The 104,314-nt window shown below is 37.1% G+C and overlaps 4 protein-coding genes and 1 non-coding gene across 8 annotated transcripts in view; 4 read left to right on the forward strand and 1 right to left on the reverse strand.

The window, feature by feature from the left end:
• LOC145769053 (uncharacterized) overlaps positions 1-8,203 on the forward strand; it is an 11,041-nt gene extending 2,838 nt beyond the window's left edge. The window contains exons 3-8 of the mRNA XM_082580650.1: positions 1,541-2,101; positions 3,261-3,435; positions 4,266-4,403; positions 4,752-4,893; positions 6,452-6,597; positions 7,399-8,203. Of these exons, the coding sequence (XP_082436776.1) occupies positions 1,541-2,101; positions 3,261-3,435; positions 4,266-4,403; positions 4,752-4,893; positions 6,452-6,597; positions 7,399-7,588 (1,352 nt within the window). The 3' untranslated portion in view covers positions 7,589-8,203. The remainder of the gene's footprint in view (positions 1-1,540; positions 2,102-3,260; positions 3,436-4,265; positions 4,404-4,751; positions 4,894-6,451; positions 6,598-7,398) is intronic.
• Positions 8,204-13,021: 4,818 nt separating this feature from the next.
• On the reverse strand, positions 13,022-25,836 carry LOC145769580 (CD209 antigen-like protein C). 4 transcript variants are annotated; one of them, XM_082581235.1, is made up of 5 exons: positions 25,598-25,836; positions 21,671-21,712; positions 15,415-15,459; positions 14,366-14,534; positions 13,022-13,663 (listed from the first exon to the last, which is right to left on the reverse strand). In XM_082581235.1, exons 1-5 carry the CDS (start codon positions 25,830-25,832, stop codon positions 13,417-13,419), a joined length of 738 nt encoding a protein of 245 aa, XP_082437361.1. In that variant the 5' UTR covers positions 25,833-25,836; the 3' UTR covers positions 13,022-13,416. The 4 variants fall into 4 exon arrangements, with proteins under 4 accessions (XP_082437361.1, XP_082437360.1, XP_082437363.1 ...); XM_082581234.1 differs by having other exon boundaries at positions 15,415-15,471; XM_082581237.1 differs by lacking the exon at positions 15,415-15,459.
• Positions 25,837-43,574: 17,738 nt separating this feature from the next.
• LOC145769054 (uncharacterized) lies at positions 43,575-63,116 on the forward strand. Its single transcript, XM_082580651.1, has 21 exons — positions 43,575-43,732; positions 45,884-45,990; positions 46,984-47,044; positions 47,424-47,641; positions 47,763-47,870; positions 48,310-50,005; positions 50,484-50,630; positions 52,213-52,432; positions 52,660-52,885; positions 53,737-53,911; positions 55,252-55,454; positions 56,035-56,499; positions 56,914-57,007; positions 57,343-57,495; positions 57,752-57,928; positions 58,270-58,405; positions 58,533-58,687; positions 59,507-59,604; positions 59,960-60,067; positions 60,326-60,608; positions 62,937-63,116. Exons 1-21 carry the CDS (start codon positions 43,575-43,577, stop codon positions 63,046-63,048), a joined length of 5,100 nt encoding a protein of 1,699 aa, XP_082436777.1. The 3' UTR covers positions 63,049-63,116.
• LOC145769764 (U6 spliceosomal RNA) lies at positions 44,532-44,634 on the forward strand. The gene has a single exon (XR_014289080.1). It is a non-coding gene; the product is annotated as a U6 spliceosomal RNA (small nuclear RNA).
• Positions 63,117-68,129: 5,013 nt separating the features above from the next.
• Positions 68,130-101,515, forward strand: LOC145769055 (somatostatin receptor type 2-like). The gene is made up of 10 exons (XM_082580652.1): positions 68,130-68,181; positions 68,303-68,382; positions 72,921-73,008; positions 81,368-81,512; positions 82,510-82,621; positions 84,915-85,039; positions 86,861-87,002; positions 95,363-95,471; positions 96,896-97,016; positions 101,410-101,515. The coding sequence occupies exons 1-10, from the start codon at positions 68,130-68,132 to the stop codon at positions 101,513-101,515; spliced, it is 1,080 nt and encodes a 359-aa protein (XP_082436778.1).
• Positions 101,516-104,314: the final 2,799 nt, after the last annotated feature.

Consider the following 104,314-nt stretch of genomic DNA (forward strand, 5'->3'; position numbering starts at 1 on the left):
TCAATTTTGTTCACTTGTCATTTGATTAACTGCTTAGTCTGACATATTTAAATGGCTTAACTGTTGCTTTTATTCTCCAAGTATTTCAACAAGATCCTAGTTTATATGTTTTATCCACACTTGAAAACTGATTTAAATCTGATTTGCAGCTATTACTAGACCTAGAAAGCTTAGTCGTGCTTCGTAGGCTAGTGAATCTTTAGACAGTTTTCTGCTTGTTTTTATAAATATAGAAGACAGAATTAAAAGTTTTCAAAACTTAACAAAATCGAAACAAAAACAATTGTCAACCCTTGCGAATACAGTGATATATCCCTCCGAAGCATATTCCCAATGGTAAATATCCTCTTGAAAAAAATCTTTTTCTAGCAAATTTACCCAGATAAATATATCTATTTCCCGGTAAAAATTCTTTTATTTAAAAAAAAAAAGAGCGATTACTTTAAACCCGTATCAACGTAAAGTCAATCGGGGATCCGCGTAAAGCAGATACAAAAGCATCAAAACTTTAAGAAAAATGTGAACACTATAATATAAACGACGACCTTTTAGAGTAGGCTACATGTTAATTGTATGAGTAGCCTACATGCATAAAAGTCGTCGTTTATATTATAGTGTTCAAATTTTTCTAAAATATTCTTTTAATGGACATTTGGGTTTTAAATTTGTTTTTTAATTTTGTTGGTATTAAGTGTTTAAAGTGCCTCATTTTTGAAAAAAAATATCACATGCAAAGTACATTCATGTTTAGGGATAGCTCAAGCTCTCTTATTTATCTACAGAAGCCCAAATTACGATAATGTCCATATTTCATGAACCACGAATGCTACAAGCCTCACTTAGTATCAAAAGAAGCAAAGTGTATGGTTTCCTATCCAACTTTTAATGCATTATATGGCTTTAGCTGAAATTCGAGTTGTAAAGAATTACAACTGAAAACTATTTTTTATAGCTTAAATTTCTAAACTAGAAATTGTAGGGTGCTCACTGCTCAATTCAAATAAACGCTTCAACAAAAACGTTGTTGCTGAAAATTCAATACTACTGGTAGCCTACTGCATTTTGGTTTCTTGTTAGTAGCCTGGTTTCAGTCAGTGAATTGAACCTGTTTGACACTGTCTCGTGTTGGGTTGCAGTGAAATTTCTTAGTTTTTGTAGGCCTAATGCACCGATTTAAAAAAATGTTAGGCTTATACAACAGGTAAAATAGCTTCACAAGCAAACGCATATTTATTTATTTGTATTTGCATAAGACTCAAGATGGTTTATATTACAATCACATATAAAAAGTAAAAATAAAACAAACACTCAACTTTATTTTAATTATGTTATATTTTTTGTATGTAAAAAAAGTATGCTAAACCCGCCAAGGTTACTCTGTTTTATTTCTCTATAGTTCAACAAAGCAAACTTTCTACCAAAGCTGTGTCTAAATAGATACAATATAATAGAAACAACTTTGGCGTCTCTAAAAATTGACATATTTTATTAATATGCTTGTTTGTGGTTGATCAGATATTTATAGCAGTTTATTTTCCAGATGTGGAAATGAATCCGTACTGTGTTTGTCAGAATAGTTCACACAAAATAAGGAGCAGCCTTGCTTGGATGTTTACCGTCGTAGCCGCTTTTTTATGTATCATTTGTCCGCTTTTATCCTTTTCCGCCGACGTGACATTTTTCATCATCTGCAGTGACCACTATGCTGAAACCAAAGAACTTTTACACTACGTTCAACGCGGAGGTGCACAGACAGCAATTGCTACATTTGCTGTTCCTAAAGAACAATTTATAGCTAAAAAGCACTTAGTCGGAGAACAGCAACATCCTGCGCCGTATCGCTCTGCTCGAGAGGCGTCTAAGCTTTCAGATCAGCAGAGTTCTTTTAACTTTCAACCCGTTTTGAAAAAACAGCTTGTAAAGCGTAATATTCGTCATGAAGAAGTAAAAGCTGTGACATCACCAGTAATAATCAATGTAACAGCCATTAATTCAGAGCAATATACGGTTTCATCAAACTTTTCTCTCAAAACCGCAACATCACAACCTGCGCCCAACGCATTCAATCCTTTATTGTATTCTGATCTAACCGATTGTAAAAGTAAGTATAGCTTACATAAATTAAGTAGGCTAATATTTCATTTCATATTTGTCTTGATTTAAGTAGACAGTAGCTGTTAATCACATGTAACCAAAGTATATGCTAGTGTCTCCTACAATTTTTTTACGGAGAACAATTATGACGTGTAGCCAGTTAAAGGTATTTACAATCAAAATGAATAAACTGAGCAAGTAATAAAAGTAGCTATCAATTCTGCTGTTCAAGAAAAAAGAAAAGATGTATTTTTCTCTTGTGATTGATTAGTTTCAGACTTCTAAACACTAAACAGCGGAGAAAACAAGTGAACAAAATGCAGAACGTTCGATATAATTTAGCATGATTATGACCGAGTGGTAACATTGTCTGACATGGGCTATTAGGCTCGAAAGAGGATCAGTTTGATGCTCACAAAGAAACGTAGCTTTGTCTTGGCAAGCACTTTGTGGCTTGCTTTAAAGCGAGCATGATTGAAGAGTAGTTTCGTTTCTTTCCTGTTTATTTATGTACTTTCATCTGCAATTGCCATCCTACATTCAAATAGATATACCAAAAAGTCATGATAATCTTAAGTAAAACGTATGTAATAATTTTCTTCAAAAACGAGTTTACCACTTTTCTGAAACATCAGGGTTGTTATTAAAGTCTATTTGAGCTTTTCTTGGTACTAGCTCGTCATATGAAACACATACTGCTTATCCCAGGATGGTGACACTGATGTGGCTGCACCCTCCAGCTTTTTGCGCTTAGTTAAATTATAATTTTATTTTGTTTATGTTTTCTTTTTTTGCGCTTCTCAACTGTTAATAAAAGTAGATATGATAGCTGTGTAAAAATTAAAAATACTGATTTTAAAGACTACTTTAGCAATGCGTGTTTTAAACTTTTTAGGCTTGCATTCTGACAATTAAGTCTGACCCAAACAATATAACCAATAATTATTTACTATAAATAATATAAATAAATATATAAATAATTATTATTATTATAATTTACTACTTTTTGTGTTTGATTTAACGGTGCTATGCAGCTTTGCGGTAAAAAAGAGTTTTGAATATGAAATTTGAGGCTTGGTGGCTGGTGTGAAGTGTATTAATCCAGTTACTAGTTTTAAATCAGGTTAGAACTAATACTCTTTTAAGAAATATTTTTTGTACTATAGTTCCAGTGTACAAAAGAAAACCAGTATGCAATAATGCTTCTGTGATATTGGAATACATGTCGACCACGGAGGCTTCTCTTCAATTGGAGGCCCACAGACACGTAACTTCAGATGTGTTTGAGCCTGTGTTTATCATCGGATCTTTTCCTTCTTTAGTGTTGTGTATATTTACAAGGTATATGGTTACAGTTTCTAAGAATCAATTGTCTAACAGGACGCAGTAGTATTTTTTTAAAATAATTGTTTATTGATCATTTACTTCACATAGTTTCAATGAAATAGAGAAATGCTTCATTTTGTTGTTGAAAAACAAGTAAGCTACAATCAGAACAGCGTGTGTCAATCTGGTTTACTAAAGCATTGTCATTAAACCCACTAATATTTTACTGTCGATCATCTGTTTTTGGTAAAAAGCCTATTTATTATGAAAAGGATCGAACCATGGCGACCTTAACCTGTGCGTATGACAACAATTCTAGTCCGAGACAGTCGCTCTTGCTTTGCGTAAGAGAACTATTGTCGTTTTCGTAATCGCAGCTATTCTTGGCACTTTTAATTGCGTTTTCTTCTTTTCGCTGTGTATGAACGGCGCTGTAAAGAAACTGAAGATCATTGTTTTCAATGACAATTGCAGTCTGACAGAAATAATAAAGTGATAACGCGAAAATATCAAAAAACAATAGTCCAATATTGACTTCTCCGAATGGTCCAACCGACAAAATGAAGCAAAACGTACAAAAGAAAATTAAAACAAAACCTTGTTGCGCCGTGGGCTGGGGACTCTCCAATACTCTACAAAGTATTAAAGCGATGAAAAATGCTATGAGTTGCTAAATTAAATGCGCACAGTAACTCGAGTTGCAAAAATTTATAACGCACTTAATGGATTAATGCATAGGTCGTTATAGATGAAACTCAGGCCCGAGCGGAGAGTTTCTTATCAACAACTTAACTTAGTTTTTATATAGGCTGCATCAACTAACCAAACAAGAGCCTTTTTTGCAGGTTAGTGGTAATGATTTCGAAACATGATCATTTTCTTTCGGCTTATGTAATCAATATGGCTTCCATGCCACTGCAATTGGTAACTGGAGCTTTAGCAGTCCATTCTGCATCATACCACGTTGGACAGAATGGATTCGAGTAAGTTTTTTTGTCGTAGGCTAATTATCGCATAAAGTGTTTTATCAGTTGATAACTATCTTACACATTTTGATGGGTTATGTCTTTTTCCTTACGGTACTTTTTTGCTGTTTATCTGGCTACCGTAATCAGCTGAATATATAAGTGTTCTGGCAAAGCACATTAATAATGAAACAAATGTGTTTTTAAAACCAATTGGAGTTTTGCAGTTATACAAACTTGATATTATAAAGCGTCTTTAAAAAAGTTATAGTCTTGTGTAATTGATTTATTTCAGTTTAAAAATTCAATATAGGCCTACACTCAAGTACAGTAGGCTAAACATGTTCTGTCGGTTTATGTTTGCAGATGTTGGAAATGTGCATTGATTGGAAACTGTTCATCTATTGGACCTCTTGAGTGGTTGGAAGATGGAGTCAGTGTTAGTCTCATTGTTGCAACTGTCGCCAAGCTCATAGATGGGGCAGCTGGAGGCTGTGTTCTATTTGTGGTAAATCAATGCAAAGTAATATCAAATGGAACGTTTTGAAAACTGTTTGCAATGGCATGTGGTGTACGGTACTGTAAATTTAAAAATTAAAAGAATTTATTTTGCTATTAAAATGAAATGAGATTTTATGATATAAAATTGGAAAGGTAATTCGAAACAAAACCATGTTTTTTCCTGATTTACCGAAATAAAACAAACTATTTCAATTTATTAAGATTTTGTGATTTGTTCTTCAATTTATTGTAATGCTTTTATCAACTTTCCTTTAAAGAGGATTTTTCTGGGAAATTAGATTAAACTTAACCTTTAAATATTTTGCTCTATCAAAAAATGACAAAAACCTACTCAGACAACCAGTTTATCTGATGATCCACAGGAGATTAGTTGGCAATGCCATTTATGTGATGCGTCACTTTGAAACGAATTTGAAACTTCATTTTTAATCTGATACTAAAAATCCGTGCTAAGAAGCCCACAAAGCAGTCAACATTTAATAAACTATTGCAACGAAACGAAATAGAGATTACGTTTAATATGCTTCAGTCATATGATCGGTTGTTGTAAAACATAAAAAAACTTTTTAAAATTACATATCTTTGCCACAAAAGACTTACAGGGTTATGGCTAGGCTGCAGAGTAGGGTGGCTCATTTTTGAACTTTTTTTTTAATTCTCTCGGGGTAGTGGGGAAATGGTGCCAATGAGTGAGAAAAAACTCATGACAAAATTTAAGATTCGCAACACATTGTCTTCAGCCTCCTCATGGGGATCAAAAATCGAAAAATGGGGTCAAAAACGCAATTTTTCCAAAAATATTTTAGTATTTTAGTTTGGGTAGATACAATGTTGTTTAGATATATCTAATTAACCTAAGAAAAAAAAATTTGAAGTCATTTGAATTATTGCTTCAGCTTCCTCACAGCTTCTGAAAATTTCCATTATGCTGAAAATTTCGCATTTTTGTGGGTGGTTACATAATATATAATTACGTTAGACATTTTGCCAACTATAAAACGTCATTGCATTTCTCTTTGTAGACCTGCCCTGAGCTGTTGCGTCACTTTTTAATGAAATTGCGTTAATTTGGTAGGAAAAAGTGATCTGTTTTATTTGAATTTACGTCACTGGCGAAGTTTTTGGTTATGTAACCACAAACAAAAATGCAAAATTTTCAGCAAAATGGAAATTTTCAGAAGCTGTGAGGAAGCTGAAGGAATAATTCAAATGACTCCAAATTTTTTTCTTCGGTTAATCAGATATATCTAAACATATTGTATCTACCCAAACTAAAAATATTTTTGGAAAAATTACGTCTTTGATCCCATTTTTCGATTTTTGAGCCCCATCATTAGGCTGAAGACAATTTGTTACGAATCTCAAATTTTGTCATGAGTTTTTTCTCACTTATTGGCACCATTTCCCCATTACCCCGAGAGAATTAAAAAAAAGTTCAAAAACGAGCCACCCTACTGCAGAGTTGGTTCAGTTTAGAACTTTAGATGAAAACACATATTTTAACTTCTGCATGCAACAGCTAAAATATTTTAAATGTAATTTAGGTTTTGTTTCGAACGATATGGACAAGGAAAGGTCACGTGTCTTGTTGGTGGTACGTCAGTCGGGCGATAATATCGTCGTTGTCGTTCATATTTTGCATTACTGTTTCAAGTACAATGGTTTTAACACCGAGTGTTGGAGTTTTCAGGTAATAAACATTTGTAGTTTAAATTGTTTAGACAATTTCAAAAAGTTAGTTTAATCGTCGAGTTTTTGTTGCTCAATGCTATCAATGAACAAGTGGTGAAGGCGCCTCCGCAAACCTAAAAAAGACGTCGACCCTGCGCTGAATAAAAGTCAGTGACTGTTTCTTGGCAAAACACAAAACATTCAATGATATGCTAGAAGGCAGACACAAGAGCGAGCGTCCTTGATTTAAAATTCACACCATATGAAATCTTTATAAAACAGCAAAAACGTGGTGGGGATGCAATATTGGACAATGTGTCCGTATAGGCCCAGGTAGACGACTGCTAAAGGATTATAACAATTCTTAGTTGCACTAAGCCTAGTAAAAGTTTTTAATTTTTGACTTGCCTACATAGATAAGCCTAGTTTTGGCCTACAAGATACAATGAAAACATAAGAAAACATTTTAAACACTGCAAAACCTCTAATGTAAAAGAATCAAAATGCTGTTAAAGTTGATTAATTAATTATTTGACTTGAAATAATACTCAAAATGCTTTTTTTTAATAAAAACAATTGTAGGGGACTTCAGCCTCTGCAGTTCTTATATGAACAAGCCGCTACTTAACAGAAAATGAATAAAAAAGATAGTTAACTTATGTCTCAGTGTTTACACGAAAGATAATATCAACAATTTATTTGATATATAAATATTTTAACTAGCCTACTTTTTTAGTCGTTATGATCAATTTAGCGGTTGGAATTAAAGATAAAAAAAGCAAAGAACAATTAAAACACAACTTTTGCGTTTTTATTGTAGGTTGGAGATGATGAACAAAACTGCATACTTTTATGGGAAAGAAACTGTTTGCTATATATCCATGGCATTGCTAGGCATGGGCCTAACAGCATGGGGTGTATCATTTTTAAGCCTATTTATTTACTTTATGTACAGAACTTACGTCTATTGTAGAATTAAAGAGCACCTTTCTGATGCTGTATCAATATAGTTAAAAGCCGCTTTATGGTGTAATAGGAGTTCTATTAAAGAGCAATTGTACATTGCTTTATAATATTGAGTTGTTGTAAAATATAAATGATAAAAACAAAATAATTGGGTAACTATGATAATGCTTTGTTGAACAAATGGAACTATGGTAAAGTTTCAATTTCAATTTAAAATGGTAAAAGTTTCAATTTAGCCGACAATGTTATGAGCAAAAGGGGTAATAAGCATAAAAAGCTTTCTATACTTTTTGGAGAATGACAAATTATTGATAAATTTATTACTGCAAAACGTCACTGAACAGTTGAATCTTAAAATATTTTGCTTGCAATAATGCGATTATCTACAATTCTAGAGTAATACTAAATTAAACGTAAATACCCCATTCTTGATGCATTGTTGATTGAGATGAAAAATGACATTTGCATAGGTTTTGATGAAAAGCTGTTTTCTAAAACCAAAATACGTCGTTCTGAATATTGCATATTACTGTATTGCTAAAAGAAAATTTAAATAAAGATATCAAAACTACAATCATATTATGGTAATATCCATGTGTTAAATGTATTCTTAAATTTGTGATGTTATGTATTTCATGAAACGAAGTATCCCGCTGTTCCTTTCCGTGTAATAAATTCAATCCATTTAGTTGCATTGTCCGTTTCCGAAACGTAGAAGCTTACTTTCACAGGTTTGGTTAAGAACATGATCACTTTAGTCAAAAAATGTTTTCCTTCTACCAGTGGTTCCCAACCGGGGATGAATTTCATGGTTTCAAGAGAAGAGTTTTAACTGTTAAGTCATTGAACTTTGACACGACTGTTTAAATTATTTCCACAACTTGATATCGTTTCAACGTCTGCAGACGTTGAATCAATGTAAAAACGACGGATTTTGCTGTCTGGAAAATCTTTGTAGGCTATTAAGCTTTACGCTCTTGGGACATCCATGTTCTACGTGATGCAAAGTTTGACTAGAACAATTAATGACGATAAGGTAGGCCTAGCAATATAATACTTTGCAGAAGTAGGCTACTTATACAGCTATGTATTTCTCGAAACTGATTGATATCAGGCTTGATACTAGCCATGAACAACTTTACTGCCTCGACAAAAGAGGTGAAGCAAATTCTGATCAGTTCCCAGCCAAACAAACTAGTCATTTTATTACATCAAATTAAGGTCTTTGGAAATTGAATCAACGTAAAAGACGACTGATATGGTGACTGGTTGGTGACAGATTGTAGGAAGATGAAATCAAACCTAGGTAGTGTGTTGCAACCGTACTGACCGTGCGCGGTGAGTTAGATCAGTGATTCTTGAACAGATTCTTGATCAACTGGAGAAAAGTTGTATTCAGATAGCTGATCTCTTTTGGAGACCTGTAAACAGCAAAGATCCATTGGTTAGTTTTATTGTATTCGCGTAAAAATACTGCACAAGCTCCCTTGCCGGCGAAAGCTTTTATAATAAATTTACTGGTTATCAAACTTGACTGCTTTATTTATAAATCTTCATTCTAACAAGTTCTCAAAAATCGCTTGATCTTACAACTAATTAACAATATGAACTGCGAGGCAATGCGGTTGTAGCCTACTACTAGCCTATGTCCGTTTCGCCTCACGGTCGAGGCAAAACAGACACTTAAAATATAATAGGATACTTTTTGTAAATAAAAAACAAAAAAAGTAAAACACATTAGGTTTTATATTCTGGGTAGGTTTTGTTACGTGACATATCAACTCAAAAAACGAAACAGGTTTATGATATCTGATTTGCTTGCTCAAATAGACTTTTAAAACTTTTAAAATTTCAAATAACTATAAAAATTTTAAGTTAGCATGTTCGTTTTGCCTCCCGGTGAATGACAAGAGTATAGGCCCTGAGTAACTGGGCTACGACAAAAACCTCAACGAAAATCCTGCTTACAAGATTACAGGCTACGTGGAAATTTATAAAAAAAAAATAACAAGTTTACTTTACTTTTGAACTTAAATATTTTACAATATAATGTCGGCTGAACCGGTGGTAGTTACGGCAGTGCAAATGGGTATCTTGATTTCCATCGACAGGTGCTTCGCTTGCGGAGCAGAAATGTTGAAATGAAGAAGATGGTTGGACTCCAATGCCCGTTGACAAAGAAACATAGATAATTTCTTTGAAAAAAACAACAAACAAACAGATTATTTTCTGTTTAATATTGCTGCTGTAGTTCTTTATATCTAACGGTTCAGTTATGATGGCTCATGCAGGGTGTTTGTATCATTTTATTGGCAATAGATTGAAGAAGTAGACCTGTTCGAAAAACAGAGTAGGCTATACAGAACAAAATGAAAAAAGAAGACATGTAATGTGCTTAGTCCATTTTATGGCACTTGAAAAATTTCTGATTTGAAGTAGTCATGGCATTTATTTGACATGAAAGTTGTGACATTGTATTCTGGACACGCAAGTTTACAACATCTGGAACAAAACTTTGCAGTTTTCTTGTTCTTTTTGGGTGGGTGTAAGTAGCATCGTTTCCTTTTTTGCAACGTGTTTGCTGTTTGCTTGAGTGAACTTCGAAAACATATGCAACGTCTCATCATGGCCTAGTTTCTTTCGTGACCATGGAGTTGCGAAATTTTCTGTCTTGTCGTCATGTGGGGCAAGATTAGGCTATTAGAAAAATCCATTGTTAGGTAAGTTCGTCTTGTTGAACATTGGCTACTCTGATTGCTAGGATACATTTGCTTGCAATATCCATCAAGTTGAAAAATAATATTGAGCGACCATCGACGGATTTGTTTTGTATAAGTGTAGGTATGTTTAAACCATTTGATCAACTAGGACAATGGTTTTTAACCTTTCAAAACTGCGGACCGGTAAAAATATAAAAATCTTTTTGCAAATCGGTAACCAGAGTATTGAAAGCACAATCATTTTTGGAAAGGTGCGATAGGAAAGTATAAAAAAAAAAACTTGCGCGAAACTATGCTCAAATATTCAGTGAAGCCTTGGCAAATATTTTAGTGTGCGCTGGGACCAAACTTAGACTATTTTAAAGTTGCTTGTATAAAATACTTTTGAGATTGAAGCTGAAGAAAATGCTGGTTTGTACGCAATGGCGGATCCAGAAAAAAATTGGAGAGAGCACAGAATTTAAATAATTCTTACCAAAATAAACAATGCAAATTTCGAGATCCAAAAGAAGATATAAAATTTTAGCTTATTTTGGTCTATTTTTCTGTAGGCTGATTTGTGTTTCAATAGGCTATTCTATCTTTTCACCTAAGACTCACAGTTTGTATTAAACTTAATTGATCCAATTAAATCTTAGATTTCTGTAAAAACTAGAGCCAAAATCTTTAGTTTAAAATTGAAATTAAGTTTTAAATCAACGTTTTTCACGACCACATGATTTTAATAGCGCATGACAAGGTTTGCCTATAGTCTTAAATGATCTTTCAAAGAAGTTCTGAATATTTGTCCCCGATGTTCCCACGTTACCACATAGTAAGTAGATATAGTTTATTTCACACTTCTATAAACACTAGAGTAGGTTAATTAAATTGTTGATCACTTGTTTATGCAATATGTTTTCTTTGGGAATTTTGTATTATTTTTTCAGTTTTTGAGAGGCACAAAGGTGCGTACTTTTATCTAGGCTGCTATTGAAAACACGAAATTTCTATGCCGCTAGTCAAGGTCAATAAAATGCGATTGGGTGAGTAAAGTGTGCGAAAATATTTTGTAAAAACGGAGAAAAATGCCATGTTTTTCCCCAATTTTGCATGGAACACATGAGCATTGAGCAAGTGCCCCCTTGGGATCCGTTACTGTTTGTACGATGAGTTTAAACAACACCTCTGCTAGATATAACATTGAAATAAGCCTAACCTCACAGAAGAACATTACAAGTGGAAGAATATTATGCCTACACAAGGAAAATGCCGAAAAATCGAAACAAAAGTGATTCATTGAGCAAACTGAACAAACGAAGACAACTTTTTTGCGGACCGACACAAAAGTTGCCTCAGACCGGCAGTTAAGAACCATTTCCAAACCACGTTATTTAGTTCATAGATTGAAGTATGAGAAGTCGATATGCCGAACAGAAACCCCGAGCTCTGCAGTGGATCAAACTCACAAGACACGAGGCACAACGTCGCTTAGTTCAGTTCAGTTCAATTGTTTTTATTTCTGACCATCAAAGCAAGAACAATACACGTCTACATAGCAAAGGTCGAGAAAAAGGTAGAAGCGACAAAACGCGAACGTTAAAACGTGTTTGTGACCAAAGTAAGTTATTAAGTTGAAAAAAAATTGTCACCGTCGCAACACCTTCAGAAAAAATTTAGGACAAAAAAGAAATTAAAGAAAAAAATGATACAAACAAAAACTTTAAAAACAGGAAATACTGTATTTCAATTCAATCTGCTGTTTTTTTTTTGGAAAGATTAATTCCATGTTTTGAAGTTAGATTACAATCCTGGACAATTATATTAGCCTTATTTGAAAAAGCGCATTTTTTATTTATTCTTTTAACAAAGTTTTCACCAACTTGTACAAATATTATTTAATAAAGTTTTTTTACAAATAAAGTTTACACCAACTTATAGTTGTTAAATGCTCATGTAATGATAAAACAAAGTGTTTTAATATGTTGTTAGAGCACCTCTAGTCAGTTTTAGAGCAGCAACTTTTTTTGGCATAATTTTTATCAATGTTCCACATAAATCCTTAATTTTTTTTTCAGAATGAACCCAGACATGTATCAAACGTTTTATGAGCTGGATTTAGTTGCTTTTAGAAACATTATAAATTGCATTCTTCAAAGTATTGCGCGTGACTTCTTGAACAAAGAAGCTTCAATATCAAGCGGCACTGGTTCGACTCTGAGGGTGTGCGCATGAACAAAGCATTATAAGGACTGCTCTCCATTCAGCAGCACCTAATGGATGGAATAATTCCCCGGCAAAAACACTTCAACACGAAAACTTTCACTTTGCCAATCTCGGTGACCGCGTCTGCGTCAGTGGTTCAAAGCCTCTACAAGTATGCAAAACTGCCAGGATCAAGCTCTCAAAGAAGCTTTCCCAGTCCGAGGATAAAGATTTAATCAGCCAATTACAGTATCCCGTAAAATTTCATTAGACACGTATCCTGTGAATTACCAAGCCTAGGAAGGAACTCTATATGGTTTCCTCACCCAGTAAATCTGTTTTGCAGTGTGGCATTGAGTTAAATCTTGCTGAAATATGCATGGCTTAAATTTGTACCACTCTCTGATTTGTACTTTCAATATTTCTGTGTACTTTACTAGTTTTCTTCTATAGATAATAAACAATCTGCTAGGACCATGTATGAAAATAGTACCAATCACCAAACGTAAATCACATAACCTACAATCTTTCTTCAACATACAATTTTATTCAAAAGTTGTAACGTAGGCTTATTGTTCTGTCAGTGTCAAAAATATTTTCGCAACAAATGAAATTTTTTTTGTTTTGATCAAATAAATTTATTTCAAACACATTACGAAAAGATTGAGTTTGATGCATAATAGCAATAATTGCGAATCAAATTATTGTTTATTTACGTTAAATGGTTTTCAAAGATATTGCTATGTAAGTTCACAATTACTAAAAGCGTTACTTATAATAAGCTATAATGTATCATTCTTACAATTCAATAATTAGTTTTAAAATATGCAAGAGCAACATTCAACGTTGTTACTTCTTATGACATTTGATTACAATTATTTCATAAACATTGATTATCATATTTCACGTAACAATCGGTAACGTGTTCTATTTTTTTTTTAAATTAAGATGAGCAGTAGCCTAATTGTTTAATTCCATTGTTTTTCACACAGGGGTTGGCGGCCAAATGAGCATGGAAAATCGTAGCTGAGCAGGTTTTCATAAGCCATGTACGCGCAATCCTGCCCATTTCTACCATTTGGTTGTCCTCTTGACCACAAAGCCTCCGCATCAGTTGCAGAATCACCATTAATCCATCTCCAAGTTCCCTCTTCGTCGATATCATTCAATCCAATCCACATGCTGATGGAAGGGTTCAAAGCGTTCCTGATCATCCTGAGAACATGCAGTGAACAAAGTATGAAAGCGGTGAGGCAGTACAAAAATAAAACAATAAGCCACTGGTTTCAGGGCTGTTTTAATTAAACCACTGCTTTCATGGCTGTTTCAATCAAACCACTCCTTTCAGGGAACAATCAACCACTGCTTTTTCCTGTTTAATGATTTAGTAAACCATTGTATTTTATTCAGATGTAGTTAAATTGTATGTATGTTATTCCTGAAGAGGACATCTTGTGATGTCGAAAACTTTCGATATTTAATTTGTTGCGTAGTTTTGTGTTTCTGCAAATATAATAAACTTGAATATGTTAAATTTGATCACGTTGCTCGGCTTCGTATGCTTATGGTTCAATAAAACAGTTTCTTTGGTTAATTTAGTTACGAAAACCCTTTGGTATTATAAATGGGTAAAATGATTTGGTAGCAGTGCACCAGCTCAGTGACTGAGCGGTTTCGCCTTTGGCTCTTTTGCTGGTAGATGTTAGATCGATTCCCAGTTGGGTCAAACTAAAGACTTTAAAAATGTGTTATTTCTTCCATAACGCAGTAGTTTATATAGACTTTACCATAGTTGTTATAGAGCAAAACAAAACCATAACATGATTATTGGTAATAAATAACTTTTTGGTAATGTTGGTAATTATTGATAATAAATAATAATGCTATAAATCTTGCTAACACTGCCTGAAGCCTCACCTTCTATTGTTCATGGTTCGAATTCCATAAACTGCTAAATCAGCTCCAATTCCTTTGCAAAAGCTTCTGCTTTCGTCATACGTTTGACGTGAACCTTGTAATTTGTATTGATATCCATTTGACAATCCAACCCATCCGTCATCTAATCTTGAAATTCCGTTTTGCTGTGCTAAGATAAGAGTCCTATTGAATTTGTTGGTATGACTTGCCGGCAAAGTACACTCAAAATGTTCTTCCCTATGTTGCGCAGTGTCCCAAACTGTTGTTCGTTTGCAAAGTGTTTATTTACTTGAAAATGAAGAAAATGTTAACTGTTATTATCTACCACGGGCACGCCTATACCGAGACAATTAGTGGCAGACAGTTTAGTAACAATAAGCCACTGTTAATGTGATTTTTCCTCCGGGTAATTATGAGCCATTAAAAATGGGCGATGCCTTAACCATCGAAAAACTGGCATTGGTAGATGTAAGACGTTGATGCAACACTGGGAGTATTCCTTAGAAAACACAAGTTGCAAATGTGGACAGGAGCATACGATGCAACTTCCACTCGAATTCTCGGTTCTAAAAGCAAAATGCTCTGCACAAGATGTGGCCGAGTTCAAGGATAGAGCAAAAGCAGGTGTAATGCTCTGGGCTACGGCCGTGTGTCACCCAAAAAAGAAGTATATAATACTTGTCTAAAAAAAGTTGATTTAAAGTCTCGTTTATTTTATTTATGTGACCATTTTAAAGTTGAAAAAGCCTTCTGTGTTAGTTAAAAAGTAGTATACACACGTACATACTTTATGTAGACCTATGATACAAAATTACTCAAGTTTTAAAGAAGTGTTTTCTTATTTGATCCAATATTAGATGTTTCAAGAGTTGGTATAGAGTGGGTGATGGTGAAAAAAACTGGACTTTAGTCATGTAAAATAATTTGTTCCATAAATCAACCAGACCAACTATTGTTTAGGGTCTGAGTATAAATACATACTTTAAAATATAATAAATATAATGTCCAGTAGTGGCTAATAAGGTACACTATAGTTTATTTGAACTTACTTGTAAATTTGGACTCTAGTCTTCTTTCTAGGGCCAATATCTTATCTGAAATATAGCCTATGTAAATTCAATTTTTGAAAGACATTTTGACAATAAAATATGGAAAAGTGTTATCCAATGTCTGCACAAGCTGCAAAAGTGAGAGAAAAAACATTATAAAATAAAAATAAAATATGTAATATACATACTGCAAAGTGACAGTTGTCATGCCCAAACTCTGTAACGCTGTCAATCATCGCACTCATCGCACAAACAAAATAAACGCGTATACATAAGCACGCGCATAGAAATACACGTTAATTTACATTACACTACTAAGCTGATGATGATTTTATAACAGTTCGTGTAAAGGGCAAGTTACAAGTATGCAGCATGTCATGCACATCCCTGCTGAACTAACTACAAATATACTTTCCACTGAAGTAGAGCCACTACTGGAAATTATATTTTTTACTAAAAGTTGTTACTTAAAAAGCCAAGCAGACTTCCTTGTAATCAACTCTGGTATTTAACAAATAGCATTTCAGCATTTTATTTGTTTATGATTGTGCTTCACTGCGCTTTAAACGTATTTATATTGAACAGTTAATTCAAAAAGGTAAAAGAAACAATTTGTGAGTAGAAGGTTGCACATAGCTTGAAGCTGCAGGTTTTAACATCGTCAGATGTTAAAAAACAAAGAAAATTCGATTTCGAAGATTTTAGTCAGACTGTTAATTTTTCAATAACAGTCTGATTCAGCGTTTTTCAACTTACTTTTTCTCATTTGCTACTGCTTCCCCAAGGCAACAAAAAGCTTTTATATCATTAAGAGACAGCAAAAAGTAAAAAAATCTCAAAAAATGTCAGTCAAACACTAGCAGTAGCTGCAATCAAAATCTGTAAAATGTAACAAATCAGGCCGCATCTCCAGGTGGCCATGGTAGAAGAAACACGAGATCTAAATTTGGCTCATCAGAAGAATTTAAATTAACGAAGGATCTTTAAGGCATAAACGTATTCCTTTTGGCGGCATAAGACTGGACCGAGAGTTTGTATAAAGATTGCTTTCAGTGCTACAAGGTAGAACGAAGACCTTTTGCATGAATTGAAAACCTTTCGAATTTAAAGTTCAAAGCACGTTTTTAGTTATCCAGCAGGTGTTGTCCCATTGCATAGTTACTAAATATGTTTTTGTCATTTACAGTTTTGCATGCGCCATTTGGTTGGGTTCTGGTTGTATTGTTTCCTTCTCTATTTTCGGGTTGTGTTGCTTGATTCGTTCCTCCAGGCGTTGGGTCGTGCATGTGGCCTACGCACCAACTCTCGCAGTGGCACTTGGATTGGCAATTTACCTTATTAAATTTTATGGAAGGCAAACAGTCTTTGTTGCAGGAACGGAAAAGTCCTTTGATGGTGAAGAATATACGTGGTTTAACGGCAAAGAAACATTGGTGAATTAAAACATTAAAACCAAAAAAATTTTGATTCGAAATGTTCTTTGAACTTTAGACTCGACATGTTTTCGGTTCTTGCTAAAGGCCGTTCTTCGATCCATCTTGCTGCACTGGAAGCAATCTTTATAAAAACTCTCGATCTTGTCTTATGCCTTCAAAAGGACTTCGCTTATACCTTTAAGCTCCTTCGTTGATTTGAATTTTTCTAATAGCCAAATTTACTTTTCGTTTTTCTTCTACTATATAGTAAATACTTCATCACATTACCAGGTCAGTGGCCAAATGATTATCGCCTTCGGCTCTGGTGCTGGTGAATCTGAGTTCGATTCCCGGTCGCTTCATACGGAAGATTTAAAAAACAGTACCGATTGTGCTCTTTTTTGCATAACGCAGTAATAGTCAGGTTCACTATGTCAAAAAAAAGAGTTTCGTTTAAATTTTTTGGAGATTAGCAAACCTATACATTTTCGGAAAGCTTAGATCATGAGGAATCCGAAAAACGTTGATTACATTTGCAGAGATGTCTGCTTGGCCGCCATTTTGAACTTTCAAAATGGCCGCCGCAAAATATATATTTTGATATATCTCGGCTCCTAATAAACTTAGAAACTTTATCAAACATGCTAATTCTATGTTTTAAGGGTCAAGAAATCCATTAGAAGCATACCTAGATACCAAGCGTTAACCACTTTGCCATTATCCGCCATATTGGTTTTCAAAATGGCCGCAGAAATTATATTTCGTTACATTACTAATTACTAGTTGAGATATAAACTACATTCAACAATAACATGCTAGTACTAAGTTATGTTGACTAAGAAAATCATTAGAAGCAAGCCTGCACGCCACTGTCATATTTTGGACAAACATTTTCCAACAGCTGCTGTCCTGAGTCTTATTTCCAGCATTACAGTCAACGTCATTTTCGCAGTCTATCCCGCACAGGCACAAGTCGGTGGAGGTCAAGTTGTTCCTTCGACACGAACATCTCTGGGTTGAGCAGTTGGTTTTGCATTGGCATCGGTCTAGCTGAATAATGGCTTGTGGTGCAGGTAGAATCTTTGTGGTGATAGGTGAAATCCCACTTCCATGCTGATGGTAGCCATGCCGAAGTGGATGAAGGAGCTGTTGCCACATGACAGTTAGTGTGGCACCAGACACGACTCTGAACTCGCACGCGTTCAATGTGCTCCTCTAATGCACCAATTGTTGGAGGAAAGTTTTGATTTGCCTCCAAGTTCTTGCAAAACAGGTGCCACCTCAGTTATGGATTGTTGTTTATGTGGACACCCTTCAGGCAGCATATCGTGCAGACAAAGCTGCCAGCATTTCTTTAACATTCGGAGATAGTGTGCTGTCCTCAGGTAAGTGTATTAGTGCACTGATTGTTTCCATTCCTGCCTTCAAGTAGCCTACTGTTGGAACCACTTGGTTTTATCCAATCCTGAGAATCTGCCAACATTATCAGCTCCACTGAAAGTATGGAATACGGGTAATGCTTTTGCCTTCTCTTGTCCTACAGCTCTCCATATTGGTGCGATCACCAGTGTACCTGATAGCATGGAAATGGACGAGTGTTTGCAGAGTTGGTCGTAGTTTGCAACAGCAAGGACAAGAACGTCTGTGTCCAGACTGAAGAAGATTAACTGCGCACCAAGACTCCGCTGTGATGCTGGGGGGCAGATCATCAAGGTGTCAGCTTCGTGATTGTTCACTTCAAACGTGATGTTTGAAGATTGCTTCTGGTGTGGCCTGACGCTGAAGTATCACCAGCTTTGGAGAATGCTTGTTGTATCCGATTACTTCTTCAGCAAGATACTATGTCAAATCTGCTTTCGTTTGGTCATGGGACAGGAACCTACTCAGTGGTATATGTGCTTGGTTCTGGTGTCATCCATGATTTGGTATTAGACGGGATCTTTGTCTTTTCGTCGTCTTGCTCTAGTTATCTTCTGGACGACCACCATGCTATTGACAATGGCAATTTTTTGACTCATGTGCGATGCCGATGGTAACAGTTCTGCATTAGCAGTGTGAACTCTCTGTCCACCCGATGCTGGTTCATGCGCATCATGCTCTGTTCCATCAGTTTCAACCAGATGCTGCAGGCAATGGATGAGCTTTGATTTATCAGTGCATGGTAGAACTGATCCATCTGGAGCGAATAGTGCTCTCGGTGTGAGGGTGAACTCATAGTTACTGATAGCATTCTTCTGGTCAATGTCCCGGCTTGATCTGGATAGGACCATGAAGCGCCCGTAGGGATCTTTTGTTTCTTTCAGATCGACCGACTGGTCACGAACCTTGACTGTTTCCTACTTGTTTTTTGACATGTACATGGGGTTGTTCTGCTTCTTAACTGGTGCCCATAAGCTGACATCGCCATTAATGCGTTCTGCAGCATACTCTTTGTAGAGCTGTTGTCCCTGCTCATCGACGGTCAGGATCTGTTTGACATTTTCTTGTGGAACACATGCGTGTGTGATGAAGTTATACAACTCATCACCTTCAACTGCGAATGGATTTCCGTGACTCAGTATGGTAGCTTTTATCTTGTCAACAGCTTCATGCTCCTTCCTGACAATGGCTGGTTGTACTTCAGGGTGACTTTTTTTTGGAAGAAGTGTCTCCAAACTGCTCTTTGAACTTTTCTCAGAGGCGCGACATCTTTGGTGCAGCCAGGAAAACGTTGCCGGGCATTCGTGTTTAGGGACGGTAGATTACGGGACGCGCAACTCCGTTGTTCCGCCAACATTAGAAGGGTCAATTGCCAATTTGACATTTTTTTCACGCTTTGTTGCTCGCTTGTTTTTAACTAAAAACCTTAAATTACTTTAAAACCAACTTCATTTTTCTTATATAACCTATAAAATGTACATTATTTTGTAAATCAGAAAAAATCGTAACCCTTCTAGTGTTGCGGATAAGCCAAAAGCGGATGTAGTTGCGCTTTCCGATATTCTACTGTCCCTAATTCGTGTTGTTAGAATGCCAATTAGTCCAGAGCGGACTTTCATCATCTTGTTGAACTTCTCTCATGCACGATCTGCACCAATGGACACAAATGGAATCTCACCCTTGGTAACAGACACATTGCCTTCTTGAAGTTCACACCAAGTCTCTGGGTGGTTGATTTTCAGGTCATGCATATCTGCAATATACCGTGGCCAAAGGCGCTTGTACTTTATCCGATCTAGGGCTTATTCAGTTCTTCACCAACTTGCAAATGGAGATTGAGATCTGCATTCCGGGACGCCTCGACAAATAATAAGATTGTTTCCTCACAGTGAACATAGTTCATCATTGACTTGAACATCGCATTAGAGGACTTTTCTGTTTTCCATGCTTTCGATTGCTGCATCACATCTTCATCTATGAGGATTCGTTCCAGATGGTCATGAGCAGTCGAGATGGATTCAAGAGTAATGTTTCTGTTATCAGATAACGATGTACATGCCTTCTGGACGTTATCTGCTGATTTTGAGCAGATAATCTTCAGATGTGGCTTCTCTGTGAAAAACTGATTCAAGGCCAGTTTTACAAAGCTATTTAAGTGTGGATGTGTGCACGAAGAGTTCTCTTGTAGTGCGCACACTTGAGAATTTGTCTTGTGATCGCAGATCTATACACATCGGCTTCGATCCAGGCATCATCAACCCCAGAGTTCTCTATGGAAGTTCCGAGAGCTCTTAGTGCAGCCATCACAGCATGCAGCTCACCCAATCTGGAAACAATTTCTCTTTTCAGGTCGACCCTTGCGTCTAGCAACTATACTGCCTTTTCGTAGAGGGCCATGTCGAAGGTTATCACAGTTGAGTACCCCTGACCAACGACTAACGTCTTCTGCTGGGATAGTCTACTTGTAGAATCACAGTCAGCATAGTAGGCCACTCGTGGCAACTTCAGGTAGCAGGGGCAGTGCACCAACGTGAGTGAGTGGTTGGCAAGATGAGATGAGTGACTTGTATTCTGGCCATCCGGGAATCTTGCTCTGTTTATCATTTTCTCTTGCTCTGGACAAAGTACATGCTGTGACCCACCCTAACTGGGTCAGTTCATTTGACTGAGCAACGCCTGTTGTGTTGGCCTCAAACCTCCGTGCTCTGTTGTCAAGTTCTGGTTTTGGCTTGGCACATGGCTTAATGTGCACATGATATGGAAGGATTGATAAGTTCTTACCTGCAGTAAGTTCGAGCTTTGGTGCGACTAGTTATCCTGGAACATTTGCTTTCTGATACACTACAGTGATTGTTCCATTGTGTGGTGCCTTTCCAGTACGCGGACAACAAATACGAATAAATACTTTTTCATTTCATTATTTTCATTTTTTATACTTAATTACGGACAGACACGACGTAACACTGTATATAAGTAGTAATGTAACGAAATATAATTTCTGCGGCCATTTTGAAAACCAATATGGCGGATAATTGCAAAGCACTTAAAGCTTGGTATCTAGGTATGCTTCTAATGGATTTCTTGACCCTTAAAATATAGAATTAGCATGTTTGATAAAGTTTCTAAGTTTATTAGGAGCCGAGATATATCAAAATATATATTCTGCGGCGGCCATTTTGAAAATTCAAAATGGCGGCCATGGGGACATTTCTGCAAATGTAATCAACGTTTTTCGGATTCCTCATGGTCTAAGCTTTCCGAAAATGTATAGGTTTGCTAATCTCCAAAAAATTTGAACGAAATTACATAACGAACCTGACTATAAGGATAAATCGGGTAATAATGTGATGACATAGTAAATCTATCGCAATTTTCAAGTTTTGTACCACCAGTCAAATCTTCAAGAAACAATTTGTATTTACCTGATTGATTTGTCAGTTGTTCACGAAGAGACGACATTTCGTCTAAAACAATAATAACACAAAATTGATAAACATCTGTGTAAAACAGTCTTAATGTAAAACAAGACTTCCGAAGCTATATTGACCTGCAAACCACAAGCCTGCCTTTTATATGTTGCAAGTACATCACAAACATTAGAAAATTAGAATAAATAATAGGGTGGTCCTTGTTTTTCAATTTTGGAAAATTCAATGTCTGACCCTGCTAAAATGTGCTACCAGGCACAAAAACACTGTGTGTGAAATCTTTTTAAAAAATATTGATGTTTAGAGGTTGCCCAAGAGCAATGAAAAATCACCATACACCACCCCCATAGAAGGAATGTTGTTCGGTTAATCATATTTAATTTACACCATTATTTTTCATAAATGAATTTCTAACAATGCTTTCTTATTTTCTAAACAGATTGGTAAGTTAAGTAGAAAATAATGGCAAGTGTGTCTAAAAGTCGAAAAAAGGTGTACCTTCTAGATCAGTGGTTCTCAACCGGGGGTCCGTGAAGCAATTTGTTTTGTTTGTTTTATTATCTTTATCCTGCATTGCGGGAAAGCGGACTTGAGCGCTATGCATCGGTGTACGCCTTCCGACGTACAACTGACCCACGCTGCAGCCGACTGCAAGGTCTGTTTCCGGTTGTCTACTCTACTTATGACTTAAATTTGGTACTACCCATTACTCGAAATCGATCACTGGGTAGGGGCAATTATCGTAAAGTTTCTTGCCCAGAGAAACAACAGCAAGTGCAGGTGGCTGGAGTCGAACATGCAGGCTCTCGACTGCGAGCCCAACGCGAGCCCAACGTGAAAGTTTCCGAGTTTTCAGCATGATTGATAAATTGTGAAATTTAAAAAATTTTTGTGCTTTGTTTCTGTATTAGCCTACAGTGATTCTCCAACTGTAAGTTGCAACGCACTGGTGCGTCGTTTGAAATTGCAAAGGACATTGCACAAAGGTTTGGTTTCTTAACTAAAATATATCATTTCAATGACTTAAACCTTTTAATAAGGCTATGTTGGCTATCTGCAACTTAATTCTTTTGAAACAGCGGATTGTTGTTCAATATTTAACTTAACATAAAACTGATAACATATTATAGTGCCAACATATAGCTCATAATTCATAACATAGTTTCGTCAATCTCATCAATTGTCAAGTGTGTTGCGCCATCTCGTATGGGTGAACTTATTGAAGCCGCTGAGCGAGATGCAGGTTTACAAAAAGTCAAAAACTATTGTAAGAATGGATGAACTACTGTAAGAATGAAGAATCTACGTAAAAGCCTGGATTCTTGCTCCACTTGCGGTTAAAGCTCCCAACAGTGACCTGTGTGTTTTGAAGAGCTTGGTTGATCATAAGTGCATTAATAAAGGCATTTCAATGGTGACGGCTAAGAAGATGGCTGCCCATTTACGGTATTTATCGAAAGAGTTAGTGGGTCTTTCCCTGTTTGATGATGACATTACAACAGATGTGAAAGATGAGATGGTGCAAGCAATGTCCAGCCATGAAGGAGAAAGCCTGGTAAAACGGGTTACATTAGTATTGAGTAACCTTGAAGGAAAAATGTTATCACCACACATAGTCACTCTTCAAGAAACTGAACATTCCAGACTCTTACCTTCAACATCCAGCAACAGAGTGGGACAAAGATCTTAATTTTCAAACCGCTCAAGCAACTGTAAAGTCTCTGGCTGTTACAAACGAGCATGCTGAAAGAGGAGTTGCTCTTCTGCAAGATTTCTCTGGACGTTTGACAAAAGATGAAGAACAATTACAATTCCTCCTGCAAGTCGTTTCTGATCAGCGCAAGAAATATCCACAAGCCCTCAAAAAGACCTCAATGCAACAATGATTGGTTGGTCACCATGACACTCTTGGTTGGAGTATCGAATATACTGTCTAACTAAGGACATGGACATTGCATAGTATAATATCCTAAATTAAAGGTATTAGAAATATAGAATATCGGTATATAACTATATATATTATTTGCTGTGTTATCAGTATGATTTCTAGACTGAACAAAAACCTGTTGAACACTATAGTCAATCAATAAGTATTTTGTGTTACTCTGTGATGGTTGATGTTCTTTTGATGAAAATCTATGACGCTAGGACTTTAAAGCATCAATTTATTAATAGTCTTTCGCCAAGCAGTTAGCTAGGTCCCCTCACAGTAAATAAAGAGATGCTAAAGTTCAAAATGTTGAATCAGAACAGGTCATGTGACTAGCCAGGCATACTCAATTCCCAGAATTTGCTACTTGCCTTTCATCGTTAGCACAGATAGCATGGACTGATGACTGCTATACAATCATGGAATGATGTAAAAGCACTTGTGCTCTATTTCTTTGACATCTAGCATATGCACATTTTTCGCTATAAATTCCAAATTTCAACGGCTCTGGGCTACCTTTAAATATATGTATATTTTTTTCATATTTTACACAGAGTGTTTTTAAGCCGATGAGAACATTTTGGCATGGTCAGACCTGAAACTTTCACAAAAAAAAAATTACCCTCAAATAAGGACCACCCTAATAAATAATTATAATTTTATGTTTACTTGATTAACTTGTCAGTTGCTCACGCAGAGAAGATAATTCATTTAAAAAAGAATAACACAAAACTTATGAAAAACAACATCATATTACGATATATTTACTAATTTTACATAACTATCACGCTCAAGCAACGGTAGTTAAGGTTAGAGGTAGTGCGCTTGAGCAACGGCTTCACCAACCGGCTGCGTATTGTAATCGGCAGGTCGCTGCAGCAGGCTACACGTAGCCCTATGCGAAACTACTAAGTTATGATTAATCTTTCAAAAATGCTTTCTCTGTCTAAAAATGCTCAAAATGAATGGGCTCTATCCAAGGGGGCTGAGGGGGTGATCAACACTCCACTCATTGGAGTCAAGTTGAAATGACTATGACAACTTTAGCCTACTGTCCAAAAATCACCCCCCCCCCCCCGAATTCTGAAAGTGGATAGAGCCCCTGTCGAAATGTCTACAGCTTTAAGATTTTAATCATTGCACTGTTGGTTATCAAGCTTTGGTGTTTGGAGAAACTGACAAAACAATTATCCGACAATATTCGAACTGTGTCAGTTAGTTTAAAACTCCTGCAAATCAACAAGGTTGCAAGTGGTGGCAACATTCTTGCTGGATTATAAACGGCTTAAGGTTAATTTGATGTGTAGCCTGCAATTAGACGTTTGCTAAATTGAAAGTAAAAATCACAACCCAATCTTAACATTAATTTTACATAATGTTTTATTATGTTTAAATATTATACTTCATTTTTCAATATTGAAATAATTTATCAAAGTTAGTGTTTTTAAAAAAAAGTTGTCTTTTGAATTTGATTGCTTTAGTTTTTCATTTTTCGAATTGATTTGGCTTGAAAGAATAATTAAAGCTAAGTCAGTCGGTTAGATAAAAAACTAAAGCAATCGAAATCAAAAACTGACTTTCTTTCACTGCACTGAAGAGATCCCTAAGATCGAAAGAGTTGGCCTCTGTCTGCAGTTAGTACTTAGTACTGCCTATTGGGCATTTTCTTTTAAATCATAAAAAAGAGTATCAAAGTCATGTAATTTTTAAATTGTGTGGAGCTACATGTTCTCAAGAGGTTGCTGATCTATTTGTTTTCACGTATTGAACCTATATAATCATTTTGTATCTTTTGCGGATACTTCTTTTGTTTCATGGTCAATCTGCCAGATGTTTGTATGTGAAAGCCTCTTTTTCTTAATGCTTTTGCTTGGGATTTGATTTGGTAATTATTTTTTCCTATTGATTCTTCCACCAAAGTCATTTACGTCACATTGGTCATCACATACAATCAGCGTATAGAGTTAGTTTTGTTTCAAAAAATAACGTACCTCGGAGCTGATTGACAACTGAGTTATCTGTGATGCCAGGATCTCCTTTTTGTCCTTTTCTTCCTCTTGCTCCAGTCGGACACTTTTTCCTAGGAGGACCTTGCTCTCTATTGGCTTCATTGTTTATGATGGATGACCCAGTAGGTAAAGCAGATGATTGCGTGCACGTCAATTGCAACTGAGCGCAGCAAGACAGCACACAGACCGCTAACAAAACTAGAGGTTTCAATAACATCTTTGTCTGCATATAACACTCCTAAACTAAATCAGTGTAAAGTTGAAATAATTGTATTTGATAGGTGCATCTTATCAAACATATTATATTACTTTATATATTGATCCAAAGTTCAAATATAGTTATTACTATCTGAATCCTTAACAGCCTGTTTCACCTTTAACGGATCATCAGAAGGGTCTCATTCAATAGAATCTATATATTCAAATAGAGTCTATTTGAATAAGACCCTTCTGATGATCCGTTAAAGGTGAAACAGGCTGTTAAGGATTCAGATAGTAATAACTATATTTGATTTAATTCGCTTTGCTGTGCTTTTTGGGTTGGCATTGAGCACTTTTTGTAGTATTAATAGTTTTTATTGTTTTTGATCCAAAGTTCAATATATTACACAACAAACTCTCCAGAATTGAATTGAGGTCACACGATGCTCACCCCAGTAACAAAACTGCTCTTTATAATGTCTCCTTTGGAAAAACCGAAGAGCTGCCTCCTTTCGAAAAACAAAAACAAACTATTTAACCGACCACAAAATGATTTAGTATTCTGTTCTACAAAATTGCATTGAAGATGGTAAATCCTTATGATGTAATTGCTGACCACTTTTATTCTGGCAGCAAAGAATTGAGTTTATGAACAATAAACAAATGAAGTGTTTAGGTTTCTGTGCACTCCGTACATGAAATTAGTCATTGAGCACGGTTTAAAACAGGGGTTCCCAACCTGGGGGCCATGCCACCCTAGTGGGCCATGAGCCTTTTTCAAGGGGGCTATGGGAAAACTTAAAAATAATAATTTTTTAATTTATCATCTCTAAGTCCACTTCAACACTATAAAACAAAAGAAATAAATTAAAATTTAATAAAATTTCTAGTGCATTTTGCCCAAATCTTTATGAAATGGTCTTTAATTCCCGGTTGTTTCAAAAATAATGATATAAGATTTCAATTTAAAATGACGTTTCTTAGTTTTTTTCAAAAGGTTAAAAAATAGGGGGCCATTGATTTATCAAAATTTTCAAAGGGGGCCACGGTGTAGAAAAGGTTGGGAACCTCTAGTTTAAAACAATCCGGTCAAGAACTGGCCTATCATGTAATCTATTTCAAAACAGTTGAATCAGGCAGTGGCGTAGCCAGAAAAAAAAATCGGGGGAGGAGGCAAATATTTGATGAGTTCAAGGAATTAACAGAGTGTTTGTTTTAAGACGCCGCCACCTTATGCAGAAGCCTATAGACACAAAAACTTATAAGGGTTGATTAGTAGGAAAAGTAAGCTGCAAGCTTTTGCAAATTAATTGGTTGTTCAATTCAGACGCACAGTCCATATAAAAAGAATTATGGAAAAACATGCAAACTAAATTAGGTACTGCTACCACATTTCAGAACGCCTTTTTGCGACCTGTGACGATTTTGCCAAATAGTATCAAGAAGTGGCACATTTCTCTAAGTCGGACCATCCGAAGTTAGAAGTTTATATCTCTCAGCATCGTCAAGCTGCGAATGGTGGTCAAGAATAAATCCAAGATTGTTTGTTTTTCCCACTTCATATATTTGTTTGGGCTTTGGAATAGCAGCACCATGGCCACCTGGAGATGCGGCCTGATTTGTCACATTTTGCAGATTTTGATTGCAGCTACTGCTAGTGCTTGACTGACATTTTTTGAGATGTTTTTACTTTTTGCGGTTTCCTAATGACATAAAACTTTTTTTGTTGCCTTGGGGAAGCAGTAGCAAATGAGAAAAAGGAAGTTGAAAAACGCTAAATCAGACTGTTATTGAAAAATTAACAGTCTGACTAAAATCTTCGAAATCAAATTTTTATTGTTTTTCAAAATGTGAGAATGTTAAAACCTATTGTGTCATTTGGGGAAAAGAGAAAAGAAAGCGTAAAAATATAATTTTTAGGAAAATTTATTTAAACGTTCGCCCAAAGTTAGAAAAACCTGGAAATTTCTGCAAAATGTGACAAATCAGGCCGTATCTTTAGGTGGCCATGGCAGCACTAACAGTAGTTGCAACTGACGCTTCTACAAAAGAAGGAATACGACTAACTGGTGCTTCTGTGGGCTGCGCAGTGCGCATCTCGACTCCTTGCAGGGAAACAGCTATCCAGTCTTGGTTGGTTAGACTTTGACATTAAAACGGACTGCGGAATCCAAATCAAGTATAATTAAAATCTCGTTATTGTAAAAGGAAGGTTCTTATAACTTCTTGACCTCCAGCTGTCGGCTGCATAGCCGAGTGGTGAGAGCCCTGGAAGGGCAATCGAAAGGGCGCCGGTTCGACACCGCTCAAGAGCATGCGGCTGTGTCTTTGGTAAGACACTTAAAGGCATGCCTGAAGGTGGACATGAAGATTGGCTTCCTTGCCTTCCCGTCCACTTAATCTAAATCTTCAACCACCAGGTGTAAGCCTGGATACGATAAACAAAAAACCTCCCGCTCTTGAATGTTACGACTTGTTATCAGCAAAAGAATGTATATTATTATACAAAATTTCAATTTCACTCACGTTTACTGCAAATCCAAACCACTGAATAACTTGAAACTGAACTGAACTTTTCGCACAACTGAATCAATAACAGAAACAAAAAAATAACTGTATCAACTGAATTGAATATTTAAGCCGATTAAACTGAATTGAAAATGAATCCTTAAAATCACCTTGCAATCGCTTATATAGGAATTATACCGTTCGAGCAAATTCTCAGAGCGTCTCGCATGTACGTCATAAAAGAGAATGTCAGTGAAGTCACACAGCATCAATATGATGTCACAATAAAAAAGTTTCTTCCAGGTCATACGCAGACAAAACAAGTTTTAAGCGGCAAATATTGACTCTGGAACATGGAACACATGACTCTGGGAAAGCGTAAAAACTCGTCAAAACGCAGGTTCCAAGAGTTAGGACCAGTAATGAAATGACACAATCGGTAAAAAGCCGAAATGTGACTTAAAAATACTTCGTTTTTGTTTCTACAAAAGTTATTGGTGTCTTTCTGTGTGTCTAAAACAAATTTTTGGAGGTGTTAATAGCCATATGTGTTGAAAATTTTTTTTAGTTTATTTCAAATAAAGCTAATTGCTGCTGCTTGTAGTTCAACAAAACAAACGACGCTGTTAATGACGTATAATCTTTGAAATTTTGACAACAATGGAAACCGCCACTTTGTTGCTCGAATAGGCACAGTTGTATTATTGATTCCAAGTAATTAGCAAAAGTTGCTTCCGTTTTTGCGTTTGATCAACACAAACAGATGTCTTTGAACTTTTGAGAAAATCTGGTACAATCATAAGTTTAAGAAACATGAATCATTGCATTTACTTTCTCATTAACTCCTACGAGAATGGAATTGACTTTTCTGTAGAAATCCCAACAACAACTTTTTACGCAATCAAAATCAAGATTAATTCACAGAACAACACATTGTTATGAACAATGGTGTCAACTACCAAAAAATACGAACTTATGTGGCAAACATGCTTGCAATGGATACAACTGGCTCTCAAGTAAACCATATCGCCAGCATAGACAGGAATAGGCATGGGGCAGGGTTGTCAGACAGCTTTTGAGAAAAAGAGCCAAACAATGTCGAAAAAAGGGCCAAACTGGGTAAAAAAGAGCCAAATTGTTCAATAATATTAATAACGTTGCTAATAAAACATAATAACGTTAACAACGTCAATAACGTTACAACATTGCAACAACACATTCTACATCAGTGATACCCAAACTGTGTGTCACGACACACTAGTGTGCCGCCACAGATTCTCGAGTGTGCCGCGAATCTTTTTGGAATTTTGGAAAAGAACTGTAGGCCTATAAATATTTAAAATAAGGCATGCAGACATGCATATGCGACTTAACCCTATCTTAGTAGGCTACGATCGAGCTGTTTTCGTACGCGGAAAGTACGTCAAGGACTATCTTAGCCCCGTGCTAATTAATCGCTAATAACGGGAGCTATGAAAATCACAGAGCCAAAATATTTTACAAGATAATAGCCATGTGTATTGTGCGCATAGAAATTAAATTTTTCTAACAATTTTATTGAAATAAAGCGTTTGAGATGAAAAAACGTCAGGAAGTCGGTTTTCATTCTAATTTCCAGAAAATAGCTTAAACATTTACGTAAGTGTGCCGCGAGCATTTTATAATTATTTTAGTGTGCCACAAGCTGAAAAAGTTTGGGAACCACTGGTCTACATTCTACAAGAACAATTCTAAATCTTCATCTTTTACAGTGTTTCCACTCGAATCTTTGGCATTGGCATAAACATTGTCAGCTAAACACTGTCTAAAAAATCGTAATAACACTTTTCAGTCTCAATTTCCGAAAGACATTTATTTAAATAGCTAGTTTGATAGTATGTGCCAACTGCTTCCAAAAAGAGCCAAATATTGAAAACAAAGGGCCAAGGGGCCAAACAATTTTTTTTGGGGCCAACTACCTTTAAAAAGGGCCAAATTTCACAAATTTGGCCCCAAAAGGGCCAATCTGGCAAGCCTGGCATGGGGTTGAGCACTTGAGCAGGCACAAAATTGAATTACAAATGTGGTTTATATAAGTGCTAACATTCACGCGTCACCACTCATTCTTTTAGCAGAAATTTTTCGGACGCATGTTGCCAACTTCAACATTGTTAGTCTTGACCCCTGATAAACAAGCATCCGAATGACAGGTGGTACAACAACACAGCACAGCAACAAATATTTTTTGAGATGAAGCAACAACAAAGTTTTAGGCCTACAAACATTTAAAACAACATTTTAATTTGTTATTTTTCTTAGACATGCTCATGCAAAGTGACATAAAAATAAACAAACTTCCTCTGGTTATATTGGCAGAGCGGAACGGGAAGTATAAGAAATGCTTTTCATTCACGCAATCTTGTCCGGTCAAGTAACGTCGTTGCAACAAAATGCTTTATTGGTAAGTTGAATCAAACATAATTGAATTACCGGTACGAAATTTTTCTTGAGTAGGCTATCAGGCCATTACTATTTAAACTTACGGCCTATATGCCTTGCCGCCAATTTAAATTACTACATTTTCACTCTGATTTTTACCCTCAATTCTGTTCAGCAGGCCATAGCCCAAAGAAGGGCCGTAGGCACTTTTCTCTAAAGCAGCGTAGGCTACTGCTCATAATCATAAGAGAAATCAAGGGCTATAGTAAAAGGAGTGCCACTCCGCAGTCGAGGCCATTCCTTAGTTAGACATTCCTACGTTTTACCACAGTCACAGCCACATGCTTTTGAGCGGTGTCGAACTCGAACAAGCGGTATTTCGAATGTCGAACTATGGCTCTTATCACTCAGCTATGCAGCTGATAGCTTTTCCTTGGCCCACTGTTACAAAGCAAAACAATTTTCTACAAAAGCAATTGATCACAAAACGTAGACAAGTAGCCTAGGGCCCTAGGCTGATTTACAAACATACTTTTTATAACGCCACGATTTTGACATCATAAATGCGCTGTTCTATCCGTCATTAGGCAAAGATGTTTTAGTTTAGGCCTATATAAGCTGAGTTGAAGTCATTTCATGTTTTGTTCATGTTTATGATGAACTTGGTTACGTATAATCTGCAAAAAAAAATAAAAACAACTGCAAGCCTTCCTGTTTTTTACAAAAACTTGTGGCCATCTTTATGGCTCAATCTCGTTCCACAAACCTGATGGGCGGCTGGTCCACGAAACTTTTTCGATTAACTTGGTATTATACCGGTAGCATATACTGTAATCTAGTTGTGAAACACCTAGATTAAAGCAGACTGTTTGTTTGTAGTATCCAGGTGTACACCTGGAGGTTGAAGATTTAGATTAAGTGGACGGGAAGGCAAAGCAGCCAATCTTCGTGTCCACCTTCAGGCATGCCTTTGTGTCCTGCCAAAGACACAGCTGCATGCTCTTGAGCGGCGTCAAGCGGTGTGAATAGCAGACTGTCTAGCGGTTACGCATTGGGTTTCTGCGACAAGCTGCTCAACCTGTAGCCGAGTGGAAGTTTTCATCACATGACACGATGACGGTATTTTACACAATCTAGACTTAACGCCTTTAAAAGGATTTGTGCATATTTTCAATCTTTACGGCCGTAGCTTGTTAGTTTATTGAGAATATACAACGTATATATTTATGAACTTATGGTTTCTGATGATGGCGTATGAGCGATCTTTCCAGGCTAGATTGGAGGGCAGGAAATCTTCAGCCACTCAGCAGTCTCGTCGTCCAGGACCCTCAGACCATGCGCACCGTGTGGAGGCCGGTGGATTAGGCAGTGATGGATGACATGGTCTGCAGTCTGTTCAGTGGCACCACACTCGCATTCTGATGAAGGAGCCAGGCCCCACTTGTGCATTTCCGAACGAAAGCGGCCAACGCCAGTTCGCAGGCGGTTAAGCCTGACCCACGCAAGCCTTGCGAGGGACATCCCTGGTGGACGGGGATCGGCGTCGGGTATGAAGTCACGGAGCGTGGAGGTGTGATTTTGCCACTCCGTGTTCCACATATGGTTCGTCCAGTGTGCCGCACTTAAACCAAGTTCTTCTGCGTTCTTAAGTAGTTGTTGTGCGGCAGGCACAAAGGGGCGTCTTGATTTCAGCCGCTGCTTTATAGGTGGTGGTCTCTTGAGTGCTGCATGGAGGAGATGGTCGGGGTCCAAAGCGCGGCGGGCGAGAGAAATCGTGGCTCCTTTACGGCGTAGCTCAGCGGGTTGGATGCCTGCTAGGATGGGTAGGCAGTCCGTTGGAGTGGGACGCAGGCATCCAGTCACAGTACGCAGTGCGTCGTTGATGGCTTTATCAATCTGGTGGGTGTGAGAACTACGACACCAGACCGGCGCGCAGTACTCAGCGGTGGAATGAACAAGGGCTAGGGTAGCTGTACGAAGAGTTTTAGCACCAGCTCCCCAGCCGGAACCCGCCAATCGCCTCAAAAGTGCGACGCGTGTAGATAGTTTTTTGCGCAGTGACTTCAAGTGCCGGCGGTACGTGAGTGACCTGTCCAGGGTTATGCCGAGGTATGTAGGTTCGGCACAGTAGGGCAGGCGTTCCCCATCAATGTTGATGTTTATCTCACGCTGTGCCTCCCGATTGTTAAGGTGGAAGGCCGCCGACACTGTCTTTGACTTGCTGAGCTGTAGCTTCCATTTCTGGAGGTATGCTGATAGTGTTTGCATGTCTTGGCTGAGGTTCCTCTCCACTGACTGCCAGTTTCCTGCTGAGTGCAGGAGTGCCAGGTCGTCTGCGTAAGCATACTTCCTGGAGATGGTGGGGGGCAAGTCGTAGGTGTATATGTTGAACAGGAGAGGAGCCAAGACTGAGCCCTGTGGGACGCCGTTTTTAAGTCGACGTAGTCTGCTTTGACGACCGCTACCGGTTGTGAGGGTAAAACTGCGGTTTTGCACAAGTTCCATCATCATATGGACCATGTGTCTGTCAGGGAGCAGACGGAGTAACTTGCAGGTAAGGCCGCTATGCCATACGGTATCATAGGCAGCCGTGAGATCAACAAACACGGCGCCAGCCTTCTTCTTAGCCGAGAAGCTGTCCTCAATGTCTTGGGTCATAAGTGTGACCTGATCTACGGTTGATCGTCCGTGTCGGAAACCAGCTTGTTCACGGGGGAGCTGCGGATCTATTATTGGTTCGACACGGGCGTAGATGAGTCTCTCGAGGATCTTGAAGGGGATGCAGAGCAGTGAGATTGGACGGTAGCTCTTCGGGTCCCCTGGGGGCTTCTTCGGCTTAGGAACTGCAACCACAAGGGCTCTTCTCCAGATTCTGGGAATTCTCAGGTGGCGCAAACAGCAGGAAAGGAAGTCTTTTAACCAGGACTTTAAGGAGGCAGCAGCATGGAGTATCAGCTCCGGGCAAAGGTGGTCAGGGCCCGGGGCTTTACCTGGCTTTATGTGCTGGAGGGCGGCGGAAAATTCTTCCGGGGTGAACTCACCCGAGATGTTGTCCCCGTCTGGGGTTGTTACCCTCCAGAGGTCCGTCATTTCTTGCAACACGGATCTATCTGATTCACGGTCTCTCGATTTGTATTTCCCGTTCTCCACAAGTTGTGAGGCGATGGAATTTGCTGAAACGGGACATTGTTGACGAGAGGCACGTGATCTGCCAGTTAGGTTGTTCAGTGTACTCCATGCTATGCGGCTGGAGTGCGTGAAGTCGATTGATTCAATGGCTTCTGTCCAGCGCTCCTTCCTCTTTGAGTCCAGCCTTGCCAGCAGAGCTGTGGCTGAGCTGTTGGTGTCATTGCCCTGAGGGGCGTGGAGGAAGTCGGAGTAAAGGCTTTCACACTCCTTATCCCAGCACGGTATGTAGGTCTTTCGTCGGCCGCGGGGGATGGATTGTTTTGCCGCTGATGTTATTGCATCACAAAAGTCCTGGTAGGCTTTTTCCACGTTGTTGGTTTGAGGGGATGGGAGATACTGTGTGGCTTCATTTGTGAGGATGCTATAGTACTCCCAGTTAGCCATTCTGAAGTTCCATCGCTTAACAGGCTTGCTCGGGACAGGCATTATGAGCGTTGGAGCCGTGATAATCGAGGGTCGATGTTGGGACCTGGGGAACTTCTCTAGCACACGTCTGTCCGGTTGGCAATTATCGGGGTCATCACTTGCGAAAGCCAGATCGGGGTTTGTACCAGTGTTCCAGCGTCCGGAGAAGAAGCTCGCTGCACCCTTGGGATCGTGCAGTAGGGTGAGGTTATTATTGGCTGACCATGAGGCCAGGCTTTCTCCGTCGAAGTTGGTGGTGTTGTAGCCCCAGTCAACGTGGTGGCAATTAAAATCGCCAGCATAGAGGCTGGGTTGGGGGAACACTGGGATGGCTTTTGGTGTTAAGCGTGAGGGTGGTGGCTTATAGACATGGATGATGTGATAGCCTGATATGTCTATGCATAGCCACTCTATCTCCGATTGGGCACTGGACTGATCTATTGGCGTCCAGCTCAGTTGCTCATGGACAAACGTGGCGAGGCCGTGTTTCCTGCTGATGGTTGCGCCTGCGAGTGTGAAGTTGGGTAATACCAACTTATCCACTGATGTGCAGTGGGTCTCCTGGAGGAGAATGACGAGGGCCTGATGTTTTGTGGCCAGATACTCGATGATGCTGAGCTTGCTGGCCGTAATGCCCTCGGTGTTCAGCTGCAGTACGGTGGGTCGTCGGTACTTTTCGACAGAGGAGCTGCCGCGCCCTGAGAAGGGCGTTTCCCTATCCACCCTGCGCTGAACCTGGGCCTGGTTTGCTCGAGTATGACAAGCTTCGCTTCGCATATCTTTTTTCCTTTAAGATATGGTACTGACGGGAGGGACCACGAGAAGGTGCTTGTTCTTCCCCCTTATGGTTTCTGATAGGATATGAGTACTAGTAGCCTACGTCATGTGGTTTATATTAGTTAAAAGAGGTCCGGACCTCGGAGGTCCAGAGGTCAGCTTGTTTTGTATGCCTTCGGAGGGTCGGAAATAAGAAAAGCTAAAGAAAGCATTGACAAATAACGACATCGAAACTTTGCGATACCAATATAATACGCCAAAATAACTGCATAGCCTACTCCATTAACAATTATTTTCGAGGTTTTTTTTCTTAACTTGGGATTATTGCATGTGCTTTTTTTCATCTCAAGAGTATACTCAAAGTTTTTCTGCGTATATTTTGATGAAGTTTATCTGCCAAGTTATGAAGTGGGTAATGAGTAAAAGAGGAATACCTGATGTGCTGGTGAGAGGAGTAATGTCGATGCATGAAGGTGCAAGAACAAAAATGTGACTACAATGAAATTATTCAGATTTGATTTTTGTCGCGGTATAGGAAGGACCAAATGTACTGTCATGATAGGTTGTGGCTGAAAGAGCAAGAGATGAAACACTAAGCAGCCTACGATTGTACATGCAAATGATCTTGTCCTTGGGATGGACGACAAATGGCTCCTCGTGCCCCATCCTGTGAGTAACATCTGCCTTCAACCAGATGAGAAACGAAATTTGTCAACAAAGAGCCTCCACCCGGACGGCACAGCTGCCAGGGGCAATGGACAAGTTCAGACGCCCCACCATTCTGCAGCTCAACATAGAAGGCTACACAACAAGCAAGACCAAAGTTGTGGAGCAGCTTGCCCATACCAACCGGGCACTCGTCATCCTCCTCCAGGAGACCCACTGCACTTCTGCAGATAGGCTAGCTATTCCCAACTACACGCTAGCCGGGTCTACCTTAAGCAGGAAGCACGGCATTGCCACGTTTGTGCATGAGAGCCTGAAGTGGACCTTTGTCGACCAATCTCCAACTGATGCCGAAATTGAGTGGGTGTACATATGTATTTCAAACTACAACATCGTCAACATCTACAAGCCCCCACCCTCGCGAATGTTGCCATCATCCCTTCCAACGTTCCCCTCCCCCAGTCTTTACGCTGGCGACTTCAACTGCCAGCACATCGACTGGGGCTACAACAACACAAGCAGCGACGGAGAATTGCTGGCTGACTGGGCCTCTACAAACCATCTTGCCCTCCTATTCAACCCAAAGGAACCAGCCAGTTTCCACTCCGGCCGCTGGGGAACAGGGACAAACCCTGACTTAGCCTTCGCGAGTGTCGACAGTCCTCTTCCAGACAGACGTGTGCTTGAGAAGTTCTCGCGGTCCCAACACCGGCCGTCCCTCATCATCGCCCCAAAACTTGTGGCTCCTGTCCCGAGTTTACCGGTGAAGCGATGGAACTTCAAAAAAGCCGATTGGAATCAATACAGCCTCCTGACCAATGAGTCTGCTGCAAAGTTACCATCACCTGAAACATGCAACGCAGACGAGGCATACCAGGACTTCTGCAATGCCATAATAACTGCGGCAAAGGCCACAATACCACGTGGCCATCGAACCAGCTATACACCATGCTGGGACTCTGAGTGTGAAGCTCTCTATCGCTCCTACTTAAGCGCCACAAGTGGCGCTGCTTCTAACACCGCCGCCACCAGACTACTTGAGCGGCTGGACACAAAGAAGCTTGCGCGATGGAACGAAGCTGTCCAAACCATCGACTTCTCACACTCAAGCCGCAAAGCATGGAGCATCGTCAACAACCTCACTGGGCGCTCAGCAAACTCCCCTCGTCAGTGCCCCGTTTCTGCTAATGCCATCGCTTCCCAGCTAATACAGAACTGGGTCTACAATACAAAGGACCGCAAGGCATCCCGTCTTGTTGCCAAGGCAGTATCTGCCCTTTGGCGAGTGGAAACACCACAAGAGGAAGCAATCCCTGGAGACTTCACCCCAGAGGAATTCGCCACCGCCCTCTGCCTAGTGAAACCACACAAGTCTCCAGGGCCCGATAAGATCTGCCCTGAGCTTGTGCTCCATGCTGGCCATGCCCTAAAGTCCTGGTTACGTAGATTCCTCTCTTCCTGCCTGCACCACCTCACAATCCCAAAAATCTGGAGAAGAGCTTTAGTAGTTGCGATCCCTAAGCCTCACAAGCCACCAGAGGACCCAAGGAGTTATCGTCCAATATCCCTCCTCTGTGTTCCTTTCAAGATACTCGAAAGACTGATCTACGCACGCGTCAACCCAATCATCGACAAGCTCCTTCCAAAAGAGCAAGCTGGGTTTCGGCGCGGAAAATCCACCGTAGATCAGGTCACACTCTTAACCCAAGACATCGAGGATTGCTTTGAGGCAAAAAAGAAGGCCGGCGCTGTTTTTCTAGATCTTACAGCTGCCTATGACACCGTACTTGCAAGCTGCTTCGCCTGCTTCCTGACCGACATATGGTTCATATGATTATGGAACTTGTCAGGAATCGAAGCTTTACCCTCACCACCGGTAGCTCACGGCGAAGCAGACTGAGACGCCTGAAAAACGGCGTCCCACAGGGATCGGTCCTGGCTCCACTTCTTTTCAACATCTACACCCACGACCTGCCAACTACGGTCTCCGCAAAATATGCTTATGCGGACGACCTGGCAATTCTCCACTCCGCAAAGTCGTGTGAAAATTTAGAAGACACCTTGAGCCAGGACATGAAAACTCTCTCAGCCTATCTCCAGAACTGGCGACTGAAACTAAGCGAAACCAAAACTGTGGCAGCAGCTTTCCACCTCCATAATCGGGAAACTGATCGTGAGCTACACGTCCAGAACAACGGAAAATCTTTGTCCTTCTGCCCCGAATCAAGATATCTTGGGGTGACACGGGACAGATCACTCACATACCGCCACCATTTGGTGTCACTGCGCAAAAAACTCACATTCCGCGCTGCGCTACTCAAGCGCCTGGCAGGCTCTAGCTGGGGGGCGAGGGCTGACACTTTGCGTATAGCAGCCTTAGCCCTTGTCTACTCTTCAGCAGAGTACTGTGCACCTGTCTGGTGCCGCAGTGCTCACTGCCACAACATCGACACTGTCATAAACAGCGCCCTGCGCACAGTGACCGGATGCCTGCGTCCCACACCATTGGACAATCTCCCCATTCTCGCTGGCATCCAACCCGCTGAGCTTCGTCGCGAAGAAGCCACTCTGTCCCTCGGTCGACGGGCACTGGAGCCCAACCATCTTCTCCACCACAAGATCTCTGCTCTCCCAAACGAGCACCCCCGTCGACTGAAATCAAGACACCCATTCGTGCCAGCCGCTCAACTTCTTATCAACGAAGCTGATGTAAAAGACATCTCTGCGGCTGCTTGGGCGGACCATAAATGGAGTTCTGAATGGAAGTCAACCGCCACCAGACTCTATTCGTTCATCCCCGACGCCGACACACGCCCCATCGGTCTAACACTACCAAGACAGGCATGGGTGCGCCTTAACCGTCTCCGTACGGGCGTCGGGCTTTTCCGCTCAACCATGCACCAATGGGGAATGGCCTCTTCCTCCTCCTGTGAATGTGGTGCCGAGGAACAGACCGCAGACCACATCATCAATGACTGCTCCATCTTCAAGCTACCTAACGGAGTGGAAGGTCTGCGTGTCATGGATGATAAAACCAAAGACTGGCTGCTCTCTAGTAGCCTTCCAGTGTATTCCGGGAACATCGTGAATCTGGGGTGGTAAAAGGATAGATCCTCGGCCCCAGACGCTCACACGACGACGACGACGACGATCTTGTCCTGACAAATATAAAGGAACTGAAAGAAACTTAAACATTTGAAATTAGGAATATCAAGGCAGATTTTGCAAAATTACTTAAAAGCAATAGCTTAGTATAAGGGAGCAAAATGAACTTTCAGAACAAATTTGATCCATGTGCAATATGTGATTCAATGCAAGAAGTGTAAAAAGTTTCTAGTCTATAGCATACATGCAAGAGGTGCTAATACAGCAAAAACTGCAACAAGATTAGCAAAGTGTTTCGTTTGTGGGAAATGTATTAAGCACGGAGTTTATAGGAAGGTCACGATTGGTTTCTGGGATTAAAACAGAGACAGATCTCTGTAATCTGAGTGATCAGAGAGACGAGTGGTGGATGTCAATAAGCTGTGACATGGGAAAGATTAGGTTGGACAAAGTTCAGAAAATGCTGTTAAAAATTTCCTTACTCTGTTAAGTGCTTATCACAATTCACAAATGTAGTGTTATAGCTGTAATCTTCGTCTTCTGATTGTATCAGTGAGAGATGGCAAGTCATCGTATACGTTATCGTTGGCGTAGACTGAAAAAAGTCGATTTTCTTTTTTGCTTTAACTAAGCGTTTTAGATTGAAAAATGGTAAGTAGCCTGTAGGCTTGATAACTTTTCACAATAAATCTTAAATTGAAAATATACTGTGTTTCAATAAGGAAAAAGCTTCTCAACCAAACTGCAAAAAGCCAGTTTAGATTTTTTAAATTTAATAACTTACAATCTTTTTGAAGGCCAAAAATACAACTGCACTGATACATGACAAATTTATTCGTAGGTTTTAAGTAACGAAAAACGAATAAACAATCTCGAGTTTCAAAATTGCTTAGATATTAACAGTGGGCAAACAAGCAACTCGTCAAAGTACATGGAAAAATGTGTACCATTTAACAAGTGTCCTTTCATACGTAGGTCTCAGATTTCCTTTGTGCTGTAACAAAAGATGATCGCCTTAGTTTCCTCACTGAGAACAATAGACTCACCATACATAGACTGCAAAAAAGTAGGCAGGTTAAGTACTGAAATTTAAAAAAGTTGCTTTAAATTTAAAGTAATTCTACAATTTAACCTTGTTCTAATCGTATCTTTAGTAACATTCTACGGTATAGCTCCAGGTTTTGTTTTATTGTCTTATAAACAAAGATAATAGAATATGAGAGTTAGGCTTATATACCAGCATGCTGCTGGACAATAATAAAAAAGGCCAAGTCTGGATTAATACGAATAATTCGTGGCTTAATGGTACAAAGATAATTACATGCATAAGTCAGTAATACATTCAAGCTTATTTTCTTCAGAATTAGCAGTTTAAATTAACATAAGTCTTGCAGACGTATTGAAATTAGCAGCCATCATTAAAAATTAGCTGTGACGTTGTCTTAATAGTCTAAGTGAGTTTAGTTGTAGTCTATAGTGTATTTCAGCCATCTCAAGAAACCATTTATTGATCTGTGGGTGGTATAAAGACTTGGTAACATTTGTAGGGTAAACTCACCTGACACGATACTGCCTAGATAATGATACAATGAAAATATACTTGGATGTATTACAGTGCAGGGGGCATTGGGCCATGGCCTCTAACTCCTTCAAAAAATGTTGCGAATTTTAAGCTTTGTGATTGTGTAGTGCAAAAATGTTATTGTTGAAGAGTGTTCTTAGGTAGCAGGGCTGTATTAACCGCCCTTCATATCTCCCGGAGAGAAGGGAGAGGCATGGTTGTTCAGGAGCCCACTCGTTTTAATTTGTTTAATGTTTTTTTTTTTTTTACTATTTAAATTGATAAAATATTGTAAATGTTGCTACAGAAGCTCGGTATTATAGCTTAAATTACGCAAGGCCCTATTTACCACTTCCAAAACCCCAGTTAGTGGGACCACATCTCTGTTTAGAAGCCCACCCTAGTTCATAGTTAGTTGGTGCAACGTTTTTCTGCATTTTAAAGTAAACAATGTTACTATGTACTGCTATAAAAACTCGATATTTTATAGCTTAGGCTGCGTTCATTAATATTGTATTGTTGACCATCATTTGGAATGACTATTTTAATTCAACAAAAGCAGTAAATCTATAGATGTTATTTTGTTGGAGTTACAGAAGAAATAATAGCCTACTGCGCTCTCGTTTTTTGGAAAATGTGTTTCAACGGTTGATAGCTTAAGACTTGTCCAAAATTAAATGCTCGTGAAACTACGAAGATGTTCAATGGTATCCAGAACCGTTGACTGGTATTATCCAGCGTAAAACCTAGCTAAACTTATAAAAAAGAAATTTTCATCTGACATTCATCCTGTGTATAAAACATTTAAAGTGCACCAATATTTTCAATTGAAGTCGCCTACCCCCTTTGCTCTTTCTTCAAATGTTGTGTATAAATTTAGTGGTTTGCGTGACGCAAACCAGACATACATTGGTATGTCAACCAGGCATTTGTTGACAAGGGCCGGGGAGCACTTAAACCCAAACCTAACAACTAAAAGTGCAATTAAAGAGCACATCGTCTCTTGTGAAACGTGCACTGACAATGTCTCGATCGACCAATTTAAAATCATCTCTCGACGCAGATCTGATTTTCAGACTAAGATCATGGAAGCCTTAAGAATCAAACGTAACAATCCATCTCTCAACCGGCAGTTATTCGCCTGTGGCTCATCGTTCTTTTTGTGCGTGTTCTAATTGTTTTGTCCAATGCCTGTAGTCTACACCTCACGTGATCTGTTTCCCACCGCATAATTTACTCGCAATCATTCTCGTATCATTTGTTCAATTTGTGCTTTCAGTCCAGAGTGTCGTTACAGTTACAGTGCATAGTCAAATTTATCTTACGATTTTTCATTTTATGTATTGCAGATTTAATTCCTGATGAGGACACACGTACGTGTCGAAAACGTTTGAGTTTATTTTATTTAATTATGTTATATTTTGTGTGAAATAAAGTATGCTAAACCCGCTAAAGTTACTATGTTTTATTTCTCTATGGTTTAACAAAGCAAACTCTCTACCAAAGCTTTATTGTTTAGTTATTGTATTTCAAGAGTGATACATTTAAATATTTTAGAGATGGCCTTTTTCATTGCAAAATTATCCTCTGAAAACGGCTCTGTAAATTTTTTTTAGTTATTTTAGTTAAATTCCATAGCCCTTTGCATTGTTATGTAGATATGTAGTATTATCAAAGATGGAGTCCCAACTAATTGCGGAGTCAGTCTGATGTTTTTGATTCGAATTCACAACCTATAGTTTGAAAATTTTTTTAGGCACCTTCACTAAAATGTAGAGGCCCATTAGTAAATTTAGAAAGGTGAGGGAAGGGAGCAAGATGGTGCTCACACGGCCCTGTAAGTAGGCCTTCTTTTTCGTTATGTATATTCAAAGTGCGATAATTTTAGTTTAAAGTACCGTAGTAAATTGCGTTCGATATATTTCACAGAGAGGTTCGATTTATACTTTAAAAAGACCGTGAGAGTTTATATTTCACCAACAAGTAGCCTCGGCTACCTTAAATCTTGGTCAGACTATAAAGTATAGCATTAGGCTACTCTTGATAAAAAAATGTGATATCACTTTTTTTGCTTTCAATACAAAATCTATCTAATTGAGTAAACTAGTTGCTGCAAACTAAAAAATTATTGTCAATGCAAGCTGAGCAGCCTGCAGTAGGTTTAATGTTACACAATATGACTTACTGGCTATTACTGTATTAGTAAATGGGTGTTTTTTGTTTTCAATTCGATTAAAAAAAAGTTCGGATGGCTCCCCCCTTGAAAAAATCCTGTGTACGCCATTGGATGTACAAGCCAGGGATGGTATTTGCCCGTCTTCCTTGTCAAAAAATGTCGCACTTTTGGCTAAACAGCTACAATTGTTTAGGCAAAGGTTGCTAAACAAAAAACCTCAAGATTATGTCAATAAAAAAAGAGTTGCACTAGACATCTAAGCTACTGTAGAATTTTTATTTTTATTTGACACACTTATAAGCTTATATTTTGTCTAGTAGCCTACTGTTGATGTGGACAGCTAAAGAAACTATGTTTAATTTGAACATTTTTTTTGTAAATCCACCCAAATGAAAATATTGCATTTGCCTCAAAATCAATAACATCCCTAATTTTGTTTCATTTATTCAAATGCATCATGTTGATTTAATATCATAAAATATCAAATTATGTGAATCTGGTCAATCGGCTTACGCAACTATCCAAAGACCCGTGACATGGTTGCCCATCTTATTAAACGTTGACCTTTAAGGTATACAATATCGATTTTATACTGTTTAGGCAGCAACGAAATAAATTGCTAAAACACCATACATGTTTGTTATTGTTTCTATAACTGCATTACAGGTTACTAAATTTCGCAGCCACAGATTAAGTTAATGACGAACCTTCATGCATGCAAAATGCGGCAGTAGCCTACTCAATCATTGAAGGGTTTGGTTATAAGATAAATAAAAATTTAAAATCAAACATTAAATAACTAAAAAAGCATGGTTATGATAGTTGATAGACCACTTGCTTTAACTATAAAAATTGTATGACGTAGGCATATAAAGTAGCTAGCTGCAAATGAAAACTTCACTACGTGTGAAGTAAAAGACTAGAAGACGTAAAAATTAGTTTGTAAATGAATCATGAGCAACACAAGAGAGGAGTACCTTGTCGACTGTCTGAAGAATGTCAGTTTGCAGAGACTACGAAATCTTAAAATGGACATGGACAGATTAGCTAGGGATTCACGAATTGGAAACGAAAAAGCATTTTGGTCGCTTTTGGAATTTCACAACATTAGGTAAACTGAAATTTAATTTCCGTTTTTTTTAATTTCAAAAGTCAAAACAAAGTAGCCTATTGCTTTTTAGCTCAAGCGATTTCAATCATCTAAGCCAGGGGTCACCAACCTGTTTTGCATGCGGACCACTTTGGCACTAAGGAGAGCTGTGGCGGGCCGCACTAATAAAATTTTAGGTAGGTTGACTCTTATGCTAGAAAAGAACGCATTTCGTACCCAGTAGGCTATCCAGCGTTAGCCTACATGTTGTTCATATTTATGTTAGAATACCGCAGCAACAAAATTAATCGAACAACGCTACTGCCAGGCCAAGCTCCTTTTACAACACTTTTGACTTTTTTAACAATGCCTAAGAAACGAGGCATCTTGTTTTGCGCACTTCTAGCGAGGCGAGCGGTTTCATCAGAATATTCATCGCCAAGCAAGAGTGATGTTGTCACTTCGCTTCACAAAAGATATCTTGCAATTAACAATTTCAGTAAACAAGGAAATGTTTGACACATCGCAATACAGGCAACTATAGTGACCGGCAAACAAATCGGCGAAAAATAGGATCCAATAACAAGGAGAAAGAAACCAGGCACCATGAAACAAACGCTTGTGGAAATCACCAATAATCGTAATTCTATCGTAATTCATGAGCAGTGTTCCTTCTAAAAAAGCAATAAGTTGGTTTTTCATCCTTTTTGTGAGAGTCTATAAACCCGTCTTTCTTTTATTATAGACAACTGTCACTTGCGATGCTTATCAGCGTGGCAAGAATTTGTTGATTAACAACATTTTGCAATCTTCGGCAATACATGCTTCGGCAATACAGCACTAAAATTGGAACGATACAGAGAAGATTAGCATGGTCCCTGCGCAAGGATGACACGCAAAATCGTGAAGCGTTCCATATTTCTTTAAAAAAAAAAATTTGCAGTACTAAGCTAAATATTTTCATAATACAATCAGAAAAAGTTTTTAAATTTATATATAATATTTTGCCAATTTATTATAAATTGAGTTGGCACACCGATCTATTTTGCCAACAAAAACTTGCATAAAGAGAACACTGCTCGTGAAACACAATGACGATGAAACGCACACTAGTGTTTACATGACGTTTGCAAACTTAAAAAAGCAACCCTATGCTCACAGACATTTTAATCAACCACTGGGACAGTGTGGCTGGACATCGCATTGGAATAGCTTTAAGCAACCCCCACCTAGAACTATAATCTGATTGGTCGGTCGGTGGAATCGTATGCAAAGCAAAAATATGCTTCCCGGAAAGTATTTTTTGCCTTCGTGCTCTTTAACTCCTCAAGAAAAGTATTTTTGGTTATATACTTGTACGCTGATACCTTCCGCGGGCCGCAGCGATACAGCGTGGCGGGCCGCCATTTGGTGACCCCTGATCTAAGCCGATGCTTTAAAAGGGTATATGTTTTTTTAAGGATCTTCTTTAATTAAAATTTTTCTGATCAAATTATTCAAATTTTAAAATAAAATTAACTAAATTTAGTATGGATTATTAAACACGATCTTTCATGAATGAAAGTAGGCTACCATTCAGCACAGCAAGAATATTGGTGTCAAAATTGACTTTTCTGACTCGTGTGTAGAACTTTGTTTGTAGCACAACTTGTAAGTCTCGGAGCAGAAACTTATTCCCCAATTTGACTCTAATTAGAATATATTTCCTATTTTTTTTTATCCTGTACTTTGAAGGTAAAATGAATAAGAGTTCATTTTCAAACTCACATTTGATGTCATCGATTCATTTTTTGCTTTCAAAATGTGCGATTATTAGATCACTAAATGACTAGATCTCTAAATGAAATCCCAATTTTTTAGACCGAAATAAGCTTTTTCTCTTGCCTATATGAAGTTGTCAAGCGATGCTATATTCAACAAATGCTTGTTTTATTTCAAGCAAAAGATTTAGTGTTCACCCCAAGGTCTGGCGTTTAAATTCATGGTCATAAAACGTGGCGTTAACTTTAACCTTTGAATAACAATGCTCGTTTAAACACTTCAAAAAAATTATGTTGTTAAATGTTGTCACTGACTAATAAATACTAATCGTTTTGATCTCCATACAAACTCAAGTTTTCTAAATTGCAACAAAATGGTGATTGGAAGCAAAGGTTACAAATTTTATTTCAGGTTAGACAAGCAGACAAAGCGAGTATTTTATCGCCAAGTTGCTGACAGTCGGGGGATAAACGTAACATCCGTTATCAAGAACTTGCGTCGAGCTCAAAGAAAAACTGGTAAGTTTTCTTGCAAATATGATCCCATGATCATAATATTTATAATCTAGAAAATAATTAGAAACTTACATCTTTGAAAGACTTTGCTTGGTGCTGGTTGTGATCTACATTAAATAAAATGCTGTAGTGGCATCTCTTTTTGCTCTATGAAGGCAATGCTTTCTAAACATACAGTATAGGTAGGGTACAACCGCATGTCATGTTTGACTATGTTTGACTATTGCTGTCAACCAAAATGCTTTCATAAAATACTGTAAATAAATTAGCACTAGCTAAACTTGCATATCAATACAAGAAAACATTTTTTTTTTAATGATCGTTGTTACGGACAATTTTTAACGTCACATAGAACCGTTGTTCACTGAATCTGACGTCTTACGTCATGGACTGTTGCTAGAAATAAGCAAAGATTGGATCACCTTTGTCACACCTGTGAAACATTACATAATCGTTAAATTTTGAATTACAAGATATGGTGTAAGCCAAATTCAACAGGTGTTTGAATAGCTTCATGATGCTTATCATTATTACGTCACAGAAGCTGCTTACGTGCGTTTGAAATATTGCAATGTATTCTCGTCATTTTAAAATTGTTGCTTGAAAAGTTGGTCACATATTTAACTGTTTTGCTTAGTGCTTGCCGGCTGGACGAAATTTCCATCTTTATCTCAGTCATTTGTATTGTAGTGACAAGTTTTAGTGGCGTATCGTGTTGCGTTCCAATTTCGACAGCCTTGAGGCTATTTTTACAGAAATACAATTCTTGAATAGACGTTTTCAGAAGAGTGTTTCTTTGCGTCATTGCATACAGACGAACGGATCCGGGAACATTATGTTACAATTTTCCCACGAAGAGATTATGGTTTATCGTTGGGACCAATCGTTTTATTTTTAAAACAGCACTCAATGCAATTATAACCATGCCGTAATCATCATGCAGACTTATTCGGCTAATCTGTAAATTTAACTATGATCTGTCATTAATTTTGGCAGGTAGAGATAGTGTAGAAGTGTTGCCGAAATGCGATTCTCCAGTTTTTCCACAAGAAAATGAGTAAGTAGTCTACTGGTCGTGAAAAATTTGATGCTAAACAGAAAGACTATTTATTTTTTCTAATGATACTCACTCGATGATGTGATGATGCATAAATTTCGACAATGCACAAACTGTAACATTTTAAAATTTCACTGAGGTTTCACTTATCATGACACTGAAAATGTTTAAATTAAACAATGTACAACTTATGCAATATATTTCGAAATTGTTTTTTTGCGTTTTCAGGTTTGCAATACCAATACTGTATAAATGGTTTATACAGGAGAGTAGCCTACATTTTCTATTTGTGTTGACTTGTAAACTTATAATATGCGGTTTTAGGTTTATTCAGCTTTTATTTTGTAAAAGTGATGGTGTGTAACAATTTGTGTGACAGAAAAGTTTCTGAGGCAACTCCTACAAAACTGGAAATACCAAAACTCCCATCTGGAACTAGAAACTATAAGCTGGACAAGTTTAGGGCGAAGGCTATGGGCGTAGGTAAGCTACGTGCTGCTCTGAAGAAGACTACTCCGCTTAAAGCCATGAAAAATGAAGTTAACACCGATCAACCAATAACAGAACATCCGAAAGAGACTACTGTGGCTGCAGAAGGTATTTTTTTTGCAAAGAAAAAATAACGGTTATTTTTTAGATCCAAATTAGGCGAACAAATCATCATGCTGGTTTTAAAATGAAATTTACAAAATGCATCAAATTTGCCCCATGTTTGCAGAAAGTGATAGCATGAATTCAAAACCAACAGATGCTGGAAATACATCTTCAAAACCAATTGTTTCATTTTTAAAAACCACAGACCCAACAGTGAAAGGTCAAACAAACTGTAAGTATAAACAAAATCTTTAATTTTGTATGTGACAGCTCATAAAATAAAGCTTAATAAATATTCAAAAAATAGGACTTCAAACGATTAAGCGTAGAAATTGTGTTTTCAGATGATCAAGCATTTGTGAAATTTAGTTTTACCAAAGTAGTTAAGTGATCCTACTTGTGCAAAAAATGAATTTCTATTTCAGTGAAGCATCTAAACAACTTTGATGTGAACATTTTTTCAATACCTTTATTGAAAACTTAATTACTTCTATATATTATTTTAAATGATAAAATGACTTAATTTTAAAGGTTGGGCTACCTGGTTAAAGATTTATTCAATATTTGATTTTTTAAGTTATGGTGAATTGTGGATCACATTAGATTCTCTTCATTTATCTTCATCACAGCTTATCTTTGTTATTAATTTATTCCAACAATCCCTTTTGCAGCATCATCCACACAAGGTTCGGCAACAAATGTGACAAAGTATGCTGTCAAAGAAGAAAACACTGACCAAAGTATAAAATCTTCTATAAATAACCGGAAATCAGGAAACTTCTTGGAACTTTTGCTTGAAGAACAAGAGAAAAAAGAGTCGAAAGAGAACAAGTCAGATGAGAAAACTGTAGAAAACAACGTTCAAAAATCTTCTTCACACGTAGTTGGCACTGAAACCAAAAGTGGTGGCATCGCTGTACAACCACCAACCACGGAGGTAGAATCAAGCACCAGCTCAAGCCCAGAAGAGGTTTTGACCAAAAGTGAGCCTGACCTTGTTGAAAACAAAGACACCAATGTTGTAATTGTAACAACCAAAACAAGCGAAGAAGATTCGAACAATTTTAAAGAAGTTAGTTCTCCTAAAGATTTTGAAACAGAAGTACAAAGGTCAAAAACGCCACCTAGTGATGCAACGAGCAGTGAAAAGAAAGAAACTGTATCTGTTACAGATAACTCGATTGTTGATAGAGTTTCAAACGATGATCTGAAGGAAGAACAAAATAAGGAAAGGGAAAGTGAGCAGTTTGACCAAATTTCTCTTACTTCAAAGTCAACACCAAAACACAGTAAACCTACTGATGATGAAAATATTGTTGCGAATTCTCAAAATAATAATGATAATGAAGACATTAACAATGCTGTTGGTGTAGAAACAGAAAGCAGTTCCTCTGAAAAAAACACATCAAATGATTTCGAAAAAAAAGTTAGTGTCATTCAAAAAGACTTCAATGATTTTGATTCTGTTCAGTCTCAAACAGCTGAGCAAACAGAAACTTCATCAGAAGACTGCGTTGTCGAAATAAACAAAAGTTTAAATAAAAATAATGAATCTACAAAAGATCACGAACAAACCATTCCTGATTTCTCAATAAAGGACAAAAGTCTTGAAACGAACGATGAAACTCTCAATAACCTTAATGAACCAATACACGACGACAGTATACCAGATTCAAAAAATGATGATGAAACATCACTCAACAATTGTGTATCGAATATTTCTACAGTAGAATCAAAAAATATGACGATTGATCAAACTGTCCTATCATCTAAGTCGAATGAAGCTGAAAAAAGCAAAACTGTAGATGATGACAAAACGGTTGAAAACAAAGTAGCACCGGAAGCAGTGGAAAGTCTTGGAGCGATTTTGAATGAAAAAGAAAACAACAAAAACTCAACATACGCAAAAAGCAATGCAGAAAGCAAACGCAAACGCAAGAAGAAATCAAAAGTACCATCTGACAAATCTTCTGAGCTTAAACAAAGTGATGAAACCGAAGAAAATGCTCTACAAGCAAAAGCAGTCCATGAAAATAAAAATATTTCTGATACAAAAGTGTTAAAAGATGTTCCAGAAGAAAATGCAACAACAGTTATAGATGTCAATGTGGAAGTTAAAAGAGAAGGTCAAATTTGTAAAAAATTAAACGAGGTCCATCTCGACAGGTGCTCGATATCCAGTCAGTCTTCCGAAGAAGACAACTTCTCACTCAACGATGCATTACGAAGTTTTTCCAGTGGAGCTGATGTTACAGAAAAAATTAACTTTGGAGAAGTTTCGATTGAATTGTCTGGAGCTGAAGGGCTTGATAAAAAAGGAAAACAGTTTGACACAAAAGATTTCCCTAGTCTTAACGTTGACTGGGTGTAAGTAATTATGCATCGTTTCTTTAGTTTGCAATGATGGTCTTGTACCAACTTTTTGTTTGTGCAAATGTGGAGATAACCACAACTTAATTTTTCTTAAAACAGTTTATGACATGAAATATGGGCTCTGTATCTACAATTTGGCCTCTGTATTTTTTGATTAGATTAACCAAGCGTTCCAACCATTTTGCTCCTAAGTTTATGCTATATTGTACTATTATTGAAAATTAGTAGAAAACTTCAACTAATTTTTCAGTAATTAACACATAGTCAATTAAAAATAAGAATATTAATAGATTTTACGACGACAACGCTTTTTTTTGAGAAATTGTTCTATTAATAAAAAGTCTCCAACACCGATAGGCTAAGTTCGAGTCAGTTTTATATGGTTTTGTTTACTTAAGAAATAATGGTGGATGAAAAAGCGATGTATTCTGGAGCTTCAATAAGTTTCAATAAATAAGGTCTTTTTGTATAGGTACGGATGCAATACGGTACAGTCTCAATGTATGACTACGTCTAAACATGGAGAACTTATTTATTATGTCGGTTCTATTGTGATAGCGTACAATGTTATTCGCAAGTCCCAACGCCATTACATGGAACACAGCAGTAACGTTACCAGGTAAGATAACGAGATTTTATCCAATTTCACTTTGTCTACGCATCCGAGAAGCAAAAATTGTCGGAGAAGCACAGTCAACTTTCGGCTCGGGACGGTACATGATGATGATGATTTGTGGAACAAATGCTATTGTTACGAGTTTTCTATAAGTCAGCTGTTGTGAACTGAGCACATAGCAGTTGAGTAAGTGACAACTAAGCCAGCAACATATCAGCAAGTAGCCGAAAGTTGGCAAATGATGAAACCAAGCAAGTAGCAATATTGAGCAAGCTAAAACTTGACATGTCACAAATTAGCAAATTCAATTTAGCAATTAAGCGATGACCAATCAAGTCCGATAGTGGGTGAAAATTTCAATTGCTGACTTAAGCAGTAATCGAAATTTACTTGTTGAGTTGAAGCACTCGCTGAGGTGTCGCATGTCGAGTGGTCCGACCACCATTTTTACTGTGGTTTCAATAAACAAAACTGTTTCATCATACTCAGGGCCGGATTTAGAATTTAAGTCTGGGAGACCTCCTGCAAAATGAAAAAAAAGTGTCTTAAAATAAACTAATAAAATATCAAAATTATAATGAAAGAATAAGTAGTGGTTAGTTCTATGGTAGGCTTCAGTATGTCAATAAATACCTTTCTTAAAAAATACAGCTAGTAGGATAATTATTCCATGTTCATATTAGTTCTCAGGTGAAGGCTTCTTGTTCGCTTGAGGTTGCTGTTCTGTTTATTTGCATCATTGCGAGACCTGACACTCAATCAATCAATGATTTATTTGCAAGGCTCAGAAGCCTACATGGTCGAAATATGCAAGTGGTATATACAATACAAAAGTGGCACAAGGTCCCACACTGACAGGGAGACAACGAAACGACCCTACAATCTACTAGTCAATTGCTATCCTAATTGTCCTAAGTGATAATTGTGTCATTTCAGACATACATAAAAATATAAGCTAACTGACGCTGACAGTATATCAATATATATTGACCAATTGCCTAGCTTAAAAGTCTATTAGTCTGTACATATATAAAAAATATACCTGGGAGACAATTGCCTCTGCACACAAGTGTTGAAAATAACCATTTGAAGATAACTAAACTTTGTAATTTGATTCTAAACATTTTGTGAAATATTAGGCTACGGTACTGTAAAATAAAAAATGTTATTCAAAGAAAATAATTGACTAACATCGTTTGTTAAAAGTTTGCAGATAATTTTCTCAATGACTTTCAACAGTCAAGCAGTTTTCAATGTAACAGTTAAAACGTAACCTTTAACTTGTGTCATATTTCCTTTCCAAAAAAACACACACACCAGATATTTAATTTAAATGATGACCTGTTTACGAATAGCCTACCTACTTTACTTTATTAAAACTGGTTGCGAGAAAATTTTACGTTATTTCCAGGTGAAAGTTTCTCCAAATATACTGGCCATGTTTAAACATTTTTAAATACTTGTAGTACATCTTAAATTTTGAGGCCCCTAAATCTTGAGGCCCTATGCTTCAGCCTTTGTAGTCTAATGGTAAATACGACACTGATCATACTATTTGAACTGACGTGCTGTTGTGCACTAACAGCATCACTGCTCATCCAAGCGATGTCCTTGTGGCGTCTGCTCAAGAAGAAAGTTCCAAAAAAATGAACAACAGTCTCCAATCTCAAACCGATCGCTATTCGTCATGTGATGGCAGCGCCCATATCCGGGTGTGGAACACAGTAACTATGGAAACCGTGCGAACAATTGGACTTGGGATATTACGCAGTTCTGTTTATAAGATGCAATTTCTGAATAATTCGGTAACTGATAATTTTACATCTGTATGAACTGTTTTATAAATAAATTAAGCGTTTTAAAATTTTAGCTGCTATTTATATGAACAATTGTTTTCATTAGTTGATCACGGGTAGATATTTTGAGTTTATACACATTCATATAAAAATCACTATTTTAAAGAGTAATTTAGAGAGGTTATAAATGGCTGACAGCCTACATAGATGAATATCGCTTTGTGAAATCATTGTAGACTTACTTCATAACAATTGAGCACAATGAAGAAAGCACGATGACTGTGTGGGACGGGGGATGTCGGGTCACCAGCAAATCGACTTCATTCTTTGAACCTAAAAAAAGTACAGAAACACCGCTAGTGAATAAACTGAGTACATCTAAGAAAAGATTCACACCGACTCTTCCTACATCGTACAAACGTTCCGAGAACAATAAAATGAAGACACAAAAACAGCGTGAGGGTATGTGGTTGAAGGAAGTGTTGTTTTTCGTGCTATAACTAACTTTAATCCTTAGAAGGTTGGGTTCCTCGAGTCTTGCTCAGTTTGGGGGGGGGGGGGGCTGTTGATTCTTCTTATGTTTTAGGAGTGATATCTCTGTTATTGTTTAAGGCACAGTTTCAAAATTTGGGATTCACTTTGTAAAATTATTCACGCTGAGCAATTGAGCATATCCAAAAATTAAAACTAAGTTATGTGAATTTTAGAACTGCTCATATACGTTAAAATGTTGAGGTGAATTATGACTGTAATTGTAGAGTGGGTTTACACATTACTTTTTGGTAATGAAGAACATGCATTGCAATGTTGTGAATAAATTTTTTTTACATAATTTTACATACAGCCAATTCCCTTCACGCTTTGAAACAGTTAGGCTTAACGAGACATGGACCAAATTAATTAGTTTCATCCAGCTGGTGGAAAAATTTTGAACAATAGAATATGAAATATTTCAGAGGATGTGCTGAGAAATGCCTTATATTTCTCAATTTATAACCTTTATTCGCTCAAAATTTCAGCTCAATAAAGGTGAATAAAAGTTAGGAAAAGTCAAGAAATCTCGTAGAACAGCCTCAGTTGTTTTAGAGATACAACTGTTGATACAAAAAGTTGAATTGACAGCCCCCCTCCCAACCTTCAAAGGGTTAAGCACTTTCAAGTAGAAATTGTAATATTAAAAAAGTTTTACAACTTAGAAATGCATAGCATCACAAAATATTTGTTTAGCTGTGAGTTATCTATTCAGTTCGAATACCAACAAAAATATAGTGTAACTCTTTGCTATCTCTAGCCATCATTTCAATGTTTTTCAGAAAATATGCGACTTGCGCACTCAAAAACTGTAAATGGACCGAAAGGAATTGCCGGGAGCCTGTGTGGAGAGTTAGAGTTTGTCACAGTTGGAAAACATCACTTGAGCTTTTGGAAGTTAATCGAAAGCTGTGAAGATGATGGATTAGAAGGAGTTGCAATCTCCGAACCTGATCAGTAAGTGATTTATTTGTCTTGTTACTCGCCAGCAAGCAAGTAACAATATAAGTTCAATCTGATTTATTGAAATATTTGCGGAATCAACCAGTGATAGATTTGGGTTCTAAGGGAGTGAAGGTAAAATTTCATGGAGCCCCAATTTGGCAATTGCTCATTACTTCTTTTTCTTCAGGCTTTATTTCCACTTCAAGTGAGGTAGCCAGTGCAGATTGCAGTTTTCCACATCACTCTGTCAGCAGCATTTTTCTCCTTTACTCTATTTCCATATCTTCTGTCACACAACTTCTCCATCTTCTTTTCGGACTTGCTCGCTTTTTTACCAACTTCCAATTGTCTTATTCTTCTTCCGACATAATCTTTGTCTCTCCTCACGACGTGACCCAACCATTTAAGGCGTGTCTCTCTTAGCTAATTTTTCAACTCTCTGACTTGCATTCGTTCTCTGATGATTTCATTTCTTACTCTGTCATGCTTTGTCAACCCAAAAGACCATTGTAACATTTTCATTTCTGCCACTTGCATTTTCCCTTTCTGTGTTTTCGTCAGGGCTACCCCTGCATACAATACAACATTGCTGGTCTTCCCATCGTTTTATAAACTTTCACTTACAGCTTTTCTAGCACCTTTCTGTCACACATGATTCCTTTTTATTTTCTTTCACGCTCCTTATTCTGTTTGGCATTTCTTTGTCACCTCTTTGTCGCTCGTTCCGTTCTCATGAAATGTCGAGCCAAGATATTTGAATTCTGATACTTGTTTTACCTTTTTTCCTTGCAGTTGTGTTTCTCTCTCATTATCTTTTGTTGACCTCTGGAGTTTGAAATATTTTGTCTTTTGCCTGCTCATTTTCATCACTTATTGCCGTTTAAATCGAGTGTTGCCATAAAATGAAAATTTCGTCTAGAAGAACGAGATTTCTTACTGGGTTGGTCGGTTAAGTTTGCAAATTCTCGTATGTTTTGAGAAGTTGACAAAACCTTTCTTTTTAATTTTTGGATAATTTTGTATGGGCAAGATTTGGTCTACCATCCGTGACCTACTTTACAACATATTCTATTGAAATTGATCACATAATCTCCTGAAATTTTGTACAACCTTTATAAACACTTAAATTAAACGCACTGTTTGCTATTAAATTTTTTGTTACATAAATTGAAATAATGGATGAAAATAATAATAATATGAAACGTCATCGAGCTTGTAAAACCGTTCAGATATTTAATATAAGCTAGATTGCAATCAAACTTTTCGGTATAATTATGTTTGATGGTTTGATCAGGCTAATTAAAGAGTTAGTTGACAGTTATGTGGGACTATTAAAATTTTATGTTTTCTAGTGGTGATTTTGGAAAAAATTTCTTCCGAGCTGAATATATTTCGACGTGTGTGGCAACAAGTAAACTTTTGGACTCTGGAAGCATTGTTACTGGAGATTCAAACGGAACACTTTTAATTTGGTCTGAGAAATCTCAAGCAGCAACCAAAGGATATCCTCATGCGCATGAATGCCAAATATCATCGATATGCATCAGTGAAGACGGTATGCTCGTTATGTTTTATTGAGTACATACATTTTATAATAGAGAAATATGTTTGTTTTATTTGACTTCCTAATACGAGTCGAGAAAAAGAAACACAATTACTTAAAAATGAAAATATAGCAATAGAAAGGTCTGGCAGCCCCTTCTACTAACGTTTTATAACTGGTAACCTTTGTAACACCTGTTGCAAGTAAGCTATTGTTGATTTACTTTTTTAATTTTTTTTTTGTGAGCGTTAAAAGATCAACGTTGTGTAATTTCATCGTCTCATTCTTATTGGATTGAACGCGTTGACGCTTTTGATTGTACTTGTATCATTTTTTATATTATGAACAACATCTTGGCGTTGTTTGTTATGAAATAACTCGACCGGTTGTGAGCTGGGTGGCCGCTCATAAAATCTATTTTATAACATTTAGGCTAAAACTCGTCCATGAATTATCTTAAAATTAGCCTTGGCATAAAATAAATAAAAAAGCCATTATTAGTAGATTGATTAAAATTCTACACGTCAGAGGCAAATTAAATTCACATATGCTTAAATTTTTTGATGTTAACGTTAGTTCTTACATGTTGCAGGATACATCTTTACAGCAGGAGCCAAAGATAAAGTTGTTAATGCATTCAATCTCAGGAAAAACAAAATTGATAAATGTGGCTCCATAAAAATACCGTTTGATCAAGGATCTGCAACATGTCTGGTTTGCATTGAAAAATCTCTGCTTATTGCCACCGAAAAAAATCTCATAGTGTCCGTGGAAGTTGAGACCTTTCCAACAACACAAGTGAGCTCTGTGACGTCTTCTATACCAAAGTTAACCTCCAAACTCTCCTCAAGGTCTTACTCCTTTGGCTCTGAATTTTACATAAATCCGACTCCCATCACAGCAAAGAGCTTGCATAATGAGCCAGTTACCGATCTGTCATCTGATAAAAGAGTTTTCACAAAATTTGACACGTATGAACTCGCCAGAGGTTTTAGTAAGGGGTTGAAGCACATCTGCCCTCTTGGTCCTCTCAAAGCTAAATTCAGCAACAAAACAGGTAAAAGTTTTTTTTTAAATTTAACTTCTTACTTTTCAAAACTTGCCGCTTTGTTGGTATGCTAGATGTTAGGAGGTTTTTTAAATAATGCAAACAAACAGACGTAGCCTTTACTTAAACTATTTTATGGTGGCAGACATAGAAACGTACCAAAATGCTAGGTGATGCACAGCTTTAAAGTTTTTCTCGGTTTCTATTTTATTAAATTTAAAACTTGATTGAAAATCCGTTCTTCTCTTTACTTTACTACTTCACCTCAATAAAAAGTCCTTTTGTTTACGTTCAATAACAATTTAGTAAATATAAAAATGTAATAAATAATAAGCAATAATTAAGTAATAATAATATACAAATAATAAATAATTCATCTTTTTTTTATCTGCTGTTTGTGGTTCTGCTGGGTTCATTGAATAGACGCGGCCCACAACCAAACCAGCGACCATCTAGCTGTGCCATCTGTGGAGGAAGGCATGGCGATGATCAGAAAACAAATGGCAAAAAGTGCCGGGTAAGAACTATTTTCATTTCATTAGGCAAATGTGGAAGCGAGGGTACCTTATATTTTTTGATAACAATGTTTTACAAGGCTTTTGGTGAAGTTTTGAAAGTAACTTCACCTTTCTCTGCTGCGATTATACACACTTTACATTGTTATTCTAGTGGGCTACTTATTTTGATGACGTTTATCATTCTGCACATAACACTGCAGCAGCTTACTTATAAGTAAATTTTTGTGATAATTTAAACATTTTAGGTCTAATATTGGAATTTCATCAATGAAACATAAATAATGTGTTAAATAGGCAATGACGGAGTTTACTGTAGCTTACGTCGTTTTGTCAGAGCTAGAAAATTCCAAGAAACAGCCGAACGTCCAGAAAAAGCTGTATATGCTTGGCGTAGTAATAATGTACGCTCAGAAGAATGCAGTCTTAGAAGACCGATTCTTTCTGCTTCTTCACCTCGTCTTCTCACCGAAGAAAGAGTTTTGCTAAGGTAACTGATATACTCGTTTTTTTTTTTTAAATTATTTTGGACTCAGGTTTTCAGAGAAAAATGAAATTGTTCAAATCTTGTTGTAATCTCATTTCCAAGTCAACAAATACCTAAGATAAAATATCGGCTTGCCTCCAGTGCTCTGGCCTAAATTATATTTGGTAAGGCGTAACTTTAATTTAATAACGTAATTTAATAATAATATGTCGCGTTAAGCTACTTTGAATTATGTTCAAATATTGCAATTTAATTACAGAGAGAAAGCTCGATTCGAAGATTTGCAGAAGTCATTGCCGTTGTTCGCTTTGACCAATCATGTTGCAACAAAGCAGTTGTTTTTTGAAGATGATTTAGCAAACTCTTTTGTTCACGATTGCTTTGTATCGTCATCTGCTGATGGCTGGCTGACAATATATAGCTCTCAAGAACACATGTATGAAAAATAATTTTACTTTCATTCTACGCTACTTTACTGTAGTCTAAACGAAAGCAATTAGCCTACTTAATAGCCTAACTGGTTAATCAGTTTATTCAGTATAGTTGTGAATTTTTACTTAACCTGTGATTAGCTTTGTATATTTTGTTGTTTCACATTTATTGTTTGTAGCATATATGGTCAAAGTTTGTAAAAGGTAGGCCAAGAACCCTTAACAAAGTTGGCGCGTGTTGACCGTTAATACTTCACTAACTTAACCATGTGGTTATTTTTCTTCTAGCTTTATGAAACCTCGCTCTATTTATTATTAAATCAATTGATTTTACTTGCAACAACAGAATAATTGGCCGCTTTAAGCTTTCTCCAGTTGGCAAGATCACGTGCATAGATACGTGTCCACAGCGACATCTAGTGGTAGTTGGCACCGACAAAGGACATGTGACGATTATACAAATTAATCTGAAGAGTTTTCAGGTAAAACTATGTATTTATATTTTTGAGTAAACAGAAGTAGTTTATGTATTGTTTTTTAAGAATTAGTATCGCGATTAATAAAACATTACAAAAAACAAAAACATAAACGGTTTTGTTTTTGTTTAAGGTTTTGTCGAGCTTGAAATGTCGCTGCTCAGGAGGAGGATCTGCAGCTATAATTGCATTACGATTTTCGCCTAATGGAAAAAAATTGGCTCTTTCCGTAGGCTACGATGTAATTATTCTGCTGAGTAAGCCGCCATTGCTTTCAGAACATGGAAGGTAATGTAGCCTACATTTTTGCCATCTTTGTATCATTTTCACAACAGTTTCATATTTTCATAGATAGGCTGCTATTGTTTCAAAGTAGCATCTTTATTTTACTGATTGATTAATATAGTAAATTTCAAACCAAACATCCAAGTGAAAAAAATTAAAACGTTATATATACCTCAAAGGGTTAACCCTTTGAGGTATATAACGTTTTAATTTTTTTTTTTTAACCAAGGAAATTTCCTTAACCGATAAGCTTTGTAAAACACACATATTGCCGAAATCATATATGCAACTTTGCAACTGAAGGGACTTTGGCACGGAGCGGAACAGAAAAAAGACTTCAAAAAAATATTTTAATTTGGGGCAAAATTGCCCCAATTTTTGGGTCATTTTTGACCCACTGTGGTCTTACGGGCGTTATTATCGTATTCTGAATGAAATCATAATGTCATTTCTACCCAACCATTCATCCGGCCATTCGTCAATCGGTTCGTCCCTCTATCTGTCCATCTGTTTGTGTTTGTTTGTCGGTCTGTCGTATTTGTGTTGGAATGCCTTTATCTATGATACAATATCGTTTTGAAGAGTCACATTAGCCTACTGTAGCTACTTTAGTTCATAAATATATAGCTTTGAGAATATGCACATGAAAAGTAAACCGTGGAAAAAAGAAAACATCAGAAAGCGGTCTCGGTCTTTAGGCATCAACAGTAACGCGCTTATTGAGACCACATTTTAGTCCTCTTGTATTTGCAGCAAATTAGGCTACTTTCCTTTATTACAAATATTTTAAATACTTTTATAATTTTTTGATTTGTTTGGTAGATGTGTTGGTCATCGATCTGACTCGATAAGTTGCTTGGACTGGTCTAATAAAAAATATTCAGGCTCGTATTTCTTAAGATCTTGTGCTACACACCCAAGTAAGTATAGGTGATATAGCTTTTATAAGCTACAGTATTTTAAGGCTTTACCATGCCTTGTAAGTAAAGAATCTCCAGTATGGCTTAATATAAATACAAAAATGGCTTAAATGTATCACGACCTGTTCACGGCGGTTGCCTTGAAAACCGGAACATCCATAGTAGCACTGCAGCAAGAATATCAATATTTTATGGACGATTTTTATCATTTACCTTGGGGATACAAATTTACAATTAGCTTACTTGAATTTATGTTTACGTACCAAAAAATGAAAAACAGCTTTTATAACAATAAAATAGTAGCCTGCCTGACATATTTTTATGGTTAATTTTGTTCATCAAACAATTTTTATAGTTCCTGAAGTGAAGACATGGCACACGGATACTCTACTTGAAGTAAGGGATATCATTACAACCATGGAGTGGGCTACCAAATCTTGCATTTTAGACTACAGCACCAAAGGTTGGTTCATTTGTAAGGACACATATTGACAAGAACTTATGTTTAATTACATTAAGTTTCAGTTTAGTAGCCTACATATAGGGGTAAACGATTGATGAACTTAACTGAAGTAATTTAGATGTTTTGATTGAAAATACTAATTTCTTAATAATTATTCTGAGAATTAATCGGAAATTCACTAGAAAGCTATTCGTATCTAGCTAAAGACGTTGCCACTTTTAAGAAACAAAATTTACTCAGCAATTAATTTTCACATAGGAATATGGGACAAGTATTCTACTCCGAGTGCTGTATCTCGGCTTGCGGTCAGCACATTTCAATTCAGTGAGTGGACACGAAACTCGACGTATTATGAACACACAAGCAACACTTTGAATTCAAAATTAAAAGTGCCATCCAGTGACAAAAGAGGGACAAACGATTTAGAAACATTTTTGTGTATCGGAGACGTAGATGGACATGTGACCGCTCAACCATATCCTTGCTTGCGATGGAAATCCACAGCCACAGAAGATAAGATAGAATATAAAAACGAACACAGGTAGGTCATGAAATTAAAGAAGTGGTGATACAACATACAGAAACACTGTCTCACAAAAAATCTCTCTGGTAACCTGAAGAGTTTTACAATTATTTTTCAAGGAAGGTCATCAAGGAATACTATCACTATTAGACTTCAATTTGATAACACTAGACATATTCTTGACAAAATGTTTAGATTCTTTTCCAATAAAAGGAATAGTGAGAAAGCTTTTCAATTCATGTTTCTCTGTCGGAGAGTCAGTAGAACTTGAATCCGCAAACCGTCTCGGGATATTATTAAAAATTTACGAGAGATAGTTGTTAGCATTAAAATAAGAACGTAATCGATAGGCTTCATTATTGAAACAATCAGAATTGAAGCAAATGTCTCGTGCTCGCTTAAAGCAAGCACTTAGTCATAGTCTATCCAGAGTTGTAGTTAGAAGGGCATATAGTGTTGAAATTCAGAAGGAGCTTAGCATTGGTATACTACCAATAAATTTTGCGTCATTTATGTGTTGTTTTTTGTTTTTTTTCCTTACGCAATTAAGCGTCAATTAAGATGTGATTTTGTCTCTCCTTTGCCTTGCCGTTTCATTCTTATGCGTTTATTTTTTCGATTTCTGTGTGGGGATCAGTTTTGTAATTTCAATTTATGCAGAACATCAGTCAGTTGGTTACCTGAAAAAGACATGCTAACATGAGCATGTCCGAAAACGTTGGTAATTTTTAGTTTATTTTCATGTTGTCACATTATGTTACATGCTGTGTGGCTGTTAGGTTTTATATATCTAAAAGTATCTCAAAAACTAGACGTGATGGAAACAATTTGGCTTCAGATTCTAAATCAGTTTCTCAAACTTAGCCACAACGGTCGAAAAACTCTCAGATCCATGAAACAGTTTTTTGTTGTAGCCTACAATGTAATTATTAACAGCCTTAAAAATAGCCCTTGTGTGGTCAGTTTCAATTACGTATTTCATTTTCAAATACCAAAATTCAACGTCAATACGTATGTATTGTAGGCTATAATGTTGTATAGCCTATCTACCAAAAACTGTTGAACAAGCAACAAACAATAAACTGGGTGCTGATTGTTGAAGGAAAAAATATCTTTTGTCTGGTTATGAGGCTGGTTGTTGAAAATTTGACGAAGTTGGTGAGAAGTCAAGGAAACCAATGTACGTGTCCACTTTCAAGCATATCATTCAGCTTATTGTCAAGCCTCAACTGCGTCCTTTAGAGCAGTGGTTCTCAACCGGGGTCCGCGGACCCCAAGGGGTGCGCGAAGCGATTTCAGGGGTCAGTGAAAGTTTCCGAGTTCGCAGCATGATTGATAAATTACGAAATTTAAAAATTGGTTGGCTATGCTTTATTTGTATATTACCGTGATTTCAAACTGTTCTTCCCAACGAACTGGTGCGATGTCCTTTGAACTTTCAAAGGACCTTGCACAAAGGTTTGGTTTCCTAACTAAAAAAATATCATATAAATGAATTACTTTTTTAATAAGGCTATGTTCAACTTAATATTCTTTTGTGACAGCAGTCTATTGATCAATGCTTAATTGAGAAATCTAAACGTTAGTCAGCAGTCTCTCACCACTCACAGTTTTGCAATGACAAAGATTATAACGAATTAATATTGATTAGAAATGAAAAAAGAGAGAAATTCTTTGGAACGTTCGCAAAATTATATTGATTTTTGATAAAATTTATAAAAAAGCTCTCAATGTCATCAATCGTCATAAGTGCGTCGCAAGTTCAGAAAATTCTTCTAAGTGTGTCGCTTCGAGGCTTATGAAACATTTGATTCCATTATAGGAGAAGCAATATACCAAAATTTCAGATAATTTTTTTTTAAGGGTCCGCGGCCGCTTCGAAGGTATCAAAAGGGGTCCGCCAAAACAAAAAGGTTGAGAACCACTGCTGTAGACTTTAGAGCATCCTGCAAATGCTTCAGCTACCCTACCACGCAACAATTGGTTTGCCACTGAGCAGCTACATAAACGATTTTTGTGATAGAATTTTCATCAATACTTTCTTTACAAATCATTATTACTGGGGTGTCAATGCACACTTATGAAAGAACTCAGAAATGCAGTAGGCTGCAGTACTGTATAACCAAATAAGATGAACAATGAGAGATGCTTTGTTTGAAAACAAAAAAGACGAACATGAAATTTAACTTAACGCATTTGTTGGCAAGATTGATATAAGTTATATCCTATCAAAATGAAAAGCCTTTTTATGAACTGACAAGCTTCCATCTTGTGCTGTTCAATGAATATATTTTTAAAGATACCTGCTGTTGTCATATGTGCTTCAATTTTTGTTCATTTTTTTAGACCACACAATACTCCAATTCGAAACATATCCGTTTCTTCTCCCGGAAAGCTTCTTCACACCTCGTCAGAAGATGGTTGCGCAATTGTGCAATGGTCCATTGCAATTACCTGAACTCACTACCACAAGGCTGGCACACATCATGATGAAGATGATACGGAACAAATCATAGGCTATACTGAATGTGAATAGGCCTAAAAAGTTTTTTTATTAATTTTTAAACTTTTAAATAATGTTTTTTCGTTTGATTAATAAAATTTAATTTTTACGATTGTTTTACAAAGTCTAAAAAGATTAATTTTCGTTTCGAAGTTAAGAGTTTTTCAAAATTAAGTGCTCTGAGATTGATAAAGCTTGGTTCAGTAGCAAATATAATGAAGGGGATGCTCACATGTCCGCACTGAAAACAATCACATATCTTTGCAACAAACCACACTGAAGGTTGTCAGAATTTCCTGAGGCAAAGTTCAAGTTATAACTTAGCTTTGATGCTCCCCAACAATATTCATTCGATACCGACTCTGCAGTTTCTTAGACTCGTATATTATAGCCTTGTATCAACATATGAAGGGCTTAGAAGCAGACCGGTCTAAACCACAAAAACATTATTTTGAGTAAATCGCAATTGAAGTATTTTGAGTACCAAAAAATCGACAAACAATACACACAACAATGCTTGCAAGTTTATTAGATATTGTGACAAGCCTCATCTGTTATCCACTGAATGTTTCAAAAAATCGCAATAACTACTGAACAAAATACAAAAATACGGTTAGACCATTGTGGCACACATTGTAACATAACAATACAAACTACAAAAATGCTGTTAGACCATTGTAGCATACATTGTAAGTTACAATTTTGGGAGTTCTATCTACAGTTGGATCTTCTAAGGGCTGAAGAATATTTAGGTTTGGCAGAAAAACTTTACCAAAAGAAAGTGTCAATGCATTTAAGGAATAAAAGCAGTTCTATTGTGAAAAACTTTTGGGATATCATTAACTCACACAACTTTCCTCTAATCATTTTCGTTTTCATGATCTGCTTCGTCTGGTAGCATCTCATCAAGATCCTGATCCGCAGAACTACGCAAGTTCTTATAGAAATCGTGATAGACAGGAGGAACATAATCCAACAAATCGTTGATATCTTTTAGTTTTAACGGGTTAATCAGCACAGGCTGATCATGAAGACGATTGAGAAGTGCCACACCATTGGCTGGTCGACCACGACTTTGACGCTTTGCCAAATCCAATACATTCCATTCAGTAATATCAGTCAAGTTGTACTTGAAATACATTAAACTTGGTGATTCACTGACAAGTCTGATCCATTGAATTTTTAACCACTCCTCCTTTCTGCCACCAGTATCCCTTTTTCTGATCACCAGTTCTTTTTTGTAATCACTCACACCAATAAAGTCTTCTGAACACATGGGAATAACGTTGAAAGGTTTTTTCCTGTTTGCCTCTGCAACAATGTCCATCCACTGCTGCGGAATGTAAACATTGTCATGACGCTTTTTCGCGGTTTCTACTTTTGCAAAGTCACTATCGTTCGGAAGATAACTATGGCCAGAAACCATGATTCTTGTTTTGGACAACCTATAGGCTAAAAATGAGTCTGCAATAATTTAAATTTGCCAAAATTGCATCATACAGATTTATACACAACATAATATTGAAATGATATTGAAAATAGCCAAATTTGCAAATAATGACAACTGACAACTCTGAAGCATTTGCACAGCAGCTGCTTTGGCTCAAGCGCAGGGGAAAAATTGTAGCTTAGACCAGTGGTTCTCAACGGGGGCGGTACCGCCCCCCAGGGAGCGTTTTGACTTTGCAGGGAGGCGTTTTGATTATTAGAGGGCTTTCTGGTTTAACCCATCTACCGCCCAGCGTAACGATTTCGTCAAAGAGCTCGAATCTTCGTGGTAGTATTTCCTACCTCATACCTGGTGGAAAAGGGATTCAGCTGTGTTGTTCTGCTACATATCAAACAGCGAAACCCACCTGGCATAAGTTATCCATAAAAGGCAATCTTCAAATGTTTCTCACTGGCTTTACACCGGATGTGAAGAAACTGGCACTTTCTCACCAACCCCAAGGTTCACATTGACTACCAGTAGACCTATACTGTTTTCATGCTCGCAAATATATATTTGCATTTCATCAAATATAGTTACTAGTCTCTAAAATCCTTACAGCCTGTTTCACCCTAAAAGAGGGGTCATTAAAAGGTCCTTATTCTAATAGAAATATAATTCTATTTGAATAAGGACCTTTTGATGATCCCCCTTTTAGGGTAAAACAGGCTGTAAGGGTTTTAGAGGCTGGTGACTAGCCTATATTTGATGTAATTCGCTTTGGTTGGCTTGGCTTTGAGCACTTTTTGTAGTAGGCTATTAATAGTATTTATTGTTTTATATTCGCTTTCGTAATTAATCGTTTTTGTTGGGGGGCGGTAAAAATTGGCCAGTCCATGAAGGGAGCGTTGGGCCAAAAAAGGTTGAGAAACGCTGGCTTAGACCGCTTTTGCTCAAGCGCAGGGAAAAAATTATGGCTTAGACCACTTTGGCTCTAGCAAATATGAAAAAAACCGAAGAGCTTGAAATTAGTCTGCTCATTTCGCCTTCACATACACGTGATAACGGTTAGACCGTTATAGCATAAACAGATAATATCGATATCTGTTGAATGGCATCTTTAAATCAAATTTGACATTTTTGGGGTTAGACCGGTTTGCCTCTAAGCCCTTCATATATAATGCTGTTTTCCTTCTTATTTGTATGTGAACAGGGCTTTCTGTTTTGAATCTTATTATTCAATGAAATGTGAAATCAATAGCCTACATAGGCTTACCCGCCTAACAGAACTTGCCTGTTTAAAGAATCACATAAATTTACCGTAGCATTACATAAATTTTATTTTCAGTTGATATGGTTCATTCAGTGGCGTACGCAGGGGTGTGGCAAAGAGCAGTTGGCCATGCCCATGCCTTGCTTTTTTAACACTATCTTAATACGAGCTATTTTCGCACGCGGAAAGCACGTCGCGGGCTATCTTAGCCCTGTGCTAATTAATCACTAATTACGGGAGTTATGAAAATCACAGAACCAAAATATTTTACAAGATAACTGCCATGTGTATTGTCGGTATAGAAACTAAATTTGTACCCAACAAACTTATTGAAATAAATTGTTTGAGATGAAAAAAACGTCAGAAAGTCGGTTTTTATTCTAATATTTCGAAGATAGCTTCAAAATTGAAATTATTAAATTATAACATAGAAATAGAGTAATGCTAAACTAAACAAAAATTATTTTTGCTCATAAATTAAAGCAGTTTTAGGCGTTTTTACATTTCAAAGTAATTGCACTAACATCAACGTAGGCCTATATATAATATGGAGGGCGTCGGAAACAGATCGCTTAGCAACTCGAGTTTCTTAGGAGGTTTGTCGAGTAAATGACGAAATCGAAAACCATTTTTCAATTGAACGCCAGGAAGACGGTGCACAACACGGTCCAACTAATCAGTAAATCATCCCGTTCCAGAGATATTGCAGCGGCGTATATTCAGGGTGTGTGCGTCACACTCCCATCAAATATGATTGATTCATCAATCATCATACAGTTAAACTCAGCCAGTAATAAAGCTTGGGATGAATGACAGTCCAGTTTTGCACTGTCCCTTGTTATAAATATAAAACATAAAAATATATATTGCAAAATTGCGAAAAATATATTGGAAACATGTGTGCTCAGATCTTAAAGCACAGATGGCTGGTACCCACACATGTTAATTCCCAGTGAGAACCCAATAGCACCTTTGACACCGCCAACCAATCAGAACATGTTAAAAGTGGCTACTGTTCAATTGTAATCCTACTGGAAGCCAGGGTTGCCTAGCAGGGTTCTAAGCAAGGTTGCCTAGATTCAGAGTAAGGCCTAAGCTAGGCTACACGCATGACTCAGATGACGACAATACAGTAGAAATTCCCAGAAGGCGCTTCCCTTCAGAGTGCTCGATTAGCAGAGAAGAACTAGAAGAAGAGCAAGAGCGATGTACCTTCGATCTTCGCACAGATGCGCTTGAGGCGAAAAAGTGTAGAATTACGAATCGAGCAACAGCTGTCCTCGCAACCGCAACATTATTGGACACAAACGATGATTTCAATCCGACGATGGTATTCGAAAAAACAAGCTCGTTCGTGCACGAAAACGGCTCCGTTTAGAGACGAATCACTTCGCTTCCAGTTCGCTTGGCACAATAGTTGAAGGCATTTTACTTTGACAGCAGAAAGGATAAAATAAATTGAATGGCATAACTGGCTATCGTCAAAAATCAATCGATGACCACTACATGATGATAAAATATCCAGAAGGTGAATATATCGACCACGTTTCCATTCAAGGGCGTTCAACTGGGAACCACATTGCCAAAACGATATTGGCTGCTCTTGAAGTCAAGGGAATTGACGTGAAAGGCATTCGGGTCGTTGGCTGCGATGGAACTGCCGTCAATACAGCTAAGCACACGGAAGTCATCACCATCATTGAGCAACATATCGTGAGTTCGGTGCATTGGTCGATTTGCCAGTTTCACCTCAACGAACTCCCGCTTCGGCATCTCTTCGGCGAGCTGGATGGGAAATCATCTGGACCGCAAACCTTCAAAGGATTTATCGGCAGTGTTGTCGGTAATGATAAGTGCGCAATGGGAGAATTTGCAGTCGTCGACTTGGAGAAGATAAAATCCAATCTGACGGAAGTCGATGAGGTGATGAAAATTAACAGTGATCAAAAGCATCTGTTCGATATCGTTTTGAAGGTTATCAAGGGAAGTCTGCCTCCAGAAGCATTCGATTTCGTGATCCAGGAAAACAGGGTCATGCACGAGGGCTTACTCTCGCTTCAAGGATATGCCGAGTTTATATTTCGGAGCCAGAACTAACAGAGGCGCTGATAGAAATAACGACGTGCGTCGTTAAAGTTTATGCTCCTATGTGGTTTACTATCAAGCGAAACAATAAGATTCACTTCGCTGCTCGGTCCTTCCGTTGGTTGGTTAAACTCTCGCCATCTGACAGGCCAATCAAAAAAAGTCGTCGACAGTTGCCTACAAACAAACGTCTTCGCTGAGCATCCGGAGAATGTAGTGTTGGCCCTTTTGCATGATGAGTCTAAACCAATGCGTAAGCTCGCAGTTCATCGGATCCAGAAAACAAGGGACGAGTACACGGGTGGGATACGTCGTTTCAAAATTTCCAAAATAAATTTTGAGTACACAGACTTGACAACAAACTCGTCGTTCCGGTGAAGCAAGCAGAAACTCACTGAGCCATCAGTTCTACGCGATTTCAGCATCCAACAGCTCACAGAGCTTTTCGTCGAGACCGATGTTCCTACATCGATTGACAGTTGTCCGAGCTGCACACAAGCAGGTGAGTGTGCAATCAAACTCGTCACCGAAGTGAGCAATGAAGTCATCGGCCATGACAGCAGCAGACATGAATTATTCTGACGCGAACTGCTGTTCGCTCACAGCGTTCACGTTTTGAGTCAAAGAAAGATTTCGTTCTGTGATTGTTTTTGACTGTTTACGTCGTTTTGTGTATTTTTTATTTTTATTTTTTTAATTACGTTTTTTTTTTATAAAAACGTTTTTTATGTTTATTTGGGTGGTATTGATTTTTTTTGTGCGGCGTTTTCCCGCGGCCCCATCTAACACAGGTTTTCAGACTATTTGTTTGTGACCTAAGCCTCCTATCTGAGCGGACTTGCTAAGTGATTTGAACAAAAAAGTAAATTGACGGCCCTATCTAATATATAACTAGCATTGCATGAAAATGTCTAGCCACCTGAGACGAAATGCTTATTGTGAAGGGCAGGAAGGTAAAAAAATGACCAATTTAGAAAATTCGTAAAGAATAAAACTAAAAATCAAGAAATTTCACATTTCTAGCATATTTCCTTGTGTGAAATATTTCACTACTAGAGTGGGGCGTCCTCATAAAACCCCGTGTCGCTACAGATAGGGTTAATCTTTTTCATACGATTAAGTTTTAAAGTAACAGTTTGACTTGCTATTCCATAACAGCAGTCAACAATACTCTTAAGTCTCACCAAAAAAGTAATAGCCTACTGTAAAAGCTAAAGCCATGTCCCGGTACAAAAGACATTGTAAAATTATAAAAATGAAGCAAATTGATAGCATGTAATAATCAAGTGATTTTTTACCCGATGATAGTAGGTTTAAACTTAATGGACGCAAAGACAAGGAAGTCAGTCTTCACACTCAACTTTAGACATGCCTGTCTTGGCAATGACACAGCCACATGCTTTTGGATGATGTCGACTAGGTGCCTCGCCTCGTACCCAGCTTTCATTACTCTGCTAAACAGCCGAAAACAAAGGAAGAGCTAATTAGATTTAAAACAAAATTAAAATTTCTCGTAACATACAAAAACTATCTCTTTTAGATTTGTGGTAAAATAACTTGCATCGTATATTGATGAAAGTACCATCAATAGATTTACATTTGATTGACCAAGAACTAATTTAGTGTGGCCTTCCAAACGATGGAATGTAACAAACTCTTTCCGTTTTCAGATCCTACAAACTGCTGTTGGTTATTCTAAAATTTATTTATATTATTATTATTTTATTTGAAACTGGTAAGGCTTCGCTTTGAAGAACAGATGTAATGAGAAAAGATATGTTAAGATATGTAGTAAGTGTCCTTCATTCGACCTTGCAATATTTTGAAATCTTTAAGCTTTGCCCCAAATTAATCAATATCATGATAGTTTTATGGATTTTTTCCAAACTCGAAAAACTGCAAATATCATAACTTGGCTAGAATCCTTAAATTTTTAAGATTTGATCGAGGGCTTCGTTTAGTTCGCGGTTTACTTTTTGCAGAATTTTCTACAATTCATTTTGCTTTATCTAAAATAGGGCTACTCAACTAGCGGACCGTGGTCCGAATCCTGACCTTCCGAGTGTTGATGGTGGACCTCAGATTTGTGGAAGAATAACCTCATTGCCACGTTTCAGGGCCCTTTTAAACATATTTCTACTAAGAGGAAACAAAATTTTCTGTAATTATCTTGGTACAGTAGCTAAGCCATCAAGACCCCTGAACACTTTGTCACAAATTCAAGTAGAGATACATTTTCACTAAAAAAAAAGGTTCGATACTGGTACTGATAGTTTAACTTTCGTGGTTGCGTATGAAATAATTTATTCATCGGACCGCTAAAAACATTCAACTTGTCAAACCGGACCTTTGTTAATACTAGTTGAGTAACCCTGACCTAGAAAATCTTTTTCCAATACTCCTTTTTTTAATTCCAGGTTTAATTATCTGGTTTAAATCGACGTTTAACCTTGGACAGAAGAATCAAAAAAATCAATGATTTTAATATTTATAGTTTAAACCTCAATATCATTTTGCAGAGCTCAGCTTTTTACGCACAACAGTATTTTAATACAAGTTTAACGTTGTGAAACCGCTTTTCATCCAATACAACTCATCAACTTAACTGTACCAGAACGAACAAAAAGTTACACATGTCGGCTACATAGATAAAAAGTCAATAGGGGCTCTTTTTTCTTTTCTTCTTGTTTTCTTTCTTACAAATGCAATAGTTTATTACATAAAGAAAAATAAAAATAAAAGAAAATGAAAGTCTGAAATAATTCATTGATTGTTTTGTTTTAAATTCTCTTACCAAATTAAAAACCGTGATTTTTTTCTTTCCACGATTTATCAGCTAAAGTAAAAATATGATGTCCTGTATATTGAGGTTCATGATTAGAAGGCTGTCAAAGATTTATCGATTTAGTATCAATTTGCAGTGCACTCAATGACTCCTTCCGTTATTAAGACAGGTCCTACGACGAGGCGATTCGCCACAAAGATTTATGTCAAGCACAATGTAGAAATGATCTTAAATCGTTGCATTTAAGTGTACTGCTAAGTTGCAAACAGCGAGTGTTAGAGCATTGCCGCTTGATCTTGCCATGCTCTTATCCGTACGTTAGGAGTCGCGTATTTACCATTAAGATTTGAAATTGCAATGCGCTTGCATAAATGGAATAGGCTACAGTAATCAAATGCAGCTAGCTAGACAGAAGCAAACCTAGTGTATAGAAACTGTGGGATAAAGTTGATTTCAAATTTTCTACCTATGGGTTGTTTGCAAAAAGTTGAGAGTTGTGATAAAAGTAAAGAATCTTTGTAAAGGCTATCGATTCTTACAATTAAAGAAGCATGCTTACAAAAAAATTGAGAAACGAGCAATTGCTGATGAATTTACGTAAATAAAAACCAATGGGTTGGGATAGAAAATAATAATAATGCAATATGATAATTTTTTTCAACTAACGCAAAGTTTGCATAAAATAGCAGCTATGCGCTTATTCGCAAAGCAATATTTTGAGGGCTCTTTACTATTAAAAATAGAACTTTGAAACATAATAACTAAATGGCCGCCAGTTCCACACCGCTCAAGAGCATGCGGCTGTGTCTTTGACACAGACATCCGTCGATTGCGGAGTGGCGCACTATAGCCCGTGATTTCTCCCATGATTATAAACAGCAAGGTGCTCTAGAGAGAAATACCTAACTTCTCGGGGCTATGGCCTACTGAAGTAAACTGATATTGTAAGATGACAGTTCAAATTAAAAAAATTCCTTTGAAGGCTTCTATTCACAGTGCAATAGAAAAATGAAATTAATAGAAGTCTCTCATACCCAATCATGTTAAGGTAGCAGGTTAATTTGAAATACTAGCCTACTATATTAGCCTACTATACAGGTATAGTAAGTTACAGCAGTTTGAAAACAATGACCACAATTTTCCTGTTTTAAAGTCGTCTTCACGGTAAGAACACTGAAGAATTTTTGAAGCTGAAAGCATTGCAAAAAAAAAATGAACGAAAAAGATATAGGACACCACCTTCATGATATTTCAGCTTTGATTTCGAATGTATCACATTACAACTATGTAAGTATTGTTTTTAATTTGTTTTTTGTGTGTTTGAAAAATTTGTATTTTGTTAAATGTATCAAAGAGAGATAACGAATTAGTTCAACAACAATATTTCTAGACTACATAGCTTAGATACTCCGATTTTTATTCTAATTTACAGCTCCTAACCGTTTAAATACAATTTTTTCCTATTAATTCTTTAGATTAGATTTTGACCTATTAAATTTTGGTTGTCTTTTCTGTTTTTAGTTTATTTGCCCACTTCATAGAAGTTTACCTCTAGTTGAAAACCTTCGAGATAGTCTGAATGGGTAGCGTAGACGTTACAATAATATTGCTATCCACATGCAATGCTTGCTGTGGTTGTCTGCACTTAGCCTAGTACTAACAACTAAACAATAATATTTTTATAACTTACGGAAAAATAATGATTGCTTATGAATTAAAATTTTCAATATTAATCAACATGTGCTGCTTTTCATCCTTGTTAGTTGTCAATGTTACACAACTCTTTGACGGAATTACCAAACCTGCGGACAATCAAAAAATCAAAGAGTAACTTTGAATTAAAAGTGAACAAACTTTCTTGTAAATGTATGAATTTTAGAGCTTAGATTTCATTACTTTTTGTCTAATAATTTTTGCTAATAATCAACGCACTCACAGCCCACACAAAACCTCCACTGGGACCCAAAGAGTCCGAAAATCCTAAATTGAAAATCAATGGTTTAAATATTTTTAAAGTCTGTACGTTTTAAGCAAGTCTTAAAATTGTCATAATAATTTCAATTCTAGTGAATGTTTTTTGTATAGCCCGTTGTTCAAGTGTTCCAATAAAAAAAATTCTGTTGTTGCTTACCCAGTAGTTCCACACATTTGTGCTGAAATCATTTTCTTAGCATACACCTATGACAACAATTGAAACTACTTGTTTCTTATGCGTTTAAATTGTGAAATATAGGAGCACTCTTTCTTCATTTCAGACTTCAAAAGAAGAACTTTTTTTCGATGAGCTATTGAAAAATGCAGAGATAGGGATAGCTTCTGTATACATCATTGTATGCTTCGTGGGTAAGTCATTTACAGATTGTCAAAGGTACCTACAAAATATGTAAAATTATTGAAATCGTTAGAAAGTAGAAAATTTCAATAATGCTTTTCTATAAGTTCTGATCTCTTTGTTACAGTAACAAAGTAAAATCGACGTGGGTATTAACTAGGGACGGTACACTACGGGACGCGCAACTCCGTTGTTCCTTCAACATTAGAAGGGTCAATTGCAAATTTGACATTTTTTTACGCTTTAATGCAGGCTTGCTTTCAACTAAAAACCTTAAATTACTTTAAAACCAACTTAACTCTTCTTACATAACCCATAAAAAGTAAAATATTTTGTAAATTAGAAAAAAACGTAACCCTTCTAGTGTTGCGGATAAGCCAAAAGCGGATGAAGTTTCGCATCCCTATGATTTACAATCCCTAGTATTAACGTAAGGTCAGGGTCACATTACTAATTTCTAGAATTATCATGGAACATTCTGCTGCCATATAAGGTCCATTAGCAGACTTCTATTGAAAGGTTTATGACCTGCGCTAAAATGCAAGGTATACTGTAATTACTTTAATATCTGTAATCACTTTAAAAAAAGTAATTTTGCTTTGTCATAAAAAATTGACAACAAAGTAGTTAAACAACAAAGTTCAAACTACTGTATAACGAAACCAACGAAACAAAAAGCAATCGAAGAGTATTGGGGCAGCATTGTAACCTAATTTTTTTCGTGACCAGAGCACACTGTTGCGCAGAAAAGATTAAGAGTTGGTGCTGAACTACGAACGTAGAGATAAGAGATTAAAAAATATACCTTCTAAAGAAAGAAATGTTTAAACTTGTCTAAAAAGTTTGATTATAATTATTGATGATTTAACATGTTCTATAATAAATAAAAAAGCGACTTAGCCTACCTTGCATTCAGCACAAAGATGAGTAACTTACTTGTAGACAACTCTATAGCCTACTACACAGCGGCGTACGTAGGGGAAGCACTAGGCCATGCCCCTCCTTAAAAATGTCTTTTTAGGCATTATTGTGGTTGTGTATTGCAAACATGTTACTGCTTAAGAGTGATTTTGGATAGCAGAGTCGTATCAACCTCACCCGTACCCATTGGGGGGAGGGGGGAGGAAGCAGAGCTGTTTTGAGACCAACTGATTTCAGTTTGCTTACTGCTTTTTGGGCTATTAGAAATGACAAAATGTTGTAAACACTGCTACAGAAGCTCAACATTCAATAGCTCAACTCACGTAAGACCATATTTATTGCTATCAACAAGCTATCTTGTTGAAGTATCTTGCATTCAACTAAGCGTCTTATCTTTTTATTTCAAAACAAACACTGCGTTATTTTTTTCCTTATTATTAGTTTTGTATTTCAAGTGTGGAGCAATTGTAAATTTTAGAGACAGTCTTTTTCATAGCCAAATTATCCTCTGAAAACAGCCCGGTAGCTTATAATCTTCCAGTTATTTTTGTTAAACTCCATATTCCTTGGCCTTGCTTTGTAGTTAAAGATGAAGTCCTAACAGAAGGTGGAGAAAGTCTGATGATTTTGATTCAAATTCACAACCCATAGTTTAAAAAACATTTTAGGCACCGTCACTAAAACATGAGGGGCCACTGGTGGATTTCTGGGGGGGGGGGGGGAGTATGAGATGGTGCTCACACGACTCTCTGGGGTAGGCCTTCTTTTTCATTATAGAGTATATGTTCAGAGTGGTTAATTTATGTTTAAAGTACCTTAACCCTATTTCCTGTGACCCTTTTTCGCAAGATGACTTGCGGACCGGGGTTGGTCCGACCCAAGCACTTTAAACTTTAAACGCATAATATAACTCATAAACGGCTTGACATAATTCAATCAAACTTTCACACAATACAGCAAAATTATCTGGGAATACATAACCAATAATACTTTTTACTTAATGTTGACAGGTTGTTACAAATAAGCTTAGGTATTTATTTGAAGGTTGATCATATTTTATATTTTGATTTTTGAAATAGTGTCTTCATATATTGCATTCGATATTGAAGTTTTCACAAAAAAGTTTGACTAATGCTTTAATTAACCCTTTAATGCCCGGACTACTTTCTACAAACGAAAAAAATTTTTTTTTTGTTTTTTAGTGACATTTGTGACCCAATAAATCCATTTTTATCAAAAATTTTATTTTTTGTGTTTTAAATAAAAAAATTAAAAATGTTGCCAAATGGCTACATTGGGCATACAGAGTGCGCAAATATGAAAATTCGTAGATGCAAATTATCCTGTAAATTCGATCGCTGAAGGTCAAAAACCGAAGAAGAAATGTTATATGCATTTTACAAAGAGTAACCAGAAAACTAAAATGGCTTTAAGATTCTTTGGCAGGCTATTTGCAATTTATATTATATTCCTCCGGAGGAATTTGCTGACATTTCGATTACAGATGCTCTATCAAGGGATTCACTTCGATTGTCATAGCCTTCCTCGTCTCTTTTCTTCATATCTGTGTTATCATTGAAGTGCATGCAACAGCGTTTCAAATCTGTTGCGTGGCATTCAGTCAGCTATTAGAGAGTATCTCGTTCGTCTTTCCCATTACATCCTTCTCGAAGGCATCTTTACAATACTGATGTGTAGGAGGAGCACTCCTATAAGCTTTTCATTTCAGCAATAGATGTAGTCAAGACATGTCCGTCTTTTTGATGAGCGTAGAGTTTTGATTCACGGACAATATTTCCAAACAGCTCGTCATCAAAAAACTCTAAAAAATACTCCAAAGAGGTTTCATATTCAGATAGAGTATACCCTTGATCCTCCCACTGAACATCCAAACTGGGTTTAAATACCTCTTTCTTCCACGTACTCTGGCGTTTTGTGGTTTTACTGGTTGAGCGTTTTGTCGGTTGAACCTCTTTCACACTTTTCTCAACCACTTCAACTTGTGGCTGTCTTGTAGTAGAAGGCGCCGAAGATAACCTTGATGAAGAACTGAAGAAGTAGGCATTCCGCATCTTCATCGGACTCATCCTCTTACTCTGAAATGTCACCAGCGGGCACAACTATCGCAATATCCCATTCAACACCAAATCTACATTATTTTCATCAATTGTAGATAATTCAGGCAGCGTTACAGTAAAGAACGTATCTGCATAAAAAGTAAAAAAAAATCAGAAATTTATTCTATTCCATCGAATTTGGACTCTTTCTACGCCCAATGTAGCCATTTGGCTACATCAAAATTTCGGGTAACATAACTAAGATTAAAAACATTAACTTCAAAATTAAAGTATTTAGTCTAGTTATTTGTTGATATGACTTTGTGAAAACACACAAAAGTGCAATAATTTCTTCAAATAAACAAATCTGCAGTGCTCTGAAGCTGCCTCATTTTCTGACTATTTCAACTTTTCAATGGTCACCTCATCACCATGCTTTCTTCGGAAGGGAATTGTGGGTAATTAGTGTTTCCAATAAATTTCTTTGCTATTATTGTCTTCACAAGAGATAGAATGGTGGATTAAACCATGACAAGGAAACTTATTTGTTTTTAAAAAAGTTACAGGGGCCCCTCAATTAAGATGTGCCAATTGGCTACACTGGGCATTAAAGGGTTAAGCTAAGGACATTGTCTGTCAATGGAATTACTACACTTTTTGTTTATCCGTTTAAGGCCTAATATTATGCTTTTCGTATTCACATAATTATCTAATAATTCAATCCGTAAATACACTGGCATACGCAAAGGCTGTGAGAGTTTATATTTCACCTACAGATAGCCTCAGCTACCTTACCTTTTCTAAACTGTAAAGTAGCATTAAGGTAGCCTACTCTTGATCAAGTTATGTTAAATTATATCGAATGTTTCCCTCCAACAGTAACAAAATCCTACGTACGCTGTTGAAGGTAGGCTACCCTTAATACGCGTGGTTCATTGGATTGAGTAACCCGACTACGTCGTCTGCGTAAAACATTATATGCAAACAGTGTTGGGCGCGATAACTCATTTTTCAGTTGAGCGATAACAATAATAATCGATAAACAAAAAGTACCTAAAGCGATAACGATAAACGATAAATCAAAAAAAAGTTAAGCGATAACGATAAACGATAAAATTATCGCCGATAATGTCCAATAATGATAATTTTTTTTTTCTTGATGAGCGCTGCCCCATCCCATGCAGCACGAACTGGTTTTATCAACATGACGAAAAATCGAACATAATATACTGTAAAGGGACTGTCACAATCAATGTGCGAGGTCTCGCGACGGGCTGCTTGTATCTTGACCGAACGTGCTGTTTTGATTGTAAAATTCTTATGCTATAGGTTATCATCGGTTATTGTCCTCTAGTAACCTTTGATTGCGAGATCTCTGTTATGTAATGTATTTCCAAAACATTCATTCAGAACAAACCTGGAATGTTCTTTTGTTTTCCACGATTGCCAACTGTCGTTTGTCATTACGTCATAAGGATGTTTAGCAGTAGATCTGTGATTGCGAAATCTTTATTATGTAATGTATTTTCTAGATCATTCTACTGCTACGTGCAGATCTAGAAGCTTCTTTAACTTGCTTGTTTACGTTTATTGCAACGTGACAGAACAATGAGTCCTTATGATGTAACATTACGTAACCTTCTCGAAGTTACTAGACCAAACAACCTGCTATAAATAGTGGTGTGAATTGGTATAAATAGTTGAGTGGTATAAATAGTTGAGTTTATTATGAGAGTTGTGTTATGAGTTGTAGATTGGTAAAAGGTACAAAAATTATTGTTGATTGAGATTTGAAGTAATTGAATACAAGTAGATGAGAATTGGTACTGATATAAATTGTGTTCGAAATTACAGTTATTTGAGGAGCCGTTCGTTAAAGTCCTTCAAGAATTTTCATTATCATTTCACCAGTAGAAACATTTGACATTTAATTGACTGCCTTTCGGTAATATCCCATTAAACTAAGTCATTGAACCTTTCCAAGTCTTTTTCCTGGTAAGATATAGAAAGAAACTGTGACAGGGACAAAACTTTTGTAAGTTATGCATGAATAGAATCGCAACAGCGGCAGTGGGTATCGAATCTTCAATCTCTTGATCCAGAATCAAACTACTGAGGTAACCGCCGTGCTTATAATTATACCTTCAGATACCAGTTGGATGCTTTTATCCATTGAGTTACACTGCTGCTTACATGCAGTAGGCAAAATAATTAAATCAATACCATAAAAAATTCCAAACTTACATGCAGTAAGCAAATGCAGTAGGCAAAATAATTAAATCAATACCATAAAAAATTCCAAACTTTGTATTTTGCTTTCTGCTTAAAGGGCTGTTTACAGCAAAGTCAGCAATAATTGAAAAAATTCCAAAAAACGCAAAATGCTTGAAAATTTATCAGTAATCTCAAGCTTGTCAAATTAGTCGTGTTTGTTTTAGAACAATAACATAATTATCGTAATTTACTGATAAATTCAGATAATTTTCTTTTTTGTTTTCTTTGTGAACACTATCATTACATCAATGGCAGAACGCTGAGTTGTTGAAATAAAAATTACAATATAGGCACTGGATTAGTGATAACAAAAATATTTGATTGAGGTAGGCTATGTCGCATAGGTAAATGAGAAAGGGATATTGTATTTAGCATAATTTTACCACGCAACTCGATGCGCCTATTGTCATGCAAAAACTACTACAAGATGCAAAAAATGTGATGTCGGTCTACATGTCAAATGCTTCAAGCAATATCATATTCCGCAATGACTTGTTTCAGTGATGTTGTGTTACTTTGCTAATTTTCATCTTCATATTTTTTGAACTTTCATTTCAATAAAATGCTCGATGACAATAATGACATGACAAGACATGAACAAGACATTTCCCATTTATCACTTTGAGCAATAAGTAAAACGTAATAGGCCTACCACTTACGCATTACGCACAAGAAACTTGTGAAATTTGATAACGGGTTTGCCTAGCGTCCTATATATAGGATGGCTTTTTTCTCAAAAAGTACAAACACAATTATGAAAAAAATAATTGTGATATGTTTTTTAGGTCATAATTATGCAATATTTAAATTTTCCGAAAATTTTTTTAAGTTATTTCACTTTCGGCACAAATGGGTTAACTTTTTAAGTTAAATGACACTTACGCATTTGGTTATTATTTTTGGATTAAAGTTATATCGCCAAGCTAGAAAAAAATCGATGTTACAGTCTATAACCGATATTGTGCTGTTATTGTGTGTGAATTTTGTCTTTTAAACTGAGTTTGTGGTGTAACCGCACGTCTCAAGGCAAGTTCTTGCAATTTTAGTTAATCTACTTATCTAAAGATTTAATGCACTTAAAACAGTAAGTTTCATGTTTTGACGAGAGAGATTTTATTTTTTTACGACAATTACTAAAAAACTAACACTTCCAACGAGAAACAGAAAACACAAGAAGGGCGTGCCCCCTTCCCTGACAACGACCTGTGCACACACACTTCAGGCACTAAAGAAGAACTGGTTTCAATTTTAGTTTCATTAACTAGATGGCTAGTAAAAATATTACTTTTCATGGTCTTTCCACTTGTGTGTTGATCCGAAATAAAATTTAGCGGCGATTATCGGCGATAATCAAATATTACCTTTGGCGATAACGATAAACGATAACTGAAAAAATAATTGAGCGATAACGATAGGCGATAAAAATTTATCGCCGATAATTATCGCCGGTAAATTATCGCCGATAATGCCCATCACTGTAATGCAAACTTCACAATGTAGATTTTAACAACCTGTTTTAACCTGATGCTTCGAGTTCGTTGTAATAGTAGCGAGTTGCACTAGCTTTTGGAACACAGTTCCCAAGTCATGTGTGTGCTATGACGTGTGGTGTTGAAATCAGTGAGTCGTTCTTTAATGCTGCTCTTTTGTTTGGCGTGAGACTGCTGGCTGTTGAGTTTCTGTGTTGTTAGGCGTTATTGCTGTGAAATTTTGTCAGCAAATAAGCGTTGTTTTAATTTGTTTTCGTTTCGAAAGCATTTCGAACGGTCCCTTTTCCCTTTGAGAAAATCTTGCGTACGCCGCTGCTTGTACAAAGCTGCGTACTGAGTAAAGCTTTGTGCCGTGAACTATGTGGTGTGGTACTGATGAACCCAACCTTATCGCCGAAGCACATGTCTATCGATGTCTTCTCTTGCTACACTTAGTTGCCGAAAAGCGCTTCGCATTACCTTTATTTAAAAAGAAATGAATTAATTCCGAACAAGACCAAAAAGTTTCTGTTTGTACGGGGTCTAATAATTTACGAAAATTTTAAAACGCAAGGTTTCATTTAGCACATTAACTAAAAAAAATACAATCTTAAACAGTCTACACAACTTTCTTCTACAATCTTTCTGTTTACAAACCGATTCACCTGTTTCATCTCTTGTTTCATGTTAAAGTGAGTTACTTTATTTCTAACCCAGACAGCCACTTTGTCGGGTCCAGGTTTGGTAAAGATCTCGTCAGATCCGTACCCATTCTGGTCAAGATCAGAACTAGATAAAGTAGGCTAGTTGTCTAAGAAGTTTTTGGCGACATTTTTTATTTAGGATTCCCTTAGGTCGGCGAGTACGAAGGGCACTTCTTATGGTTATGACTGCAACTTTTATCATAACAGTTTTTGATTTTACTTCAACGGAGCATAAGAATACCTGCATCTGCGGAATAAAAACTGCTATTTATGTAAACTGTCCGATTCAGTAAGTTAATAGATATGAGCTGTGGCAACATCGAATATTCTGTGTATGAGTTTTCAGCATATTTTTCATTTTTTATTTTGCAACGATTTGCATAAAAATATCGATACATAGCCTACAGTGCACCGCATCAAATGTAATTTTGGTTTGCAGTGACAGTGAGTGATTATAAGATGTAGCCTACAATGTTGCCTACAATATACAATAAAATTATGCATAACCTACAGATTAACTTAGGCTATTAACATGCGTTGTTCTTTTATTGGTAAAAAAAGCAAAAAATCGTTTTTTTAAATTGACACTGGTTTGCAAAATATTCAAAGATTAAAAAAAAACCTAGATACCTGGTGAGTTTTTTTTTTATTCTAGGCTACTTTCTATTCTGATTTCTATTTGTAATATCTGTAGAAATACTTTTTTTGTCAACTGACTGGCTTGAAAACAGCTGGCATAGATGGGTGTTTCGATATTAGTTGCCGGGAGAGTTCACTTGGAGATTCTTACATGATGGGCTATGCAGATAGATAAATATTGCTATTCAACTCCATATACAAAATACGTTATTTTTACTTGTTGAATTATTTTTCATTTCAAAATAGCTTCAACATTCTGTTTTGCATATGACTTCGCTTCTTCTAATGACTTCCTTTTTTTCTTAGGTGTGCTGGGAAACGGAATGACCTTATGTTTATTAAGAGCTAAGTGTACACTTGATATTACGGATATTTACATTTGCAATTTAGCTGTCAGTGATATGTCTACTCTTTTAACGCTTCCATTACTGGCCACTGACATGTTAAGCAGGTAATAAGAATATATTGATGTAATGAGCTAAAACAGTAGGCCTACTGATAGCCTACACTGTATGGGCTACTGAGCCATCATCTCGGTAACTACGGTAACTACAAGGTGCGTGTGCTGTGTGTTTCAGCTGCAGTTATATAATTGACAAGGAAAACTTCGTTTGCATAAAAGAGATAGTGGGCCACAGAATTTTTTGCTTGATGAAAATGGGCCACAAAAGAAAAAAATCTGAAAACCACTGGTCTAATATATGATTATAGACCTAATTATATACAGTACATGACTGCAGAAAAAGCACTACCGTTTTACTTTATCTCATCAGCACAGTAAACGTGCACGGGATAAAACCAACACTTCCTGCAAGTAGTGATGCTACTTAAGGTGGTGACGATAAAAAGCCTTCTTAGTATATAAAACACAATACAAAAAAATTTAGCGAGGCGATTTTTTATTTTACAATTTTACCCATTTTCCTTAAATGCAGAAGCAGTAAGCATTTTACTGCAGGTCCAGTGAGTATAGTCACTCCCACCCGGTTAGTTCAGCGGTTAAGCGCCGGACTCAAAATCAAGCAGCGCTAGTTCGGCTCAGGGTGTGCGCTTAAGATACGTATTTCAAGAATGCTCCTCATTCAGAGGAACCAAGTGCATGGAATAATTTTCAGGCAACAACACTTCAACAGTGGAAACCTTCACTCTGTCAATCTCGGTAACCGGCCCTGCGTCAAAAGCCTCTACATTCTACAACTATGCAAAACTACCAGCAAAAACCTATCAAAGGCTTTGTCAGTCCGACGATAAAAGTTTAAAACCAGCCAACCAACCAAGCAATGTAGCAGCAAGGATGCAAGATGTGTTCGAAAATTGCTCATTTAGTATGAATCAAGAGAATTACATAAATGCAGAGGAAAGATACAATAGTTAGAAAATTCATTGTGTTGGATTTGTTATGTGAAATCAATTATCTCTACCGACGATGGTTTTTTGGTTTTGTGTAGAAACATATGGCCGTTTGGTTGGTTTGTATGCAAAGTGATGGCTTCGACGGCTTACATAAGCATATGCGCCAGCGTGTACATCATTGCGTGTATGACTATTGATCGATTTGAGGTAAGCGTTGCATTCTTAGAATCTAACAAAACGCTCAAACTTTCAGTAAAGTATATAGGCCTATGTCATCTCATTAAAAGCCATCCAGTAGTACTTTTTGATGGTCATAATAGCAACAATATTACTCATAATTATTCTCAAAATATTCAAATGACCTTGTTTCTCAACTTTTTATGGAAAAGACGTATTTTCGTCAGTACTAAAAGATATAAAAGGCTGTACAAATAATGTCCAGTAGGCTACATATCTGTATTTATTTACCACTATACGACATTACTTTGTGACTAATTACACAAATCGTGTAGTATTCTGGTGTCTGAAACAATATCTGCCCGAGTTAAAGTGCATATGTAAGGTAAACTACCTATTGTGATAGCCTACCAAAGAAAAACAGTTAAAAGATTTACTAAATACCAAAGAAGCTGCTGCTTTTGTTAGCACCCTTGTGGGTTTGCTTCTGGGAAAAAAGTGATATTCTTTGTTGAAAAATCAGCAAAATAATTGTAATGTACGATAACGCCTGAAAGTTACGACAACTAGAATAAACCAATTTGTAAAAAATCGCGCACCCAATTTATTACAACCTGGGTAGAGATGAGCGATGTTTTTCAACAACCAGCTTAAGCGGGAGTCGAACCATGATTTAGCCTTATCCGCTGCGCCATCTCACCGCATAAGATGTGAACAAACCTAAAAACTTGAAATCTAAATTCTAAAAAAACTTAGATTTCTACAATTACAAAACAGTTAATAAAATTTGGATTTAAACTTTGAGAATTAAAGTGGTCTCGTTTCAAGGGCGTAGCTATAGAAAGTGGCAACAAGAACATCTCAGGACACAGTGAATAAGGTATCAAGATTATAATGGAAGTAGCCTACCACTGTTCCGGTAAATTAAAAATTCTATGAGAGTTTGAATAATATAAAAGTTGAGGTCAGAAAAAGCAAATACATTTATTGGGGACTGGGGGATTGCCTCCTAGACACAAATCTGCAAATTTACCATTTTTGACAATTTTTTACGCATTTTTAAAGCCCAATAGTCTAGTCTTTTTTGTAGATCTAGTCTCTATTTGAGCATGTGAAAGAAATTAAAGCATGATGTCTGTAAAATTTGAATTTTTTGTTTGTTTTTATTAAAAACTGAAGTTAATGTAATTTTTTCTGCACTTCACACAAGGATTTCAATGATTTATTTTGACAAAGCGTAATTGGGCTTTACGAGGGTAGGAGAAGGTAGGTAGGTCTATAGTTCGATCATACATATTTTTCATTTTTTTGTATTTAAAATTAGTTAGAAAAGCTGTAGTTATTTTTACTAGTTATTTTTTGCTATGATTATTATTTCTCTGTGTGTTTCATGACTTCCATGTATCGGTGTCATTTCGAAGTCTTTTCGACGTGCTTCCTCCTCCATTCGTAATAAGCAAGGCATACTTCCCCTCATCCTTCCATTGCCATTGAAAAATATTAACTTTCATATGAACATAATTTAGTTGAGTGAACAATATTTTACGTTGAAATGTCGCACTTTTTATATATATATATTTTTTTTAAATACCCAATTCCTATTTATTACATACGCTGGTCACATCAGTCACACATGCCTTGCCTCACAGGTTAGGTTAATTCTCAAGTAGTTGAACGATCAAAGGGTACAAAACATTTATGCACTAACGTAAGAAATTGCATGATTTTTTCGTTTAATTTTGGGAGAAAAGGGCACGCGAAGGAGTTCCTTTAAATCCACTACTGGGCACAGGAGACGCAAATATTGCTTTACATTTTGCATAAGAATGCACACAGCTTAACAATCACGGCTTACAATTTTTCATTAATGAGAGAAAAAGTGCCATTGCATTTGCATCCACTGGCTGAAAACTCTATCTATGCCGCTGTCTCTTCCTGGTACATAAGCTGTTTTGATATGGTGTTTTTCAAAGTTTTAGCTGCAATTCTACCATTTATCGTAGGCATTTTAGTGCTTTGTTGGTAAAAACTAAACACTCAGTTTTACTTCTACTGAATATAACTGTTTTTTTTCATTTGTTTGAACAGTATACGTTTTAAATTTGTTCTTTCGACGACTGTACTGTCAGCACAACTGACTGACGAAACGTCGGAAATAAAAAAGCTAATTATCATTTCAACATCTTGTGATAGTCTATTAGACTCTAGTCTACAGTCACCCGAAGAGCGCAAGAAATTAATCTATAATCTGTAAGGCCTAATGAAAAGGCCCATTCTGTATTTAAAGTTTGTGTCGCACTCTTTGCTGTTTTATGCATTTCAGAGCGTTCTGCTTGCTGTAAAGATGGTGGGAAAAAGAACCAAATTTCGCGCTAAACTTATTTTGTCAATTGCTTGGCTGATCGCTTTTATCTATATGCTTCCTACTGTGTACTTTGCGACACTTAAGTAAGTGTTTAGTTCTTGTAAGAGACACAAAACCACAACACTTATTAAGCTTTTCACATGCTTTGTTAGATTTGAGTTTAGGATACTTTTCGACAAATTAAATGACTTAGAAATAAAGTTAAAAGTTAAATTACACTGCCAAAATATTAATTTAAAAATAGATTACGTTAGATTGTATGCTTGCTTGCAGATTTTAAAAAAGAGTATAATTTCTTGTTTGTTTTATTTTTTAGAGATAAACGCTGCACTCTTCAATACTCCAGGCAAGTACAAGTTCATATCATCTTTAAGGCAGTTATTAGTTATTGTAGCGGTTTTCAAATTGGAAAAAAAATTACCTGAATATCCGAAGCTACGTTTAACTTTTAATGGTGCGATTACGATTATTCATCATACTCCTTGTCTTAGCAAACTTTGCCTATAGCCAATATGAATATTTTACATTTTTGCTAGTAAAGCAAAAACAAAATTAATTATACAAGGTGTATGAGATTGGCAAATATTTATGCACAACTTCTGAGACATACCACTTTATCTGGTCGATATCTTTACCAGATCGAGTAGGCCATGGCCACCTGTAGATGCGGCCTGATTTGTCACATTTTGCAGATTTTGATTACAGCTACTGCTAGTGCTTAACTGACATTTTTTGAGATGTTTTTACTTTTTGCGGTTTCCTAATGACATACAACTTTTTTGTCGCCTTGAGGAAGCAGTAGCAAATGAGAAAAAGCAAGTTGAAAAATGCAAAATCAGACTGTTATTGAAAAATTAACAGTCTGACTAAAATCATCGAAATCAAATTTTCTTTGTTTTTCAACATCTGAGGATGTTAAAACCTATTGTGTCATCTGAGGAAAAGAATGAAGAAAGCGTAAAAATCTAATTTTTAGAAAAATTTGTTTAAACGTTCGCTCAAAGTTAGAAAAACCTAGAAATTTCTGCAAAATGTGACAAATCAGGCCGTATCTTTAGGTGGCCATGAGTAGGCCTATATGGATCTGACCAGATCTTTAGCAAATTTATTTGGTTTCAAAAATCAAGCAATTTAATTTCAATATGCGTTCGAAATAAAACATACAAGAATATCAAACCGCAGAAAGCGTCGCCTTTACTCTCCTATAGGCTTGTTCCCATCAAGGCAGGTGTGTTAGGTGCGTTTCAACCGTTTTCGCATGGGCTTCGGGATTTTCACATCGATGAGTGGCATCTTTTCCCTGCAAATGTGGCGCTAAGAAGCAAACCTAAATAAGAAGCAAACCTAATGGAAAACCTAATGGCGTTATTGTGAAAACTTTAAAGTGTAAAAAAGCGCAGTTTAATAATTGCAAGGCAGCAAAACTAATAAATAATAATAATAACAATGCTTTCATTTGCGCCCATTGCGATAACATACAGTACACTGCGATCACAGATGCGATACAACAGACGACAGGAAGCAGTGAAGTGACATATAGGCCTAGTCTTCGAGTCAGCTGCTCCCCTTATTTTGGCTTTCTTTCATTTTCCGTTCTACAAAGAAGTATATTAAAATTCTTGAAATTTTTTTTACACAACTGTGTGCAAGGGCTATCTGGCCTACTTTAAAAATGCTTTTAATCCTAATATTCTAGACGCACTTTTCATGACCAACATACCATCGATAACGCTAATGCATCATATGTGTGATTTCAAGATTATGTGTTATATCATAAATAGACTAGCATGGTGAGTTTGTTCAAGCTTAAAATTATTTCCCTAGTGTGTGAAGATCGGACCAAGCCACATTTGGATGGCAATGCATTGAAAACTATAACTGAAGTTAATTTGATTCCTGTTCAGCATCGGAAGCATGTCGATCAACACCGTACAACTGGTGCATACAGTTTTTCGATTCGCCATTGCGTTTCTAGTACCTCTGGCTGTATTACTGATTTGCAACATATCGATCACTGCATTTTTAATGGTCAAGGACAGAAAAAAGGTGAGAATATTACATTTGCAGTCTTGTAAAATATATTTCTGTTCTGTCAATTGCCCAATAAAATGAAAAAATTAAGTGCAGTTGATCGATTTTTAAGCGCATATTCTAAGAAGGTTGTTTGAGCTCTTTATGATTAGTCGACAGCAAATCGAGATTTTCAAACTGTGTGCCGCCAAGAGGGTCGCTATAGTGTGCCGCAAAAATCTATAGTGATTTGAATGTTGCAGCTGTAACGCAAAGCTGCAACGTGTCTGTAATATATTGAATAAGATGGATACACAGGTTTACAATATGTTTGTTTGTTTATCTTTGTCCTGCATTGCGGGAAAGCGGACTTGAGCGCTATGCATCGGTGTACGCCTTCCGACATACACCTGACCCACGCTGCAGCCGACGGCAATGTATGTTTCCGGTTGTCTACTCTACTTATGACTTAAATTTGGTACTACCCATTAGGCTACTCGAAATCGATCACTAGGTAGAGGCAATTATCGTAAAGTTTCTTGCCTAGAGAAACAACAGCAAGTGCGGGTGGCTGGAGTCGAACATGCAGGCTTTCGACTGTTAGCCCAACGCGCCGATATGTCTTCATAACACGAGTCTCTCAACATAATGCCGATTCGATGTTCTGTGCATGTCTCGTTTAAAACAGGGATTCCAGGTTAACAATTAAGATTCCATATATCACATCCCCCAATTTACACAGAAGCACACACAAAACAAGAATGACATACAATGAATGAATATACACAAGAATGAAACGATACATTTAACATGCGGTGTATCTTGCAAGTAGTTATAGGCTTCTACAACAGGGTTGGACACAAAACGAATGTTAAAGCATAATCATCTCGTGATATAATCAGCAAGTCTCCTTAGAGGTCTCGACAACCTGGTTGATCTCCTAATATGTGACGGTTGGGTATCAATAGTTTCAAAAGAAGACAAATGCCGAGTCGGGCTGTCATTGTCAACAACAGGCGCGTGTGTGTAGTGATGATTATTGTTGGTACATTCTTTTGAAAGGAATCGTTTCCTAAGATGAACTCTGTTGCGACGAATGATCATGCCCGATTCTAGTTGAATCAAATACCTCAGTGCTCTGTGATAACATTCAAGGATCATGCCATACCTGTCTAATCTTTTAGTTATGTTGTTTTGTATGTACACCGGATCCCTGACTTTTAGAGGCTTCAAGCTCTTGACACTTTGATTGTAATAATGTTTTAGTTTTTTATTACGCTGTGCAGCTTTACGATCTATTCTTAGTTTTTCATCATGCCAGCTGCGTTTGAGGTCACTTTTGTGACATGGGATAAGATCATGTATGGGGTGGTTGTACAGCCTCATGGCTGGCGATAAGCCAGTAGATTTGTGGGGAGTGTTCTTCCATCGTAGTAAGCCTTTGATCCAATCTTCATTTGTTTTCAAGGGTTGGCCTTTTATTTTTCAACATTTCCGAAGTAAACTTTTGTCCCACTTTTTAGTGGATTCAGCCATGGAGTTTCGTTGGGGGGTATCTAGGCGATGAGGGTGACCACTTTACTCCCCATCTTAAGAGAAAGAATTTCATTTTAGCTGACCCAAATAGAAGTCCTCCGTCACTCCACAGGTAATCACGGACTGATGTATTGATGAACCACTCTCTTAGATAGCCAATGCATGAAGTCGCATCAGGATGAGCCACTGGCCCTTTGACATCAAAATGTTTTGAGTACCAATCAACAATTACTAAAAATTTGTCACCATTGAAGTAAAACCAGTCTATCAAAATAAATTCAAATGGGTGACATGGAGTTGGAAGATGCTTAATAGGCTCCTTTGCTTGGCTCAGACGGTCATTTTCACGTTTCTTGCAACTTCTGCATGAGTTTTTATGTCATTGTCAATGTTAAGGCAATACACAACTAGTCTTGCTCTTGCTTTTGAACCTTCGATGCCACGGTGGCCATCGTGAAGTTCACACAAAACATTTTTCCGTAAAGTTTTACTGATGAGCAGTCTTGTACCTTTTAAGTAAATCATCATCACTGATGGTTAGGTCATCACGAATATTCCCGTATACATGCAGCATTTCATGTAACATGTGTTTATGCTGTGGGAAACTTTGTAAGATTTGGTTCTTTAGTAACTGGTACTCAATGTCATTTTTTGTTTCTGACCTTACTTGTTCCAGTATGAAAAACTATTGGCATCTTCACCTTTAGCTGTGGGAGGAATATTTACACTGAAGAGCTGTAATTGTTGGTCTGCTTGGTCGCACTCATCTGGTGAGTCAACAAGATGCCTAGAAAATGCATCTGCAGCTTCGTTATGAGATCCTGGAATGTATTCTACTGTGAAATGGTAATCCATTAGTTTAATCAGACATCTTAAAATTCTTGAGTTGTCCACTTCGTCAAGTCTACGTTTGTTACAGATGGTAGCAAGGAGGCGATGATCAGTGGAAACATTGAATTTACAACCGGCAAGAAAACTTATGGATTTTTTGTTACAAACACCAATTTTATACCCATATTGATTAAGCACTACATCAGCAAATGCAACTTCATTTTCCGAAAAATTAAATTTTTTGCGATGAAGACTAGACGAATACCATTTTTCCTGCACTTATGTAGAAAAGATTTCACCAATTGTAAGTGATGATCAATATCATTTGACGAGTAGATTACAACATCACCAACAACTTTTTTCACATTAGACAACCCATTAAGTGCTTCTGACGTTCAACAATTATAATGCTCACTGATGGAATTTATGCCAAATGGAGCTCTTTCATAACTAAAACGTCCAAATGGTGTAATACAAGTTGTAAGTGATTTACTTTCTTCAGCCAGTTCCATTTGGTAATAGCCCTTCCACGCATCAAAAGTAGTGAATAATTTAGCATTATCGGCATTAATGGCCTGAACAGTCTTTAGAACACAGGTGAGCATAATGCTCGCGTAAATAGCACATATTTAAATGACGAAATTCAACACAAAGACGCACTTTACCTTTGAAATTGCCATTACTGTCTTTCTTAGGTTCAACCACGTATTCACCCACTCTGTTTGGGTTATCACAGGTGATATGATGCCTTCTGTTAATAGTTCAGAGGGTTCTTAACCAGGGGTCGTACCAGGCCCGTAACTAAGGGGGGCGCAGGGAATGTTAGCCCCCCCTGGGAAGAATGATATTAATTACCTTTTTTCGCTGACTTTTTAGTTTTTAGTTTTATACCAGATGGGTTGTTTCATTGTAAACATTGTGTGATTAAAGAGAATAATGGTGTGGTGGAATGTTGTGTTAAACAAACAGACTCGAGATTTATTGCCTGTTAGATCCAGAGTAGGCTTACATACCTACTATACAGTGCAGTAGATAGAAAAATAGTGCAGTTTCTGGCAGAAAATGAACTGAGTTTTCGAGGTAGCCTACTTATGATAAAATTGTGCATGAAGAACGAGGCCTGCTCATAAACTTGTTTAATTACACCATGAAAAAGATTCCAAGTTATCACACCACAGATTGTCAAAGAAATGCCTAAAAACGAGTTCTGCGCTCTGTTGATGAAAAAAATACTCGGAATTTTGAAGTCAGCCGATACCTGCCCAGATGCGCGAAACAGACATAAATGAATGGTTAAAGTTGATAGACACTTCAATCAACATGATGCAGTTACTACGAATAGTGATGATGGATATGATGCGCTTCTGCAGGAATGCAACAAATTGCATGATTAGATAACTAAAAAGTTGATCATGAAACTGGTGAAGCACTGCTACGATGTAAGCGTAATTTAAATAGCCTACACGCCTTACTGATTTCTTAGTGATGGAAGAGTTACTAGTTGCTGCAGGCAGTGTTGGGCGCGATAACTCATTTTTCAGTTAAGCGATAACGATAATCGATAAACGAAAAATGCCTAAAGCGATAACGATAAACGATAAATCAAAAAAAAGTTAAGCGATAACGATAAACGATAAATTATCGCCGATAATGTCCGATAACGATAATTTTTTTTCTCGATTGGCGCTGCCCCATCCCATGCAGCACGAACTGCTTTCATCAACATGACGAAAAATCGAACATAATATACTGTAAAGGGACAAAACTTTTTGTAAGTTATGCATGAATAGAATCGCAACAGCGGCAGTAGGTATCAATCTTCAACCTCTTGATCCAGAATCAAACTACTGAGGTTACCGCCGTGCTTATAATTATACCTTCAGATACCAGTTGGATGCTTTTATCAATTGGGTTACACTGCCGCTTACGTGCAGTAGGCAAAATAATTAAATCAAATGAAACTACCATAAAAAATTTCAAACTTTGTATTTTGCTTTCTGCTTAAAGGGCTGTTTACAGCAAAGTCAGCAATAATTAAAAAAATTCCAAAAAACGCAAAATGCTTGAAAATTTATCAGTAATCTTAAGCGTTATTGGTAGTAAAAATATGCATACTGTGAAATCCATCAAGCTTGTCAAATTAGTCGTGTTTGTTCAAGAACAATAACATAATTATCGTAATTTAATGATAATTTCAGATAAATTTTTCTGTTTTCTTTGTGAACACCATCAAGCAATGGCAGAACGCTGAGTTGTTGAAATAAGAATTACAATATAGGCACTGTATTATTAGTGGGAATAAAAATATTTGATTGAGCGTTGGCTATGTCGCATAGGTAAATCATCGTCGTATTTAGGCTTACGCCCGGTGGTTGAAGATTTAGATTAAGTGGACGGGAAGGCAAGGAAGCCAATCTTCATGTCTACCTTCAGGCATGCCTTTAAGTGTCCTGCCCTTTCGATTGCCGTTCCAGCGCTCTCACCACTCGGCTATGCAGCATAAGTAAATGAGAAAGGTTATACTGTATTTAGCATAATTTTACCACGCAACTCGATACGCAACTGTATGCTCATGAGCGGTGTCGAACCGGCGCCCTTTCGATTGCTGTTCCAGCGCTGTCACTACTCGTCTATGCAGCATAGGTAAATGAGAAAGGTTATACTGTATTTAGCATAATTTTACCACGCAACTCGATGCGCCTATTGTCATGCAAAAACTACTACAAGATGCAAAAAGTGTGATGTCGGTCTGCATGTCAAATGCTTCAAGCAATATCATATTCTGCAATGACTTGTTTCAGTGATGGTGGCGCGAAAGACCATGTTTCCGATGTAAAAGCGGCCTCGTATTGCGACACTTTCATAAACCACTTGCCAATTTTTTTCGCTTCGCTTCAAAGGAATCTGTACCGCCTGTGCGCTTACATTTTAATTGTAAAATTCACTCACGATTGCCGATTGCAGCAAAACAACAAGAGACTTGTTGCATGCATTTCATTGCATTGCAATTTGCAACTCTAAAAGTTATTGTGTTGTCAGGGCCGTCGCTGCAGGGGGCGTGCCCTCCCTTGACAACGACCTGTGCACACACACTTCACGCACTGAAGATGAACTGGTTTTAATTTTAGTTTCATGAACTAGGTGGCTAGTAAAAATATTACTTTTCATTGTCTTTCCACTTGTGTGTTGATCCGAAATAAAATTTATCGGCGATTAATTATCGGCGATAATCAAATATTGCCTTTGGCGATAACGATAAACGATAACTGAAAAACTAATTAAGCGATAACGATAAACGATAAAAATTTATCGCCGATAATTATCGCCGATAAATTATCGCCGATAATGCCCATCACTGGCTGCAGGAATGGAGGAGGACAGGGATCTGACAAAGTTACTTATGTATGCTACGATAGACAAAATAGGTTTGGAGATGAAGCTCAGATTTGCATACAATTCATGGTTTTACACATCTGTTGGTGCCCTTTCTAGAAGAAAATGAAAACTTCTTGGACCATGAATCGCTCATTCCACTATTATATGCAACTGAAGATAGGTACGCCTATTCCATCAGAGGCGGAATTGCAAGTCTCAAAACAGTTCCTACATGACCAATTGACCATGTGAAAGTTGCAGAACACCAGGATTCCATTGTAGGCTACTGAAAGAACTGTAAGCCTACAATCTACGAGTGGCATTCTCGAATGCATATAAGCTTGCCGCTATACGGTGGCATCACTAGGGTCCAGTAGTGCGGTTTGTGAAACAAGCTTCTTGGTCTTATCTGGAATAGACAAGCCTACACGCAGGTCTATGTTCCAGGCGAACTTGGTTCTGCAAGTGTTTGAAAAGGAAATGACTGAGAAAATAGACCTGGACGTTTTTGTTAATAGATTCAGTGAAGTCCATACACGCCTTCTGTTAAGGTAGGACCTAACCTATCTGTGACGAGGATAGGCTACATTTCACTGATGAGATGAAATACATTCTCACTATTGTCATTAAAGGATTGATCTTGAAGAGATGATTGTTGATTCTGCACTAGAGGAAATGAGGTGCGATGTACACATTGTACAATTATTTACAAAACGATGAGTGACAGGTGCAGCAGCTGCAGCCCTATTTGATCATAACTTCGTTAAACGCCTATTTTCTATGTAGGCTATAGTATATTTTGTGTGATTGATGCAGCGCATTAGAAGAAAATGTAAATAAACTATAACAAGCTCGAAGTCCATCAAAGGCAATGGATTAACCAACAAAAGAATCAACTACAAAATCATAAATTTCATTGCTGTTTCTACGCCAATTTTTAATCATTTTATCACTAGTTGATGGTCGGATGTTTTAAAAATGATTTTGCTTCTCAATTTCTATGCTGTTGTCATTAGTTAACTGTTTAGCCTAAGCTATAAAAGCACGTAATTGATTCTATAATGCCAGTTTACGCTGCTGTTTCTATGATAATCTATGCTAATTTAAACGCAGTAATAGCCTACGAATAATGTTTTTGCGTAAATATACCCACATTGTGTACAAACGTCGTTTTCGTACATGATACGGAAGCTAAAAGTTGGGCCCCCTCTAGAATACTTTTTGCCCCCCCTGGTGCTCCAAGCTAGTTACGGGCCTGGGTCGTACGTGTACCCCTTAGGGATACGAAGCACCAAAGCAAGGGGTACGACATGCAATGTGAAATTATACGTTATTTAGGCATATGTGTAAAGAATGCGTATTGCGTAATGACCACATGAAAGACTATTTTATTGAAATGAAAGCTAGTAGTAAAAGCAAAATGGAGTTTGATCTAATGCAGTTGGATGCCTTCTGGTGTGTACAACTCAACACATTTCCCCAATTAGCAAAAAAGCTTGAGAAATCCTTGTGGCTTTTGCGACAACTTACCTATGTGAAACTGCGGGTTTTATTTGTTTATCTTCAGTCACAGATGAAAGGGTCTCAAACATTGCAAAATTTCCTTTCTCAGCTTTTCGTTTCCAGTTTTCAAGCTTTTGCACAAACTCATCTAGAGAGTCGATAAAGTAAAGTACAGTTGTTTTCTTTCTTTGTAGCTTGAGATTTACAATAAGTGGTTCGATTGGTCAAAAATATCAACTAGATAAGCAAGTTTAAACATGAAGGTACTTTCACTAAAGCGAGATTCCAATTCGTACTTTCCCTACATGTTCAGAAATTCATTAATTTCTTCCAGTAATTCAAAGAATCTTGCTAAAACATTCCTTACAGCCAACGGACTCGAGTATAGTCGAGAAATTTAAGTGTTCAGCATTCATCGAGCAAGCGGTGTGTTTAATGCTCCATTTTTTACAAAGTTTACCATATGGTGATCACTGTGTTCAGAACATGTTGAAAAGATTCTAAAAGAGTTTCAAATAAGCTTCAACTAACTGTTTTGTTTTAGAAGCGTAATAAAAGAAACACTGTCCGAAAGGCAAAAACACAGATGCCATCAAAAAAGGTAATGTTTCATTCATTTTATTATATGATCCGCACACCTAAATAACACTTGGTAAAAAATAAATTTGAACCTGTAGAAATGGTCCAATGTACAATAAAAAATAAAAACGAAAAAGATCACTTTCAACTTATGTCAGATCCACAAATGCTTTCTATTTATTCAATTTTCAAACAACTGCTTGATCTCAAAATATTAAATAGTGGAGGAATGAATTCAAGTTGTTTTTTTCAGCTTTTAAAAACTAAGAAAATAATGATCGTGTTCACACTTAGGACGTTTTCTTAATTTAGTTTTAGGCTATTGTTGTCATACCTGACACAAAGATAGTTTTCTTGGCAACGCAACTTTAACCAGCAATGGGCTACATGAATCAACTTTGGTAGCCTATATTGCTTTGGCTCACCCCACTACTTATATTTTGTGTAAAAAAGCAAACTGTGTCTCAAAATTTGACCAAATGCGATCTCTTTAGCTTTGTTTATTCCATCGCAAACTTCTACTGTAGTTGTTGTAAGTTGACGATTAATATTTTGATTTATGTGGATTTCAGGTCACGAAGATGGTTATGACTGTGACGGTTTTGTTTTTTCTATGTTGGATCCCAAATTTGTTTGCAACAACCATTCACTTGCTTGGTCCTGAAGTACTTCAAGTGACGGGTGATATGTTTAATTGATTTGTTACTGCAATTTATAAGCAATAGCCTACATTTGAGTGAATATCTGCTAACTAAATCTTAATCAAGTTTCATCGAATCATAAGGTCAATATCTTTTTTTATGACAAAGAAAAAAAGCTTTATGAAATGTAGCAACAGCAGAAAACATCTTTCTACATTGATTCAATAACTGTAAAGCTTGCGTTGTGCATGAAAATAAATGTAAAAAGTGAATGAAATAGTCAAAGCAATTACATAGACCCAGTAACGTCATTATGAATATTTGCTTAATTTCTTCCTTCCTCGGGCGGTCGTATATGTTGCGTTTCATCATCATCATGTGCCGTCTCCGAGCTGGAGGTTGGCTGTCAATAGCTTCCACACGCCACGTTCTTCCGCTCCTCCTTTTGCTTTTGTTTAAGAAACTCAAAAATTCTGTGATAATACAGTATAGACTAGCCAACAAACGATCTGATGCCAAGGAACCACCAGTGCAAAAAAACGAAATTGCAAACCAATGTATTTGTTTGTGCAGACGTTTCCGATTTTCTATCTTCATTGTTATCTTTTCACCTAGAGATAAAGTTGTCGTTTGAGAGTTTGAGGCCGACAGTATCCTTTTATCAGAGTGTCGAGGCTTGCCTTGACTACACTGATACTACAAAGAAGTAGCCGACATTTAGTGTCATCCAAAACGCCCATACCTACTTTGCTGCTTGTAGAAAATAATTCAATCATTGATGATAAGGACCTTCGGGGTGTTTCTCAATGTTACATAGTGAGGAAGGAAAAGCTGTTATCACTTTCCATTGATACGTGGTTTAGCAAAAAATCCCTGCTCTCCGTTTTTATTTATTGCTGTACACTTTACATTCCAGTTTCCAATTTCAGAGTTAAAGATATCTCTGAATTTATTTTCGTATTTCACCACTTAACTTTTACTTTTATTTTATTTATACAGTTCTCCAGCAGAGTTGGATAAATTACAATAATTTGCAATTGAGGGTAATTTATTACACAATTTCATGTAATTGTAATTGAAACCCTTTATTGTTGTGTGATTGTAAGTTTAGACAAATTTGGTCCAAATTCCAACATTATTTTGGTAAGTTGCACGCATGATGTCAGTACTTTTGTTGAGCCGCGAGTTGGAGTTCAAAAGGGACTTCTACATGGCAACCTAATCTTTATCAAATGTAGTTCTACTTGCTTTTGATGAAATCAAACTGTAAAAAAATTATCGATGAACATAAATATTAAAACATTTAATTTTTGTAATGGACACGTGTAAATTATTGCATTTGGAAGTAATTGCAATTTACATCTTTCAGAACAATGTAATTGTAATGTAATTAAAAAAATTGATGGTGTAAGTGTAATGCAATCGAGCTAAAAGCTGTGTAATAGATTCAACTCTGCTCCACAGACTACCTTTTCGACCCACATTATGAGACAATATTTCACTGGTGCACTGTTTGCTGCATCTATTTGAACGCTGGGCTAAACCCTATCTTGTATTGCTTTCTCAGTGGAAATTACAAAGCCAAGTAAGATATCCACTTATTTTGTGAGTGAAAGATACTCTAAAGTATCTGTTCAGATTTATCCAATAGTTACGCTGCTCGTTCATAGCGATAGATAAATGAAAGGCTGTCCTGCTTAAAGAAAGAGTTTCTATGGAGATATAAGAATACAACAAACATCGTGAAACTGATTTCTCAGATACGTTCTCACACCTAAACTTGCACCTCGACACCTTCTGCATTGTACAGTAGAGGTTTAAAGACACAAAAATGTGTGTTGTGTCTTTCTCCATGTTGTCGCGCAAACTCACTTTAGTGCAGTGTTTCCCAAACTTTTTTTTAATAGTGTCTCCCTGGACAACAAACAGAGAAGGCCTATCAAACGACACCTTCGACAAAAAAAGTGTTATCAGTTCCTCTTCAAGAATTCCATGTTAGAAAATGTCACAGAATGGGTCGGTTATCCAGTCATGGATTACTAACTGGAATACATCCTGGAATCGAACTCCCATGTCTTTGTGTAGTTCTTGAAGAGGATTGCTGTACGTCTCTACATCAACATCAGATATGTCTTTGTCACTGGTATCAAGTTGATGCAAGCTTAAAAATTGGAAAAATTCTCGTGTAGCTAAATTTCGCTGATAGGCTTACAACACGAGATTTCGTTACACTGAAGGGATAATTTCAATCCATTGAATTTGGGAAATATGTCTGACAAGTAGGCGATATCATTTCTCACAACCAGGACGTCATTCGCAAGGCCAGGGTCACAACTCTGTAGAAATTCCACGATAGTTTCAAACAGCGAATAAAATGGTGCAAGGCGATTTCTCTTGGAAAGCCATCGTACTTTGGTGTGGAATAGTAAGCGCTCAAAAGTTTCATCATTCTCATTGCACAATCGTTTGAATAAGCGTGTAGCCTGTTCAGAGCGTGCGCTTTAATTTTATTCACTGCTTTGATAACAGACTGACAGTCTTCAAAGATAGATTAAGACGAACGCTAAATCAAAATACCCTCAGATTGTAAGATCGGATTTGCGTAATCGCAGTGCTTCAAATTGTCATGCGTTATGCGTTACGACCTCAACTAACTTGTAAGGCACTGCGAAGCCACGTTGCCAACATAATTGCCACAATATCTGCCACAGAGCTCTTATAGCCACCGTCTTCTTTTGTATTTCTTTGAAGCGAAACATAACAAAAAATGCTTTGCAATCCTCTTTTTGTAACTGCCCGATTTACTATCAGCGCCCCCTTAATCGCCCACTTTATAGCCAGCGCCTCTTCATGGTCGCAAGCGCCCCCAAGGGGGTGCTGGCGCCCACTTTGGGAACCACTGCTTTAGTGCAATGAAAGTTAGTCTGTTTATTGCTTCACAAGGATTAGATTTAGGCTCTAACCAAAAACGTTTATAGTTTATGCTTTGTTTTTGTATCAAGATATATGCAGTGGTGACGCTTAGTTTATTTATAAAAGATTTGGAAAGAATGTTATGTGGAAAATTTAATCTCAAAGCAATGCTGTCGTTACAAATGATAAAACAGTCATCATGCAACTGCCAATTTGTGCAGGGTGAAACTAGCTCTCCGAAGTTTTGAGAAAACTCTTATTTCTTGTTGCCACATTGAACGAATCTGTAGAAAAAGGGACAAATATTCTAGAAGTAAAAATCAAGGGTAAGAAACAAAGTTAAACACTATAGGCTATGCGATTCATTTTTTTGTTCAAATACTTAGGTCATATTTGTCTTCTTCTTGCGTGTGACAGAACACCTTCAAAATGTCGGATATTTGCTCACCATGTTTCACTTGTATCATCCGGAAATTACATGTTACTACAGTCATTTGGAAGATCAAACAGTGGCAATCTTCAACGTTGTCAGCGATCTGCTGCTCAACGCCACCAATTATTCATTGTCTTAACTGGTGTACGTCAGCGTTTAATCTATCGATGTTACCAAATAGATCAACGTTACTAAGAGGTTTCTTGGAAATTTGAGCCACAGAGATTGAAGATGGATAGCGTGATAGCGAATTGTGTGTGGTAAAGGGCCAGTTTTTAACCAACTTTCCACGTATCCATAACACAAGCCAAAAAAAAAAATTGTGTCTGCATTGTAAGGTGTGCTTTGGGGTATATTGAGGCTGCTGATTTCAAAAATCACATCAGATTTTATCCATTACATCAGGTTTTTGAGATATTTGCATGATATTTTTTCTCAATAATATTGACTTTTTGGCCAAATTTTCTCTTACTGTTACCGTTTTATCAAGACCTTTTGAGCCAATGGTGTTCGAAAATTTGTCATAATCATAGAAATTATTTTATCTTGTAACATTTGGAAATGTGTGATGACACCATGACCATTGGAGTGACCGATCTATGTTCAGAAGGTACACTATTCAGAAGGCCCCCTAGCTAGATGGTCCACTGGTCAAGAAGGTCACCTAGACCTTCTTACTATAGTGGACCTTCTGCTTAGTGGACCGTCTGTCTATGGTAGACCATCCAACTAATGTACCTTCTGAGAACTGTCCACAAATCACTCCTTGCAGGCAGGGTTACATTCAGTTTGCATGAATCTTCACTTTTTGATTTTTCGTTTTGTGAGGAGTCCACCATAGCTACTGCTGAATGTGGAGATTGCTTATGAGAAATTCGTCTATAGGCCTAACTCATTCTTATTTGAATTTTCAGATATTCAGATTTTTTCATATCAGCAAAGTGTTAATTCTGTTTGTGGTGTGAATAAGCTGCAGGATGGCATCTTCATGGAGAAAGTGTGAAAATGACCCTGATGTTTTTTGGTACTTATGTGGCAGTTATACTGTTCCTAACCAAAGGCAAACAATAACAAATTTTGTGAAATAAGCATATCTTGCATACTTTAAAATTCGTCTGGGTGATCAGGACAAATCATGGGCTCCACATACTGCATGTAAAGCTTGTGTGGAAAACCTAAGACTAGAGATCAATAAAATCCAAAAGTCATTCACAACATTCACGAAAATCATGCAAGCGAAAGTTTGTCCCAGAGTAACGTTTCCCAAATGTGCATGTAAATTTTCTTTTTTCTGTAGAATTGAACGTATTTTTATTTGTCTATTCAATTCTATTCAATTTTACTTTTCTTTACTGGCGCAAACATATAGCAAATGACATTACAAACACATAACTGTAGCACCAACAAAAGGAAAAGATGGCAAAACCAAAAGGTTTAAAATAGGCATTGGGGATTTGCACAGCCATCAAACTTACTTCTTAACACGAAAAAAATAACAATGTACTCTTGTAAGAAAAGGGCGTTGAACGTTTACTGTTAGCAGATATACTTTAAAGAATTGGGTTCAAGTTACCAGACTTCGATAAAAAAAAGATAAAATAAAAAAGGGCATGAAATACCTCAATGTTTCCATTAATCTTATGTTCGTATCTCTTGTGTACTGTATTTAGACTTTATCGCAGACTTTATTGACAAAAAAGATAAAATTTCCTGAAACGCCATAGTCTATCGCCATAGATATTATGACGCCAGACTATGACGCCATCGCTATAGATATGGAGTCGATTTTTACCTATTTTTACCAAAAACAGCATTCAGATATCATAAAATCCTGATGTGATACAAAAAATCTGATGTGATTTATGAATTCAGCACCCAAAACATACCCTAGAATGGCATTGACTATGCTGACACAAAATGTGTGTTGGCTTGTGTAATTATAGAGAACTCTGTAGCGAGCAAGCTTTGTAACATGTTGCTAAAAAGAGTGGCGAAGGTCTAGTAGGCCTTTATGAAGGTAATTTTTGTAATGCAGCACAAAATCTTTTATGGGGTAGAGAATATTTTCCCAGGCTTGCAGCTATTCATTGCTGGTAAAACTATGACGTGGCAGGTTAACTAGCGATGTTATAATTCTCATAAGATCTCGCTTAAGGCAATATCTCGGTTTTTCGTATGGGTGCTTTGGAACCAGTCCAGACCTGTACGTTGTGCAGCACTGTAATTATTTGTCAGGGCACCAGTTTGAAGAAGAGTTGAAGTGTTTTCAGTAGCGTCAACAGATGCAGAGAGTCCATAGGGTCCAGGTGCTCTATTGCACCCCTTTATTGAAATGAGTAACAGTGGAACACAAGAAAAAATTTCACATGGAACTTGTTTTCCAAAGCGATATTGCAATAGCAGTGTGAATGAATGTGGTACTGAAAGGTGATGCCATTAATTGTTTTTTTTTAATTTGTGAATACCATGTTTGATCAAAATTCAGCATTGTTGTCACGAATTACTTCCTCACAATGACAAACGTTCTGTTTTCGAAGTTTTGACGTATACTGCTGTAGCAAAAGCAATGTGGAAGTTTAATTGCATAATGCTTTGTTAAAATACTAATGAATTGTTTTGACTGTATTTTCAGAGCAAGTTCTTCACTTGTCGAAAGTGGAACATCAGTGCACATGACCAACTTATTAATCCCACTGAAGAGCTCCGATAGTGCAAAAGAAATAACCATTTGCAGATAAATTTTAGGAAGATTCGAAACAATTCCCTTCCTCTTCAACCTTCAGCTTTCAAAGTAGCCTAGGCTACTACAAAATTGTAACACCAAATCTTCATCTTTTATACTGCTATGTTGTTTATGCTAGTAATTTTTCAACCGGTGTTCCGTGAAAAATCGTCAGGTCTTCCGCAAGAAATTGAGTACTTTGACTAGTGTTCCATGAAAGACCTGTCGAAAATCAAAATCACAAGAGCTTCCTTTGTCTTTGTACAATTTTTTTGCAAATATAAATGTGCTCATCCAAACAGGCCCAGATATCGCAGTGAAAAAAAACTGAACGTGAATAAATTATTGTTGGGTTGTTTATTTTATTGTATCATTATAATATTTTGTTTGGTGTTCCGCAAGATTACTTCAATGCATAAGGTGTTCCATGGCTCAAAAAGTTGAAGAACTCTGGTTTATTCCATTCTTTCAACTATTTATTCATTTTCTATGCATATCATGTTTACTCTAATAAACCTCTTTCTTGCTTTGTCTCTCTTTTATCTGATAAATCAAAAATTTAGTGATTTTTTATTAATAATTATCTTTTTTGGATGTCTACCTCGGCCATCGTCAGTTTTTGATTTCTTTGTGATGTTTTTAATACTCCCAATCGTTACTCTACAGTATATTTCCTTTTTACTTCCAATAAGAGTTTATCTGTTTGCATTTTGTTTCTCCCATTTCAAGTAAATCAAACAGTTTTGCTTGAGGGTTATCCTGGTGTTGTACATTATCAATAACTTTCAACATTTGTACATTTATTGACATTTTTGAATGCTAAATGACATTAAAGTGATCAAATGTTTGGTTAAAATATTGCTTTGTTGCGTATAACCGAAAGGACAGAGTTTGTAATGTTTTTTAAAAAATGTTAAGTTTTGTAAAAGATTTAGGGCGCGCTTGATGCATCCTAATCTAACCGAAAATATAGTAAGCATTTAAAAAAAGTCACTTTTTAATGCACTTGGTCTAAAAATTTGACACAATTTTTGGTGTTGAGAGAGAAACTTTTGCTGTTTTTATGCGAAGGGGACTTTAAAAAGAATGAAGTAACGTGGTGTTTTCGCTCTTAAATGCACGAAAATTATTTTATATTTCTAATAATTACCAATAGAATAACCTTCGATATAAGCTTCGTTGAAATTGCGACGCATTGTTCCAGCCTTTTTCTTTGTTTGAGTTTCTGGAGACCAGAGTTTTTCCTTTTACCACCTCAGGTTTACAATGTTCATGGACTTCACTGGAAGACTACTACAGAGCAGCAAATTTATGGTTTCGTCATCTAATATACGTAGACCTTCCACTGCGTTAGGTGGGTTGGAATATGGTGCAGTCGTGGAGAATTTGATGTGCAGTCTCTTTTTCAGCACTACATAGCCTACCATTTTCCATTTATGCATGGTTGAATGAAAAACTCCGACGCCCTTACAAAGACGCCTGAGGTGCACTCACACCTGTCTCGGTAGAAACAGGTCGATGGAACAGGTGTCGGAGTCGGAGATGGACAAATGGAGTCTGGTGCTATTTCACTTCCGGTTAGATTTTCATGTACTTTCTGCCTAAATGTTTGTTTGTCAGCTTCATTAAGCAGAAATTGAGCTCGTTTGAAGTAGCAGAAACCTGGAAGTAAATAAGGCGATTTAGCTATAATGATCGACCGAAAAACGAAACCGAAAGACTTCTTCACAATGAATTCGAGCAGGTTGGAGGCCAGCAAGAATACAATACGAAGATGCGGGGCACAGGCATCCGGTCAAAACAGATGCACAGTACACTTCTGAATAGTAAACAAAAACCATGGCTGGTGTGCTCAATGTGTCAGCTCTCGCAGACCAAGTGACTGTAAGAAGATATTACCGAGAGCAGGATAACCATTTTGTTTAAAGCAGTCTGCACCATGTAGCATTCTTTAGGGAGGATTGGGGGTCTAGTTTAAGCTTTCATTTTTCAGTTTATTTGGCTGAACAACTATGCATTTCTAAGTCGACAATGTTTAATTGTCGTTAAATTAACGTTGCTCTCAAAACAACATATGCTTGTTTGTAGCCTACATGTGTGACAATGAATCTTTGGCAGGATAGTCAAAGGCATATCTGAAGGTGGGCACGAAGATTAGCTTCCTGGTTTTTCCGTCTAAAAGGTAAAGGTGGTCCCACACTTGATTCAAGTGTCGGGTATGAGACGATAAGGTTCTCATTGTACTAAGCTTTCGGCACTAAGGGTGGTCGGTTCCTTACTCTCGGCCGCCTTTGGTGCACCAATTTTGACCATCCAAGTTATTACACCCTAGGTGTGAGCTGTGTTTTCAACAATCAGCTGAAGCCCGGAGTCGAACCAGGTTTGTATAATTAGAATGCCAACGCCTTATCCGTTGCGCTATTCCACCGCCGTCTACTTTCCGTCTATAATCTAAATCTTCAACCACCAGGAGCAAGCCCACATTGAACAGAAAACAGAAGATTTGCAAGAATCCACATGCCCACTGCTGTGGTGTTGGTTTCACCAGTAGTTTTTGCTGAAACCGAACAGTTACGGTTATACATTGTTATTCGCTTGAACTGCTTATGCCACGTGCCTACCAAGTTTTACTGTACTTATTGTATAATCTGTATTATTGGTTCTAGCTCTGCTAAAAAAAGCAAGTGATCTTCCCAAAAACGTTTCGATAAATGTATGTTGACATGTCAGATTATGGCTATTGCTCATGTTGATGATTGATAACGATTTGTGTGGCTTGCGATGCTGACGCTGATCTGTAAGATCTTAGGAGGTT

This window comes from Aplidium turbinatum, chromosome 4 (assembly GCF_918807975.1).
Source record: "Aplidium turbinatum chromosome 4, kaAplTurb1.1, whole genome shotgun sequence".
Classification (NCBI taxonomy): domain Eukaryota; kingdom Metazoa; phylum Chordata; class Ascidiacea; order Aplousobranchia; family Polyclinidae; genus Aplidium; species Aplidium turbinatum.

What these genes read in the sequence shown, in the direction of transcription:
- LOC145769580 (XM_082581234.1), bottom strand. Translation starts at nt 25,832, where the DNA reads ATGTTATTGAAACCTCTAGTTTTGTTAGCGGTCTGTGTGCTGTCTTGC. An exon ending in ACAACTGACAAATCAATCAG is followed by an intron (nt 15,472 to 21,670) that starts GTAAATACAAAT and finishes GAATTTACATAG; the next exon opens with GCTATATTTCAGATAAGATA. An exon ending in CGAACCATGAACAATAGAAG is followed by an intron (nt 13,664 to 14,365) that starts GTGAGGCTTCAG and finishes GCATGTTCTCAG; the next exon opens with GATGATCAGGAACGCTTTGA.
- LOC145769054 (XM_082580651.1), top strand. Translation starts at nt 43,575, where the DNA reads ATGAGCAACACAAGAGAGGAGTACCTTGTCGACTGTCTGAAGAATGTC. An exon ending in TTAATCTGAAGAGTTTTCAG is followed by an intron (nt 58,406 to 58,532) that starts GTAAAACTATGT and finishes TTTTTGTTTAAG; the next exon opens with GTTTTGTCGAGCTTGAAATG. An exon ending in GAATATAAAAACGAACACAG is followed by an intron (nt 60,609 to 62,936) that starts GTAGGTCATGAA and finishes TCATTTTTTTAG; the next exon opens with ACCACACAATACTCCAATTC.
- LOC145769055 (XM_082580652.1), top strand. Translation starts at nt 68,130, where the DNA reads ATGCGTAAGCTCGCAGTTCATCGGATCCAGAAAACAAGGGACGAGTAC. An exon ending in CATCATTGTATGCTTCGTGG is followed by an intron (nt 73,009 to 81,367) that starts GTAAGTCATTTA and finishes TTTTTTTCTTAG; the next exon opens with GTGTGCTGGGAAACGGAATG. An exon ending in TGGTCAAGGACAGAAAAAAG is followed by an intron (nt 87,003 to 95,362) that starts GTGAGAATATTA and finishes TGTGGATTTCAG; the next exon opens with GTCACGAAGATGGTTATGAC.